Source organism: Marmota flaviventris, chromosome 7, assembly GCF_047511675.1.
Source record: "Marmota flaviventris isolate mMarFla1 chromosome 7, mMarFla1.hap1, whole genome shotgun sequence".
Taxonomy (NCBI): domain Eukaryota; kingdom Metazoa; phylum Chordata; class Mammalia; order Rodentia; family Sciuridae; genus Marmota; species Marmota flaviventris.
The window spans coordinates 61,834,396-61,978,574 of NC_092504.1; the positions used below are offsets into that span (position 1 = coordinate 61,834,396).

At 34.8% G+C, this 144,179-nt stretch overlaps 1 protein-coding gene across 4 annotated transcripts; it reads right to left on the reverse strand.

The window, feature by feature from the left end:
* Positions 1-9,497: 9,497 nt before the first annotated feature.
* On the reverse strand, positions 9,498-109,731 carry Cnot6l (CCR4-NOT transcription complex subunit 6 like). 4 transcript variants are annotated; one of them, XM_027939733.3, is made up of 12 exons: positions 109,210-109,731; positions 80,851-80,972; positions 77,834-78,020; positions 76,135-76,220; positions 48,763-48,852; positions 39,490-39,558; positions 36,312-36,469; positions 33,317-33,471; positions 25,132-25,283; positions 22,597-22,824; positions 20,045-20,247; positions 9,498-16,679 (listed from the first exon to the last, which is right to left on the reverse strand). In XM_027939733.3, the coding sequence occupies exons 2-12, from the start codon at positions 80,960-80,962 to the stop codon at positions 16,467-16,469; spliced, it is 1,653 nt and encodes a 550-aa protein (XP_027795534.1). In that variant the 5' UTR covers positions 80,963-80,972; positions 109,210-109,731; the 3' UTR covers positions 9,498-16,466. The 4 variants fall into 4 exon arrangements, with proteins under 4 accessions (XP_027795534.1, XP_027795533.1, XP_027795532.1 ...); XM_027939732.3 differs by lacking the exon at positions 109,210-109,731 and adding an exon at positions 108,941-109,040; XM_027939731.3 differs by lacking the exon at positions 109,210-109,731 and adding an exon at positions 108,870-108,951.
* Between the last annotated feature and the right edge of the window lie 34,448 nt (positions 109,732-144,179).

A 144,179-nucleotide genomic window follows, 5' to 3' on the forward strand; every position in this document is an offset into this window, starting at 1 on the left:
GATGCTGCTTCCTCCCTGCATTTAGAACCTGATTTTCACACATTTTTTTTTGTGTGTGTGTGTGTGTGTTCTACTAAATGTAGAGAAGTCATCTTAGCTATGTAGTTGCAAATTAGTAAGTTTACAGTAGGAGAAACGTTCACTATCCTTTGGGTTTCAGAATAAGGAAGGTATTCAGATAGAATTTCACTTAAAAACTTATGGTTATAAGTAATTTCATGCCTCTTATAAAATAATATGTATAATGATTTCTTCCATGTATAAAATATGTATATGGGTAGGCTTATCAGAAATAATACTAAGATTAGGGGCTGGGGTTGTAACTCCATGGTAGAACATTTGCCTAGCATGTGTGAGATACTGGGTTAGATCCTCAGCACCACATTAAAAAAAAATTAAAGGTTAAAAAATAATAATAATACTAGGATTACACAAGATCTAGCATTCATGCTGTTACTACCAACATACATACATTTAATAAATATATATAATATTGCAACATATTTGCAAGCTTCTCTGAAGCAAGACTGTACCACATCCTGTACCACAGACTGTACCACTAAAATATCTTTGGTCTGCAATCCTCAGATTTTTGTTTTGCTCAATTGCACCTTCCTGCTACAGCTCTTGGTTACACTCAACATGAAACTCTAAGATTGTGTTGTTAGCTCTAAATGCATTCATGACCTTCTTATAGTCAAGAAATAGGACAATAAAAATGCAATGGTATCATAAGTATTTAAACTATAAACTGTGGTTTATTGAGACAGTCCAAGTCGAAGACAAGGCTTTGGCCATGTAACTGCTACATTGGACTATTATGATAGTAATTTTGATTATAAAGATAAATGATTACACAGGATGGATACTTTTGCCTGATGTGAAGAATATACACAAAGAGAAAGATGAGGCTAACACCTTGAACTTTTAATGCCAAATCAGGCCATGTAACCACCCACATTCCACAGCTCTGCAGCCAAGTCAGACAAGGTTAACAAGCAGGCTCAAGAATTGATAAGAGATTGCAAAATTGCAACTTCAGTTAAGTAAATAGTCCTATTGAGTATTTTATGCTGAGGTAAGCACTCTGGCTAGAAAGGAATGTTATTAAGAATTTTCATAGTAACATTAGGCAGACAGAGATGGGACTCTGGACTCCCAGCTCCCCAAACCTTCCTCACTAGCAAAGGCAGCTCTCCTTTTGTCACTTAACACACCACCTACAACAACTATCCTTCACTTGCATAAAAGCTTTTGCATGATTTCACCTGTAGCAGTTGCCTTAGAAGTTGTTTCTATCATTGATCCCAATGTAACCCAGATGGAAAGTGTGTGACCTAATCCAGTATGAGATAGCAAAACACCAAAGGAGTTGCTGAATTTTGTTCATTTGTATTGAAAGAAATTTTGGAAACACATATGGGAATATATTCTAAGACTATTTGGAAGAATGACATGGATTGCATCAGGTTGAATTTATGGACATGGGTACACCTACCTGGAGTTTAATTTGTTGACTCAAACACCAGGAGTGGTATTAGTTACCTGATAAATTAGTAACATAAAGCTAGAAGGGTCTGAAGTAGAGTTGGCAGAATTTGCTTGGCACACTGTGCTGTCAGAAATATAACATGAGCTACATATGTAATTTCAGACTTCCTAGTACCAACATTTTTCCTTGATAAGGTATGTGAGGGTAATTTGATACATATATATATATATATATATATATATATATATAATGTGTAATAATCAAGTCAGAGTAATAAATATTTCCATCTCTTCAAGCAACAATAATTTTTGGATTGGGAATTTCATATTCATCTAATCATTTTGAAATATGTCAGATAGTTTTAACCAATAGTTGCCCTACTATGCTATGGAAAAAATTATAATTAATAACTAATTCCTTCCTCTTCTGTTTTAAACTTATTGAACTTTTTTCCTTTCCATCCTGTCCACCATCCTTCCCAGGCTCTAGTGACCACTATTCCATTTCATTCTTCTATGAGATTCACATATTAGCTTCTACAATGAATGAGAACACATTGTATTTTTCTTCTGTGTCTGGCTTATTTCATTTAACATAATGACCTCCAGTTACAGCTATGTTGCTACAAATGACAAGATTTCATTCTTCTTTGTGGCTGAATAATATTCCATTATGTGTGTGCGTCACATTTTCTTTATCCATTCATCCACTGATGACATCTAAGTTAAATACATATTTCAACTATGTGAATAATGCTGCAATAAACATGGAAATGTATGTATCTTTTGAGTATAAATAGTTCATCTCCTTTGGATCTATACCCAGTAGTGGGATTTCTGAATCACATACATATATGGGAGTTCTACTTGCAGTTTTTTTAAAGAATCCTCATACTGGTTTTCATAATGCCTGTACTAATTTATGTTTCCCACCAATAGTGTATAGGAGTTCCACACCCTCATGAGCATCTATCTTTTGCTTTTAATGAGCCCTTCTAACTAGGGTAAGATGATAGATACCTTGTGGTTTTAATATGCATTTCCCTAATGATTACTTAGATTGTGCATTTGTTCATATATTTGGTCATTTGTATGTCTTTTAAGGAGTGCCAGTTCTTTAGCCCAGTATTCATTTTTTCTTTTTTTGGCTTCTTTAGGTTCTTATATATTCTGGATTTTAATCCCTTGTTGGATATATAGTCTGCTAATATCTTCTCCCAATCTATAGGTTGTATCTTAATTCTGTTATTTCCTTAGCTGTGCAGAAACTTCTTAATTTGATATAATTCCATCATCTATTTTTACTTTTGTTGTCTGTGCCTTTGGAGTCCTAACTAAAAAATCAATGCCTACACTAATGTCTTGGAACATTTCCTCTATGTTAGAAATCATGCTGAGTAGCCATTTCCCATTTAAGTTAAAATTGATAGAAGTACGAGAACAGATGCTGAGTAATCGGGTTTATTATTCAGCACTCAATATGTTCTTATGAAACACACACACACATGAACTAGAGATTGTTGTACTGAATTGCACAGCACAAGCAAAGGAGTCTAGAGAATCTTAGAAATGGGAATTTGGAATGGACTTATAACTGCTTAGCCACTCCCAGTCATACACTTCCCTCTAGGGAATGAAGAACATACGTTTCACCAAAGTTCAGTCACGCATAATTACGTTTCATTCAACAATAGATTATATTGCCTAATAATCTCATAGCTGTTTTAGTTTGAGTATATTCTATGATGTTCACACAACAAATTCGCCTAATGACACATTTCTCAGAACATATCTCCATTGTTAAGCAACACATGACTGTATGAAGGAATGCATGAGTCAGAGAAGCATATTCATATAAAGGACAGTTGCATTCTGTTACATAGCAGAATTAAATTGTGGTTTTATTGAAGTTAAAATTGATAGAAGTATGAGAATGGATGCTGAGTAATTAAAACAGTGTGTGCTAGTCATGAGCTTGCATGCTCTCACATGCATTACCCATTGTTTCTCTATTCTGAATGGATCAAGAAAGCAACATTTCCCAGGCTTCTTTATCAACCACTTATGGTTAGGTTCAGTCAGTGAGACACATAGTAGAATCCTGGAGGAAAAGGAAAAGCTAGGGAGTTTCTCTTCTTATTGCTTTGGGTAATCATTCCCATCAGAGTCTGAACCTTTGTGATCCCAGCACCTATGGGCAGCCCCCACCATGGTTATGTCTCCTGATAGAGTTACCAGATCCAAGGAACTGAGTTTACCTATCTTCCCAACGTCCATGGATTGTCTTAACGTTGGAGTGGATTTTGGGTGTTGCTAACCTCTGGTCTGTCTTATCATTTACTTTTTGGCTTCATCATTTCCTTACTCACTTAACTGATTCCTTGTGTTGTGTTTATCTTGATTGAAATAGAGTAGCTTCTGTTTTTCCAAAGAAGCGATTAATACAATCCCTTATAATAGCCACTTTTAAACCTAATACACATAGACCACAAATCCTCATAAATTGTTCTACATTTACCTTTTGAATAAGGTCAACATGTTTTTTCCTATGTTTTGCACAGTTTTAAGTTAAAATTGATAGAAGTACGAGAACAGATGCTGAGTAATTGGGTTTATTATTCAGCACTCAATATGTTCTTATGAAACACACACACACACACACACACACACACACACACGCTGTATCTTCCAAGTATTAGAGTTTTCTAGAGAGATATTTTCTATAATCCAGGAGCACTAGTATAATTGCCTGCCATATGAAACCTGTTTCTCCTTGCCACAGGATAGTGTCCCAAAAAACAGATTTTGAGATGAAGAATGGTATTTGGGAAGTTTTTATTAGAGTGCTCAAGATCAAATCTGTGAAAGAAGTCATAACCGAGACCTTGGCCATTCATATAAGGAGCTTTGGAACTAGCATTCCCTTCAGAACTTCCTACATGTTGATAAAAAGGAGTTAAGCCTTAATACCACCCACCTTCACCAGTCTTTGGCTGCAGGTCACCCCCAACCCCCACCCAAAAGAGGCCATGACCCGAGGCAAGGAAACCCTCCTGCTTCAGGAAGGGTTTTAGCAAAAAGCCCTCAGCTTCCTACACTCTTCAGAGATGAGAAAACGAATGAGTCTTGAAGAAGATAATCAAGGCAGTACACCACAGGTCATCTCAGTCTATTCAGAGTCAATTGATTTGTATGATATATTCTGGAAGTATCTCCTTCCCTCTTCCCTCCCTGTCCCAAGAACATGTACAAAGAAAAGGCCTACAGTCTCTTCTGTTGGGCCATTCTTAGGCTAAAATTGATACTCACCTTCTCTTTCCTAATACCCAGAACTTGTTCTCTTCCTCAGCTAGGACCTCTGCTGGTCTTGGTGGCTGACATAGTGAGGTGACCCAGAACTTGGTTACTCTACCCTTTATGAGCCTATTATTACATTTGTCAATTTAACATCAGCACAGGGCCAGGGAATACCAAGTTGCCCCTGGACCTTCAAGTGCCGAATAACTGCCTGCATAGTATTAAAGCATTGTATAATAGCAGCTGAACCGCTTAACAACATAGGTCTACAAGGGTTCCATTGCCCAATGGGAAGGGTCACTTGCACTATAGTCTGGACATGCTGCACAGACCTTCCTGTTTCCTGTACCAACCTGGGCCCAAGATCACACAACTGTTGAGTTACCAAACTATCTGGGCTTCAGTTATTTCTGGAAAAATATAGCATGTTTTTTACTGGTTTGTGAGGGTTAAATAAATTAAGGTATACAAGCATACCCTGTTTAGTACCCAGCATGTAAAAAACCTTTTAACAATAAATTTTTATATAAATTTACATATCTGTCATGACCAACTTGTCATGATACAAGTTTATATAACATGCTCAGAAAAAAACAGGACTGTTATTTAGAATTTTATCTTTGGCACCAGACATGGTGGTGCACCTCCGTACACCCAGCAACATGGGAAGCTGAAGCAGAAGGATCCCAACTTTGAAGCTAGCCGGGGTAACTTAATGAGACCCACAACAACTAAGTGAGACCCTGTCTCAAAATAAAATATAAAAAGGGTTGGGGATGAAGCTCAGTGGTAAAGCATCCCCTGGATTCAATACCCAGTACTAAAAAAAGAACTACTGAGAACTTTTATCATTTGCTATTGTAATTAAGTAGACTTTCTTGATTTGCTGTAACAAAAATGTAAAATCCTTCACCATGCCATATTTAAAAAAAAAATAAAGCTCGATCTGAGAGGAAGTTAAAACCCAGGTAAATAAACTTTATCCAATGGGATACAGGGGCCATTGGATCAATATTCTCTTCTACTCCACATTCTGAGGTGTGTTTTACATGGTTCCTCAAAAAATTCCTGGTAGGATCAAGCCTCAGTTACCTGCAGAAGTGATTAGCTCATTAACTCACCATTGAACTGGCTTTTCATCCTTCCCTATATGATTCTTCCTAGTCCTCACCTTTTTTTTAATTTAAAAAATATATATTTTTAGTTGTAGATAGACAAAATACCTTTATTTTATTCATTCATCTTCATGTGGTGCCGAAAATCGAACCCAGTACCCTACACATGCCAGGTGAGTGTTCTACCACTGAGCCCCAAGCCCAGCCCCCACTCTGTTTCTTAAGATCAGAACCCAAAATACACTATCTGCAAGGAAGATCTCAGGCTGTATTGTTTGTGGGAACTCAAGTTAACATAGTACCAGAAATGGCCCAAGAAAACAAAGGCTCAAGATGGACTTCTGGACTTGGATCACTCTCTAGTTACCCCACAACTGGATGATGACCCCTGGTATGCTTTCATTGGTGACAGATCTGAAGCAGAAGTGGAAGGGAAGCATTGGCTTATGTGTAAAAGAACAGCACTTAAACAGTATGGGGAATGGTAAATGTAAGGATTGTGAGGACATCTGCTTTCCAAAACCAACTTCAGGCACCTTAAAATAATAAAATGTTGGGCTCAAATTAGCCAACAATAAATGAAGGTATACTATGAAAGTCAGAATGTATCCAAGACTATTTAAAGACCATTATTCCAGTGGCTATATTCCAGGGCAAAAAAGTATTAAAGACCAGGCTTAGGATTTTCACATCAGGAACAGAGCCCCTAAAAATACAGGCATGGTTTTCAACCCTGTGTATTCAAAGCAAAAGCCCAAGATCTAAGATGGGAAACTTTGGAAATGAAAATAGGAGAAGCTTGCCTCCCCAGATATCCTTAACCCTCAGGGCCCTTGCCCTTGCTAAAAGAAACCTCTCCTCACCTAGATACGAGGCAAAGTTCTCACCTGGAGCAGATGCCTCACAAAATGCTTGTCTTCCTTTAGCTTCACCCCAACCCGTTTCTATTGATTTGAGACCCACTATAGTCACATCACAGCAAAGCCTGAGCAAAGGACTACAGTACCTACACCAGAAGAAAATAGTTTACTCACCCAAAGAATTCTAAGATCTGGGCCAACACTAACTAAAAACTAAAGAAACAAGTGAAAATGGATATTCAAAGTGTGGGCTAAGGGACTCAAATAAGATTGCACTGATATGGTGGCACTCTATAGAGTCAAGATATAAAGTCTTAACAAGCAGGTGGCAGAGTACCCCTGAGCCCAATCCCCAGTACTGCAAAACGAAACATAAAACTTGGTTCCCTGGGAAGCAACCTCTAAGATGATTAGTGGGAAGGAAATGCTCAGTGAATACTCTTGGAATCAAAACCTGTGAAAGAAAAGGAAAGGAATGGGGGTTGGACTGAGAGAATTTGGGCAGGACAAGCAGTCTCAACAAAAGTAGCCTAGAAAATGTGAAAATAAGATGGCTTATCAGAGTTACGAAGATGGGCTAAGCCTAGAACTTTCTAACCACACATGCCCAGGCATTGGACATAGGCTGCTCCAAGGAAGAGGTCATTCTGGCCTTATGATGCTATTATACAAACAAAGACTTACAATATTTGCATAGAAAAGCAGAATTGCTACTACCTGATGGAAGGGAGGAAGAACCATGTCTGGAACCCAGGGGATTCACTGGGCATCTGTTGGTTCTTTCATGTTTGTGAAAGAAACCATAATCTAACAAGTGAAAAATATCTTGTGGGATGAAGGTATGGCATCCAATCTCAGGGAAGTAACAGAAAGCTACTGACAAGCTAGTACATAGCTGAGTAGATTCTGGAATGCATGATGTTAAAAGGAAGGTGACACATTAAGCACAGCCAGAGAACTAGCTGTAGCAGTGGATTACTTTGGTTCCACCACTACTAGTCTATTTTTTGTTCAGATACAGCACATTGCAACCTAGAAGGCTGATAAAACAGGCCCAAACAGATCTCAAAGGTACAAAAGGTAGTGTATCAGACTCATGCTCTTCTACTCCCTCTCAGCTCATTCCCTGTTCTCACCATTGCCAACCAGATGTACACAGGTATAACTTACAGCACTTTGCCTTAGCCACATCAAATGTTTTCCACTTTCTATACCCCCAATACCATTTCTCCATTATCACTCTCTGCGACAACTGCAGAATCTAAATGAATTTGGTATATGCACAAATGTGGGTGAGGGAAAGGAATTATTGCTTTAGAAGTAACCCTTGTCTCATGGGAAAAGTCCACAAATACATTCTTTTCCCATCCCTGATGACAACAATGTAAAGGAACATTCTATTCAGCTCCTGAGAGGGTCCTTGACAAGCTTATGTTCTTGTTAAATGCAGATCTGATTAGCTCAATATACACACCATTGGTTTTGCTTTCTCTCCTTCCTGATTTCATCCGTCCTAGTCTTCATTCTTTCTTGGATCACTTACCCAAATAAATTACCTCCGTGTAAGCCCTTGTCTTGGCCTCTGCTTTTTGAGAAGCATATCATAAGATTTAGGTTCTAATCTCCATTTTACTAATGAGCATGTTTTGCCCAGGTTTACAGTGAATGCAAGGACACTTGATGTCAATGCCCTCTCTCAGAAGTATCAATATATGGAAGTTATCTTGAAACCTTGACTTTATAATTCACTTTGCAGGTGACTCTGCTTTTGGGAAACTTCTTGAAGGTTGGCAGCATAATGACTTCCATGAAGACAAGGTTTTAAGATCAGTGATAGGATCTTATTGAATCCTTAGCTAAAAGGCCAAGTCAGTAAGCATGAAAGTTTCAGTCTCCAGATTTCTGATATGCCAAAATAATCCAAGCATTTATTAAGATGGTTAGCTCAGTTGTTTATAAGATTAATGTTCTGAATCACACTACTTATTTTTCACTTGAATATTCCCATAGCTGGATTTCTAATTATTTCACTGTGACCTCACTCCTCACCACCCACTTTCCAAAATCCTAAGATTTAAAGATTATCTTTACTCTAAAACATCTCAGCATCTTGTGTGATATGAGTATTTAGAAAGTAATTTGTGGAGGTCAGAGACCCTGTCTTTATATCACCTATAGCATTTTTTTTTCATAGAATATAACCTAAATGTTTGTTGAATGAATTTATTCTAGGTCTTGGAGAGCCTAAGCTGCTGAGTTTGGGCAATACTGGTAACTCAGATGATTTGATGGTTGTCTATCATTCAGGATAGGCCAAATTTATGCCCTCATATCACACTGAGACTGTTGTTTCTTACTCATACTACATGTCCAAAAGTCAGCAGGGAGTTCTGTTCAGTCACTGAAGGATCTAGAATGAGAAGTTCAATCTCAACATATGTTCTCATGATCAATAAGGCACAAGAAAATGCATTACAACAAATTACATACTGCATCTCCAAGTTCCACCCAAATGACACGTCCCTTTGATTGGATTTCCTATGGCAAAGCAAGTCACATAACTTCAAAATCTATTCTAAACAAAGTATGTATGTAATTTTCACCAGAAAAAAAAGTACCATGAATTTGTCATCATTTTGTCTAAATTCCTTTGGCTCCCTAATTTATAAGAGAAGTACCAAACTAAAAATAGAAACTTACACTGCACAAATAATCAAAAACCAAGACAAAAGTATGCAGTTGCAAAATGGCCATTTATTGCCTACAGGGGAAGGAAAGGGAGGGAGAGAAGGGGAAGTACACAGGTGCAAGGAAACAAGCATATATTTAGCCCTATACATCATGTGTGAGCAGTACCCAATCTCCAAAATGGAAAAAAGTATTTTGTCATCTGACATAGTAGTTAAGATTCTTAAGCACCTCCCTTCTGAGCTGCCACAAGATTTAAAAGGCAGGACTGCTTTGTTTAGTCAATGTTCACATTAATGAAAAAATACTACCACCCAACTGTGTTCTTTTGCACGCACATTTTGTACAGCATCTATTGTGAAAAAACATCTCAGCTGAGCAGTTAGGTCAGGATTCAGACCTCATCAACTGTTTAATAAATAGAAAAATAAAGCAGCTGGTGATTTGTCAGAGAGAATGTGTTCAATAAGAGTAGAACCACTTTCTCCAGGGATGACAGAGTGTAAAATGTTTAGAACACCACAGAACCAGTCTATTAAACATTAAACACTAGCAAGCTACAATTACATGGCACTTCATTAAATCCTCTAATAAAAAAAAAAAAAACCTTAGGATTTTAAACTGATTATTGGAACACAATAACAAGTTGATTTAGTGCTTGGCTTTTTCTTAGGACAAAGCAAATACATAAGCTGAAACAATTTGTTTTAGAATATTATTAATAGAAACTAACAAGTATTCAGGGAAAAAAATTACCCAAACACCTTGCTCAGTTTTAAAATCATGTGCTTTGCTTTCCGATCATTAGAATCAGTTACAAAAACACTATAGGCCACAGAATGACTTGAATGTATGCAAAACAATGAATTATTTAGTTCCAGGTCATGAAAATAAATGAACCCCTCTCTACTCCAATGGTAAATTGAGTAGAAGAGTATATAGTCCCATGGACAATTAGTTGGCACTTATTATATAGCTGAAATAAATCACAATAGAAGATATAAATTAAGAAAAATAGATGATATAAATTAATTCATGGTGGAATGGACCAAACACCCTGGCCCTTCCAAAGAGAAAAGGTACACATTTGCTTTAAAAAAAATAACAAAGAAAAAAACCCCACCCACCTCTATACTACCCTACTTCAGAGACAACAAAGTTGAAAAATTCATCTTCCTTGAAACATTCCAAGTACTCCTACTTAACTCTATACCTCAGCTTCTCCTAGGTAAAAGCAGTGTTTGCTTTTGGACAACTGTACGAATGCCCATGGTGCACTTCTCAGTGCTGCTGGTGTTTAAGAAATTTGCCACTCACAACACTGATTCCAGATCCAGTGTGCAGTAACACAGCCATCCAAACCCCTCCCCTCAAAAGCTGGCAGAGCACCGCTCAGGAATTTCACAGGTAAGGGAATACATTTTTTAGTAAGTTGAGCACAGAGAAAGGACAGTACAGTTTCTAAATAAATAGAAACCCAGATACTGCATCACTTACTGCATCAAAATTGACACAAGTAGCAGGAGATACTATGTCTGTTCAGTACGAAGCAAAGCCATGGTTTGACACATCAACACGGAGCCAATTTTGTAAGTTCAGATAACTATAGGCAAATTAAATATGATTATATAAATATGATGGCTTAAAGAAAATGTATTGGTACTTTGAAATTAACACAAAACTGAAATAAGCAAGGACCATTTCTGAGAGGGCTACCATGATTCTTATGCTTTCAAGTTAAAACTGACAAACGGTGAAATTATCTAAATTCAGGGAGACTGCTATAACCAAAATAACTAGTGATAAGCGGCAAATTATGCCTTCTGAAAGATTCTGAAAGCTAAATGTACCATGCCAAAAGAGTCATATCACTTGGCATTTATTTGCATACCCTGTCATATTGTGATTTATTTCTGATGACACTTCGAATTTCAGTTTAATGTTATTGTTTGTACAATGTGCCATTAAAAAATTAACATTTAATAGACATGTCCTTAATTCATATGTTTTAACACTAAAAGTCATTTAACTTAGAAATGCTCTATCACTTCCATGTCATGTTTATTAAATGAAAACCTCAACATACTTGTTTTCCTTTGGTTCCAAGAATAATCCAAGTCTAACCAAACTTATGCCAAAAGAAATTACTTACTAGGTTAATAAAGCTTGCTTTTCCTTCTTTCTACAGGCCTTTTGATTTAAGATAAATTTTCATAAAGAAGCGATTTGGTAAAAATAAGAAACATGCATGCTTCTTAATACCTTCCTCAAAACTGCCAACCGTCTTTCAAGAGGTTCTTGTTCAGAACATCCTGCAGTACAGATATAAGGGCTTTTTTACCCTTAGCTGTTGGTGACAATTCTGAAAGATGCTCTGGGCATCCTATTGAACAGATTATAACTTTGGTAAATGCACCAGGTTAAAGATGCACTAGTTAACTATATCTGAAGTTCAATTTGATGATCATGATACTATTATAAAATTAAAATCCCAAAGCAATCATAAGCATAAAAGTTCCCATCTGTCTACAAATTCAAAACTTTAGTTGAAGTTCCTGGCTTAGAAAAATAATTCTAACTTCTTTAGTTAATCTGCTACCTATAATTCAGAGTCCTATAAACATGATACAATTCAAAAGGAAAGGGGGGTAAACAAATCTTCAACACATTAGAAAGGTGTTTTCTTTTTTTAAAGGTGAGGGGAGGTGTGAGAAAACCTTACAAATGTGAGAATTCACATTTATGTCAAACATGAGTTATTTGAAAATGTGCCATAAAGCTTCTGCTAGCCATAAAATCATTCTGTAACAAAAACTGATCATGATTTCTGTGACTGAAGCTACTATCAGTCAACATATTTTGCAAAGCTATTAAAATATCTCAAATTCAGAATATAAAAGCTAAGAATCAAATAAGTATTGGGACACAGGCAATTTTTAACAATAGAAAATCTAGCCTTGTATTAGGAATGACAAATTATATGCCTCCAGTTCCTTCAAAGAACATATACCTCCATGTGCTTTCTGTACTCGTTGCTATTTGATATTGAAAGAAAAGATCACATCAGTGATTTTAGAAATTCTTGGAAATGCAGACTTAAATTTTCCACCATTTAACAATATATACTTAGGAGACAGAATTTTGATGTTTGCCCATGTTCCGGTTTTAATGTGCCACACCCTCAATTCTAATGTAATCTGCTATAGAATCAAGTGATATGAGCCTTAGATATCTTTCAACCTTCTCCCTTGCTTCTGTGATTTAATATATAACTCTAAGACACAAAAATAGGAGCAAATAAGGAACAGAGTTTTATATTTCTGCAAACTACAACACTAAAACACAGTGGCTTTTTTAATACATTCACACAGGATGCTTATTAGTAAAATTAAATATCTGCCTATGAATATCAGAAAAGTAATTTGAAAAAAAGAGCTTGGAACAAGGCAAATGGGAGGGGGAAAAAGCTGGTCTCAGAACCCATTGTGCCATACCTGACTTTAACATGTGATATTCAAACGAACGTTCACACGCCTCACATCAAAGAAATAAAACAAAAATATTCAGCTATGTTGTACAAAATTTTTTTTACATAAAACATCATAAATCTTGAACAGATTTACTATATCTGAATTCTAAAAAGTTGCCTATAGAATGGTGCTGGGATTCTGTTCTCTGCTTGCTTTTAGGCAGTGCTGTTGCTTAAAAGTTGACACCAGGCACAATATTTTAAAACAAAGTCAACAAGCAAGGAGCAGTAAGTGGATTTGAGCCTTTTCCAGATGTCAGTCCTGAGGATGCTGCAATATTCCCCATCAAAATGTGTAAAGCTATGAGGCGGATATTGATGCCTGAGAGAGTGGGTGACTTGACATGCACTTGTATGACCGTTATAATAGCAAACAGTGCAGTTTTCCCTTCCTCAAACACTGTTTTAATAAATTTAAAGAACACTCCAGTTCCCAGATTAATATCAGGAATCATATTTAACAATTTAAAAGAAACATATCACAATCGAAAAATGCCCAAAATTTCTCTTATCTTCAGATAAAATATGCAGCAGTTCAATGGTATAAAGCTTAACTTATTCTGAAAACTAGAAAGTATATGAGCCTATATATTTTGCTTTCATTGAACATAAACTACTGTATGTCATTCACCTCTTCCTTTTGGCTTCTCACTGCCAAAGTTCCAAATGGCATGCGTTTTAACAAGACAATGCTGAGGATAGCAGCATTTCTGATCACCTGAATTGGCAGCTCAAAACAGATACCACTCCTTTTACAAAGGGAACAAAGGGTGAAGGGTGTGTGAAATTTGGGCAATGGGCTTAAGGGAAACCGTGCACATGAAATTTGGGTCACCATGCCCCAAGTGTGTGTGCCACCCAAAACAAAACACAATTACCTACTTCAACAGAGCTACTACCAACATTTACTAAAACCACATTTAAAATACACAGGATAATGAATGGTTTGAAAGAGTGCATTTGGAAGCAGAGAGAACCCAATTACACACCTTCCTGCAACAGAGTGCCTCAATCATACACAAAATAAACTTAAGCTGTTTACAATGTTTCCCAATTTTTTATTTTTCCCTCTACATTTAACTATTAAAAAAGGGTTTTTTTATTAATAAATGGGCTCCTCTGTGGTTCATATACAATCATAAGTGAACTTTAAATTCCATTTTATACAAACATCTCAAAAAATATTGGGAGTGAAGTATGGTAGGAAATATTGCTCACATTGCTAATTAACATGCGTATAATGAAAGGAGGAAAATATTTTGTTAGTGCATATACCTCCAGAGCAGAAAATCCACCCAAAAAAAAGATCTAAAATAAAACATACAGTAGCCGATTACAAAAAAAGGTAATGTCCACAAAATTAAGTTTTTCATGCTATTCTACTTTCCAGTACTATGCTTCAGGTAATCAATTTGCATGGCTAGATGTTGGATGCTTGAGGTATATAAGAAGGGATACCTGTACATTGAGGAAAATCTGTCATCTTAAGAGTTGTTTCTTTTTGTTTATTCTGGTACTTTAACATTTTTAAAAGAATATTTTATTTACATCAAACTTCACTGAACTACAATGACATTCCAATTATAGCAGATGACAAACAACGCCTCTATCACTAGGCACTTTTAAAAGGGAGTTTAGGCTTTACAGAACCCTTCTGATGCAATCCCATATATGATATTACATCATCCCACCACCCTTGTCCCACTAAAATTACCCTTCAGGGGATATATTATCTTATATAGCCTGATTAATTTACTATGGAAGAAATTAGTATAAAATGACCAAAGGAAATGCATCATTTAATAATAAAACAGCCTAAGATGTCAGGTTTGAAAGAGGAGACAAATTGTATATATTTAAAACTAATTAAATAATTTAAATTTGACTTGTACTTTATATATTAGTGAGACACAAATATAGGCTATTTTCTTTTAAAATTTCATTCACATAATGGAAAATTTCTCATTTATTAAAAATATCACATTTTGAGACTAGAAACAGTAAAGTGCATGAAAAGTCTTAAAATATAAATTTCAGAAAACTCTTATAGCAGCAAAAAAGCAGAATAAAGAAAAACTTAAAAACACAGACACAACCTTTTCCTGTTACTGTGCCATAATTAACATCAAGTAGCCAACCAATTTTTCCCCCCAGAAAACGAGATATTACGTTCACTGCCTCTTGAGTCACAGATTTTCAACTGGCTCCTCCTGGATATTAAAAAAAAAAAAAAAAATTCCAACATATCTGAAGGCATCAACAGTTGGGAATAAACCAGTAGCTTTTTAATTCAACCCTGACAGACAATGGAAACAAAGATTAAAAGCATATGATGGCCATTTGGCAGCTAGAGTCAGGAAAAAAAATGATCCAAGGTTTTCAACTACTGCCCAAAATCTGTTCTTTCTCCCCCTCAAATCCTTTCTATTAGTAACCTCAATCAAAACCAACAACCATTTAACCTACTTTGGGAAACACATGAAATATCTGTATGGCTTTCCCTTTCTGAAACTTTGATCAGGGTCTTTTTTCTCAGCAGTTTGTTTTATAAATATTTGATTATAAAGGCAAAATGATGTTATCTCTTTTTCCAGTATAACCAGATAGAAAACAAGGATAAGTAGGTAATGAAAAATACTGGACACTAATTTTGTGGGCATCCTAAACACACCAAATTCTATTTTCAAGATATATGGCAGTATAAATTATCTGCTGTTGCCCTATAAATAAACTACAGACAGGCTTAGAATACTTTTAAACAGGTTATAACTAATATTAGGGACAAAAATAACAGAGTGATTTCTCAAAACAAACCAAAACAAAACAACCAGTGTTTAGCCAACAAACTGTCATGTGCTGTTAAATGCTTGATTCTGAAAGCATACTGTGCAATCATCTTTTAATTTCTCAAATTTCTTATTACAGCTAGAGGTTATATCATAGTTTATGTACAGATCAAGCAAATTTAAGTGCTTTGTTAATGTGCAAATGACTTGGGGAGCCAAAAAATTGGTCTGATATAAAGGAAAACAGAAATTCAAAAAAGTTTTCCCTGGAAGGCATGCCATCATTCAATTTAAAATCTTATATTTATAGTTTAAAAAAATTGCCTTTTACAAAATCAACTGGCTCATTTGAAACCATTCAAAAGAATGTATTTGTTTTTTCAAAACAAATACATTGTTGCTTGGCCTCAAATAGGTGATTAATCAATTATGAATGCTGACTCCTAATATAATATGAAGAAAATCCAATTTAAAAACACGTTAAATTAAAATTTTGGAAAGACAATAATACTTTGGTTCCAGCCCTAGTGCCAAATGATATCAATATGCACAAAAATGTACAAAGTCTTATAGCAAACACATAATGAAAGGAACCTGAAGAAGCAGCTTAAGGATGGCCATACTTCACTCCTACATACTTTGATTTACAACTATACAGGTCCATAGCAACAGATCCCCGTCTTTGCGGGGCAGTACTCCACTACCTCCGATTAGGCAAGTGAACACCATTGACAAGAGGCAGGAGTGGAGGGTGGAGTTCAAGTTGTGTTAACAGTGAGAAGTGGTCTGAAGGGATGTGAGGGTGTGGACACCCAGTGATGTTGTTCTCAACCAGCCATTGAGGATCTAAAGGCCCCAGGACACCAAGCACGTTCATATGAGTCTTGGAATAGAAAATGTAGTCAATCACGCCCTAGAAAGAGATTGGGGGTTGAGAGTAGGGGGGAGAAAAAAGAAAAATGTTTAGATAATAGAAAAACTCTATGTAAAGAAAACTTCATAATTTATAAAAGCAAAACAAATAATCTTTACTTCTGAGAGCTATTTTGCTGCAGGATCAAATAAGGTTCAAATCTTCAATGGGTATTACATGAAACAGAGCATCCTAGTGAATCATAAAAACTCCCATGTGTGAATAAGTGATAAACTAAGGAGCTACAATACACACTAAATTATGTCTAGGTATTTTTAGAATTGTCCTGCTTGGTTTTTAGTGAAATCTAATACTTATCAGTATAAATGTGGAAACTGTACTGTTATAGTAAGTGGGAAAATAAGAACAAGTATAACAATATATAGCTAGCACACAGCTAACTATTCTAATTTCCACAAACCCTGATACACAATCATTTCTAGATTTTCTTACTATATAAGGATATCTAAATAAAAAATATTTGGCAGGGACCCAAATATATCAGTTGTATCTCTCAGAACTAGATGAACTGTCTGATCAGTAAATCTCAAAGAGTAGTGTGCTTGATTGTCCCAGGCTGTGAATGCAAGATAACAAATTCACATTTTTCCTATATGGTTCCTGTCTAAACCAAGAGAACATAAACCCAAATAGAAAAAAATATATATGTTTCTACAGTTGAAAGTACCTATTTACAAATACTATACATAATAATGGTATCTACTAAGAGATTCTAGAAACCATGACTTTAATTTGCCAATTTTCATATAACCAAGACCAAAATAATTCTTTTGAGAGAAAAGACCTTATCTAACCTTACTTTACCATAAATTAAGGAACCTAGGAGGACTTCTGTCATTAATGCTTCAAATCCAAATAGTCTAGAAATTATATAATGACAAGGTATTATTCCCTCATTTTGCTTAATGTCTGGTTTTATAGATATATTTCAGAAAAAGAGTTAACAAGGGCCAGGGTGGCTATACCTCCCCTTTGAGACCACCCTTTGCTTCAAACAAGAAAGTAAAATACTAAAATAAACTTTTCCTCCTCTAAGTTGCTCTTGTCAGGTATTCTGGTCACAATGATAAAAAAGCTGACTAAAAATGCTTTTAGATTGGGAGTATGAGGGACCAGTGAGGAACAGCAGTAGGTTTGAATTAAACTGTTTATTAAACTTATTTGGTCTGTAAATAATGCTAAGAAAGAAGTAATTCTCCTAACAGCTATATTTCAATTCACTCCAAACCATTTCTAGATAAAGGGACTGGATTCTAAATACTTATTCAGTAACCAAGAAAGTAAACAAATGCTCAGCCAAGTAAACAAAATTAAATAACATCTCAGTGAGGCAATGGCAGGACACTATTGTAGGATCTGTATTTAAAGTTGATCACAGGAGACTTTATATTTGGTGTTAATCTCCTTTTTTATTGACTTTCTTCAATATTGGAATAGAATTACATAAAATCCTTCATATAAATCTGCAATGTTTATTGTTCATTCTTTCTAGTCAGAAATGCCCTTATTTCATTCTCTAAGCATCCTTCCTTCTATCCCATTCTACACTCTCATCCCATCTATCTATTCAGCCAGTCTACTTATCTACCCATATATATGCCTCTTTTCCACTCATTTCTAACTCTGTTCTTCTATTTCATTACTCTCCAAGCCAAGCATTTCTGGTAGTTTAACTGTACTCATTTAGCCAGTCTGAATGTTGATTTGATTATTAACATCCATAATAGATTCTGAAGAAATTTTAACAAAGAATTTTAGACCAATTCAGATGATTGAGGAAGACAGCTTAGATTGATAGCCAAATTTTGTTTCTCTGATTTTTGCTTTTGAATAAGAAAAAAGTAACTTTCAAAAAAAAAAAGGAAGAAATAATATCTGTTCTCTTTTACTTATATTCATACCAAAACATTAACAGTTGTAGAATTATTGAACACTTCATTGGAGAAATTTTATTACAGGATTTCTGGGTTATACTAGCAGATTTATCATTATAGTTAAAAGGATAGGATTTAACCTATAGTAAACTATCATTAAATATAGAGGTGTTTCTTTAAGCTTACACTGGTGTGCCTGAAGCCAGCTAGTACCAACTTTATTAGTACACCTTCACAACACTGCATTCAAAGGTAGCATTCTGGGAGCTTGGAATATGCTTTAGCAGAAGCATTTAAACCACAGAAATCAGCAAACTCTACAGATCAGGGCTTCTTTTTCCAAGAAATATTTACCAGCACATCATTGCATATGAGTGATTAAAACAAAATGAACTATCACTGGATAGAATTATCTAATAGCAAAAATACCAAATTAGACTCAACTTCTAAGCAGCTTTTCCCCCAACTTCCTGATTACAAAAGCTGATAAATAATTTGTTTTCAGGAGCAAACACTAAAAATGAAAAAAAAGGCTACTGGAGTTGTGAAAAAGCCCACAAATTTCCTTTGGTATTGTATTAATCCTCTCATGGCTGCTTATACCAAAACACTTTCTAAAATCTTTATTTTTTCAGGATAGTATATTAGTATAGACGCCTGAAATGCCAGAAAATAAAATAGGAACAAAATAAGAGCTAAAGGGAGACAAAGTGATTAGAAAATAGGCAATAAAAAAGGGATTAACTATACAAAGCCACCATGATCAATCTCTTTAAAGAACAGCTGGCCCTGTACAATAGTCCTTTAATTTCTTTTTCTTATTTTGCAAAAACTGTCTTTTTCCTTTTTAAAGATGGAGTGTTCCAATGTATGGGAATATATTGGTATGACTAAATGGATATAAGATGTTATGTGTAACCTATAACCCCTTCTTTAAAAGAAACCTAGAAATTTTAAAGATAAATATAAATGGAAAGTACTAAGAAATTTTGTTATTGAACATCATATAAATCCATTCAAAATAAGTTTAGGTGCTGGGATTGTGGCTCAGCGGTAGAGCACTCGCCTAGCACGTGCGAGGCCCTGGGATCGATCCTCAGCATCACATAAAAATAAATAAAGATATTGTGTCCAATTGCAACTAAAAAATAAATATTAAAAAAAAAAGATAAGTTTATAGTCCAGTATGTTAAACATGTCTGGAACATTGTAAACATTTCAGAAGTGTTTGTTATCATCAGTATTATTTGAAATTTGAAAAAATAAAGATTAAAAAACAAATTGTTAAGACAATAACTACCACAAACCTATCAAAATTCCTTATATTTAGATGTATACTTAGACTTGACATTTTGAGAATCTAAAAAAGTGAAGATTATAAAATCAATTTTAAGTACAGAAATTATACTTTTCTTGTCACAAGTTTACATTTGAAATACTTTCAACACCAGCACATAGGCTGCTACTCACTTTGAAATCAAAGGTGTAATTGGTGTAAGGCATCAAGTTATTTTCATAGGCGCTCTTAAGTTGGAAGCCATGTGTAATTCTCCCTTCTGAGCTTCCATTTTTTCCATTGCAGCTGAAGTTCATAAGACACTCATTGTACCTTAGTTCCTTGAAATCTTTATGGTTGTCAGCTACTCCTCCATTGCTTAAATATTCCACAACACCTAGCAGAGTAAAGAAAGGAACAGTACCAGTTAGCATTTAGTCCTTACACAAGTCTTTAACAGTTAAGACCTGTAGCCAGGTAGCTATACCAGGTTCAGAGTCGTTTTATTAGGTTTTGAGTCATATGAAACCATCTTCTTTATTATTAAAAAATTTTTTAAGGATACTTGCTTATTTCAGAACAAAGTATCCAGATTACCTAAAACAGCGTTTCTTAATAGTTCCTTCAGCTTTATATGATTTCAAGGATCTAAGCAACATTTACCAGAATGATCTTGACCTTAAGTGTTTTGGGAATATTATTCTAAACCTATCTAGCTCTTGAATATTTTCCTATTCTACACAATCAACAACTTTGGAAACATAAAATATAGCATATGTAATAAAAAAATAATTTAACAAAAACATTTCACATCTTCAACATTTCAGTGTCTAGTGTCAACTAGACAACATCATTATTTTGAGCTAGCATGAGTTTTCTCAGCCTGACACTACAAAGATTATTTATATGCCACAGACATATTATTTGACCAAATTATTAGGTGTATCTAAAAAGATGAAGAGAATTCAGAAAGTACAGTTTACAGTACATTAGTAAACATGAAAAAATTATCACAACTCTTATGATGATAATTAGTAGACACTAATATTAGAGTCCTCTCTTCCTATTTGTGATCAGGATGATAGCAAGATACAATGAAGAAGTAATTAATGTAATATCAGTATCAAAAAATTATCATTTACCTACTATTTATTATATGCCTATCTTAAGTGCTTTACAAACTTAAACCTCACAAACAACAACTCTATATGGTATATGTAAAATGATTATTTTCTTATTTAAATTTGAGAAACTTGATCACAGACCACACTGTTGGTTAGTGGCAGAAATAGGATTCCAACCTGAAAGTCTCCACAGTCAACTCACTATGATTGGCTGACAAATGACAGTAACTGGCTTAATGAAATCAAATTAAATAGGAGAAAAACTTGTATATCAGAGCAATTCAACTCAGAGGATTAAAAAAAGGAGAGTGTGGTTAAGATGCCAACTGGCCTATTGGTCATAAAACATGTGTAAATAAAGATTTCAAGCATTTATTTTCTAAAAGAGAAAGATGTTTAGTGACTTTTTTTAAACATTCCAATTATAGGCATTTGGGTTGTTTTATGTTTATTGTTGGCTGCTTTTTAATAGCCTAATAATAATGATAATATACAAAATTTAGAATATGCTTTGGAAATAATAAAAAAGTAATACCTTAATGTTTTATGTTTGACATTTAGCATCTAAAATAGAAAACTGAAGCCTGGAATCATGGTGCTTGCCTGTAATCTCGGTAACTCAAGAGCTGAGGTAGGAGGAGCACAAGTTTAAGGTCAACCTCAGCAACTTGGCAAGTTTGCGCCTCAAAATAAAAAAATAAAAAGGGGGCTGGGGCTGTAGCTCAGTGGTAAGGCACTTGCCTAATATGTGTGAGGCACTGGATTCGATCCTCAGTACCACATAAAAATAAATAAAAAGATACTGTGTGTTCATCTACAACTAAAAATTAAAAACGGTCTAGGGATGTAGCTCAATACTAAAGTGCCCATGAGTTCAATTCCCAGTACCAAAATAAACTTACTTACTTACTTACTTAACTAATTAACTAATTTCATGAAACAGAAAACTGAGTTTTGCAAAGATCCAAAACGACAGAAGTCAAGATATAAATAGTTAATGGAGGTCAAGAAGTAATATGAAATTCTAGGTGTTTTGATCATTCTTCTATACCTAGTATCAGTTATTCACTGAAAACCTTCCAACTATCAACCAATGAATATTTTCTGGTTGCCCATTTAGATCACCATTCTCTATTATACTCCTTAGGAAGCTATCTTTATTGCATTAACTGCAAAACCCTTCTCCCACTCTAGCTTTTAGTTGGATTTAGTCAATGGGCAGCACTGGCAAGAGATCAGAGAGAGAGAAGCAAAGTCCCTTCTTACTGGTTTTTGCAGCCATCATTCAGTTCAAAGTCATTGTTCCTATTATGTGGTTCTCTTCTATTATCTACTTTTTTTTTTTTTTAACAAGTTCTGCTGACAGCTCCCAGACCAAAAGCCCCTGTGATTGAGTACTGCAACATTCATTCTTTTTTTTCCCTTAAACCTCACCACACCTTTGGAAATAGTTTCTTTATTAAACGTTCCTCAATTACTTACTGCCCTATCCCTGCAATTCTCACTGATATACTTCTTAATTTAAAAGAGAAATTTTCAACTCCAAAAATTACAAGTTACAAGGCTTTCAACTCAGAGTAAAAGCAAAACTGAAAACAAGAAGGAAATGATGTTATAAATACCTGAATCTGGCAATGAGTTAAGATCTGCACATAGCACCAGCGGGATGGAATTAGGATCTGCAGTTGGGCTGCCAGGCCTACTTGAGGCTTTCTCCAAAATGTTTTTAACCTCTGAGACAAACATCATGGTCTGGATAAGTTTCACATCAGAATACTCTGGGTCCCAATGCATGTGGGCATTTGCCACTATAAGCAGCTGTTTGTCTGCAGCATGAATAGGCTTCATACCTAAATTTAAACATTATAAAAAAAGATAAAGTTATGCCTTATGTCTCAGGACAAGTGGTATCTTAAAGTTTTCACAAAAAGATTCATAGCAGGGCTGGGGTTGTAGCTCAGTCGTAGAGTGCTTGCCTAACGTGTGAGGCACTGGGTTCGATTCCCGGCACCACATAAAAATAAAGGTCTGTCAACAACTAGTATCTTTTAAAAAAAAATTTTTTTTTTAAATCCATAACAATTTCTTTACTCTTTTCCAGGAATTTATACCTTCCCTTTTATTTCAATCTGGTTCTCAGAAGTCAAGGGGCTAAGATTCTGGTAATCCTAATATGGAAATTACTCTTCCAGATCGAGTTGACAAAGTAGCCCATAAGCTAAACATGGCCCCACATATGTTTCTGTGTAGCCCATGCGAGCTAAGGATGCTTATATATTTTTAAAAGGAAGGAAAGAAGGGTGAGAGTTGGAGAATCTGTGATTAAGACTTAGGTAGCCTATAGAGCCTACAATATTTACTATCTACTCCTTTACAGTAAAACTTTGCTGATCCTTGCATTTATCTAAATACCCAAGTTAGGAATTATATCATGACATAATCAACATTTGATTATAATGCCTTGCATTTGCTGAGTTCTTAGTTTAAACAAGCACTTTGAACTATCTGTTGATTAAATACAACAATAACTTAGTGAGGCAGGATTTCAGTTATTAAGTTACCTAGACTTTAATTGATCTTGCATTTCCTGATCAGTAATAAAAGACCACATGATATTAAGCTCTACAAAGTAAGTCAATTTTCTACCTAAACAAATTTACTAACACACACCAGGATAAATGAGAATTGTGTTTCAGACCAGGCTTTATTACTAATTATTCTGTGTGGTCTTGGACTAGTTAGTTACCATTTTGGTATTCAGGTTCATTTGGAAAGTGAGAATTCAACTAAGGTTCTTTTTCCCCCATAAAAATCCTATTTTTTAATTCTGTCAAAATAAACACTAACATAGTTACTTTCCAAATGGTAGACAGGATAATATATTAAAAATTATAAAAGTTGCCAAGCGTGGTGGCACACATCTATAATCCCAGCGACTGGGAGGCTGAGGCAGGAGGATCAAGAGTTCAAAACCAGCCTCAGCAAAAGCGAAGCGCTAAGCAACTCAGTGAGATCTTGTCTCTAATGTTCACTACATAAAATATTAAAAACGTGCCCTTTGCTTATGGCAAAGGAGGTGTAAGCACTTTCTATATTATTAAATTCTTCTTCTAGGAATACAAAAGATACATATTTCAGGTACTTCAGTGAAAGTACCCACTGTATAGTCTGGAATTACTCTTCTCCAAGTTAAAAGGGGAGTAAAACTCCAAAATAAACTTGATTACTATCATATCAGAACAAAAGTACCAAAGGAGAAAAGTGATGGGAATGACATAAAAATAGATAAAATTTATAAAATGTATAACAATGAAGAGGCTCAAAAGAAAGAAAAGTCAAATCTCACAGTTTATCCTTCTCAATGAAGGGTACACTGAAGGATGATGGGGAAAGGAGGTTATGACACATACTCAGGGTCTGAATAATTCAAATCAAACTCAAACGTGAAAAAATCTTTTCTTCTGCAAAAAGTATAGGGAAAAGAAAAGTACTGAGGTAGCCTCACTTCCTTCTTGTTCTTCCTTAAAACAAAGGAGTAAACAATATAACACTTGGAGGCAGGCAATAGAAAAGGGTAAAAAGAGGTCTAGATAACACAAAGTACATAATGAATTTCTGATTCTGAAACCATCTATAAATAAGCTTAAAAGCTGAAGAACAGTTCTGCATAGATAAAAATCTGCTCTTACCCTAATAATGACTTGAGATATAACAAAAAGAAAGAAAGAAAATGTGCCAAGTATTTAACCTTAAAAAACAAAGGGCTCACAGACAAGAAACTAAAAATATGGCTCAAAAGAGGGCCAAATCATTATAATTTCTAAATTCAGGCTAACCAAAACATTCTCTATTTCAAGGAACCTTTTGGAATTAATGGTATATTAAAAGACCTTACACAAATTACCTTATAGGTTAAAAAATAATAGTAATAATAATAATAATAATAATAACAACAGAGACCACAGAATCTCTCAAAAAAAAAAAAATCCCAAGAAACAATGTTTCATAAATAAGTGGTGTTTTCCTGCCCATCTTCCTCAGCTTTCCTCAAAAGACAAGCAAATAACTTTGCAATAAGTAACAATAAGATCTCTTCACCTGCTTTAAGAAGAGTTGGAAAGGTATTTATTAATAAGAATATTTTAAATTGCACTCACCTGCTCCAAATAGTTCTTTGTGGACCTCTAATACCACAGCAACACCAATGTTATCTTTCGTCATCACTCTGTTCAGCATAGCTTCGGATCCATCTGAATTAGCCATTGCCACTTGGTTAAATTCCACTGTATGCTTCTGCACCAATGTGAATCTAAAAGGCACAATACAAATTTGTGATTTAGTTATTTAGACCATCCCACAAAAAGAAACTAAGTGAAGGGGGCATAAGACACAGATATCATTCGTCATCTCTGTCATTTACTAGTTTCAAGTCGTCATGTGATAATACAGTTCTGACCAATGAGACATAAGAAGTCTGATTTCTATAGAAATTTTCTTAGAGGCCCCACCTAGCAAAGATGGCTATATTCCTTCACCCTTTTTACATCTCTGCATTTTCCAGCTGGTGCCATGAACAATCAGCTGAACCAGTTCTGGTCTGCCTATTTCTAGACTATTTCTTATATGAAAAAATTATTCTTCCCTCATTTGCTTAACTTACTATTTAGATTTTCTCATATTAAAAGGTACACATAATCTTAACTGTGTCAGTTAAGAATAAAATCTATCTATTTGCAGTTTTATTTCCATCACATCAAGAGATTAGCCAAGAAATTCAAGGACACAACCTTTATCTCAGTTAACGATAACAGATTTTTCAATCATGCTTTTACTAAAAAGTTGTAATTGGGTTTAAGTGTTCAGAGAAACAGATTCATTCATAATATGAAGAAATGGCTCTCCCTACAATCATAGCTTCTACACTTAGAGTATTTTCTTTCCTTAGTTATTAAGTATGATGGAGTTGTAGGATTTGACAGAATTAGTCTTGTACTTATATTTAATAGCAGTGAACTTGGTCAAGCCATTTAACCTTGTTTAGCCCTTTTTTTTATAGATGTGAAATAAATACTTATAATGTCTCAAACTACTAAACATGCTACTTTTTCACTAGGTGTTAAGACATCTTTGCTCTCCTAACTAAGCTTACTCCCTACCTTCTTCTTCTTAGCTTGAAAACAGAGCCACACACATACCCCTTCAAAAATAGGGACTAAAACTTACTATGCCACAGGATGCTGTATTAGAGGAAACAATATTCCCCCTTCCTGCTCCAATACTGAGCTTCAAATGTGCTTAGAAGTGTAAAGGATCCAGTCATGTGCCTTTTCTAACCCTGAGTTGAACTGAATTGTTAAAGGGAATACATTTTCACCCTTCTAAAGAAGTGATCTATAAGCTCAAATATGAAGAATGAAGAGTTATCAAGGTGAAGAATGGAATTAAGAGCATTCAGAATAGAAGGAAGGAGTAAAAGGTTCTGAGATAGCATACAGCTTTGTAATTTAATGGGTTAGAAAAGAATAAAAGGGTAAGAAATGATGTTGAAGATGAGAAGAACAGAAACAACTAAAAACTCCAAGCAAAGACATTTTCAGATCACAATAGCTGCTTTGTGGAGAATAGATTATAGGAACCAAAATGGAAATTAGGAATTAGGAAACCAGCTGCAAAAGTTTTGAGTTTATTTGGATGAAATATGATGCCTCAGACCAAGGCAAGAGAAATGAAGAACAGTGAGCAGATTCAAAAAAACATTCGAGCAGGGTATGGAGGGGCACACCTGTAATCCCAGTGGCTCAGGAGGCTGAGGCAGGAGGATCACGAATTCAAATCTAGCCTCAGCAACTTGGTAAGCCCCTGAGCAACTCAGCAAGACAATGTCTCTAGATAAAATCTAAAAAAGGCCTGGCACTGTGGTTCAGTGGTAAAGTGTCCCTGGATTCAATCCCCAGTTAAAAAAAAAAAAAAAAAAAAAAAGAAACATAAAAACAACCATTTGATAGACAGAATTAACCATTCTCCAAATCAGAGTGATTCATTTTTAAACAATTTATAGTGTGATTCCAAACAGACTAAAGCAATATTATGTTAGAGTAAATCAATCACTGAACACAATCAACCTGTTTTGAGGACTAGAAAAACTTGAAATTAAAGGGTATAGATGATAATCACAGTCTTATATCTGTCTCAGTATCCAACTGCTTTATCCATTTTGTTTTGGTTACAAAATAGTAATAAAAAACCTAATTGACATACACAGATACACAGAGTAAATAACTGGTCTTTCACACAGAAAAGCCAAGCCAAGAGGAAGGCAGAAACATGATCAACTTTTAAGACTGCATTACTGCTTGTACCAAAGCAACTCAATTAAGCAGCACATCAGGAACATGGCAGTGATTTCCAAAGTGTTAATATATAGTACCTGAAATATCTGAGTGAACATTTTAAAATTCAAGTGTAATTATTTAAATTTTGAAATATTTTCTAAATAGTCACAGAACTTTTAAGGCTTATTTTAGGAACCTAGAGTTTGACAAGATTGTCTTAAAATCCTGCTTAATAGTAATATTTTTATTATTAAAATAAATTTACTTCTATTAAAGTCAGATCATTCTTTCAGGGGAAGAAAGAGGGTATCAGAAGTCTTATTTTTAGAAAGGTCGTCATTAAAGTTTACTTCCCTGTATCTTCCTTTTTCTCCTTTAAACCTAGATTTAGATCTTCTCTTTAAAGAACTATAGAATATTTCATGTGACAGCACTTTAAATATATGACAAACATGTCAATGCTCACTACCCTCAAATTCTTTCCAGAAAAGATTGGTTCTTTACATAATAAATGGTGTTTTTATTTAAGCAAAAGTTTAAAGGCACATGCTATAGTTTGGATGCAGTTTAAACCCCAAGGGTTCACATGTTGAAGGCTTATCTCCAGTGTAGTAACAATGAGCTGTTGGAACCTTTAATAGATAGAACCTAGTAGGAGGTCAAAGGGACACAGCTCTCAAAAAGAGATTTATGGTAGTTGTTCTGAAACCTTGGTTAGTTCTCTTGAAGAGCAATCCTAGCCACTCCCATCTCTAGATTTCAATCTCACCAGGTGATTTCTTCTTTCAGGCACTTTTGCCTTGAGGCTATCCTGCCAGAAGTCAGAACCAAGCTGATGGCAGTGCTATGCCCTTAAACCTCCAAAACTGCAAGCTAAATAAGTATCTTGTGAGTACCCAGCCTTAGGAAGTAACAGAAAACAGACTAATACAGTGCAGTACCTAGAACAATGCACAAATGAGTCTTCTTCATTTTTTATTGTATTTTTATTAAAAACTAAAATTGCCTTTGAAGACAGCCATATACTCCCAAATCAATTTTTTAAAAAAATAATGTTACTGTATTTTTCTACCTTTATTTTATTTATACATTTATATGTGGTGCTGAGGATCAAACCCAGTGCCTCACACATGCTAGGCAAGCGCTCTACCACTGAGCTACAATCCCAGCCCTCCAAATCAATTTTTATGACTACATTAGAGTCCCCTACACAGATTTACCATAAACTAGACTGGGTGCAGTGGTGCACACCTGCTGTCCCAGCTACATAGGAGGCTGATTTGGGTCTAGGATTTCAAGGCCAGTCTAGGCAACATAACTAAATAAACAGATTCATTATAGATTATTTACCTACTCTATGTTGAACATTTAAGTTACTTTTGATATGAGCCAATGATGTAAGCTTTGCACATATTCTTCTGTATTCCCAGGTGATTTTTCAATCCCTCCTTTTCTTCTGTTAATAATGTAAGAGCAGCAAACTATCTCTTTTAAGTATCATTTCATGAGTATCCACTGATTATAGATTACCCACATTCAGATTATGTCAAGAGCACATTAAATTCATTCTTTTTTTCTAACAGATTAAATATACTCACCAGCTTTTGGGCATTTTTAAATGTGATGTATATGCATTCTATTTTTCCTCAAATAATTAAAATTCTCAACAGAACAGGAAAAAATAACAATAAATAAAAGCTACCCATTATTGAGGGTCTACTCTATCAAAATCTGTGTTAAGTACTTTATGATGTTAGTTAGTCCTAAAATTTTCACATGGAGATATACTGCTCAGATTCTTCATCTACCCTTCAGGGAATTTGTCAGTTGTGTGCCCTCAAAATCATGTACTCAGTGAGCACAAACATCCAATGGAAAATCAAAAGCAAAAATAAAGGCAGGCATGGTGGTGCACCACCTACAATCCCAGCAGCTGGCTCAGAAGGCTGAGGCTGGAGAATTGCAAGTTCAAAGGCAGCCTCAGCAAAAGCAAAGCACTAAGCAACTCATTGAGACCCTGTCAATAAATAAAATATTAAATAGGGCTGGGGATATGGCAAAGTGGTCCAGTGCCTGAGTTCAATCCCTGGTACCCACCCACCCCCCATCCAAAAAAAAAAGCAAAAATAAAGATCTTGCAATTTTAGCCCATGTCCATGGTTTAATTCTCATAGGGCATATTAGCTTCAAAGCTCCTGGGGGATCATTTCCACGTCTCTAGATGTGAAATTCTGCTTCCTCCCTTTCTTTTCCACAAATGTTGATTCCTAATATACTCCAGAATGACAAATTATCTCAGAGTCTTCTTTCTGGAAACCCAAATTGTAATATGAGAAATTACTATTACCATTACAAAGATGAAGAAAATTGAGGCTAGGCAAATCTTTTTGCAAAATAAGATGGTTTATCTATCTCTAAAATCTCAGAACTTTTCCTATATTCCAATATTCATAACAGATCACCCATGCCAGTTTTCTAGACACACTTTTACAGGACCTTTAACATCATGGATATAATTATTTTCATTTAGAAACCTAACTAGTTAAAACAGTTTAATGACTCTTGGTTTACCAATCTTACCTTTTTGATTTTCCATTCTCCTCTTCACTGGTCTTAATCCTATTTTGAAGATAATGTTCCTTCAATAAGATCATGAAAGCAAAATAGAAACTGTATAGCTCTGGTTTTTCTCTCTTTTTTTCCATATTTTTTTCTTTTTTAAAAGGGGAGTAGCTTTGTATCTTTCACAATAGACAGCTAGTTCTCATACATATTAACTGACTGAAATTTTTTTTAATGGTGACAGGGACATGGGTTACCAAAGCACAGAGTGTGTTTGGTGAATCTTTATCCTCATTATGTTTTCTGGACAGCCACACATGGATATGATCTATTCCTTTGGCTCAGACTTTATTGAGCCTGTTATCAATGTGTATATCTTAAACTCCCATCTCCTTCACGGCAAACTTCCTGATCTGAGTGTCCAAGTAGCATGCTGCTTGAAGCCCACTCCATGGATGTGCTTATGAATGCTGATGTTATATTCCTGAATCAAAACCTCAAGCGGCAGAAGGGCTGTTATTCTTCTTGCCACCATTTTTCTTTGCAGGTTCCACTCTGCTGGGCCCAGGTGGGAAAGGAAGAGCAGCTATTTTTCCTTATTCAATTAGTATTTACACAATCACAGTGGGTCTATCCCTTGTTATTTATACAGCATACTGAACCTTAAAATACCCTCCTTGTTGAGTGTTTTCCTCAGCACTTCTACCAAGTCTTTGGTTTTTCTTAATTTTCTTGGCAATGACTATAGTTTCTTAAAACTGTTTTTAAAAATATGCTTTTCTTCATTTAGAAAACAATTCTTTTAAAATGAATCCTGAATATGATTATTTGTTTTATTAGATGTTTCCAACTTTCTTTGTTGGTATAATTTATGACAGTATTGCCATACTTCTAAAAGCTCCTAGTCTTCTTGAAGTATCTTCTTTTTATTGTCTTTGGTTTCAAGAAGTTCAGAAAAATAAAACTAGCTTTCCTAAACAACGTGATTATAATTAACACTCTCTTCTTTGACACTGAGAAACACTAAAGCAAAGTGTTTCTCAAATCTTTTCACTAGCTTCAGCATCTGTTCTCAGGTAGTTGAGAACTAAGGAACCAAAGACAGTTCCCTTTTTCTACTGAAAGTTAAATAAGAATTGAATATGATAATTGAACCTTAAGAATTTTTAGCTACTCTGCATTTCAGAAGAATGATTTCCAGTATTAATGGTGATAGCTATGATCTTGCACCATTTACCTTTTTTCTGTTTATTTTATGAAGAAATCATTTTGAAATACATAGGTCTTCTTTCATTGCTTCTATTAGATGCTTCTTTTTAAATATACATATTGGTTTATAGGTTTTTTTCTAATCACTAATCTAAATTCACCAAGCATTGGTAATATGAAAAATCTTAAACTTTTCTTTTAGTATTTAAATTCATTTATTATTTGTACTCTATGACTGGTATACAGATACCATAAGCATCATTACTGACACTTTTTTCCCTAAGAATTCTTCTGCCTTTTAGAAAAATTTAAACAAAACTCACATGGGTATAAGAAAGGACACAAAAACCTTCTCCCATGAAAAAGATTATTCAGTTGTGTATTCATATGCAGGAAGAATGTCCAAAACAAGCCTTCAGACAAAGAAATAACTCAATTTCTTACCAACTTGTGGTTTAAAAGTAATTTGATTGGCTATCATGTGACTAAAGGGCTAGAGATGTGGCTCAGTGTTTAAGAAACCCTGGGTTCAATTCCCGGTACAAAAAAAAAAAAGACTTAAGTAATATTCCTTACCTATAAAAAGGAACGATGTTAACATAGTTAAGAAGACAGTATAACTGCCCATGAGTTGTCTCATACCCTCCTTTTCTGAATCACATCTATGTACTCTTAAACTAAACATAGTATAAAATACTATGAAAAATGTAACAAATGTCAAATTTAAAGCAATTTTCCCAAATGAGGTAAATCTTGAAAGAGATACATAATAATGGATGCGCAAACAAAAATGTCAAAAGAATTCTTTAGTATAGTGGTTAAAAGCATGGACTATAAAGTTAGACTGCGGCGTAACCATGGACAAGTTACTGAACCAGGGCATGCCCTGGTATCCTCATCTATTAAAAAAAAAAACAGGGGGCTGGGGTTGTGGTTCAGTGGTAGAGCACCCACCTAGCATGGGTGAGGCCCTGGGTTCCACTGACCCTCAGTACCACATAAAAATAAATAAATAAAATATGTGTCCAACTAAAAAATAAATATTAAAAAAAAAAACAGGAAATAGTTCTTTGCCTACCTCTGAGGAGTGCTCGCTTTAAAAATTAAATAAGACAATCTATATAGATAATTAGAAAAGACCTGGCCTATAGTAAACACTATGGAAAAAACAGTAACTCTTACTCTTAAAATTCAGTATACTCTAACCCCAAATATAGGGCCCAGTACTAAATATAAACCAAAATGAGATTATCTCCACTAAAAACTCATGGAAAAGACAGGAAATTATGTATATATAAATGAAAAGGGGAAAAATGAATAAAAAGTGTACCAAATATTTTTCAAATTCACTGAATTTATTTCCCTAAAATAGTATGTCATACTAGTAAGATATTATGTCAACAAAAGTATTGACTGGCTTTGGTATAATAGGGACCAAAAAGGGAAATAATGGAAATAATCACAAGCATATATATGTTTATTCTATAAGTAGATCTAATGTATCAACTCCCAATCAACCATCGGATTCAACATTTATCAGACTTCATGCAATTTCCACTGCCCTGTCTCAATTTATTCTTTTTAACTCCCCACTTCTATAAGCTCAGAGCCTCTCCTCTGTCCAGCCTTACTGATCTATTCTTATCTCTCTTATGCATATTATAATTGTCCACTGTGCCTATCTCTTCTTACTAGATTTGAGCTTTCAGTGAAATCAGAAACTATGACTTGTCTATCTTTTTTGTCTATCATGCCTAGTATGGGACCTGGCACAAACAAATGCTCAGCAAACATTTAGTGAATAAATGAGTAAATAAACAATGATAATTCAAATGAGGAAAAGGTTGGAAAAAAAAAAAATCAATGATTCTGAAAAAGCCGACTATCAGAAAAGAAAAGAAACCCAGATAACTTATTGGTAATCTTAAAAGGCAACAATTTTCACTTGTCACAAAAACTTTTACTTTATAAAAATATATCTTCAAAAAATTATGAAACCATATTCAAGTCTACTTCTAAAATTTTCCATGTAATTTGACAATAAAAGCATAAAGAATAATACAATATACATCCCTGTTTCCAATATACAGTCTTTAAAAAAAAAAAAAAAGCACTACCAACAGTTTTTAACTTCTGTAACATTTGTTTTTAGCTTTATTTTTTAGGGTCAAACCAAAGTCAATTTTAAATGTATAATAATTAAATAAATTTACACTGTTTTGCTGTTTCCTTAACTTACTTTTCTGTTTTGAAGAATATTGCACAACCATCCACATGCTTTCTCTCCTGCTCAGACATGATTTTGGCACGTGACTTTGGAGAAAAAAATCCATCATATCCACGCTCCTTCAATGCTGGCAGAAAGAGAGTGAAGTATTGCTCTGTTTCCACTTCCTGAGATGAAAGAAAACTTGTTATCTAAATGACACCGGGAAACACTGATTGGGACATAGGAATATTCAACATTATGAGTAAGGTATGATTAAGTTCAAACAGTTCACATAATGAATATTATCTATCTTACCTTATTGTTAACAGCTGCCAAGCTGTCATTTAGCAAGGGTAAAACATGAAAGAATCAGAAAGGTGGCATGATTTTCTTATGTTCACACAGCTAGTTAGTAACAGGAGTAGGATACATCCCAAGTCTCTAGACTTCCAATTTAGAGTTTATTCAAATATAATTCACTTTCTCAAGACCAAGTAAGCTGGACATATGATATAGATTAAGGTGGTAGGTAATAGAACATTTTATATAGAGAGGTAATTTTTTAAATTATTTATTTTAAAAATAAATAATGAACTATGGTGGGAAAGAATGATACCCAAGATTGAGAAACATAAAATCAAGAAAAAAAATCTACTTTTTATAAATGTTTAGGTACCTGAATATCAGTTATTCAATCAATGGTCTCAAATAATTTCGATCACTCTTTCATCATATTTTTAACAAATCTTTCCAAATAATCAAATATGAAGAGAATTTATGTTTGAAGATGCTCATAATAGCATGATTTTATAACAGCAAAAACTTACAAACTAGTAAATGCCCAACAGAAGGAAAAAAGTTAAATCAATTAATATATGTTCGTATAATTAACTGGTTTTGAAGAATGTTAGTTAACATGGAAAATGCATTAAATACAATTATCAAGAAACAAAATATGCCAATAACCAATTTTACTTTGAAAATATACAGGTAAATATAAGTTGGTAAGGGAATGTGTAGAAGAAAAATAGAAGTTTTAGCATAGCCACTATCTTTGGGGATATGGGAACAGGGTCTTCTTGCAACATGTTTTATATTTTTTCAAAATTTTCAACTTTTCTAGAATGAACACTATCAGACAGTTATTATTTCTATAACAGAAAAAAAAGTCATCTTAAATTATGATGAATCATTCTTCAAACTATACATTATTTAGAAGGACGTGAGGCTGTTATTACTATAAATACTAAACCAAAAGGTAAACAGTTCAATAACTAAAATAGCCTAATTTTATTTGTTTCCTCCTGCCCCCCAATTCTGTGTCCCTCTCAGTGTTCATAAGGAAATTTAATTTTTATAGATTTTTAAACTTTATTTCTCAAGCAACATTAAAAAATCATTAACATACTCTATTACAAAAAAAAAAAATATGTAAAAGTACCAGGGCATGGTGGTACAGGCCTGTAATCCCAGCTACTCAGGAGATTCAAACATGAGGATCACAAATTCAAGATCAGCCTAGGCAACTCAACAACACCCTGCTCCAAATAAAATTTAAAAGGGGACAACTCAATACTTGAGTGCTTGCCTAGCATGCACAGGTCCTAGTTCAGTCCCCAATTTACCCTCTGCCCAACACACACAGAGGAAAAAAAAAAAAAAACATATATACACACATGCATATATTTATTTATAAGTAATCATTTTTCTTATTAGGATATGCCAAAACAGAATGTATTTTTTTGAAACACCTTTAAGAAATGGTATTTGAAGTAACAGACAAGTTACTTTGCCTGATTTGATCATTCCACAGTAGAAATACATGTATCAGGAGCTGGGATTGTGGCTCAGTGGTAGAGCGCTTGCCTAGCATGTGTGAGGCAATGGTTCAATTCTCAGCATCGCATATAAATAAATGAACAAAATAAAGGCCCATTAAAAAAATACATGTATCAAAATATCCCACTATATCCCATTAAAATACACAATTATTATCAATAAAAAATATTAAATACATTTTCAAGCACTTAAAGTGCTTTGGAAGTTACTAAGAAAAAAAATAAACGAAATCTACTCAAATGTTTTTGGCTAATCATTAGCTAAGTGTTGAGAAGAAGAACACAGAACATATTTCATTAAAAACACATTTCTTGGGGCTGGGGTTGTGGCTTAGCGGTAGAGCGCTCGCCTAGCACATGTAAGACGCTGGGTTCGATCCTCAGCACCACATAAAAATAAATTAAATAAAGGTATTATGTCCAACTACAACTAAAAAATTTTTTTAAAAAACCACATTTCTTCTTCATTTAAATTCATTAATAATGAAGTGTTATTGAATAGAAGACACTTAAGGTCTCCCTCTCCAATTCAAGGGTATGCAACTTCAACTACTGGGCCTTTTATGAGTCAGTCCTTTCATCAGTATTTTACTCCCTTGGAGACCTAAGGCCTTAAGAGGAAGCAAGAAGAATTTCTAAAATTATGTTCAGTGTTTCAAAAAGTCCAGCAGACATTATACATTTCCTAAAATAAAACTGCATGAATTAAGGGGTGGGGGGAAGAATATCAATTTCAGTGGTGGTTTATAAAGTAAGGTAAAAAGTAGGATTTATAGTATAATATCTTTAAATGGTTATCTTTAAAGAAAAACAGTGGGCAAGCATTTTTTTTTCTAGACTCTATTAATATACATTAAATTTATAGTTCTGAAAAACTGATAATCTTCTGTAGATTTTTCTTTCAGCAATACCAATGATTTCTTCATAAGGTAAATTGTTAAAATGGATAATGGGTAAGACTTCAGAAAATAGTAAATGAATACAAGTGCATAGCTGTACTGAACAAAATAGTTTCCCTGTGGAGATCTCTTAAATGCTTATTAAAATTAACCTTTTTGTTTTTTTAAAGACAAGGAGATAAAATAATTCCTTTAGAGTTTTGCTTTGAACACAGAATCCCAGAAGAGGATCTTCTTTTGTTTTTAAGTTCACCTTTAAGTTAAAGACAACTTAATTTCTAGTGTTACCTGAAGACTAATGATATCTGCGTCACAGTTAACAATTTCTTCCATAATTCCCTTTTTCCTGTATTCCCAGTTTAATGCCCAGGAAGGGCAATAGCCATATAGCTGCCGGGTAGCGTATTTATCACATAACACATTGTAACACATAACTGTGAATGATGCTAAGAAGTGGGAGAAAAAAACAGACAAAAGAGAGATGATTAGGCAACTTCTTCTAAAGCAATATCACATACACACATGAATAATTACATACACATATCCCAAATATCATCATTGTAAAATGCCCAGGGGAGGAGTAAGATTTTGTTAAACTATATCTCCTAAAACTTCATTGGAATCCATCATACCATAGTTCGTTTATTCATCTAGAATTAGATCATTGATGTTAACAATTGAGATTGAGAAACTTTAAATTAAAATATCAAATTTTAAGTCACTATTAATTTTTTGCATGTAATTTGCTTAGAAATTTTTTGTAGAACAAAGTTAAATTTTGGTTTCATTCTAATTAACAGTCTCTAATTTCATTACTTCATATTACCAAAATATCAATTCTTTTTCCTGGGCCTTTTAATGTTCTCTGAACCAGAAAAGTGTAGACCAATAAAGTTTAGTTATCAGAGTAACCTTTTTACTCAATGTTCATTTCTGAAATAAAATTCTCATTTTTGAAAATGTCCTTGAACTATAAAAAGACTATAAGCAGCCAGACATATGGTGCATACTTATAATCCCAGAGGTTCAGGAGGCTGAAGCAGGAGGATAGTGAGTTCAAAGCTAGACTCCACAACTTAGTGAGACCCTAAGCAACTTAGTGAGATCCTATCTCTAAACAAAATATAAAAATGGCCAGAGAGGTAGCTCAGTGGTTAAGTGCCCCTGCGTTCAATCCCTGGTACAAAAAATTAAACAAAGAAAAGGACTGTAAAGAAACTAACAGCCTGTAGAAGATGGTTTGTATCCTTGTTACTAAATTGTTCTCTAAGGTCCAGCAGTATCAGTGATTACCTAGTACCTCAGAAATGCAAAATCTGTGACCCCACAAATAACCTGCTGAACAATCCAAGAGATCCATAAGCACACAATGTTAAAGTCTTAGCAGTCCTAAGTTTTATAATTTTCTATCCTAGATGCCCATTAGAATTACTTTGTAGAGCTTAAAAGAGGGGGGAAATGCTGATATCTAGAGTGTGACTCCAGACTAAGTCAGAATATTAGGTTCCTAGTATTTATATTTTTAAAAGTCATACCAGGTTTTTATAATGAGCAGATATGGTGGAGAATCCAAGATAAAGTAATACTTAATTGAGGCTGGTTCCATTTCAGAGGATAGAAAAGGTATGAAGAAAAATTCAGATAAATGATCCTCCAGGTATCTAATAGTCATTTTGTATACTGAGGGCTAAATTTCAATTTGACTTATTTGTATTCTCTTATCATCTATCTTTGAAATAGCCTAGAACCATTTCCAAATCACTATATATTGTAAAGTGAGTACCCTGAGTTTACCTTACTCTGTTTCTCTGGGTTTGAAATGTCTTTTGGAAATAAGAAGAAGCAAGACAGACTTTTATTCACTCATTTTGTTTCTAAGACTTTTGTGAAGTGAGATTTTTTTATAGAAAAAGTCATAAATTTTAATTCCTATAAAATATCCAATATTCTTTATATTAGTAGTATGCCTATAGTTTTTAAACACAACTAAAAATTATTTAATTACTATCTGGTACCTTTCTACAATGTTAGTTTAGTTTATCATAATAAATCACTATTATTTGTCATCACTTATTATATACATCCCCTTATGCATCAGTAATTAAAGAAAGGCTAGAATTGTTAGTATCTTTTGTAAGCACTTAAGAGTCTCAGGGAAACACCATGAACCTGAACCCCCCCCCCGCCCCCCCGCCACACACACACACACACACAAATCCATACTAATTTTTCAAAAGAGAAAATCCCAAGAATGCATTACTTTGAGAATTCAGCAACTATGAAAACTTATTTCTGCTGTTCTTTTTCCTTCAAAGAAATATAGCTATGTGATATTAGGAAAAGCATTTCTTCAAAATTACATCCACTCATATTCAAAGTGAAATTACTCTGAAGAACTAGAAAATGGTGTTTTTAGTATTAGAAAGCTTATGATTAATTACACACTAGGGAAGACCAAGTATAAAATAAAAGGCTTTGTAGAAAGCCTTGGTGTTCCTTTAACTTAGACCATCAATGTGTGTCATGATAAGGAATAACTGTTATTCATGATAACAATGACACAGTGCCCTTTCTGACAGGTTGAAACTATGGTTCTAGTGTGTGGTGATTTTAGAAGTATTACCCTAGGCATACACAAAACTATATTGTATATTATATTTCTCAGAGTTATTAAAATGCAAATAGAAACATGAAGGTTACACTTTCCACATTTCCCAATACTAAATAAAATGAATACTAAATCAAATGTTTTGTTCTGAATCTTTAAAAAAAGCCAAAAATTCATAAGCAGAAGGGCTTTTATATTATTCAACATGTCAATAATATATTCTAACTGTGATTTACCCTTTAAAAATTATTAAAGTAGCAGTAGCAGTATTCAATGACTGGTTTATTCTTATATCGAAACAGTGGAAATCTTCATTTAATTTTAAGTTAAAATTAATATGAGAATTATTACTTGTGATGAAACAAGTCATTGGAAGAAACCATAATTTATAATTTTATTTCAAGTAGAACTCCCAACCCTCAAAATGTTTCATCTGTCATATGAGCATTTTATAAGTGAAATTCTATAAATTAAGTTCTATAAAATGCTACTGGTCCATACAGAGAAACAAAGGTTTATATTTTCTATATTATTACTATTCTAGACATGCTAAATTATACCCTTAAATTACACAAATACTTACCCTGTACTATATTTCTACAACCCTAGACCAGTATATTTGATTACCAGTTCCATTAAGTTAATTTATCATTAAGATATAGGTCTACCTTCCAGGAGTTGCATCTCTGTGAAAGATACAAAATAACTTGTGCATAAGCCTATCTTAATATGGATTTTAAATATTCTTAAATTCATCTAACCATGGAAGGTAAAATGAGGCCTGTTAACTAGAGACTGTGAAGCCTAAATGGTATTTCAAGTATCTCTGAAAAGAGTCAAATAAGAATGAGAAACTACCTGATGGCAGAATTTGGTCTCGTTCTTTTAATGTAATCCATGGCCTCGGAGGAAGCTGCTCTGGATGAACTAGGGAAAAAAAAAAAAAATTGTAAGCATAAGTTAATTTCATGTGTTTCTAAAATCAGTGTCACTTAATTTATAAGGAAAAATCAACCTGGTTTCTATTCAGCTGTAATGGTCCACAAACTGACTTAAAAATCCAATGCTGAAATTTAATGAGGATTTAGAAACCAAAGGAAATTTAAGAAGAGCTATGAAGAGAACATAAAACATCAGAAAAGGACATTAGGAAACTCATTAATGGTATTTTCACTTGCACTTTATGAAAGGTACCTATTTAAAACCTTAAGTAAAATCTTACTGTCTTAATTACATATGTAAATTGTGTTGAGTCAGCCTTGTTTCCTGCCAGGAAATCAAAGCCATATAAAATTGTAACAGGCTGACAAATTAAAATGTTCAAACATCTTTAAAACAGGGGAAGGTGGGGGGAAGGCCGCACTTGAATGTATAATAAAAATTGAATTTTCTAGTTCTTTTTTTTTTTTTTTACTTCCTGGTCTTACTTTATCTCTTTTATAATGTCAGTGCAAAGCAAAAGGTTAGAATTGCAATGGTCAAAAAAAAAGGAAGGCAGTAGTTAAACATTAAATTGCTCAGATATGGTTATCAATACCATGAACTAAAACTAGCCAATTACTATGTGAAAGAAAATAACTAAGATTTAACGACCTCCTTTTCTTCTTCTTTTTGAAAATCTTTGCAATTACATAACAAATCATTCAAGTCTGCAGATTTGTCTAAGGTATTAGTAGCTGAGAAATGTACTCCTTTAAAACAAAATCACTCCATTTTCATTCAGCTCTGGAAATTCTGACAAAAGCATCCCAGACCTTTAAGAGTGTCACTTTACTAATCATTCTGGTGCTCCAAATATCTATTTAAAGAATACTACTCTGTTTTAGCAACCACACTTTTTAGAGTAGAATGAACATTATTTCACATATTCCACATCTTGGCAGAAAGAAAGAAAAGTTATCATAACAAATCATCCAGCTAGTTCAATATATTCAATCCTAGAAAATAATCATGCCTACTGGAAGTACCATTCCAGAATCATAGCAACTTGTCTCAAAAAAGCATTCTACAAATAGAATAAGAGTAAACAAAGAACATTCTAGCACTTGAGATCCTTAATAGCAAAATCTACCTAAGCTGTTGTGGGTAAAAAATCTAGAAATCAAGCTTCTTAAAATAAAACAAGTAATTAATGTCAACATTTTGGTGCTTTCCAAATCTTAACTAAAACTATATATCAGTCTAAGTAGTTCATCAACAACATTGAAAGAGCCAACATTCAATCTCACTAGTAACCAGGAAAATTTAAAAGATAAGGCAGTATATGTCTACCCAATTGACAAAACAATTTCAAATTTAATAATATCCAGGATTTGTGATAATGTAATAGCTACCTGAATATTTAGCTGGTAAGAATATAAACTAGAACAATTATCTACGGAACAAATTGGTATCATCTTATAAAACTTAAAGCATTCATGTTCCTATGAACTAGAAATTTTATTTCCTGGATTCAGTCCTATCTGCTTAAAGCAGCATTCAAAAAAATATGAATTACCCTATTGTTTTATAATAACAAAAGCAGAGGTAAACAGCTAACTAATATCCATTTTTAAGAAAGACTTTACCAGTTAGAAGAAAAACTGAGACACTTATATGTGTAAAGACATCCAAGGAATCCTACTAAGAAAAAAAGTAGCAAAATGTATAAGGATTGAATATGATAGTTTATTAGAAAATATAAAATCATATTCAAAAAAAAGTTACAGTACAAAATTTCTCCTGATATAATTTTTGCATGTAAATGGCTGCCCAAAAAGTACAAGGAAACAGACCCAACTTTTAAATGTGATAACCTACACAGAGGAACTGGAATTAAAGGTAGAAACCAAAGGAAATTTTAGCTTTAACAGGAATTTTAACATATTTTACAAGAAGAATCAGATATTGGTGTCAGATAAAGTTAATTGTTTAAAGGTAAAACTGCATGGTCAATGATATGACAAAAGAAAGGAATAGAGAGAAGTGTGAGCTAATATCACATAAAATAAATAAATAAACTGGTGACCATCCAGTCTGCCAAAGGCAACATCCCCAGCAAAACCTGACTACCACTTCATCCCACCCACACCTCACAGTGGCTGGCAGCATTGGGCCTAAGTCTGTCTGTAGTGATGACGTCAACTGAGCCTGAAAAAGGACAAGAGAATTACATGCAAAATCTCAACAGGAAATTTGTCAGTTAAAACGGAAGATTGAGAAAGAATCAAGGGCCCCTCAACAATTTTTATAAGTAAAAACAAATTCCCTTGAAACAAATGAAAAAATAGAAAAACCCAGGCAAAGAAGTTATTGGGGGTGGGGGGGAGCATTAAAATAGAATTTATCAAACTAAAAAATAACCAGAATTTTAAAGATATTAGAAGAGCATAGTTACAGAGGTAACAAAAGATAAAACCAGTGACTGCAAATAAGTTAATGGCACTCAATCAGAACAAAAAAGAAAAAAGACTTTCAACAGAACCTGAAGGACTTATGAAACTGTATAACCAAAGATCTACATTCATATCATCAGAGTTCTAGAAGAAAAAGGATGTGGGGATGAAGAAAGTATTCTAAGAGATAAAGGATAAAAGTTTCCAGATTTGTGTTAGAAACAAACCTACAAATCCAAAAAGGTGAATAACCTCAAAGAAATCCATACCAAAACAGACTAAACTTCTGTAAACCAAAGAAAATAACTGTCAACTGCAAATTCTGTAACCAGCAAAACTATCATTTAAAAGTCAAGGGAAATAAAGATTTTAACAGACAAAGGAAAATTAAGAGAGGGATCACTTACAGAACTACTCATAAATAATAACTAAAGGAAGCTCTCTAAACAGGAAGAAAAATACAACAGAAGAAACAAAACATCAAAAAGGAAAAAAAAAGGAATGGGTAAAATTAGGGATAAATACTATAGACTTTCCCTATCAGCTTCTTAAATCATATATAATAGCTAAAGCAAAAAATTATAACAATAACTATTCTGGTGCTCAGTGCAAGTATCTAGCATTTACTAAAAATGAAAATTAAAAGAGCAAATCTTAGTTGATTAAAAAAAATGACAACTATATGCTGATTACAAAAAATCTCTCAAATACAACAAAGAAAAGTTGGAAATAAAAGAATGAAAAATTATATGCTATAATAACATTAATTGTTAAAAACCAGAAATGGCTACATGTTTCAAAGCAAATGCAAGAAACACAAAAAGTAATTCGTTACATATTGAGAAAATAACCAATCCACTAAGATATAGCAATCCTAAATATGTATGTACTAATCAACAGAGCTTCAAAATACCTAAAACAAAAACTGACAAAGAAAAAAAAATCCACCTTTTTTTTAGTTGTGGATAGACATACATACATTTGTTATTTATTTATTTGTTTATTTGTTTATTTATGGTGCTGAGGCTCAAAATCCTGGTGCCTCACACATGCTAGGTAAATGCTCTACCACTGAGTCACAATCCCAACCCCTATAATGGGCAACTTTAACATCCCCAAATCACCATTTGAAAGGACTACTAGATAGTAAAATTAAAAATGAGAAGAATTGACCACCATCACCAAGATAATCTAACTTTTATTTATAGACAATTCCACTCAACCACTGCAGAACATTTATATTTATCCAGAGCCTGTGGAATATTCATCAAGATGGACAGTATCCTGTATCATAACACAAATTTCAACATATCAGAGAAATTTTTCAACTAGTTGCAAGCTGGAATCAAAACAATAATCAACTGAAAGACAACAGGAATATTTTTTAAAACACGTGTGATTTAAATAACACATTTCTAAACAATTCATCAATCAAAGAGGCAGTCTCAAAGGAAATTGAATGAAACTATATATATAGCATACCAAAATTTTGTGGGGTACAGATAAAGTAGTTTTTGATAGGGTAATTCACAGTGCTACATGCTTACATTTAAAAAGAGGGATGATTTCAAACCAATAATAGAAATTTCTACCTCAAACTAGAAAAATAGTGGAAAAAAAAAAAAAAAAAACGAAGCAAAGATGAAAAAAAGGTTAAGATACGTAAAAGTCAAATAAACAAAAATATACAATGCCAATCTGAAGCAAAGGAAAACACATGTAGAAATTTTTTCATGTAGTTATGTTAGTGTCAAAATAAATTTCAAAGAAAAGTACAGCACAATGACAAAAGATTTAAATAACTATGAATACGAAATACATTTAAAAAACCTTTATTACATGTCATTTAAAAGTTAAAAGAATAGGAATAGCAAACAGTAGAATGAATCTGACACAACTTTCATATGTGCATAATAAATACAGTCATTCTCACCATCATGTACAACCACAAGACTCCATGTTTTTATAAATATGTCAAAATACACTGTAATGTATATATAAAAAGAATTAAAAAATTAAATGAATGATCTCTACAATGAAAAAGGAAGATTTTAACATAACATTAAAAGAGCAAGTCTTAGTTGATTAAAAAACATGACAACTATATATGCCAGTAATGAATAAGACCAAAGAAATCATTAAATATATGTAAAACATGTTCAAATCATACAATTAACGAATTTAAACCAGTATATATAAAATTTTGTAATAAACAACCACAGTATGCTTTTCAAGTATAAATTTAATATTTATCTTTTTTTTGCGTGAGGGTGAGGGATACTGGGGATTAAACCAGGGGTGCTTTACCACTAAGTTACATACATCCCCAGCGATTTCTATTTTGAAATAGGTTTTCATGAACTTCCTGAGGCTGACTTCAAACTTGCAATCTTCCAGCCTCAGCTCCCAATTTAAAACAGAGTACATGTACCACAATGCCTGGCTTGACATTTAACATTTAGAAAAATTAAGAATGTGCTGGGTAATAAATTATACATTCTTTTAACTGTAAATCACTTGGAGTAAGTTCTCTGACCACAAAAGAACAAAGAAAACTAAAACTCCCTTGAAAACTCAGAAATAAGTTTCTAAATGACTCATAGGTCAAAGCAGATATGATTGAGGGATATTAGAAAATACACTGAACTGGATGAAAATAATGCATATTAAAACTTGTGGGATGCAGCTTCAAAAGCCATGTTCAGAGAGAGATTTATAAGTAAATATGTTGCAAAGCGGAGTACAAAAGTTATGACTTAGATTTTATGTTAAATAAGAAAAAGAACAGCAAATGAATCCTGAAGAAAGAAAGCAAAAGGAAGAAAGTAATGACACTAAAACAAACACAATAAAGCGAACCAATATGGTCAGAAGTTGGATCTTTAAAAGAAAATATTCTATGAAGTAAACAAAGGCAACACAAACTAGCATCTCCCTTGGAAAAGATATCAGCATATATCTTTTGGACCTTAAAACACTGTAAAATGATATTTTGAACCACTCTATGCCAATAAATTTAAAGATTTAGATAAAATGTGCAAATTTACAGAAAACATAACTTTTACAAACTGAAAGAAAAAACAGAAACCCAAACAAGTCCACAGTTATTAAAATAAATCAGTGATTTCAAACTTCCTACAAAGGAACCTCAGGCCCTGATATGCTTTGCTGAATATCTAGGATAGAAAAAAATACCAATCTCAAACTCTTTAAAATAATATGAATTCCCACAAAGTTTATAAAGCCAGTATATAAAAACCTGACAAAAACAATGAAGAAAAAAAATTAATGGTCATTCAGACTCAAACACAGACATAAACAATTCTATGCAGAATAGTAACAAACTGAAAATCTGGGGATAATATATAAAAAGAATTATAATATAGCACAACCTATATGGATTTATTCCAGGAATACAAAGGTAGTATAACACACAAAAATAATATAATTATTATACTAAGAGAATAAAGGCTAAAAAATATCTAATCCTCTCAAGAGAAAACTCCCTTGGCTGGTTACATTGGTACTTGCCTATATTCCCAGCAATTCCATTAGACAGAAAGATGGTAAATTCAAGGCCAGCCTGGGCAACATGACAAGGCCTCATCTCAAAAAAACCAAATGAACAAACAAACAAAAAAATCTCTGCTGGCAAACTAAGATTAGAAAAACTTCCTTAATCTGGTAAAGCTTATCTATATAAAAACTACTATGAATATCACATTTAGTTGTAAAACTACAAGAAGTTAATAAATTTTGAAATTTGACAAGGATATTCACTATCACCACTTTTAATTAGCAGTTTTACTGATGGTCTTAGAAAGTGCAATAGGCAAGAAAATAAATAAATAAGGATTGTGGATGTAATTCTGTAGTACAGCACTTGCCCAACATGAACAGGCCTTAGATTCAAACCCCAGTACCACAAAAGAAACAAAGAGAGAAAAAGAGAAAGAGATAAAGGAAGGAAAAGAAAGAAAAAATATATGTATATGAGAAAGAAAATAATAAAACCATCATTATTTGCAGATATTACAATGGTACAAATTAAAATGAAAAAAATGTATCAGGATTAAGAACAGTTAAGCAAAGTGGTTGAAAACATTTTAGCAAAGGCATTTAGCAAATGTTCAGCATGGTATCATAAATATACAAAATTCAAGGATATTCCATAAATTGTTACCTGTCTTGTGTTCAAAATACTATAAGCGCATCAAAACGGTCTATACTTAGAATTTATATAAAATGGCAATACAGAAATGTACAACTCAATACCAAAATTATAGAAGCCATGAAAAATGAAATAAGATCCACTGACATAAATATATCAATTATTCCAAAGCAATCTATAGATTCAATATAATCCCAAATAATATCCTTATACCTTTTGAGAAGGGAGAGATGAAAAGTCTACTTCCAAAAATTTTCATAAAAATATAAAGTAAAAAAATCACATGGCCAAAGCTAGTCAAGATTCATCACAATCAGATAAAGAGGAAAGACTTACCCTACTAGATCTCAAGATTTTTTATAAAAGCTATCATAATCAAAGACACTGTTACACTGCCACAAAGACTAATGGAACACAAACTAAAATCAAAATCCATGCACGTATGAGTTTGTCGGGATAAACTCAACTACAATGTATATATAATTATAAAGCTCTGAAAGAAAGACTGACCAATGGAAGAAAACAAAAAATCCCAAAACACACACACACATACACTGACACTTGATTTATTACAAAGATAGCACATATACACATACAAAAAAAAAAAAAAAAACACAATAATGAAAAGACAGTCTCATCAATAAGTGGTTCAGGGTCAATATAATACACATACGGAAAAAATCATGAATTCCTACCTTATACAAACATCAATTTCAGGAAGGTTACATTTCTTAAGTATAGCAAATAAAAATTATGAGTGTCTATATAACACAGAATATGCTCATGATCAAGGTGGTAGGTAAAAATTCTTAAAGAGGAAACAGAAACATTACTATATCAGAAAATTCAGTAAGTTGGAGTATGTTAAAGTAGTTCTGTTCAACAAAAGATAAATTAAGCATAGGAAAAGGTATTTACAACATATATAACATCAAGCAGCTTTTATCTAAAACAGATGAATACCTTAAAAATTACATACACACATCAATAACTGAATTAACTGGCTACATCTATACAGACAAGAAAGATATTTAACTGTAAAGTAAGTTGGAAATAGCACATATGATGTGCACAGCTTAATTTTCACATATTTCTAGTACTTAATGAAAAAATCTCTAATGCACATGCTAATTTATCTTCCATCAATCAACTTTTAAGTCTTTTTAACCAAAATATTTTAAATGATACTAACTGGTTTTCCCCTATTATAAACCCTACTTTTTGTATATTGGAGGGAAGGTGTCTTTTTTGATAGAATTAAAAAAGAGTAAAGCCAAAATATTGTAATAAGGGCTACTATAATATAAATTTATGATTTCTGAAGCTGTTTCAGAATTCTGCATTTTAAAAAGATATTATTCCAAGGAAACTATCTGAATTCAGTAGGATCTCCAACTTTTACCTACACTTTGAAAACTTAAGCAAAGGGAAAAAAAATTTTAAATAAAACACTTAATAGCTGTCTAATGTAAGAAAACATTGTATATGGAGTACAACCATTTTAGTCCTGTGACTCTAATGTTCTTAATTTAAAAACCTGCTTGTGTCAGGCACAGTGGTGATGGCTGAAATTCCAGCAACTCAGAAAACTGAGACAGGAGGATCACAAGTTGGAGACCAGCCTCAGCACTCAGCAATTTAGCAAAACCCTCAACAAGTTAGTGAGAGTCTGTTACAAAACAAAAAATAAAAAAAGGGCTGAGGATGGAACATAGTGGTAAAGTACTCCCAGGTTCAATTTCCAGTACAAAAGAAAAAAAAAAGGCTGCCTGCAAAATTTCCACAAATGTACAGTAAATCAAACTACAAAAGCTCCTTGATTTACAATGGGGTTAAATCCCAATTAGTTTATTATGTTAATTCAAAAATGCATTTAATACAATTAACTTACCAAACATTATCACTTAGCATACCCTATATTAAACATGCTCAGAACACTTAGACTACAGCTGAGCAAAATCATTCTAACATAAAGCTTACTTTATAATAAAGTGTTGAAAACCTCACATAATTTACTAAAAACAAAAAATTTAAAACAGAGTACATGCATGGATATGCATTCACAAAGTTAAAATCTTAAATCGAACTATCATTTTATTCATTAAAAAAAATGTGGGGGCTGGGGATGTGGATCAAATGGTAGTGCACTCGCCTAGCACGCATGAGGCACTGGGCTCGATTCTCAGCACCACATAAAAATAAAGATATTTTGTCCACCTAAAACTAAAAAATAATTTTTTTAAAAAATGTGTAACATGTATGGGTTCCAGGTAATGTGTACCAAATTAAAACAACTAAGAATTATATATTATTGTTACAAAAAGCAAAGCACAATCTTGGGTTGATAGCTCAGGCATTAATCAGCTGTATGCAGATGATTAGTATCTGATTCAGTGAATATGTAACTGTAAAATGTGAATTAGAAAAATTCCTTCCACCTAGGTTCTTAGAAAAATTAAAATTATGTAACTAAATTTCCTAGAACATTGCTTAATAAACAGAAAGCACTCCATTTATGAAAAGAATAATGTTCTACCATGATATTATCTGGAGAGTATACTCCTTTTGTCATTAATAGTTAGTTACCTGCAAGATTGTCAAGCATGAAGTTCAGTAGCTTTCGTGTTCCATCTGGGTCCTGGTATAAGTTGAGAATATCCTGTGATAAAGGATTGCCTAAAGCAGAAAATAAAAATAAAACTTGTAAGACTCAGAATTGCAATACAAGACAAAAGATGTACACTATGAAACAAAACACTTTCTAAATTGAATTCTACTGTATTTAATGTCAGACATTTAAAGAAATTTTAAAAATATTCTTTTAAGATAATGAAACTTCAAAAGAATTCTTTCTTTTCAGATTTCACTGTTTATATTATGAACCTAAAATTTGGGCTTGTCAAAAACATGTATGGACACATACATAAACACATCACTTCATCTTGGTCAATTCCTTTTTTGGTGTGTGGGGGGGTGTGTTACCAGACATTGAAGTCAGGGGCACTTGACCACTAAGCCACATCCCCAGCCCTATTTTTGTATTTTATTTAGAGCAGGGTCTCACTGAGTTCCTAAGCACCTCGCCATTGCAGAGGCTGGCTTTGAACCCCCAATTCTCCTGCCTCAGTCTCCGTAGCCACTGGGATTAGAGGCGTGTGCCACTGCACAAGGCTCATCTTCAATTCTAAAGTAACCCTATAGGTTCTATATTTATTTTTGATGACAGATTTCAAACTGAAAGACAAACAGCCCCACATGAGACAGAATAAATGTTGTCATAAAAAAGACTTCATCTTAGAGTATTTATATTACATTATAGAGAAAAGAAAAATATTTCAAAAGTGAGTAAATTGTATGCTCATAAATTCAACATCATAGAACAGAAGGACAAATTTTTTGAAAGACAGAACAAAGCTCACTCAAGAAGAAACAGATTTTTTTAAAAATCAACCAAAGTTAGAAAAGGATCTCCAAAAATTTGCTACTCTATAAAATCAAACCAAAAAAAAAACTATCAAAATCATCCTATAATTGTTAAGCATGACACTTCATCAACAACAAATGCGTATGTGATGATGGTTTCACAAGGGTATAATAGAATTGCAAAATTCCTATCATGTACTGACATCAATGCCTTCATAATATCACAGTACACCACATTATTCAGGTGTTTGTGGTGATGCTGATGTAAACAAACCTACTGTGCTGCCAGCTATATAAAAGTATAGCATATGCAATCATGTACAGTACATAAATTTCAAAATAACAAACAACTGTTGCTGGTTTATGTATTTACTATCTAATATTTTTTGTTTCTGCCCTGTTAAGCCTTTTCTGAACTTTCATTCTACACCTTGGATTCTTGGTGACTGGAGGGATTTCTTGAGCCAACTGAAAGTCTCTGGCCAGAACAACCCTTCAGTAGGACCAAAAGGCCACAATTGAAATCCAGTCCTTCAGGATGAGAGGCTGGAAGTGTTTTTTTAGTCTTTTTGGAAGGCAGGTCTTACCAACTGACAAACTGGAAGGCTCCTGGCCAGGGCAACACCTTAGCAAAGACTGAAAGTCAGTTACAATAGGATTTCTGAAAGTCAGAGCCCATTATATTGAAGAAAAAAAAAAAAAAAAGCCTCTTAACCTTCCTCTTATACTTTCATCTCCATCTATATCAATAGAACCTCATGTGACCTCACTGAAGGCTCAAATTGGTGGGAGTTCTAATACATGTCTAAGCATGATCCCTACCACATGTATATCTAGTCCAAATGCTCAGCAACTGCCACTATGAAAACTTATATCAGGATCTCTTCTTCCTGACATTTACCATGGACTTTGATGCTGAATACCTTTAAACGTCCATACCCCACATCACAGAACGCAAGGACAGTGATCAGCTTCGCACACATCATTGACGTCTCTAACAGGGGCAGCCAGAATAGGTTGATGCCCAATTACCCTAAAATAAGTTAGGGGCCCAAGTCCTTGAGGGGATAATATTAGGCAAACAGGCGGCCATGAACATGTGAGTGGGGAAAGGACTACGAAGGGCAATTACTTAGACAGGACAGTGAACATATATCAAAAAAGAATCCATGGGTCACAGAACCAGGAAGCACAGGGAATGTTACTTACCAAAGCAGAAAAGCTTCTGAAAATGGGAACTGATATGTCAAACCTCCCCCAGCCATAGATAATTATAGCCTGTTAAGGGAATTATTATTCCAAGATCATGTAATACCCACCCCTTGTGACGAGATCTTTACAACCCTCAGAAAGAAAATTTTCTGAGCACTAAACAAAGGAGTAACAAACCACTTAAAGAGGTATAACAGAATGTGACAATAACAAAGAAAGCCAAGAACCTCAGTTTTTAGGAAACCCAAACCCCGAAAATCTACAACATACAGTCTGTCCAGAGGCATCCTGTTACAGTGCCTACTATACATTCTTATCTCACTTTCTAATAAACTCTTGCCAACTCTGAGGGAAAAAGAAAAAGCAATGCATTACTGAAAAACCCCCAGGAAGTATTCACTTAAGAAAAAAAAAATGTTAGAATCTGATTAAGAATAATGATTTATATAGTTTTTATTTATTCTGATTCCACACTGCCAGGGCAACTTTGAAGCCAACAGAGCAACAAATCAAAGCTGGAACTCTTTCAAAGCCTCATTTTCAAATAGTCATTATCAGACCTGTATAGTAATTATCTGATTCTTATCCAATGTTGAGAGACTTCTCCCTGGAGAAGAGGACTAGAACTGAGCCAAGTGTTCAAAAAAAAAAAAAATTACAGGAAAGTGTAAGTGATGGTAACAACTGGGACAAATAACAGACTAATCAAAAAGCTTAATATGAAAAGCTTGGGAAAGAGATGTCCATAATGGCTTTGAAAAGTTCTTACGTACTCCTGGAAATTTAAGACCATGAACATGCAAAGGACAACGCACATGCCCAGAAAAGACCAAAAACACCCAAATCTCTCACCTCCGTATTTTTTTTTAACATTTATTTTTTAGAAGTAGTTGGACACAATACCTTTATTTTATTTATGAGGTGCTGAGGATCGAACCCAGGGCCTCACACGTGCTAGACAAGTGCTCTACCACTGAGCCACAATCCCAGCCCCCAGGTTTTTTTTTTTTTAACTTATTCTTTTTACATACACGACAGTAGAGTATATTTTGACATAAATATATGGAGTATAACTTCCCATTCTTGTGGTTATTACAAGATGTGAAGTTACACTGGTCGTGTATTCATATATGAACATAGGAAACTTATGTCTGATACATCTACTGTCTTTCCTGTTCCTATCCACCCTTCTTTCCCTTCATTCCCTTGTCAAATCAAATGATCTTCCATTATCCTAGAGATTAATGTTCTATCTGAGGTGCAGATAACAGAGATTTTCTCCCATTCTGTAAGCTATATCTTTGTGTTATTGATTGTTTTCTTTCTTGTGAAGAAGCTTTTTAGTTTGATACAATCCCATTTATTGATTCTTGCTTTTACTTCTTGCAATTTAGGAGTCTTGACAAAGAATTCTGATCCTAAGCAAGTTGACAAAATGAAGATTTGGGCCTACTTTTTCTTCTATTAGGTGCAGGGTCTCTATTCTTTTTTTTAAGAGAGAGAGAACGAGAGAGAGAATCTTTTAATATTTATTTATTTTTAGTTTTCGGTGGACACAACATCTTTATTTTATTTTTATGTGGTGCTGAGGATCGAACCTAGCGCCCCACACATGCCAGGCGAGTGCACTACCACTTGAGCCACATCCCCAGCCCAACAGGGTCTCTATTCTAATGCCTAAGTCTTTGATCCACTTTTTGAGTTTTCTGCATGGTGAGAGACAGAAGAATAATCTCATTTTGTTAAATACAGATTTCCAATTTTCCCAGCACCATTTGTTGCAGAGGCTATATTTTCCACAATGTTATGTTTATGACAACTTTGTTTAGTATGAGATAACTGTTATTTATGTGGGTTTGTCTTGTGTCCTATTCTATACCATTGGTCTTTGTGTCTGTTTTGATTTTTTTTACCTTATTTTTATTTATATATGACAGCAGAATGCATTACAATTCTTATTACACATACAGAGCACAATTTTTCATATCTCTGATTGTATACACAGTACATTCACACCAATTCATGCTTTCATACCTGTACTTTGGATAATAATGATCACCACATTCCACCCTCATTAATAACCCCATGCCCCCCCTTCCCCTCCTACCCCTGTCCCCCATCTAGAGTTCATCTATCCTTCCCATGCCTCCCATCTCCCTGTCTCACTATGAAACAGCCTCCTTATATCAAAGAAAACATTCGGCATTTGGGTTTTTTGGGATTGGCTAACTTCACTTAGCATTATCTTCTCTAACTCCATCCATTTACCTGCAAATTCCATGATTTTATTCTCTCTTATTGCTGAGTAGTATTCCATTGTGTATATATGCCACATTTTTTTTTATCCATTCATCTATTGAAGGGCGTCTAGGTAGGTTCCACAGTTTAGCTATTATGAATTGTGCTGCTATAAAGATGTGGTGTGTCCCTGTAGTATGCCATTTTTAAGTCCTTTGGGTATAGACCAAGGAGAGGGATAGCTAGGTCAAATGGTGGTTCCATTCCCAGTTTTCCAAGAAATCTCCATACTGCTTTTCCATATTGGCTGCACCAATTTGCAGTTCCACCAGCAGTGGATGAGTACACCTTTTTCCCCACATCTTCACCAACACTTTTCATTATTTGTATATATAACAGCTGCCATTCTAACTGGAGTGAGATGAAATCTTAAGAGTGGTTTTGATTTACATTTCTCTAATTGCTAATGATGAACATTTTTTCATGTATTTGTTGATTGATTGTACATCATCTTCTGAGAAGTCTCTCTTCAGGTCCTTGGCCCATTTATTGACTGGGTTATTTGTTTTTTTGGGTGCTTAGGTTTTTGAATTCTTTATATACCCTAGAGATTAGTGCTCTCTGATGTGTGAGGGGTAAAGATCTGCTCCCAATATGCAGGTTCTCTATTCACCTCACAGATTGTTTCTTTTGATAAGAAGACACTTTTTAGTTTGAGTCCATCCCATTTATTGATTCTTGATTTTAATTCTTGCGCCACAGGAGTCTTATTAAGGAAGTTGGGGCCTAATCCCACATGATGGAGATTAGGGCCTACTTTCTCTTCTATTAGACACAGGATCTCTGGTTGTATTCCTAAGTCCTAGATTCATTTTGAGTTGAGTTTTGTGCATGGTGAGAGACAGGGGTTTAATTTCATATTGTTGCTTATGGATTTCAAGTTTTCCCAGCACCAACTGTTGAAGATACTATCTTTTCTCCAATGAATGTTCTTGGTACCTTTGTCTAATATAAGATAATTGTAGTTTTGTGGGTTAGTCTCTGTGTCCTCTATTCTGTGCCATTGGTCTATCAGTCTGTTTTGATGCCAATACCATGCTGTTTTTGTTACTATTTGCTCTGTAGTATAGTTTAAGGTCTGTTATTGTGATGCTACCTGGTTCATTCTTCCTGCTAAGAATTGCAGGATGAATTCCCTGATTGCCTTTTCTACTTCTATGAGGAATGTCATTGGAATTTTTATCAGAATTGAATTAAATCTGTATAGAGCTTTTGGAAGTATGGTCATTTTGATAATATTAATTCTGCTTATCCAAGAACAAGTTAGATCATTCCATCTTCTAAGGTCTTCTTTGACTTCTTTCTTTAGGATTCTGTGATTTTCATTATATAAATCTTTCACCTCTTTTGCTAAGTTGATTCCATTTTTTTTTTTTTTTTTGAAGCTACTGAAAATGGGGTAGTTTTCCTCATTTCCCTTTCTGAGGATTTGTCACTAATATACAGAAATGCCTTTGATTTATGGGTGTTGATTTTATATCCTGCTACTTTGCTGAATTCGTTTATTAGTTCTAGAAGTTTTCTGGTAGAACTTTTAGGGTCTTCCATGTATAGAATCATATCATCAGCAAATAGTGCCAATTTGAGTTCTTCTTTTCCTATGTGTATCCCTTTAATTTCTTTCATCTATTTGCTCTGGCCAGTGTTTCAAGACTATGTTAAATAGAAGTGGTGAAAGAGGGCATCCCTGTCTTGTTCCAGTTTTTAGAGGGAATGCCTTCAATTTTTCTCCATTCAGAATGATGTTGGCCTGGGGCTTAGCATAGAAAACCTTTATGATGTTGAGATATGTTCCTGTTATCCCTAGTTTTTCTAGTGTTTTGAACATAAAGGGGTGCTGTATTTTTTCAAATGCTTTTTCTGGCTCTATTTAGATGATCATATGACCCTTACTTTAAGTCTACTGATGTGATAAATTACATTTATTGATTTCCTTATGTTGAACCAAGCTTGCATCCCTGGAATGAATCCCACTTGATCTTGGTGCATGATCTTTTTGATATGTTTTTGTATTTGATTTGCCAGAATTTTTTTGAGAATTTTTGCGTCTATGTTCATTAAGAGATTTTTTTTTTTTTTTTTTAATGTGTCTTTGCCTGGTTTTGGAGTCAGAGTGATATTGGCCTCATAGAATGAGTTTGGAAGTGCTGCCTCTTTTTCTATTTCCTGAAATAAATTGCAGAGTATTGGTATTAGTTCTTCCTTAAAGGTCTTCTAGAACTCAGCTGTTTATCTGTCCGGTCCTGGGCTTTTCTTGGTTGGTAGATTTTGATGGCATCTGCTATTTCGTCACCTGAAATTGATCTGTTTAAATTGTGTATATCATCCTGATTCAATTTGGGCAAATTATATGACTCTAGAAATCTGTCGATGTCTTCGATATCTTCTATTTTATTGGAGAATAAGTTTTCAAAAATAACTTCTAATTATCTTCCGTATTTCTCTAGTGTCTATCGTAATATTACCTTTTTCACTACCTATGCTGGTAATTTGAGTTCTCTCTCTCCTTGTCTTTGTTAGCATAGCTAAGGGTCTGTCAATTTTATTTTTCAAAGAAACAACTTTTTGTTCTATCATTTTTTTCAATTGTGTCTTTTGTTTCAATTTCATTGATTTCAGCTCTGATTTTAATTATTTCCTATCTTGTGCTGCTTTGGGTGTTGATCTGTTCTTCTTTTTCTAGGGCTTTGAGATATAATGTTAAGTCATTTATTTGTTGACTTTTTCTTCTTTTAAGGAATAAACTCCTTGCAATGAACTTTCCTCTTAGAACTGTTTACATAGTGTCCCAGAGATTTCGATATCTGTGTTCTCCTTCACCTCCAAAAATTTTTTATTCTCCTCCTTGATGTCTTCTGTAACCCACTATCCATTCAGTAGCATATTATTTAGTCTCCAGATGTTGGAGTGGATTTTATTTCTTATTTTATCAATGATTTCTAATTTCATTCCATTATGATCTGATAGAATGCAGGGTAGTAGTATCTCTCCTTTTTTATATTTGCTAAGAGTTGCTTTGTGGCATAGTATATGGTCTATTTTAGAGAAAGATCCATGTACTGCTGAGAAGAAAGTATATTCTCTCATTAAAAGATGGAATATTCTATATATGTCAATTAAGTCTAAGTAATTGATCGTATTATTGAGTTCTATAGTTTCCTTGCTCAGCTTTTGTTTGGAAGATCTATCTAGTGATGAAAGAGATGTGTTAAAGTCACCCAACATTATTGTGTTGTGGTCTACTTGACTCTTGAACTTGAGAAGAGTTTGTTTGATGAACATAGCTGTTCCATCGTTTATGGCATACATACTTATAATTGTTAAGTCTTGTTGGTGTATGGTTCCCCTGAGCAGTATGTAGTGTCCTTCTTTATCCTTTTTGATTGACTTTAATTTGAAGTCTACTTTATTTGATATGAGGATGGAAATCCCTGCTTGCTTCCGCAGTCCATGTGAGTGATATGATTTTTCCCAACCCTTCACCTTCAACCTGTGAATGTCTTTTTCTGTGAAATGAGTCTCTTGGAGGCAGCATATTATTGGGTCTTTTTCTTCTACTTCTTCTTTTTTTTTTTTTTTTTAGATCCAATCTGCTATTCTATGTCTTTTGATTGGTGAGTTTAGGCCATTAACACTCAGGGTTATTACTGAGACATGATTTGTATTCTCAGCCATTCTTGTTTATTTTTTGGTATTTAACATGACTTGGTTTCTCCTCTTGATTAGATTTCCCTTTAGTGTTAATTCCTCCCTCTGCTGATTTTCATCATTTTTTTTTTCATTTCCTCTTCTTGGAATATTTTGCTGAGGATGTTCTAGTGCAGACTTTCTCATTGCAAATTTTTTTGTTATCATGGAAGGTTTTTATTTCATCATCAAATCTAAAGCTTAGTTTTGCTGTATGTAAGATTCTTGTTTGGCATCTATTTTCTTTCAAAGCTTGGTATATGTTGTTCCACGATCTCCTGGCTTTGAGGATCTGGATTGAAAAATCTGCTGAAATACGAAATGGTCTCCCCCTATATGTGATCTGATTCTTCCCTCTTGCAGCTTTTAAGATTCTATCCTTATTCTGTATGCTAGGCATTTTCGTTATAATGTGCTTTGGTGCAGATCTGTTGTAATTTTGTACATTTGGTGTCCTGTAAGCCTCTTGTATTTGATTTTCCAATTCATTCTTCATGCTTGGGAAATTTTCTGATATTATCTCATTGAAGAGATTGTGCCTTCCTTTGCTTTGAAACTGTGCCATCCTCTATCTTAATAACTCTTAGATTTGGTCTTTTGATGCTGTCCCATAATTATTGGATGTTCTGTTCATGGTTTTTAACTTTCTTCACTGTGTGATCAACTTTATTTTTCAGATTGTATACTTTGTATTCATTATATGAAGTTCTTTCTTCCAAGTGATCTAGTCTGTTGATTATGTTTCTATTGAGTTTTTTATTTGATTTATTGTATCCTTCATTTCAAGAATTTCTGACTGGTTTTTTTCAGTCTCTCTCTTGTGAAGTAATCTTTTGCTATCTGTATTTGCTCTCTTTTCTCATTGTTGGAGTGATCAGTTTTTGCTTGTATTTGATCATTTAGGTCATTCTTTAATTCACAGATCATTTTAATTATGAACCTTCTGAACTCCTTCTCTGATATTTCATCAACTTCACTGTCCATGCCTTCTGTTATTTTAGTGCCCTGGTTTGTTTGGGACACTTTCTTCCCTTGTTTTTTCATGCTGTCTATGTGTCTTCCTTTCTTATAGTGTGGATCTGTTAGGGTCTGTAAACAAGTCAAGATGGCGCCTGGCATTTTGCCAGAGGGAGTGGTTTGTAAACTAACACCAGCGAGCCATTAAGTGTGGAGATTCCTTATTGGTTGACTGCTGTATCTAGTTTATGTTAATTAAGATAAGCTGTGTGTAATTATGTATATATACCCCTCCTGTCCTACAATAAACGGCTCCCACTCCTGCTGTATCAATGTACACAAGTTGCTCATCACCCCCTGGTTATTTTGCTGCAGCCGGACTGCGGCATGGATCTGAGATATTAACTTCTTCCCTATATTCTTGTAGTACCTGGTGTCTGTACCTCACCTTGATGTTGGGATTCCAGACCTTGTTGGTGTCCCTCAATGAATGCTACTTCATCATGGATCTGGGTCCTGCTTAAGTTGGAGTGGGTGGATCTGGGGCACCAAAGGCTAGGCTCTGGTAGTGTGTGCCCCACTTGGGGAGGGGTGAACCAGGCTTACTGAGAGCCTGGATCCTGTGTGGGCTGGTGTGGGCAGTCTGAGCTGGATCTCAGCTCCTGCAGTAGTCCACTGGTCAGAAGGGGTAATCCTGCACCAGAGGCTAGGCTCTGGGAGTGTCCGCCCTGACAGCAAAGGGGTGGACCAGGCCAGCTGTGCACCTGGGCCCCACAGAGGCATATGTGGATGGATATGGGCAGCTGTGCTTGATCTCTTTGGGGTAGTCTGCTGGTTAGAAGGGCCTGTTTTGATCTTAAGGACATATCAATCAGCAAATGGATGCTAAAGGGAAAGTTGTAACCTTCCTGGCTTAATACTGATGTTGTGCCCCAAACATAGAGCCACTTCGGAAGAGTGGGAGATTTAATTTTTAATTTAATTTTCAGACATTTAAGGAAATCTTTGTCTCAACACTAGCTAACCACTAAACATAGCAGAGATTTTAATGACCACACATGACAAAGAATACAGAATTAATTCAAAAGGCACTAAAGCGATGAACAAAACTACAAGTAACAACAAGCAACTACTGGGGGTGAGATTCAGAATTGTCATGTTTACTTAAAATGTCCAATTCTCAACAAAATTATAAAACACACTAAAAAATAGGCAAGTTATGTGCCATATAAATAGGACATGGGGGTGGATGGCAATAAAAACTGATCCTGAGGACAGATGCTGGACTTACCACGAAGACTTTAAATCAGCTATGGAAAACAGAAATAGTCCCTGACTTCAGATGATTTGACTTATAATTTTTCAATTCTATGATGGTTTAAAAGTAACGTATATTCAGTAAAACCATATGTCAAATGCTCATCTTCTACCAAGCTAACAATATGTTGAATGATACTAGATAGTGCAAGTTCCAAAAAGAAAATAAGACCATAAATGTGAACAACTGATACTCTACGTGTACTGTACTGCTAAGCTCAAATGTGCAAAAGGTTAGGTGTCAAATGCACTTTCAAATTAAAACAAATTTATCAGAATGTAACCCCACTATAAGTAGAGAAGCATGGTATGCTCAAAGAGCTTTATAAAAATTTAAAAATCATTGCCAGTTGTGGTCGTGCATGTCTATAATCCCAGTAACTTAGGAGGCTTAGGCAAGAGAACCACAAGTTCAAAGCCTGCCTCAGCAACTTAGTGAGAGTCTGTCTCCCAAAAAAAAAAAGTCTAGATACATAGCTCAGTAGAAAGGCACTCCTGGGTTCAATCAGTACCCCTCACCACCGCCCCCAAAAAAGTTGCCTAAAGAATTAAAGTATGAAAATGACGCCTCACCAAAGGGAGAATATCGAAAAAAGAAAGTATAAAAAGGAACTAAATAGAAATTGTGAAGTAGAAAACTACAATAAAACAACAATATCTCTGGAAGACCTCAAAAGCAGTCTTAAGTAGGAAAGAAGAAGGGACTACTGACCTTGAAAATACTTCAGTTGAGCTTATACAGTCTGAAGAACAGAGAGAAAAAAATGAAAAAAGATGGATAGAGCCTCAATGATTACTGTCTACCACCAACGATACCAACATATGCATAATAGGAGTCTCAAAAGGAAGGACAGAAAAGAATAGGAAAAAATTAAAGAAATAATGGACAAAGATTCTGTGATTTGATGAAAATCATTTGTATATATATTCATGAAGCTTAACAAACTCTAAGTAGTTTGAGATAAAAGAGATGCATACCTCAACAAATTCTAGTAAGACTGCAAGAAGTCAAGGAAAAAGAATTTTAAACATGGCAGGAGAGGTAATGAATCATGTATAGATTTTCAGGTTAACACAGCTGAGATGTCTAAAAGAAACTCACCAGTAAAGACATGCATTGACTGAAAGTAAAGCAATTTTTAAAAAGATAGCTCATTGCAAATGTAAACCAAAAGTAAGCAAGAGTAGCTGTACTCATATAAAACCCACTTTTACATCAAAAACTGTAAAAGATGACATAAAATATAAAGATTAAAGGATCAATTCAGCAAGTGGGTAACAATTATAAATGTATACACACCCAGCACTGGACCCTGCAAATATTAAATATTTCTTTATAAGGAAATATTAGAACCAAAGGAAGAGACAAACTCCAATAATAATAATAGTAGTGAATTTCAATACCACATATTCATTAATGGACAGATCATCCAGAAAAAAGAATCAACAAAGAAACATCAAATTTAATCTATACCACTGGCCAATGGACATAATAGACATTTACAAAACACTTTATCCAATAGCTGCAAAATATATACTCCTTAGTACATGAAACATTCTCTAGCATAGATCATATGTTAGGTCACAAAACAAGTCTCAACAAATTCAAAAAAATCAAAATTATGTGTTTTCTCTGACCACAATGGAGAGGGACTACAGAAATTGCACAAATGCATAGAAATTAAACATCACCCTCTGAACAACCTTTTAAGAAATTAAGAAAACTAAACCTTTTTTTCAAATGAAAATGAAAACAAAACATACCAAAACTTAGCAATACAGCAAAAGCAGTACTAAAAAGGAAGTATGTAGCAGTAAGAACCTATTTCAAAAAATTAGAAAAACTTTAAATATTCTTTTGATGCAACTAAATAAACTAGGAAAGAAACCAAACCCCAAAAGAGCTACACAGAAAAAAATAATAAAGATCAGAGCAGAAATAAATGAAGACAGAAAACAACACAAAAGATCAACAAAACCAAATGTTTTCAAAATAAAAACCAATAAATTTAGATAGGATTAAGAAAAGAAAAGCCCTAAATAACTAAAAACAAAACTTAAGATGATACTGTAACTGGTACCACAAAAATATGAAAGATAATTAGGGCCTATTACAAACAAATTTATGGCAAAAAAAATTGAAAAACCTGGAAGAAATTAATAATTTCCTACATACATACAACCTACCAATAACAGGTTAACAGTGAGCAGTGAACTTGAAGTAGTAGTAAAATAACGTCAACAATGAAAAGCCAGATCTGGAGGACTTTACTGCTAAATTCTACTAAACTTAAGAACCAGTACCAATTCCTCTCAAACTATTCCAAAAAGTTTAAAGGGAGAAAATCCTTCCAAACTCATTTTATAAGACAAGCATTACCCTGATACCAAAACCAGACAAAGACACAACAAAAAACATAGGCTACAGACCAATATTTCTGTAAAGACAAGACACAAAAATTCTCAACAATGACTGGCAAACTGAATTCAACAACACATTAAAAAGATGTTCACCATATTCAAGTGGGTTTTATCCCAGGAATGTAAGGATGGCTCAATATATGCAAATCAACAAACATGGTATATCACATCAACAGAATGTAAGAAACCATATGATTACCTCATTGGAAGCAGAAAAAGCATTTAATAAAATTCAACATACTTTCATGGTAAAAACTCCCAATGAGGCTGGGTATGTGGCTCAAGCGGTAATGCGCTCACCTGGCATGCGCAGGGCGCTGGGTTTGATCCTCAGCACCACATAAAAATAAAGATGTTGTGTCCACCAAAAACTGAAAAATAAATATTTAAAAATTCTCTCTCTCTCTATCTTTAAAAAAAAGAGATGAACTGATAAAGAAAATGTAGGACATATACACAATAGTATATTACTTGGCCACAAAGAAAAATGAAATTATGGCATTTGCAGGTAAATGGATAGAACTAGAGAATGTCATGATAAGTGAAATAAGCCAATCCCAAAAAAAACCATCTGATAAGCAGATGCTGATCTATAATGTTGGGGAACTGGTGGGGGTGGATGAAGGAACTTTGGACTTTGCTGAGGGGAGTTAAGGGAGAGGTGGGACTGTGGAGATGGGAAGGACAGTAAAATGAGACAGACATTATTACCCTACATATGATTACACTAGTGGTGTGACTCTGCACTGTGCACAGCCAGAGGAGGGAGAAGTTGTGCTCCATTTGTGAATGTGTCAAAATGCATTCTATTGTCATATGTAACTAATTAGAACTAATTGAAAAAAATAGAAGGCAGACCAGTAGAATAGAAGAAGGGGTTTTGTGGAGGAAGGGGGAGGAAAAGAGGAGGTACTGAGGAATGAAATTTATAAAAATTTTACTGTATTATTGTGTGCATGTATGAATATATTATAACAAATCCTAGTGTTATATATAATTATAATGCACCAATAAAAAGGGGGAAAAAAAGAATGGCCATTATCAAAAAGACAAATGCTGACAAGGATGTAGAAAAAGGGGGAACTCATATACTGTGGGTGGAAATGTAAATTAGTACAACATTATGGAAAACAATATGGAAGTTTCTAAAAAAAAAAAAAAAACTACAAAAATAACTACCCATGTGATCAGCAACCTACTCTGGGTGTATTTCTAAAGGAAATGGTATTAGTATGCTAAGAGTCATCTGCATTTCCATGTTTACTGCAGCACTATTCACAACAGTCAAGATATAAAATCAACCTATGTTTCCATCTACACATGAATGTAAACAGATATTATTCTGCCATAAAAATGAATGAAATTCTGTCATTTGCAGCAAAATGGATAGAACTAGAAGATATTATATTAAGTGAAATAAGTCTCTCAGAAAGACAATTATCACATGATCTCATTCATTCATGGAAACCAAAAAATTGATCTCAAAAGTAGAGTAGTGGTTACCAAAGGATAGGAAGTATAGGGGGAAAGATGGAGAGAGAAGAGGATGGTTGATAAGTACCAGAATACAGCGGAAAAGGAAGAACAACTCCTAATGTTTTACAACACAGAAGGGTAGCTATACTTTACAACAATTATGTATTTCAGAAGAATCAGGTAAGAGAACTTTTAATGTTTTTAACATACAGAAATAATAAATGTTTGAGGTGACAGACCAATTACCCTGATCTGATCATTATATATCATATACATGGACTAAAATATCACAATGTACTCAAAATATGTAGAATTATATGTTAATTAAAATTTTAAAAAAAAAAAACATTTTTAAAATAACTGACTTCTCACCAGACAGACACCATGGAATGACATATTCAAAATACTGAAAGGAAAAAAACTGTCAACTAAGACTTTATATAGAAAATACACCTTTAAAAATGAGGAGAAATTAAAACACTGCTAGATAAACAAAAATTGAATGAGTCTATCACTAGCAGACCAATCCTACAAGAAACACTAAAGAAACTCCCATTCAGGCTAAAATGAAAGGACACTGGATAATTACTCAAATCCACATTAAAAAATTAAAACTACCAGTAAAAGTAACTACATAGGTAAATAAAAAGTAAGTACAAATGTATTTAAACTTTTTCTCATACCAGGTATGAAATACAATTAGGTAATCCAATAACCATAAATCTCAGTTGATGGGCATACAACGTATAAAGATGATGTTTGTTAATATGATTAAAATTAAGTTGATATTAAGCCAAATTAGATCGCAATAAATTGAGTGTTAATTAGAATCCCACAATAACCACTTAGAGAATAACTCAAAACCACACAGCAAAAGAAATGAAAAAAATAATTAAATGGTACAATAAAAAATACACATTTAACATAAAAGACATTAACTGAAAAATAAACAAAGACATAGAAAATCGACAGCAAAAGGGCAAACATAAATCATATTTCATCAACAGTTACATCAAATGTAATGGATTAAACTGCCTAATTAAAAAGCTAAGAGCTTTTGTTTGAATATGGTTTGTTCCCCAAAGGTCCATGTGCTACATATTGGTCCCCAGTGTGGCAGTGTTGAGGTGGTAAAACCTATAAAAGGTAGGACCTAGAAGAAGGTAATTAGGTCCTAAGAAAACCACCCCTAGAAGAGATTAATGCAGCTCTCACAGGACCAAGTTATAAAACAAGGCCACCTAACATGCTTGGTCCCTTCTGCACATGGCCAATTCCCCTTGCCAGTTCTCCACCATGTTCATCCTGGCCCTTGCCCGGATAGCAGTACCTTGCTGTTTCAACTCTCCAGCCACCAGAACCATAAGCCAAATAAACCTCTTTACTTTTTAAGTTACTTGGCCTCAGATATTTTTTTATAGCAACACAAAATGGAATAAAACACAGGCAAGAAAAGAGAAAAATCTCAAGAGTGGAATCAAAAGATAGGATAGCAATAACAAAAATATCAATAATTCACCTAGGTATAAAGCAAGTGGTCTGAACACATATTAAAAACCATAGGGCAGACTGGATTAAAAACAAAGTCCAGCTATATATTACTCCTAAGAGACAAACCTAACCATAAGTACATAAAAGGCTTAAGGTACGAAACAAACATTAAGCTGAAGAGAACTGAAATAGCTATGATATTAGACAAAACAGACTGTTAAGATAAAACCCTAACAAGAAAGAAAAACACTCACTACCTAGTATCACAGTCAATTCACCAGATACAGCAATATTAAGATGGTACCACCTTGTAAAATAATCTCTTATAAGAAAGAGTAAAAACCAAAGTACATGGGAAATGAACAAAACCATGATTTTAAAATAAATATCTTAAACAGAATATGACAACACAATTTACAAATCTGATATAACTGACAAATATATAGCCCTAGACCTAACAATAAGAAAAACAATATTTTTTTCAGATACAAGTAAAACCTAAGAACTGATCACATACTAGGCCAACAAAAAAATCAAAGAAACAGTTCATACTGGCTATCTCATCTGTCTATAACACAATTACATTTGAAGCTAACAATAAAAAGCTATATTTTAAAGTCACACATGCATTGAAATTTTAACTATTTTAAATAACTGATGATACAAAGAAGATATGACAACCCACATTTTTTAAAACAGACCAAAACTGTGGGAAACGGTCACGCTGAATGACTAGCATTTTTGTTCCCATGATTGATAGAGACTCTGTTGGTCACTTTCGTAGTGACCCTAGACACTGCCCCGATCCTTGAAGTAGGAGAATATGTCTTCATGCCTAGGCTTGCCTTCCTGCAGCCCCATGGATCGAGCTACGCTCACGTGTTCCTTTGTGATATTACCCCTTTACCCTGATTAGGATAGAATGTTCCATGGAAATGCCCTTTGTGTGTCCCCTTCTCTTGCTCTGCCTTTGGGTGTGGGCTTCCTAGATGTCAGTCAACCTACTGACAGCAGACATCACAAAGCCTGACCCCTTGCCTCATTGGAATGGCTTCTCCTCAATAAAAGGGTCAGCACGCACTTGCTCTCTTTTTTTCTGGGGACCCTTAAGGTCAGAGGAGCCATCAAAGGACCCCCGAAGAAAAAGGTATCTCTGTCTCTTGTGTGATTATTTCGTGCAGCCCAGTTTCCCTGGAGTGACCCTGAGTGTTTCTGTCGCGAGGAATGCAACACAAAACCATAATGAAATACTTCCTAGCGGGACACAGCAGTACCTATCCTAGCTACTTCAAGGCTGAGGTAGGAAGAACACTTTTTTTTTTTTTAATTTTTTATTGTGGGTTGTTCAAAACATTACAAATTTCTTGACATATCATATTCCACACTTTGATTCAAGTGGGTTATGAACTCCCACCTTCACCCCATACACAGATTGCAGAATCACATCAGTTACACATCCATTGATTTACATATTGCCATACTAGTGTCTGTTGTGCTCCACTGCCTTTCCCATCCTCCACCCTCCCCCCTCCCCACCTCTCCCCTCCCCTCCCCTCCTCTCTCTCTACCCCCTCCACTGTATAACCCTGAGGGTCTCCTTCCATTACCATGCAATTTCCCTTCTCTCTCCCTTTCCCTCCCACCTCTCATCCCTGTTAAATGTTAATCTTCTTCTCCTGCTCTTCGTCCCTACTCTGATCTTAGTTACTCTCCTTATATCAAAGAAGACATTTGGCATTTGTTTTTTAGGGATTGGCTAGCTTCACTTAGCATAATCTGCTCTAATGCCATCCATTTCCCTGTAAATTCTATGATTTTGTCATTTTTTAATGCAGAGTAATACTCCATTGTGTATAAATGCCACATTTTTTTTTATCCATTCGTCTATTGAAGGGTATCTAGGTTGGTTCCACAGTATGCTATTGTGAACTGTGCTGCTATGAACATCGATGTAGCAGTGTCCCTGTAGCATGCTCTTTTTAGGTCTTTAGGGAATAGACCAAGAGGGGAATAGCTGGGTCAAATGGTGGTTCCATTCCCAGCTTTCCAAGAAATCTCCATACTGCTTTCCAAATTGGCTGCACCAATCTGCAGTCCCACCAGCAATGTACAAGTGAACCCTTTTCCCCACATCCTCGCCAGCACTTGTTGTTGTTTGACTTCCTAATGGCTGCCAATCTTACTGGAGTGAGATGGTATCTTAGGGTGGTTTTGATTTGCATTTCTCTGACAGCTAGAGATGTTGAGCATTTTTTCATGTACTTGTTGATTGACTATATGTCCTCCTCTGAGAAGTGTCTGTTCAGGTCCTTGGCCCATTTGTTGATTGGGTTGTTTGTTCTCTTATTGTCTAATTTTTTGAGTTCTTTGTATACTCTGGATATTAGGGCTCTATCTGAAGTGTGAGGAGTAAAGATCTGTTCCCAGGGTGTAGGCTCTCTATTTACCTCTCTTATTGTTTCTTTTGCTGAGAAAAAACTTTTTAGTTTGAGTAAGTCCCATTTGTTGATTCTAGTTATTAACTTTTGTGCTATGGGTGTCCTATTGAGGAATTTGGAGCCCGACCCCACCGACTGTAGATCGTAGCCAACTTTTTCTTCTATCAGACGGCGCGTCTCTGATTTGATATCAAGCTCCTTGATCCATTTTGAATTCACTTTTGTGCATGGCGAGAGAAAGGGATTCAGTTTCATTTTGTTGCATATGGATTTCCAGTTTTCCCAGCACCATTTGTTGAAGATGCTATCCTTCCTCCATTGCATGCTTTTAGCCCCTTTATCAAATATAAGATAGTTGTAGTTTTGTGGATTGGTTTCTGTGTCCTCTAAACTCATGAGTTGGAGGACAGCCTGGACAACACAGCCAGACAAGTTTCAAAAAACTAAAAAATAAATAAATAAAAACATTTCATCTCAAATTGAGGATGCAGCAAATTATAGTCAAACATGACCATCTATAGCTTTAAATGTTTATATTTGAAGATAACTAAGTCTAAATATGAATAATCATATCCAATTTAAAATTAGATAAAAATTAAAGAAAAAAGGAACAAATAATCTTAAAAATGAAGAAATGTAAAGCTGAGGATGTAGCTCAGTAGTACAACACTTGCTTATTATGTATGAGGCTCTGGATTTAATCTCCAGTACCAACCAAAAAAAAAAAAAAGTGGGGAGTAAAACAGAATAGAAAAAGCATACCAGGAAAGTACTACAGAAACTTTCATGCAAGCAAATTAAAGTTTTTTAAAGCTGATAAATACCAATGATACAGACACAATTCCTTCAAAATTGACCCATTAACCAGTCAAAATCCTCTTTAGTTCTCATAACTACAAATATATTTAAAAAGAAAATATTTTCCAAAAAGGATATTTTCCATAGAGAACAAACAATGTAATGATGGGGGTTTTTTAAATATTTTGTTTAGTTGTTGATGGACCTTTATTTATTTATATGTGGTGCTAAGAATCTAACCCACTGCCTCACACATACTAACTAGACAAGCGCTCTACCACTTTACAGACAATATAAATTTTACACACAACTGAATAAAAATAATAAAAAACATAGATCTACTTTATTCCTAAACATATACCTGAAAATCTTTAATGTCAGGAAAAGGAGTCCACCACGGGCCTTGTGTTTCCTTCTGCATTCTTGGTGTATGACTGATTCAAAGGCTTATTTGTCTCCTGATACTGAGAAGGTTCTGTAGTTACTTATATAGACAACTAAATAGGTCAAAGCAACCACAGCATACTACCATGTTAACTGTTCCCCTGGAGAAGCAGGGCTAGCTTTTTGCTGCTTTTTTCACTATTTGCTTCAAAAGTGCTGAACACTTAAACCAAGATTCCTCGATTACAATGCAAACTCACTGTGTACATAGCATGCAGAGGGGCCACTTTGTGAATTTAAAATGTTCTTTGTCTCTAACCCAACCCCAGAGTCTCATGTTATTCCTCATGTTATTGATGAAATAGCAATTGGCTAATTAGCTTATTAGTAGAGTAAAATCCCACTGCGTCACAATCCTTGATAGCTACATCAAATTAAATCCAGCAATATATAAAAACATATAATAAAACATATAAAACATATAATATATAAAAACATATAATAACACAAACATTTTGGGTTTATCAAAAGAAATGTTTAAATTGAGGGGAAATGATAATTTATCACATTAACCTCTGAAATGACAAAAACAATATAATCATCAATAGATGATGAAAAGCATTTGATAAACTATCTGAACAATGAATTGCAAAGTCGGAATAAAAAGAAAATTTTTGGAATCTAAACTACTTTTATTAACCAAAATTATAGGCAAATATCACTCTTAATGTGAAACTACTAAAAGAATCCCCTTTAATATTGGAATTAATAGAAGCATGCCTGGTATTAATGATTCTAGTCAACACTATATGATATATCCAAGGTTGTACTTTAAAACAACAATAAAAAATTAAATACATAAAAATTTGAAAAAAGGGGCTGGGGTTGTAGCTCAGTGTGAGGAACTGGGTTCCATCCTCAGCACCACATAAAAATAAATAAAATAAATAAAGATATCATGTTTACCTACAATTAAAAATACTTTTAAAAAAAGAATTTGAAAAGAAGAGCTATCATAGAAGTGATTATATACATATAAAATCCAAAATAATTTGCAAACAATTTTTAGAAAAAATGAGAATTTGATCAAGAAGGCTCACAATAAGACCAAAGATCTAGGGGATAGTGTTGTGGCTCAATGGTAGAGCACTTGTCTCGCATGTATGAGGCACTGGGTTGGATCCACATAAAAATAAATAAATAAATAAAGATGTTGTGTTCATCACTAAAAAAATATTAAAAAAAAAAAAAGACCAAGGACCTGGTTCAATCCCAGGGAGGAGGGGAGAGGGCTTTATATCCATATCCAAACAGCAAATAACATTGAAAACAACTTTTAAAAACATAGAAAGTTATAGTTTACAAAGTTACAAAAAATATTTTAGGGTACCTAGATACAAATCTAATAAAAGATGCACTAGGAATTAATTTTTTAATCATGTTATATGCACATATAAGCATACCACAGGAATTCTCACCTTATGCATAAAAAAAACCATCAAAAACAAACAGATGAGCAAAATTGCAGTAGAAAAAGAAGAATAGGGGAGGGGAAACAGAGGGATCATGAATGAAGTCATATTCCACACATGTATGACTTTGCTGGCCTGAACCCAGCTACTATGAATAACTATAACGCTCTAATTAAAAAAAAAAAAGTGCTAGATCAGTATAGATACTAGATCAGTATACAGAAAGTGTGTAACATTTTATTTAAAGGCATTACATACAATCTAATCTAAATAAATGGAAAAGGAGATGCCAATTTGTCCTTAAGTAATCCAGAGGGTCAATGCAATTCCAAAGTTGCATTAATAACTGGTATTAATGATTCTAGTCAACACTACATGAAATATTCTAGGCAATGCTCTAAAACAAGAAAAAAATTAAATACATAAAAATATGAAAAGAAAAACTATCAAAAAGGTAAAGTCATTGTCTATATATAAAACCCAAATTAATTCAGATTTTGCTGGCAAAACTTAACAAGTTCTTTTTTATGCCTAAGAGAGCTAAAACACCCAATCAAGATGCTGCTACAGAAAAATGTGAGAGGGCTTCATAAATGAGATATCAAGTCTTAATATAAAGCCATAATAATAACAACAACAACAACCTAGTAACTGGTATAAGGTTAGACAAACTGACCACTGGACTAGAACACAGATAATAAAAGCAGGCTAAACATAGCAAATGTCTAGAAAAGTAACTTTGCTGACTAGTGGGAAAAGGAAAAATTATTCAGTAAATGATACTGAGACAACTGGTTACTCATAGAACATAAACATGATTAGATCCTTCCCCAAATAGACCCTCATACCATATTCAAAAATCAATTCCATATGAACTAAAGAAGAGCAAAATTTCACAACTTTTAGAATGTAAACAAGTATTTCTAACAGGGTGGAGGGAGGATTTCTTTTAACAAGATACAAAACACACTAATTGATTTTAAAAAATTCAACTACTATAATCATCTACTCATTAAATGATATCAGAAAGGAAAAAGAAAAGACAAAATAGTGGGAAAAGATGCACACAAAATAGACAAAAAGTTAAGAACTCCTACAAATCAGTAAGAAACAATCCAATTGAAAATAGCTAATAGACATCAATAGTATATTTAAAGAAAAAATATTAATAGCCAATATAGGTGCTCAATCTTATTAGCAATTAGAAAGATCACAAGTATAATTAGAAACTATTTCATATTCAATAACTGCAAAACTTTTTAAAAACTTGACAACACAAAGAACTAGAGAGAAGACTGAAAAATGGAAACTATACTATTTTGGAAGTGCAGTTTTATATAACTATTTTGTAAAACATTAGCATTACCTAATAGAGCTAAGGATGCACAGACTTCTAAAACCCAACAATACCATTCCATTTCTATGAACTGTATCAGGAGACTCATACTACCTAGAATATTCATAGCTGCATTGCTTATAGAAGCCAAAAAAGAAAAAGAAAAAAGAATCTAAATATGTACAGTATAATGAATAAATTACAGCATATTCACTATCAGAATACAACAAAGCAGTGAAACAAATGATGTATAATTACATGTATGCATCTACATGGCTGAATCATTAAAACAATGCTGATTCAGCAAGACACAGGAAATTATGTTCAGGATTTCATTTATATAACATTTAAGATAAAAATAACCTCTAAAAGACAGCAGGAAGATATAAACATGAAAGAACACACAGGAAACTTAAAATGTACAGGGGAGGCCAGGTACGATAGTGGTGCATGCCTATAATCCCAACAACATGGGAAGCTGAGGCAGGAGGATTATAAATTATAAGCTAGCCTCAGTAAATTTATGGAGACAATCTAAAAATAAAAAACAAAAAGGACAGGGATTATAGTTCAGTGCTAAAGTGTCCCTGGCTTCAATTCCCAGTGCCAAAAAAAAAAAAGTCTTTGGGATCTATGATTATGCCTATAAATCTATATATTTCCCTATAAATCTCACCAATAAAACTATTCTATCATGTTTTTAATTATCCCAATCAGAAAGGTAAAAAATGGAACTGAGTATAATTAGAATTTGCATTATACCCTCTCATATGAACTACAGGATATAATATCATAAAAAAGAAAAGTTTTATTGTTGTAACTTCCAGAAGTTCACTTATAACACAGTAATAACACTTTACCTCCTAAATTAGTAATAATTACATTTTTCAAGTGTTTTGTTGTTGTGCTTTATTTTTTGGTACTGAGGATTAAGCCTAGGGGTGCTTAACCACTAAACCACATCCCTAGCCCTTTAAATTTTATTTAGAGATAGGGGTCTGAATTATCTGAACTCCTCAAACAACCTACCCTCAAATACACACTCCCCAGATCTCAAAATAGAATTTCTAAAAATAAAAAGAATTTCTAAAAATTAGTTTGTTGAGCCAAGATGATCCAAACATTATTAAAAGCGCAGTATCTGTGTTTCTAAGGAAGAAAAGAAAATAGAGAAAAGACACCCCTCTTTCAGTTTCAATACAAAAATAAAATCATTGACTCCCATTGTTTCTTTTAAGGATATCACAGTGCTATTTTAAATGAAACATTCACTTTTCTTTTTATTTCTTTCTTGACAAGAAGAACCACAATATGGCTACTAAGATTGATTTAGAAATTACTTCAAGTTTTACATTCCTAAGTATATAAAGTTGTGATTTGTTACAAACATTTCTTCAATCACTTCATTAGGGCATTCTTGATTTTGTCAATTTCTTTTTTTTTTTTTTTTTTTTGGTACTAAGGATTGAACCCAGGAGTGCTTTACTACTGAGCCACATTACCAGCCCTATTTTTTGAGACAGGGTTTCCCTAAATCACTTAGGGTCTCACTAAGTTGCTACAGTTGGTCTCAAACTTGTAATCCTCCTGCCTCAGCCTCTCAAGTCACTTGGATGCACCACTGTACCTGGCTATTATCTTACAGTTTTTAAAAAGGCAGGAAGATTTTGTTTTTTCTTTTCTGAACATATATTTCTCTTTCATAGTGGATCATCTGAATACAAAGTGGCACTGACTGAAAATTACACAAATTCTCAAAGAAGAGAAAAGGGCTGAATATAGTCAGGTTGAGCATTCCTAAAGGTCAGATTGAGCATTCCTAATATGAAAATCACAAAATGGAAATGCTCCAAAGTCAAAAACATTTTAACACTGACATGATGCCACAGGTGGAAAGTTCCATATCTGACCTCATGTGATAGATCACAGTAAAAATGAAGGTGCACTAAAAATACCATATAAAGCCAGGCACAATGGCACAGGTCAATAATCCCAACCAGTCAAGAAGCTGAGGCAGGAGGGTCACAAATTCCAGGCCAGCCATGGCAACTTAGCAAGAGCCTTCTCAAAAATAAAATTAAATAGGCTGGGATATGGCTCAGCAGTAGAGTACCCCTGGGTTCAATTCCCGCTACTTCCACAAAAAGAAACACACACACACTATACAAAAATATCTTGGTTGTGCTATGTGTATAAGATGTACATGAAACATAATTGACTTATGGTAGACTTGGGTCTTATCTCCATGGTATCTCATTACATCCGTTTACATACTTCAAACCCTGCCCTAAATCCAAAACCTAAAACACTACTCAACCTATGTACACCACAGAACAAATTGAAGTTTAATGAAAAGGCATGAACAAAGTTCAGTTGGTGAAGCAGAGATGGTACATGACATATAAAGCAGACTTCTAAGAGACCTTAATGAATATGTATTAATAGAGTTTAAAAGGCCACTACAATGGAAGGCCAACCAAAGACAATCGTTTTAGGACTAACATCATGCTAGTAAAATCGAATGAAAAATCTGGGCATGGTGGCACACACCTGTAATGTCAGTGGCTCAGAAGGCTGAGGTAGGAGGACTGTGAGTTCAAACCAGCCTCAGCAAAAGCAAGGCACTAAGCAACTCAGTGAGACCCTGTCTCTAAATAAAATACAAAACAGGGCTGGGGATGTAGCTTTGTGATTGAGTGCCCCTGAGTTCAATCCCCAGTACCTGCATCCCCCACCAAACAAAAATTGAATGAAAAATATTCAGAATATCCATTCAGTTGATACTTAAATTTCCTAAGAACACAAGAATACATCTGTGTTAGTCAAGCTTCCATGACTGTGACCAAAAAAAAAACTGACAAAAAACGATGTAGAGGATGAAACATTTATTTTGGTCAGGGTTCCAGAGGTCTAGTCCATGGTTGGCTGAGTCCATTGCTCTGGGACCAAAGCATGGCAGCACATCATGGCGGAAGGACATGGTGAAAGAAGTTGTTCCCCTCTTGGCAACCAAGAAATAGAGCCAGGGAGAGGAGTGAAGGGGCTGTACGGGCACAGAAGGTACCTTCAGGGACCTACCTCCTCCAGCCATGCCCAACCTGCCTAGTTACCATCTAGTCAGTCCACTCAAAGTAGGACAGACTGCTCAGGTTACTACTTTCATAATCTAATCATTTGACCTCCAAACATTCCTGCATTAACATAGAAGCTTTGGGGAACACTTCTTATCCAAATCATAATACATTTCTATGCAAGATAATATGGAATTGATTCATGAAAAATAAAAATCGGCCAGGCAAGGTGCTGCAGGCCAGCAATCCTAATAGCCCAGGAGGCTGTAGTAGGAGAATCACTACTCAGCAATTTAGTAAAGCCCTAAGCAACATAGCAAGACCCTATCTCAAAATAAGAAATAAAAATAAAAGGGCTGGGGACATGTCTCAGTGATTAAGTGCCCCTTGGTTCAATTCCTGGTACCAGACAAGAAAAAGAAAAAATGTTAACATTACTTTTTAGGAAAACTGCCTGGTACAAAAGGTAAGTTTGCTAGGTTCAATTATAAATTATTTATTTATCACTGATGTACTATCAATATCAAAGAAAAAAATAGCTGTTCTGATTAATGTGTAAAGAAATAAGGGTTCTGGGGCTGGGGTTGTGGCTCAGCGGTACAGCACCTGCCTAGCATGTGCAAGGCCCTGGGTTCAATCCTCAGCACCACATAAAAATAAATAAATAAAGGTATAAAATAATAATAATAATGGTTCTAAAGACAAAGAACTATAATTATTATAATCAGTAGGAATCTGTGAATTTTATATTTTATGAATCCAACATTATTAAAAAAAAAAACCATTTCATAATTTCTTTACAAAAAGGAATAGACTTGTTCCTACTCTACCTCTTGCTGCACCATACTCTTTTAACTATATAATAAGATTTAACATATAGGAAATAACAGAAAAATGTCTTAACCATTAAATCTCAAATGTCCTGGACTATTACCATTAAATCTCAAATGTCCTGGACTAATCCTCAGAAAATATTTTCAATAAAGTATTTTCCTTCTCCACTTCAACATTACAAAAAAATCCCAGTAAAATCCTGTGGATCAACTATAAGCATGATATTCAGGCCATCCATTTAACCATCTAATTTATGAAAATATAACAGTAAGCCTAATATTTCTGCATTTTAGCCAATAATATCAGTATTCTTTCCATTCTCACTTAAACATCATTTGCAATGCTACGTTATAGAATATAAAAAATACAAATAGATCATTTTCATGGAGACTCATAATCTTTGAGAAAGGAAAACAAATCTAAAAGTATACACTTTATAAAACTTTGATGTTTATTCTTCACAAGCACAGAATAAAATGTTTAGTACAGTGCATTTGTATTTAGTCCTCTGTTAAAAAATAAACTCTTCTTCATATGCAAATTTCATTATATATATATATATATATATATATATATATATATATATATATATATGATATGAGGATGACTTTCATCCCAAACTAAGCAAAATTCAAAGTCTCAGGAGCATAAATTTATCTGGGTTTTTTTTTTTTTTTTTAGTTGTTGACAGACCTTCATTTTATTTATTTGTATGTGGTGCTGAGTATCGAACCCGGTGCCTCACACATGCTAGACAAGTGTGCTACCACTGAGCCACAGCCCCAGCCCAGGAGCATAAATTTTTGATTAATGTATTTTACTTAAAACAATTACACTAATCAGATACAGCTAATTTTTGCTGTTTTAATGTTTTCCCTCTTGTAATCATATAATGTGTCATTATTTTATCTAGTGCATTAAAAACTAAACACGGGGCATTTGGACTATGGTTTACGATAAAGTCATCCTAAAAGAGCGGGTGTGGGGAACTGCAGCATTAATTTAAAGTATCTTCTCACAGTGAAACTCAATTTCTGCAATTAATGTGCTATAGTTACAGTAATAATAAAAAGAAAAAATGTCTTCTCTAAATAATTTTAGAGTTTTATACAAAATTAAAGTACATAAACAAAACAAAAAACGTTTCCCAACAAGTTTGTTTAAGATGATGACATTATGCTGAAATCTGGAAGCTAAATTCGATACCCAAAAAACTACTTTTCTTAAAATGACACTAAAATTTTTCGGTTATACAATAACCAAAATGGCCTTTAAGGGCTCAGAACACCTTAACACTCAGTGTTAAAACTCTCTTTAAAAAAAAAAAAAAAAAAAAAACTCACCTTTCAAACCTAGAGTTTGTAGCTGGAAGAGCCGACCAAGTTCATAAGGCAAAACCCGTAACAGATTGTTATTTAAAAGCAATTCCCTGTTTAAAGAAAAAAAAAATTTGTTTCAGTTTAATATACCAGGCTTTATTAATTTCCACATTTGCCATTTTTTTTAATGAAAACATTTTATTTTTATGTGTTGCCGAGGATGGAACCCAGTGCCTCATGCATGCCAGGTGAGCGCACTACCACTTGAGCCACATCCCCAGCCCCACATTTGCCATTCTTAACTTTCTAACATACCATGAGTGATATTTACATTCAAAGCATCTGTCTATACTAATCCAAAACTGCTGTGCAACATTAAAAGTACTACAAAATGTGCAACTGCCACAATTAACAGTGTTTCTATGATTTCCTCATTTCCCAGCACAAATTAAAGTCAGGAGTATAGGAACTGCACATCATTCTCATGCTAAATCCATGCCCTCTTCTCTCACCCAAAATGCCTGTCATATGCAAATCAGAGTGACAAATACCATTAGTTTCCAACTGAAACCTAGTTTAATTTAGAGAAAAAAAAGTTAAGTTTTTTACACAAACTTTAGGAATAAACCACAATGAATGGCCAATAACCTGCGTGATTTTTATAAATGATTACAATCTATGTCAAAGTACTATGAAAACAAAAAAAGAAAAAAGAAAGAACAAGTTAGCGTATCACAGAAGTAAAAGGTAACTAAATAGAAAACATGAAAAGACAAGTACTCTGATAAACAATCACTGACACAGAACATAAACATTAAAGCACAGGATGGAATATATAACAATAAGATATAATAGATAAGATCTAGGTTCATGATTATGAAATTTCGAGAGAACTATAGAAAAAATAAAGAGCACCTTCATTAGTAGATGACCAGAAAAACTAAGACAAAACCAATAAATCAGTAAGGGATGATAAACAACAAAATTCTGTTTAATTTTTAACATATCACAGTATTTTTTTAAAATTATTACTCAACAGATAAGATACAAAAGCAATGTTTATTTTCACTGGCAACATTTATATAAGGTCTTAAGATTCCTGAAAATTTTTCTCCTATGAAGAAATTCTTACAGGATCCTGAAAGAACTAGAAATAAACCTATTTTGTCAGGCTTTCCAGTTCCCTTAAAGAGCTGTAATATAAAATATAAATATACTATCTTATATAATAGTTATGTCCCTAAAAATTTTGTTTATAAGCAAACCAATTTTTCCAATTATTTCTGATTAGTTATATTAGACTTGATCCTAAGTGAGACTTACTAAATATTTTAATCTCACCCCACTTCAAGTCTGTATTTCATTGAAGTGATTTTGACAAAGGAAGAAAATTTCTTTTGACAAAGGAAGAAAAAGAAATGTCTAATGGAGACCAAATCAAGCACTGTACTTAAAATTCAATCTTCACAAAGATGTAGAAATCCCACTATAAAATGAGTAACATCCAGGGCTGGGGTTGTGGCTCAGCAGTAGAGCGCTCGCCTAACACATGCATGGGCCTGGGTTGGATCCTCAGCACCACATTAAAAAATAAATAAATAAAGGTATTGTGTCCAACTACAAATAAAAAATAAATATTTCAAAAAATGAGTAGTATCCCATATTTTTATTTGGCAAATTTAGAATTTTATATAGTAAGTCACATCTGTAAGCATTTCCTCACCTGAGAGACACCATGTTTCCTAGTTCTGCTGGTAAACTTCTGAGTTTATTGGATGACAGATCCAGGTAAACCAGATTATGAAGCTTGGCAATATCAGGTGGAATGCGACTAAGGAAATTGTCATTTAGGTGCAATGCCGTCAAGTGTGTCAATGACCAAAGTGATGTACTTAAGCTCCGCACTCTACCTGAAAGGCAAAATATTGATGCATAAAACTCCAGGCCCAAGAAAAAGGTTGAGTCACAAGGACTAAAATATGACAGCAGGGGCTGGGGCTGCAGCTCTGTGGCAGAGCACTTGCTTAGCACGCGTGAGGCACTGGGTTCGATCCCTAGCACCACATCAAAATAAACAAATAAAATAAGCTAGGCACAGTGGCACACACTGTAATACCAGCAGCTCGGGAGGATGAGGCAGGAGGATTGTGAGTTCAAAGCCAGCCACAGCAAGAGAGAGGGACTAAGCAACTCAGTGAGACCCTGTCTCTAAGTAAGTTACAAAATAGGACTGGGGATGTGGCTTAGTGGTCAAGTGCCCCTGAGCTCAATCCCTGGTACCAAAAATAAATAAATAAATGAAGGCATGCTGTCCATCTACAACTACAAAAAAATTTTTTTTAATTAAAAAAAAAAAGTGATAGCAGCAGCTGCACACAAATATTTTATCTTCAACATTTTAATTTTGTGTTTAAGGTCAAATAATTGCTTCTAAACACACCCAACCATACTTTAATTTCTCGTCACTTTCACCCAATAATCCCTCTTTCCCATAGACCTTCCATGTATTCAGTGAGTTATGGCAAGATGTAGAGACCATTGGAGTAAGATCTCATGGATAAAACGAAGCTAACTGAGCAAGTGGTAGAAGAATCTTGACTTTTTTTTTTTTTTTTTTTTTAAGTCTGACTCCATACTAAAGTTTTTCTCACATAGTCCATGAAAATTTTTACTGCAAGGTTTGTCCATTTCAAAGATCTGGATTAGTCTACAAACTTTAAAACAAGAATAAACTACTATATAATTTAGAATGAACCTTAGATCAGCCATCAGAAAAACCACTGTATTCCCAAAGGAATCTTCTTCTGATCTTGCAATTAGAGATTAAGAACTCTGGTTTAAGATTTTTTGCATTAAATGTAACATCCTCAAGAAAATAGTTCCACATCTAGCTTTATCAATCAGCAACTGATACCTAGAATAGAACATACACTAGATCATAAGACCTGGCTCAGAGTTCTGCTTTTTATCATTTATTAGCTACATAAGTCCAGACAAATCATTTGGCCTCAGTTCATATAAGATGAGATCCTGTCTTACCTATCATGTCTACAGTAAGTATTAATTGTACAAAATAATTTATTTGAAGACTCCTTTACAAAAGTAAAGTGATATTTTAATTATATATCATTTTTCATTATCATTCTCAAAGGGGAAATATTATTTCATATAGCTATTGAGGAGTAGATTCACTTTTAACTTCTGTCCAGGTTCTGTCTACCACAGGTTCTTTCCTGCTATCTATAATCAAACTTATAATGTCAACTAAAATTTTGTATTTTAATTGTTAAACAAAGTTTTCAAGTGAAGAGACTCTAGGTAAGAAAGAAACATATTTCAGTTCTACCCAGGGTTTAACCAAGTGTTTCTCCATACAGAAATTCTGCTCCTTGGGGGACTTTGACAATGTCTAGAAACATTTGTGGTTTTCATAACTACAGTGTACTACTGGTTTCTAATAAGTAGACATCAGAGATGCTACTAAGCATCTTACAATGCATACAATGACCCTCTACCACAATAAATTATCAGGTCCAAAAGGTCAATATGCCAAGATTGACAAACCCTGCATTAACCTAATAGGATCTGAAGGATTTGCTCATGTATATTCTTTTGACTGCCAAACTGTCATCCACCCAGTTACCTTTTAGCTACATGTATGAGTTATTCTTGCCATGCTTGCCACTGATATTACGATGTGATTTTAACTCTTCCAAACAAAAGCCTACTGGGAAAAATCACATCCCATATAATCTGCATTATAGCAGTTCAGAAAAGAAAAACATTTCTTACAATCTATTTTTTACTTTGTAATAATTTTAGAATTACACAAAAGTTACCAAAATAATACAGGGAGTCATATCTCTTACTCCTCATTTTACAATCTTACATTACTATGGTGAACTTTGCAAAACCAGGAAACCAATATTGGTATATTACCGTTAACTAAAATCTAGACTTTATTTGGATTTCAACAGTTTTTACACCTTTTTGTTCCAGGATTCAACTCCAGCTACTATTTTGTATTTAGTCATCATATCTCCTTAATTTCCTCTGGTCTATGGCAGTTTTTCATTCTTTTCTTGTTTTTCACAATCTTGATAATTTTGAGGCTTAGTAGTGGGTATTTTGTAGAATGCACTTCAGTTTGAGTTAGTCTGATGTTATATTCTATTTTAACAAATCCCAAACATTTATTGAGGTCTTGTAACACAGTAATCATGTATTTGTTAGAATAGCTTCAATTCAAACCTTCAAAGAAGTTTTCCTAGCTGGGGATGTGGCTCAAGTGGTAGCGCGCTTGCCTGGGCATGCGTGTGGCCCGGGTTCGATCCTCAGCACCACATACAAACAAAGATGTTGTGTCTGCCACCAAAGAAGTTTTCCTTCTTTACCAACACTTAAGTGACAGGAGGATGGCAAAAATTTTAATTTGCCAAAATTACTCTGAAAGAATCAAACAAAATCTATTATATCACAAAACCTGGTTTTACTTAGAATCTGAACTTCCAATAATCCTCAATTCCAGATGGTAACTCTTACTCAAGGTAATTAATCTCAAAGAAAGGGTGGGAACAAAGATACTTAGTAACAGATTTAAAAAAAAAAAAAAAAAAAAAAACTAGTACCTTGGCATTCTTGTATACTTTCAATTAGTCCACCTAATTAAAATCAAAATAGCAATACCCTTATTCATTTGTACTAGTATATCTCAAATAAAATGCTTCAGATTCCACTCACCCGAGATTTCTAATTCTGCCCAGTGAGATTTTTTCCCATTGGCTACCTCCTCCGCTGACATGATGGTATAAATTCTGCGAGGATCTGGAGGATCATATTTTTCCTTTGGCATCCCTATTAGTCTGTGAAAAAAAAGGTCATCAATAATTACTATAGTCTTCTAGAGAAAATGAGATGGAAAGTTTTCTTTTTCTCTCCCATTGCCAGGCTACTAAGTCTTTTTATACTAAAAATTCTCATTTGAGGAAAACTTATCATCTAAGCATGCTAGACTCTTGTAGGAAAACATTAAAAGACACCTAAAGTAAAATGCAAACAAGCAATGACTCTAGACTTCAAAGAGGACATTATAGTTGGTTCTTAATTCCTTCCCCTTCATTTAGATGCACTGCTTTCCTAGATAGCCTGACCTTACAAACAGTGTCCTAAATATATTAGTCTAAAAGAATCAGAATAAATAAGAATCTCTTATTTCTTTCAGTGATATTTCAGATATCAGATCAGTACATGACACCCCCCTTGACCAGAGAATAGTTCAAACGCATTCTATGCTTATGAGAAAAGCAGACTTTTCTCTCCTTCTGATCATAAATAAAAAAGAATATATAGTCCAGACTGCTGAGGGCAATCCTTCAACAAAGAGAAGGAACACCAGCTGGAGAAAACAGTTTTAGAAAACAGAGAAAGCTGCACGCTTCAAGGAATCACACCTATGGTAATCCCAATAAAGCCAGTATCTATTTCCCTTACTAAGGTAATTTGTGTTATGGTTTCTGATACTTTCTCTCAAAAGCATTGTAATTTGGATGATTACATTTCTTGGTTTGACAGTCTTAATTTATATCTGTTCTTCTAAGGTAATTATTAATATCACTCTTTCTTTACTTTCAAAGGTTTCCAATTGGATAAGTTACATGGCCACCTTGATCAAAATTAATATTATGCAGTCTTTTTCATAATCACAACACAATCATCAATGATGACCAACTACTCCACTATTCAAATGTGACACATACAAAGTAAATGACAAACGGCCCTAACGTAACCTATTCAAGAAGTCCAATATAAAAATTACTGCTTTGGCAAAAGGAAGAAAATAAATTCACTTCAGATCTAACAAAGTATAACAAATGATACAAAGTTCTGTGCCTAATTAAACTGCTGCATATCATCTGCAATTGCCATGTATTTGTAGTTGGTTCGTCTTTTATATTTTCACACACACAACCCTAAACCAAGTGTCCGAATTGAGACTATTTCTAAGTAAAATTTAGATTTAATATTCTGAATGGAAGACTTTGTTGTCTAAAATTTGTTACATGTAGAGAATACAGAAAATACTATTCCATTATGAATTTTAGCAGTTTTTTTCCTAGTTTTCTGAAGAATGACAATGATATTTTGATGAGGATTTTTAGTGACTAAGTATATCACTTTTGGTTATGATCATTTTAACAATATTAATTCTGCCTACCCATGAACGTGTGAAGTCATTTCATTTTCTAGAGTTGTTCTCAATGTCCTTCAGTGTTCTATGATTTTCACTGTAGAGGTCTTGTTACATTTATTCCTAGGTATTTTATTTTTGAGGTTCTTGTGAACAGGATTGTTTTCCTGATTTCTTTTTCAGTGAATCCGTTATTGGTATGTTGGAAAATTATTGATTTTTGTATGTTGAGTTTCTATTTTGCTACTTTTCTGAATTTATTAGTTCTGGCAGTCTTAAGGTGGAGCTTTCTAGATTCCAAATGTAGGATCAAATCATCTGCCAACAGTAATAATTTGACTTTGTACTTTCCTGTTTATATCCCTTCCTATTTGTATTTCCTTCCCTTGCCTAATTACCCTGGCTAAAATTTCTAGTACTATACTGAATAGGCATCATGAGAGGAGACATCCTCATCTTGCTTCTGACTTTAGAGGAAATGCTTTCGATTTTTCTCCATTCACCATGATGTTGGCTTTCAATTTATCAAATACAGACTTTCTGATGTTGAGGCAAGTTCCTTCTATTCCTAGTTTCCTCCATAGTTTTATTATGCAGAATATTGTTGAAGGCTTTCTCTGCATCTATTGAAGTGACAATGTGATGATTTTGTCCTTAATTCTATTCATATAGAGAATTACATTTATTTACTTATTTATTTTAATTACATTTATTGACATGTATGTTGAACCATCCTTGCATTCCTGGAATGAAACTAATTTGGTCATGATATACAATCTTCTTAATATGTTCTTGAATATGACTAATTTTTATTAATGATTTTTACATGTAATGCTTTCAGGGATATTGGTCTGTAGTTTAACTCATTAATGTGTCCTTATCTGGTTTGGTATCAGGGTGAGACTGGCTTCACAAAACAAATTTGTAAGTGTTCCACCTCTTTCATGGAATAATCTGAAGAGCACTAACATTAGTTCTTCCTTACAGACCTGGGTAGAATTTAGCTAAGTATCCATCTGGTCCCAGGTTTTAGAAGGCTTTTTATTGCTGCTTCAATCTCATTGTTTATTATTGATCACTTTAGGTTTTCTAAATTCCTCTTGGTTCAACTTTGATAGGTTATGTGTCTAGGAATGTATGCATTTCTTCTAGATTTTCCAATTTATTGGAGTATAAATTCTCAGAGTAATCCCTAATGATCCTCTAGATTTCTGTGATATATGTGGTAATATCTCCTTTTTCATCTCTAATTTTATCAATTTGGGTCTGTTCTCTGTTTCTTTTGGTTAGTTTGGCTAAGGATTTATTAAAGAACTAACTCTTTGTTTCACTGATCTTTTGTATTTTTTTTAATTCTCTATTTTATTTCAGATTGGTCTTAATTATTCCCCTCCTTCTACTGGTTTTGAAATTGGTTGTCTCTTGTTTGTCTAGGGCTTTAAGATCAATTAATAGATTCTTTATTTGGGGTCCATCAGATTTTCTTATGTAGGCACTTAGAGCTATAAACTTTCCTCTTAGAACTGCTTTCATAGTGTCCCAAAGTTTCTGGTATGTTGTGTCACTATTCTGGTTTGATTCCAAAATCTTTTAAATGTCTCCCCTGACTACTTCTATGACTCATTCGTCAATCAAAATGATATTGTTCAATCCCCATGTGTTTATATAGTTCTGTAGTTTTTCTTGATGTTGACTGATAACTTCATTCCATTTTAATATGGTAAGATGCAAGGAATTATATCCGTTTTTTAATATTTGCTAAGAGTTGCTTTGTAGCCTAATATGGTCTGTTTAGATAAGAAAAATATGATCTACTTTGAACAAGGTTTCATGAGCAGCTGAGACGAAAGTGAATTCAGTTATTGTTGGAGGAAATATTCAAAAGATGTCTATTAAATCCATTTAATTAATAATTTGGGGGTTTGAAGATTATTTACAGAGTTTAGAGTAGATGACCTATCTACTAGAGAGAAAGGTATATTGAAATACTCTATTATTATACTGGAGTCAAGTCTGCAAGTCAAGTAGGGTCTAAAAAGCAAAATAATATTAATAAGGACATAGAGTCAGAAATCTCTCTTGGATTTGATTAAAATGCCAATAGAAACACAAGCCTTAATCCTTTAAAACGAACTTATGTAAGTTAAAACATTTTTAATTTGGGTTAATTCAGTAATTTAGTAGCGACTATAGTTCTGATGATCACTATTGCCTCAAACATCAGGTTTTCAACTGTAGTATTAAAAATTAGAGGACTCAAATGCAGGGAATTAACATTATTTTTACATCAGGTTCTCAGTATCAACATTTCACCTTGTAAGCATATTACAAAACCCTATTTCAAAATAACAAAATGTATCATTTAAATGATAAATAATCATTTCAAATGCACCTAGCAAATCACACTGCCTACTGTAGATTCATACTGACAAAATTAAAGATTTAGCTGGACATGGTAGCAAACGCCTATAATCACAGTAACTTGGGAGGCTGAGGGAGGAGGACTGCAAGTTTGAGGCCAACCTCAGCAACTTAGTGAGGCCCTAAGCAACTTAGCAAGACCGTGTCTCAAAATAAAAAATAAAAAGGGTTGGGGATGTAGCTCTTGGGTAAAACACCACTGGGTTCAATCACCAATACCCACAATTAAAAAGATTAAAAATTGATAGAATTCAAAAACTAGTTTACACTACAAGATAAAGAAAAATTTAATTATCAATTTCATTCCACTTCCCTTCAATGGGCTCTGAATGAGACTGCTCTTTCATTACCTATTTAGTTAAAGTCTACAGATGATAAATAAGTACAAACATACAAAAAAGAACTTCATTCCGAGTTTTCCCAACATCTGCAGCTTCTGTGACTACTCTAAACAAAATAAAACCTATATTTTATGATGGTAAAGTCACTCAGTCATTAGGAGGAAAACAGCTCTTGGAGTTTTGGAGTCTCGTATTTCTGACCAGTTTAACATTTATTCAAGAAATATTTATTGCACAGCTACCACCATCATATACTATATTGAGGAGTAGGGCTTCAAAGTGAACAAAATGGACAATTGTATAGTCCTGAGGAAGCATATACCACTTTTGGTGAACAAGATGGACAATCGTGTAGTCCTCAGGAAGCATATACCACTTTCACGGTATTACTTGAAAAAGAAAGTTATAGAATATTTTACATTTAAATAATTGTATTCTTATAAAGAAGGGTAAGAGTGATAAAAAATAGATAACATGTAGAATACTCAAGGACAGGTGGAAAGAGTAGAGTTCCCAGGACAATAACAAATTTTAAATGGTCTATATTGGGGAATGGGACTAAGATAACTAAATTAAACACATAACAGTATATTTAACTTAGATGAAGATGTTACTGGTTATTATATAACTTTACAAAAGTAATCCAGAAGTAATTTTATGTGAATGAGAGATAATTGCAGAAATCTTCAGGATCTGAAAAGGGGTGAAGGAGTGGTCTATTTGTCATGGATGGGGAAAGGAGAAAGGTAATGGCTCAGTGGTTGAGTGCCCCTGAGTTCAATGCCTAGCAGCCAAAATAAAAGTTCTACAAGAAAACATAAGAAAAAAATGACCTTGCATTAGGCAAAGATTTCTTAAAAGTATAACAAAAAGCATGATCTAAAAAACTAGATTTCATAAACATCTAAAACTTCTACTCGAACAATTAATGAAAGGTCATAATATTGAGAATATATCCAAAACACATCTGAGAAACACATAAGAATATATGAAGAACTTACAAAAAAAAAAAAATACCAAGGAGCTATAACTCAGTATTAAGAGCACTTGGCTAGTACATGGAAGGCCCTGCATTTGATCCCCAGCATCCAGGGATAAAAATTCACACAAGATTTGAAAAGATTCTTCACCAAAGAAGATACATGGGCAGCAAATAAGCACGAGGAATAACATTCAAACATTAGGCATCAGGGAAATGCAACTCAAAACCACAGTGAAATACCGTCACACACCTATTAAAACTGACAAACCAGGGACAGTATTACATGCCTATAATCCCCAACATCCAATGCTGACAAAGATTTGGCGCGTGCACACACATACCACACTCACATACACACACACACACACACACACACACACACACACACACAGCTGAGTCCTAAAGAATGAAAAGGAATCAGAATTTCCCTCATGGAAAGATTGGCGAATGAGGCAGAGATAGACAAGGCAAAAACAAAAAAAGGCACCAAGATAATATACAACATGAAAAGAGGAACAAGTGTAGTATTTCAGGATTGCTTAAAACATCACTGGAGCCAGCACAGGGTATTGTATTGGTAAGCAAAATACAGATAGAGAAAGCTTTAAAAATCTGTTTATTCCTGACTCTTTGCTATTGATCATTTTATTAATATGAAAAACTTTCACCCATAAAAGTTTAATAATAAACATGAAACTACCATTCCTAGAGTCACCTTCCTTCGTTCCCTTTTACTTCTGCTCAACAGTGTTTCTTCTAGTAGAACATCAAAATGGGTCTATATCCTTTACTGCTTCAGTTGTCACATTCTTAAAGAAATTACAGCTGGACATTGTAGCACATACCTATAATTCCCAGGACTCCACAGGTTAAGGAAGGAGGATCTCAAGTTCAAGGCCAGCCTGGGCAATTTAACAAGACTGTTAAATTTAATTAATTTTTTTAATTAAAAAAAAAAGTTGCAACATATTAAATTTTGATTTAATTTATTATGATTTCCTCCCCTCTTTTTTTTTTTTTTTTTTTGGGGGGGGGTGGGTGGGTGATTACTGCAGATTAAACCAAAGGCAGTTTACCACTGAGCTACATCCCCAGCCCTCTTTATTTTGAGACAAGGTCTCACTAAGTTGCTTAGAGCCTCACTAAATTGCTAAGGCTGGTCTCAAACTTGCAATTCTCTTGCCTCAGCCTTCCTAATTGCTGGGATTACAAGCAACCACACCATGCCATGCCCAGTTTCTCTTATTACTTTTAAGTCTAGAAAACCAACATATTAAATATGTTTAAAGCATTCACCTATTTTTTTAGTTGTAAATGGACACAATACTTTACTTCACTTATTAATCTTTATATGGTGCTGAGACTCAAACCCAATGCCTCACACATGCTAGGCAAGCACTCTACCACTGAGCCATATCCCCAGTCCCACATTCATCTGTTTTTGTGGTGCAAATACTCCCACCTGCATTTGTGACTTGTGGTCAAGGGTAGACCAAGTTGTAGAATGCTTGTCTAAAATATTCAAGGCCTTAAGTTTGATCCCCATTACAGAGGAGAAAGAAAGAATGAATGAGAGAAAAAACAGAGGGAGGGAGGAAGGGAGGGAGGGAGGGAAGGAAGACTGTCCCACACGAATGGCATTTTGAGGTTTGTATCTTTTTATGGCTTGATAGCTCATGGAAGATTTCAAGCTACCAAGGAAATATCCATGAATAAGGAGCTACAAGAAAACAGAGAGCAGCCTGACATTACATTGTATTTTAAATGTAAATAATCTGAAGAACGCAGATAATAAATAATTAAGCAGTGAAACTTTGTTTCCAATATTTAATTTTGTTTATATCATTTTACTACTTTTAATTTTCAATAGATTGCTTAATAACTAGCTTGTAAAGTTCCTGAAAATGAAACAGTACAACTCAAGCATATGACTGTAAATACATGAAATCTTGCCTTTCCCCTTCCTATAAATCCTAAATCTCATGAAGTCAATTCTGCTTCACTGGAAAAAAAAGAAAAACACTGACTTTTTCTGTGCTATTGCTAAGTTTATTTACTCATTTACTATACTTCCAAGAATGTTCATTTATTAACAAGACCTAGAAGTTGTTTTATAAAAATGTATACATCTATCATATGAGGACAGAATTAAAATTTTACAAATAGAAGGAAAGAGAAGATCATATGGTCCAATAGTTCCCAAACTCTTGGTTACAGCCTTTACAGAAAAAAAAAAAAAAAATACTATCAATTCTACATAAACTCTTCCATGAAGTCGAAGTATTACTCTAATACGAAAACCAGATCAATGCTATATAAGAAAATTACATACCTCACAGAAGCAGATGCAAAATTATTTTTAGAATTCTGGCAAATAAAATCTAGCAATACATTTTTTAAAAAATGACAAATCATACCAAATGATAATTATCCCAGGGATGCAAGATTGGTTTACCATTTTTTAAAAATCAATATATAATTCACCTATCAGAGTTTGTTTGTTTTTAAATGTGATCTCAGTATATCATGAAAAGCATTTGGCAAATCTATCAATCAATTCCTATTTTAAAAGAAAAACTTTCTGAGAATCGTGGCATATACCTATAAGTCCAGCTACTCAGGAGGCTGAGGAAGGAGGATTCTGAGTTCAAAGCCAGAAAGGGCAACTTGGTGAGAGCTCCATTTCAAAAATGGAGGGGTGAGGGTGGTGATAATGGTTCAGTGGTTATGATAATAGCTCAGTGGTTGAGCACTTGCCTAGCATGCTACAGGCCCTGGGTTTAATTCTAGGCATGGCAAAAAGAAAGAAAAATTGTCATTTAAAAAAAATAAAGGGAATGTACTTATTCTCATAAATGGCACTAATGAAAAAACTTCACGATAGAATTTTGAGTGTTTTCCTCCTAAAATTTAAAAAAAAAAAAAAAAAAAAACAAGCATGCCTCCTTTAAATTTTATTAGACCTTGTACCAGAAGTTCCAAATTATGAACAAAAAATTTATCAGGTATTTCATCAAAGAAGATATATGGATGGCAAAGAAGTACATGATAAAATGTTCAATGTCACGGGACAAATAAAATTCAACTACAATAAAATACTACCACATTCCTATTTTAAAAAATTGAGAATATGGAGCAAGTAGAACTCTCATATACTATTGAGTGCAAAACAGTACAACCTTGGAAAACCATTTAGCAGTTTATTAAAAACTTAAGCATATATCTACCATTTGACCCAGGTACCATCCCCACCCCAACAAAAGAAAAAAAACATGAGCTTGGCACAGTGGTGCACTTGAATCACGCAGCTAGGAAAGCTGAGGCAGGAGGATCACAAGTTCGAAACCAACCTCAGCAACTAAGAGACCTTAAGCAATTGAGAAAGATCCTATCCCAGAATAAAAATTTTAAAAAAAAAATTAAAGGGGGAGTATGAGCAGGGGATGTATCTCAATAGTCAAGCACCCATGGGTTCAATCACCGGTACCAAAAAAAAAAAAAAAAAAGTAAAAAAGAAAACATGTTCACCCCAATGATTTAATTAAACATACATGTTCTTAGCAATTTTATTCTAAAAGCCAAAAAACAGAAACAACCCAAATATATAACAAAAGGCTAAAACATAAATAGTGACAAGTCCATATAATGAATTCAGCAATAAAAAAAAATGAACTATCGACACACATGGCCACATGGATAAATTTCAAAATAATTGTGCTGAATGAAAGAAAACAGACACTTTTGGAAATTTCAGCAAACTGGTTTTTTAAAAACTGATGTAAAAGCCGGAAAGCCAAGGAGTAGAAGACCTACATATTAAATTGGCAATTCAATTGTTTTTATTTGTAAGTACAGCTCAGAAAACCCAAAGACACAGGAGGGAAATTAGCAGGATAGATGACAATATGTCTAGAGACCCAAATCCTATTATTATCACAGCCTAAACACCCTAAATCCATAACCTGGAGCATACTATTGTATGAGTTCATTTTTCTGACATATGAACAACAAACATTATACACCAATTACAGTGAAGCTTACTATTCAACAGATTTAGTAATAACACAAAGGAAACCATGTTGCCATTACCCTATGAATTTTAACACTAACAGTTTTCTTCATTTCCTCCTTCAGTAACTAATATAGACACTGAAAAATATAAATCGGAAAAATAGTTTGATGTTTTTATTTTTTATTTGTACCTCGTCCTCCAAATTCTGTCAGCCAAACTGCAAAATAGCTCAAATTCCTCTCAGAAGAGCAGTTGTTACATAGGTTGTACAGAAAATTAAGGAGAACAGTCTCCACCCTACTATGTACTCAAGATGTTACTGTAGTCAAAACAGATATATTCAATACATACTGGCATATGTTCAAGGATCAACATGCAAAGTTATATGTCTGTTCTCCAGCATTCTCCTTAGTATATTGATAATCAAAGGTCACTTTAAAGGACTATCGCAATTTCTCCTTTGAATCCCTCTTTTCCAACTAAAGTTAAAGGGCAGTGAAAACACAGAAGAGTAGTTTATTTACAAGGTTGCCCAGACTTTAAAAATAGAAAAGTTTACTACAAGTTCTCCCTTGAAACTGTTAATTAATAACAAGTACTGCTGGATGAGGTGGCGCACTCCAGTAATCCTAGCAGCTCAGAAGGCTGAAGCAGGATGATCACAAGTTCAAAGCAAGCCTCGGCAACTTAGCGAAAATCTGCCCCTAAATAAAATACAAAAAAGGCTGGGGATGTGGCTCAATGGTTAAGCAGCCCTGGGTTCAATCCCCAGTACACCCCCTCACCAAAAAAAAAAAAAAAAAAAAAACACCTACCACCCAAAGAAAAGTATTCTAAATCAACTGGCAATCCAATGAGAAGCCCTCCTTCCCCTTTTTCAGTGCTAAGGATCAAATCCAGGGCCTCACTCACATAGGTAAGTACTCTATCACTGAGCTACATCCCCAGCCCTGGCTGTATAAGCTGAAAGATGAATAAACAACAATCCCATAGAACAGACTGTTTCTTCAAACCCATCAGAAATGAAAACATCTTTGCTGCTATAAACAAAGTCAAAAATAAATTATGTTCAGACATAAACTGAGACAAGCTGCAAGGACACCTATAAAAGAATCACACATCATCTAAAGAAGTCACATTATTTTTTTAAAAAAAAAGAGCAAGAATATCATGAATATGAGAGTTCTTTCCTCAAAGCAACAATCCACTAGACAAATTAAATTCAGTCCACCATATTTAAATGGGGGAAAAAAAAACTTGAAGTAACCCTACAGACAACATGTCATCTTTTTTCCTTTTCCCAGCTTCCAATCTCAGGCTTTGCTCTATAGTGGTATATAAAAATCAGTGACTTAATATTCCACAAATGTAATATTTGTTTATATAAGCAATCACTTGTATGACTGAACTATATCCAAAAAATAAACAATAATTTAAGGTACTGTTTGGCTTTAATTACTAGAAACTAAACCTAGGGCTGGGGTTGTGGCTCAGTGGTACAGCACTTGCGTAGGATGTGTGAGGCAATGGGTTTGATCCTCAGCACCACATATAAATAAATGAATAAAAATAAAGACATTTTTAAAAGAAAACTAAACCTGACAGTATCAAAAATACAGGTTTAATGAACTCTTTTCAAAACAAATAACTTTTTGAATTACTTTAGCTTCTCTTTGAAAAAAAATATATTTTAGGTTAAAATGTGAACACAAAATTTTGAAAATATGAATGTCTGAAAGTAACAATTATAACCATCCTATATTTTTGACCTGAACCAAATAATACATGTTCCAGTATCACATGAACACAATAAAATATACACATATAAAGAGATGTTAAAAGTAATATTACTATTCTGAGAACCAAGGTTTAAGGATAAAAGCCCTATCTAAATCTACAAATCTCAGCTAGGAATGGTGGCATACACCTGTAATTCCAGCAACTCAAGAGGCTGAGATAAGAAGATCACAAGTTCAGGCCATCCTCAGCAACTTTACAAGACCCTAGAAAACCTGGGAGACACTCTGTCTCAAAATAAAAAATAAAAAGAGTTGGGGTGGCTCCGAGGTTAAGTACCTCTGAATTCAATCCCTAGTACCAAAACCAATTAATTAATCTACCAGCCTCCATTAAAAATGGTAAGAATAGGGCTGGGGTTGTGACTCAGTGACAGAGGGCTTGCCTGGCACATATGAGGCACTGGGTTCAGGCCTCAGCACCACATAAAAGTAAATAAACACAATTTAAAATAAATATTTTTTAAAATGGTAAGAATAAAACAGGAAAAGCTTGTAGTAACCAACTGTCCAGGGTAAAAAAATAAGCACAAAGAAAAGCTCCATCAAGGAAAGGCTTCCAAAGAATGTCAACAACTTCTTCTTCTTCTTTTTTTTTTTTTTTTTTTTTTTTTTTAGTTGCTGATGGACCTTTATTTTAATTTATTTATCTGTGGTGCTGAGAATCTAAACTAGTGCCTCACACATGCTAGGCAAGCACTTTACCACTAAGCTAACACCTTAGCCCTGTCAACATCTTAATTATGAAAAAATTCAAAAGAAAGGTAGGTCCAATGCTGACTCACATTGATCCCAAACAGACAGCATTAAACAAAGCACTAACCATTAATTTTTTGGCATGAACAAATGTCTACTGCAAAGTATCCACTCTATTCATACAAATGACTGCTTAGAAGGTAATGCTTTGTAACTAGCGGAAAAGGTTTTAAGGAAGGGGTGTCAACTTTAAAATAGTTCCTAAAATAGTTCTTTTAAAAAAGGATAAAGAACATGAGAAGTTACAAAGACTTTGAGTCAAGCTTGGTTCCAGGAAAAGGATACTTTGGCCCTTATGTGAAAGCAAAATCCTGCCACTGAAAAATACAGATACTCAGACTTTGTCAAAGAAGAGCATCACTTCCCAAAAAGGTAACAGTCCTTCACTTGGATTTTTTTTTTTTTTTTAATGGCAGGTAGATACTATGCAAAAGCAACAAAGCATACTAAATACGTTTGTCTTTCAAATTTCAGTCCTACAGCTGAAATGACAAATTCATCAAAGATCAATGAGGATCAAAATTTCCTGTTTTGTTCCTCACTAATACAGAATTTCCTTCTTTGTGTTTTGAAGCTAACAAAATAATGATGGTGTATATACAACATACTAGGAATAAAAAGCAGTTACAGAGAGTCAAAGAATAGAATTTGATATCTGGTTTTGAAACCTCATTACGTATGGTCTATGTCCATTATTACTACAATTGGAAAAAAGCTTTAATTATTTTTAATTTTAAAAAATTTTATTTTGAAATTACTTTGTCAAAAGACAAAAGAGGGAAACATAATATTTTAAAGATCTTTATCCAAAACCTATGACAGAACTGTTTTCCCTGCCCTAAAACTCTAGGAGAAAAATGTAAACAGTGATTTTCATAAATATTTATCTATTTCCCACCTCTTTCCAAAATGTATTTAAAATTACTTTCCACAAAGAAAATATAACACTGTTTACAAATCACTGTAATTTAATAAAGAATATATGCAAATTTCATAAAAGAACCACTAAAATTTGAATGAAGCAATTCTTAACCAGGTTGACAATTAACTGTGAAGTGTTACAAATACTATAATTTGTAACTTTTAGTAAAAATAATCCAAATTTGTGTACAATTTTTATATACAATATAAATACACCGAGTGTTAGTATTATTACTCCTATCCTCTAACATTCTAACAATGAGGAAAAGGTTACAGCTATTTCTGAAATATAATAAATAATGGTAGATACATGTAACATGCACACATCCTTTATGTATGTTGTATGCATTTATTTAGCGTTCATCCTAGTAAAATATGACTCATGCTATTGAAAAATATTAAACATAAATGGCTTCATAATTACTAAGTGAAGTTTCAATCTCCTTTTCAGTCATAATTCATCCTATGGGTTTATCCAATTTTGAAAACTGAGGACCATACTCCCATTTCTTGAAACTTTCCACTCTCCTATCTTCTGGACCAGATTTTAAGTAAGGAAGACAGAGTTTATGAGTGAGAGAGAGAAGAAAACATTCAGCATGTGCCCAGATAGTATGTTACACAATTTGCATATTTAATTTCACAAAAATGATGAAATTAATAAATATTAACTGTCATTTTACAAATGAGGAAGTTGGGATATGCAGAAATTTATGAAACATCCAACACCTGACAGGTAATAAGTGACTAGGCTGGAATTTGAACACAGGTCAATTCCAACTACAAAATGTACACTTTCACTAAGCCATGCCAAGTCTAATTTTAGACATTCCTAAAAGAAATGGCAGAATATAATTTTACAGTTTTGGGAGTACAGAAAACTCTTTTAAGCAAGGCAAAGACCACAAAAAGACAGGTTAAATATTAAAAAATTTAATATCTATAAGGCAAAAAGCAAAGTCAAAATGAAGTCAAAAGATAAACAGGAAATGGAAAACATATCTGCAATATTCATAATATACAATAAGGTTAGGTTTTTAAAATTTAAATAGCTCTTACAAATCAATAAAAAAAAGAAGCTATCAACACTCCTAATAGACAAATTTGGAGTAAAGGTAATGATCAGATAGATAATTCACAAAAGAATAAATCTGTGGGGGGAAAAAAATCCCACTATTAGCAAAACATACTACAAATTTTAGAATATATGATTTTCATTATCGGAATGGCAAAGATTAATCTGTGGTTTTGGAGAAACAGGCATCTATTACACAACTGGTGCCAATATAATTTTATATAACATTTCTAAAGGGCAGTTTGACAAGAAGTATCAGAATTTTAAATGTGTACTTATTTTAATCTAACAAGTCCACTTCTAGAAATGTATTTTTTAAACGTATGCAAAATGCCCATCACAGTTGCACATATCTGTAATTTAGGAAGACCCCATCTTGAAATTAAATTACATTAAATTAAGTTGAACACAGAATTACTATACGATCAACAATTCCATTCATACACACACACACACACACACACACACACACACGAAAAATGGGAAACATGTCCACATAAAACATGTATATAAATGTTCACAGCAAAATTATTTACAATAACCATATACATATGTACATACTGTATTTTATTCAGCCATAAAAGGGAACTAAGTAATATTACATGTTACAACATGGATTAATCTTGAAAATATTGTGCTATTTTAAAGAAGTCAGACATAAAAATCACATATTGTATAATTCTTTTTTTGGTACTAGAGATTAAACCCAAGGGTACTTTACCACTGAGCTATATCCCAAACCCTTTTTATTTTGAGAGAAGGTCTTGCTAAGTTGCTGAGGGCCTTAGTAAACTGCTGAGGCTAGCCTGGAACTTGCATTCCTCCTGCCTCAACCTCCTGAGTGACTGCGATTACAGACATGCACCACCATAATCGGTTTGTATAATTCTACTTATAATAAATGCCTCAAATAGGCAAACTCATAGGAACAAAAAACTCATAGTTGGTAGATGCCAGCAGACAGAGGAACTGGAACTGATATTAGATATGAGGTTTCTTTTGGGAACGGTGGAAATGTTATGGAATTTGCTACTAGTGGTGTTCACAATAATGATCATGCTAAAATCACTGAAGTATATACTTTAAAATGGTTAATTTTATGTTTTGTAATGTGTATCATAATTATTTTTCAGTGATGGCAACTAAACCCAGGGCCTCATGCATAATACACAAGTACTCTACCAATGAGCCATATCCACACCCCTTTTCTATTTTATTTACCTTGGTAGGCCTCAAACTTGGGAACTTCCTGCCTCTGCCTGCATTTACCTAGGATTACATGTGGGTACCACCATTTTCAGTTTAAATTTTTTTTCAATTCTATACATCTTTTTTAAAATATGAAGTACATTTATTAATGGAAAAATGATTGTGTTAAGTTTTAATGAAAAAAGCAAGTAAAAAACATTACACATAGTATGATTCTATCTATACAATGCTTATGTGGCTATTTAAGTACAGCTCAGAAACAGGTCATATTACATTTCTAATAGTCTTGGTCACCATGAGGTAAAATAACCAGGAAAGTATGCTCTTCAGTATCATTTTGGGGTTTTTTTGTTTTGTTTTGTTTTGTTTAACTAAGAGCACATATTACTTCCAAAGCCAGACATGAAGCAATAAAAACAACAAAATTACACAAAATAGAGTAAAACAAGGAGACGATACAAGCAAAAATTATGAAGCTAATATGCATAAATATCTCAGAAAACCTGTGAATTTGTATAGGAAGAAAATTACATCACTGTTTTCACTAACTTCTACCTAAAATGTAGTACCTCTTTCACAAAGATCTGGACAACCTACCATAGTAGTATTAGCCACACCTGTGACACATTTTCATTTCACATTATAATTGTAACCGAAATCTCAAAATAGCATCTAAATGCATCATTACTTCAAAATTAGGGTAAGTCATTAGACTCACTGCTAGCTCTTGTTATTTAAATACTTTAATTTAAATAAAAAAGCACATATCACTGTATCAAAATTCATTTTTATGTATTTCGATATCTATTACAGGTTCCTTTTCAACCCCATTTATGTTTTCATTCATTTAAGATTATTATTCTAGAAAGGATCCACAGCCTTCTCCCAGACTGCCCATGGAATTCATAATTACAAAGATTTAGAACCCATGAATGAGAGGCAGGAAGGAAAGCCAATCATGAAGATATTCAAATTATCAAGCATAAAATAAGAAGGACCTAAATTCAGGTAACAATAAAAATCACTCAAACAGAAATCACACCAATTTGTCTAACACAAACTTCATAATTTTTTTTAGCTAAACTGTCTCTTCCTTGTTATCTCAATTATCTCATGTCTTCTTCATACAGAATCATCAATGTCACTTAAAAGTTTTCTTTCCATTCTAGCCAACATAAACGTATTTCTTATCACTTTTAACTCTTTAAAAATGTCTTTCCTCCTTGTATTCCCATCTCCCCAACTGATTCTGTTACCTCAACCAGATAAATGTTCTTTAAAAAATTTTTTTTAAAAAATCAATTGCAGGCACTGGAGATACAACCCAGTGATAGCGTGACTGTCTAGAATGTGCAAAGCTCTGTTCAATCCTTACCACCACAATAAATAAATAAACACATTTCAAACAGCCACCAACTGGATCAAAATCATTCACTGGCTCCCAATGTCTTTAATAATACTGATAATTATGAGATTTCAGAGCCACAATCCTAATAAAAATACTAATGAATGGATTAATGAATATCTTATAAATATATAAAGCAAAATATTTATGTTCTTTTAGTTGTAGATGGGCACAAGATCTTTATTTTTATGTGGTGCTAAGGATTGAACCCAGTGCCTCTCACATGCTAGGCAAATGCTTTACCACTGAGCTACAACCCCAGTCCTAAAGCAAAATATTACAACATAAAACTTGAATATAAATAAGAGACCCCAGTTTATGAATTTCAAGAACATATAGAAGATTTCATAGAGTTGTAATCTTTCGACCAATGATGGAAGGACAAAAATAAAATTCCTTATGTAAGAATTCAAACTCCTCCATAATCATGCTTTGATTTGCCTTATATTAGCCTCACGTTTCCACTCAAGCACTGGAAGTTAGCCAGAAATTTACTTTCCCATTCACCTTGAATCTGAATTCATCTTTCTGTAACTATATTTCTTGACCTAATTTTCAGTTTACAATGCCATTTGATTGTTCACTTACTAAATATTTATTAAGTCCCTATTTTATGTCAAATGTTATATTAAGCCGCTATTATATGTGTCAAACATCTGAGTTATAAAGGTCAGCGATACATAATCTTGTACCCTTAAAAATCTCAGTCTGGTCAGGCATAGTGGTATACGCCTGTAATCCCAACTACTTAGGAGGCTGAGGCAGATGGATCACAAGTTAGAGGCTGCTCTGGGCAACTTAGTGAGGCCCTGTCTCAAAATACAATTTAAAAAAAAAAAAAAAGTGGGTACGGTCATACAGTTCAGCTGTAACATGTTTGCCTAGCAAGCACACAACCCAGGGTTCAATTCCCAGTATTGAAAATTTTTAAAAATCTCACAGTCTAACAGAAAAAACAAGATATAAACCAGGTAAATACAAGACAATGTGGTAAATTTCATAAAAGAGGAATGCACAGGATGCTAAAGGAGCACAGAGAAAAATCATAAAGCAGAGAAACTGGAAATGTCAGGTAAGGTTTCCTAGAATAGGGAGCACCTGAGGTGAACTACTAAAGTAAGTCAGTGAGGTCATTAAGTACAAGGAATCACCAGATGTGGTGGCACACACCCGTAATCCTAGCAGCTCAGTAGGCTCAGCCAGGAGAATCACAAGTTCAAAGCCAACCTTAGAAACTTAGAAAAACCCCAAGCAACTTAGCAAGACCCTATTTCAAATAAAAGGGCAGGGGAAATGGCACAGTGATTAAGCATCCCTGGGTTCAATCCCCCCCCCATACCAAAATAAATAAATAAATAAAGTACAAGATACTGTAGCCACATATAAAGCATAGACCAAACAAAAAAGTGATTTGCTATGGCTAAGCTAAGGAATATGTGAGGAAAGAGTTTTACAATGAATAAAGATTACTATTGTTATTTACAAATAATTATAAAGTTATTTATAATAATAAAACTGAAGAGATGTCGGGCTCAGTGGCACACACCTGTAATCCCAGCAGCTCAGGAGGCTGAGGCAGAAGAATCCAGAGTTCAAAACCAGCCTCAGCAAAAGCGAACTCAGTGAGACTCTGTCTCTAAGTAAAATACCAAATAGGGCTGGGGATGTGATTCAGGGGTCGAGTGCCCCTGAGTTCAATCCCTGGTATCCCCAAAAATAAAACTTAAAAAACTGAAGAGGTAAGCAAAAAACAAGATCATTACAGGCCTTATTTAAAATGTTATAAAATCCGCATCATATTCTAAAAAAGTAGTAGGAAGCAACAGGATATACTGGAATGTACACAGGTTTAAGAATTGCAATGACCTAATTCTGAATCTTTCACTTACTATTTGATGTTCATAAAATTTGCTAAGCATCCTCAACTGTAAAACAGGGATTATTAATATCAATTTTAACAGGACTGTAACAAGAAGAAACCACTTATTTCATGTAAATCTCCTAGCACAGGGATTAGCAAACTGTTTATAATCTCATTTAACAGCAGTTTATGACTTTCATGTTTTTAAATGATTGTTTAAAAAGAAAAAAAAAATCACAACAAAGATCTTTTTGTAGTGGGGGTAAATTGGAGATTTAACCCTGGGGTGCTTAACCACTGAGATACACCCCTGGTCCTTTTTATTTTTTACTTTTTATTTTTTGAGACAGGGTTTCACTAAGTTGCTGAGGCTGGTTTTGAACTTGTGACCCTCCTACCTAAACCTCTCAAGTCACTGGGAGAACAGGCATGTGCTTCCACACCTGGCACAATGAAGATGTGACCCCAAAAGCTAAAATATTTACATCTGTTTCTTTACAGAAAGTTTACTGACTCCTACCCTAGCACATAATATATAACTGAAAATAACTATCATTACTACTGAAGTACTTTAAGTAGGGAATTTAAGTAATATGCAACAAATTTTACAAGTATTTTTCTGGTGATGTGTATGTACAAAGTAACAATAATGGAAAGTGGTAGACCAGGAAGATGTTATGGTAATCTATTAACTTCTTCCCTTCCTTTCATTTTATCATAAAGGAATTCGAAACTACTACCCTCTCTCTATTATAGATTAAAACCCACATGTATGCTGTATGTTACAGTACTTAATATTACTTTGTCAGTATATTTTGTCTTCACTTGTTTGCTGTAACCAGACTTAAATGCCCTAATTAAGTGTAAAAGTAAGTGTTCGGGAGTAAAAAAAAAAAAAAAAGATTCCATTGTAATGTTGGGCATTTTAACTTGTATGTTTCCTAATAATAAGAAACAGTAATGGCTAACATATATTGAGTTTGGGATTTTCTAAATTATGGACATTGCTACGTTCTGTTCTAAGTGCTTTGTAGTTATGACATTATTTAATTACACAACTCCACAAAATAGAGGACTACTACCATTCTCCCATTACAGATGAAGAAACTGAGGTATGGAGAATGAGTTTCCCAAGAGCTAGAAAGTGGAGGATTTAAGGCTCACCTTCTTAAACCACTACAAACTGAGAATCATAACGCGTATCTCACAGGATTTTTTTTTAATTTTTTTAAAGAGAGAGAGAGAGAATTTTAATATTTATTATTTTTTAGTTATTAGCGGACACAACATCTTTTGTTTGTATGTGGTGCTGAGGATCGAACCCGAGCCGCACGCATGCCAGGCGAGCGCACTACCACTTGAGCCACATCCCCAGCCCAGGATTTTCATGATGACTAATTAAGGTTACATATTTAAAGGGAGGGGGAGTGGCTTTTCAAGGTCCTTGATATTAAGTAGTCCAGTATTATTCCATTCCCTAGCGAAAACTATATCCTAGAGCCAGGGATATAGCTCAGTGGTAGAATGTGTGCCCAAGGCCCAATATTTCATCCCCAGTGAGAATGTGTGTTGCAGGGTGGGAGATAGGGAGATAGACACACACATACACACACACACACACACACAGAGACACACACACACACACACACACACACACACTCCTAAAATTTCTTTATATGCCCCAGAACAATGAATACAATAGCTTATAGCCAGTAGAAGGTTAATGAATGTGTACAAATAGGTTAGATATTCTTTTACTGATTCAAATTCTTAGTTTCAAGATCATCATTCTGGATATAATTCATATTACACTTTTCATAAATTTATATGTAGATATTAAAGAAGCTTGAGCTAAATATGAACCTATAGTAGACATATCCTATAAGTAATTTGGGGGTTTTGTTTAAGTATAATAATTACTATCAGAAAGCAGTAGGTATATATGTTCAGATCCCAAATGTCTTAAACAGAGTGCCATCGAGGTTGGTATAACCTAAACTTAGTTCTATTATTTTAGCAGAATTTGTAACTTGCATTATATAATTCTGATCTATGTTATTCATTTAGGAAATCTATATAAATAATATGTGAAAAGAAATAAAAACTATTTAAACTTTAAATTAGAGGGAGATCCTCTCAGTAAAAGATGAATAAGGAAGATTAAGTATTTTAATCTTTTTCATGTCACCAATTTCACTGTTAATAAAACAATCTGAAAGCCCCAAATTAGGCATCTCTTCAGTATGAACAATGAGTCGCTCACTCAGCAAAGAGAACTACTTACTTCAATAAAAAACTTTTATCATTAACAAAATTTTAAAGTGGACTGAAAAAAATCAATAAAAACTAATAATATTACTATGAAAAAGAACACTACAAAACAAAAATTATATTACCACTTTGCAATTTTGCCTTGAGAACAAAGATTCTTAGCCAAACTCAAAGTTGTTTTAACTTCTAAGACCTACAGAAAGTACAAAAATATGTTTCTCCCCTGAAGGGGCACTGGAGATGAAACTACAGGCACTTTACCACTGAGCTACATCCTCAGCAGCCACCCCCCCCCCACCCCGCTTGTTTTTTTGAGACAAGGTCTCCCTAAGTTGCTTAGGGCCTCACTAAATTGCTGAGGATAGCCTCAAACTTGCAATCCTCCTTCCTCAACCTCCAGAGTTGCTGGGATTACAAGCATGCATCACCACACTAGGCCAAAAACAAAATTCTTGAAAAATATTCTTGACAGGGGCGAGGATTGTAGCTCAGGGAAAGCGCTTGCCTAGCACACGTGAGGCACTGGGTTTGATCCTCAGCACCACATAAAAATAAATAAGTAATGAAAGGTATTGTGTCCATGTACAACTAAAAAAAAAAATGTTTTAAAAATATTCTTGATAAATATAAAAGTTGGAGGTCTTAATTCTCATTAAAAACAGTGCTGGCCTAAGGATAAACATATGGGTCAGTGGACACAGAAAGTCCAAAAATAGACCCTCACATTTACAGTTAATTGATTTTTGACAAGAGTGACAAGACAAAAGATAAAGATAGTCTTTTCAACAAATGGTACCAAAAACAAATGGATATACATGTGCAAAGGAATATTAGACCCCTACATTATTAGCCCATTTACAGAAATAAGTTCAAAATGGATCACGGACCTAAATATAAGAGTCAAAAACCATAAAACTTAAGACAAAACAGAGATAATAAGTTTTTGTGACCTTAGATTAGGCAATGGTTTCTTAACTGCAACACTAAATCATAAGCAACAAAAAAAGAAATTGACTTCATAAAGTCTGTAAATGTACCTCAGTAGAACACATGCTTACTATGCTTGAAGCCCTGGATTCAATCCCCAGCACAAAAACACATAATATATTCACACACACACACAAATGTACACACACAAATATACACAATTTCATCAAGCTAAAGACTTTTGTGCTTTAAAGGACATCACTGGGAGGGTAAAGAAAGACTCAGAATGGGAGAAAATAGCTGTAAATTACATATATGAAAAGGGACATACTATAATATTCAAAGAACATTTACAATTCAACAATAAAAATTAAACTCAATATAAAAATGGGCAAAGAATTTGAATTTTTTCACAGACATCTATCCAATGAATACATATGAATGGCCAATAAGAACATAAAAGGATCATCTTCCATCAGGAAAATGCAAATCAAAATCAACAGGTAATCACCTCACATCCAATAAGAAAGATAATATTTGAAAAATAATTATAATTGTTAGCAAGAATGTAGAGCAACAAGCACCATTAAACACTGCCAGCAGAAATGTCAAATAGTGCTGCTGCTATGGAAAACTATCTACAAGTTCCTCAAAAGTTTAAGGAGGTACCACCTGATATAGCAATTCCATTCCTAGGTATGTGGTCAAAATAACCAAAAACATATATCTCAAATACTGTATACATTCAATGCAGCGTGATTAACAACAGCCAAAAAGTGCAAACAACTCAGATGTCCATCAGCCATCAAAGAATAAACAAACTGTTACAGTCATAAAATGGCAAACTATTAAGTCATTAAAGAAAGAATGAAGTACTATTACATGCCACAACATGGGTGAACCTCGAAAATATGAAATATCAGTGAAAGAAGCCCACCCTAAAAGACCATGTATTATATTAACATTCCATTCATATCAAATGTCCAGAATAGACAAATCTGTAGAAAGTTCTCTTAACAGTGGTTGCAAAGAACTAGAGGTATGAGAGAATGAAGGGTAACAGAGGATATAGAATTATATCTCAGGAAACAAAAATGTTCTAAAATTGATTGTGATGATGGTTATACAACAGTGAATACACTAAAAACTATAGAGATAAACATGTTAAATGGATTTCTTATAAATTATGTGAATTATATCTCAAAGCTGTTTTAAAAAATAAGCAAGGCTGGAGATGTAGCTCAGTGGTAGAGCACTTTTCTAGCATGCAGAAGATCCTAGGTTTGATTCCAGGCAACTTTTTCACTAAGAGTTCTCTTACCCAATTAAATTTTGTCACTCCCTCTCAGGACATCAATATACAGTTGATATGCTATGCTGGCTTATGCAAATTCTTTTGTTTTGAAATAATTAAATTACATACTTTATCGCCTTAACTCAAACCAAAAGTTTTCCAAGAGTCTCTTCTACATCTTTCATATTCTCTTCAGAACAAGATATAATGGATATAGACTAGGTTCTCAAAAAAATGAATTGTGCCAGGCATGATGGCACACAACTGTAATCCCAGCAACTCAGGATGCTGAGGAAGGTTCAAGGCCACTCTCAGCAAATTTTAGTAAGACCCTATCTCATAATAAAAAATAAAAAGGATTAGGGATGTAGCTCAGTGGTAAGGCATCCCTGAGTTCAATCCCCAGTATCCCCCCACAAAAAAAAAAAAAACTGATTAAACTGAAGTTGTCCATAATTAAAATCCACATAGTATATTAAATGTTTAATGTAAATGCACTTAGTAAAAGTTGTAGTATTTTCATCACAAAGTATGAGCACAAGTTAATAATTAAACATTTGTGGTCTATCTGATGATTTTGTTATTTAATTAAGGCTCAAAATTAATTTTAATGACTTTAGAATTACAAAAACAGCCAACGGTGGCACACAGATGATAAGATTCACCTAAATGATATCCATCAAAGTACAAAATAATAATAATAATACTCTATCCCCCCAACAGAGAAAAATGTTTTTAAAAAATGTTTCCATTTACATTCTACCCTGTTTTGTCACTGGGTTTCATACACAGTTTTAAAAGGTGTGTGTACTTCGAAATTATAAATAAAGAAATCCATATTTTTTTAAAGAGTATTTCCTATGACAATATACCCCAAAAACTGAAATTCACGAGTTTTGGCCTACTGATCTCAACTAATTTCAAAGTTACTAAGAGAAGTAACTCAAATAGTCAGAACCCATTAAAACTCACTGACAATCAGTAACTGATAGCAAAGAAGTGACCCATCAAATGTTATAGAATCCAAAGGTAATGTTCTCCAAAAAATTATGTCTTTATTTATGTATTTTTAAATAAGGGGCACCCAGCCACTGAGCTTAAAACTGTTATGTCTTTAAGTAGCTGCTGAAGTTAACTTGTCATCCAAGTCCCTCACCTATAAGAGCTCTCATTCCTCCTCCTCCTCCAGTAGCTCATATCCTTTTCTCCTTTTCTATTTACTCCCTTTCCTACATGCACAGTTTTACTTTTAGAAAATGGAAAGCAATCCTTAAGAATTTTAATTCACTTTTTAGCATAACTTTATAAATATGTTACCATCTAAAATAACACCATGAGCAGGGCATGTGGTGCTTGCCTGTAATCTCAGCCACTCTGGGGGGGCTGAAGCAAGAGGGTTGAGAGTTCAAAGCCAGACTCGGCAAAAGTGAGAAGCTAAGCAACTCAAGTGAGACTCTGTCTCTAAATAAAATACAAAATAGGGCTGGGGGTGTGGCTCAGTGGTTTAGTGCCCCTGAGTTCAATCCCTTGTCCCCCCAAAAATAAATAACATCATGAAATGCCCCTTGTAAGCAGAAACTGCTAAGCAGTCCACTATCTAGGAACTACAATTCTCATCCTCCATGCATTCAAATAAGGCTCTATGACAAACCCTGTCAATGACATTTAGGGAGATGTTTATCACTTTCAGACTAGGGGTTCTTAAGAAATGGTCTGTGGGCAACAGGAAGAAGGACTCCAAGACTTAGGAATGGTTGAGTCACAGGATCTCTAAATTACCACATGGGTGAGTGAAAAGTCACAAGCCTGATAACCAGGTGCACCTGCACTGGACTGCCATGTAGAAAAAAAATAAACTTGTATTATTTTCAGTATATTTATTACCCTCATTGACATTACCCAAAGTAATAAATGCAGAAATTCCTAAATATTACAATTTGCTCTAATTAAAGACATCTATACTCTAGAATATTTTGGGAAGACTGTTTTAAAGTCACTTTGAATAACATTAAATTTTAAAATCTAAACAACTGAATTGCCCATCATCTCTCAGTTCAAGATCATTGTTTTCATGATTAGAGAAATGTTTTCTCCAATTATTCCAAATTAAAATTTTAAAAAACTGAGGAGTTTTTAAATACTGCAATGCATAATGTCTAGTGGAAATTAACAGACTAAGGCAAAATTCATTTCTATTTTTTAAAATATTAAAAATTGTTACAATTTTTAAAAGAATTATTCCTTTAAATATAACCACATGGCAGACAATGCTATCCACTATAAATATACACACATCCACAACACAACACTTGCTACCAGGGATTAAACCCAGGGTTCTTAACTACTAATCCACATCCCCAGCCCTTTTTTTTTTTTGAGGCAGGATCTCACCAAGTTGCTTAGGGCCTTGCTATGTTGCTTATGCTGGCTTTGAACATTTGAGCCTCCTGCCTCAGCCTCCAGAGCTGCTGGGATTATGGGCACACACCACCCAGCCACAATACACATTTTAAGAGAATTTAATATTTTATAGTCTATTAAAATTGTCCCTACCATCTGTCTCAGAAGTTCTTATATGTAAAAATTTTTCTAGAAGTGTTGAAATTTTAGTGTCAGAAAAGTCTAGTAAGGTTTATATTTACTATTTCTGATATAAATTATAACAACATATAATACCTAATTGGGAAAACTGTCATTTGTAAACAAGGACATTACAAACTTAAACCAATGTAACTCCTTCCACATTCTTTGCCCTACATCCGCCAAAACCAAAAAAAGTAAACCAAAAAAATAAAACCCTTTAATTAACCTTTCTGTTGGCTTTACCTGATTGTTCAGACCATGTTTCCTACATGATACAGTTAAAATTTAATGAACACATTTATTACTTCACACAAAACAATAAACATGGGAAATTACTGGAAGTTGACAGAAAACTTTTGCTTCCACTCAGAAAAATCTTCCAATAGGTCTGGTTTACCAAAATTAGTCAATGTGAACTGCAAACTATATAGCATTTTTTGTGGCACTATTCTTTACAGATCTATATAGACAGACTGGTTCCTTAATCATTTTTTAATGCTTGATTATATTGAAGCATGTATGTAATATACAGATCTTTAAGTTATTTTCCCCCCAGGGCGACATAGCAAAATCTAATAAAAAGTAATGAAATGGAAAGACAGACTATTCAAAAATATGAAACCACTACTCTATAAAATAATAGGCTATGACAATTTTATTCCTAGAAAAAGAATTTCTTGTATGTTTTAAAAGACGTTCACATAAATTTTATATATATCAAAGAACTCTAAAATATTCCATTGTTTTCTTTTTTTTTTTTTTTGTGCTGGGGATAGAATACAAGGCCTCACATGCTAGGCAAGTGCTCTACCACTAAACTACATCTCCAGCTCAGTGTCTTGATTTTTAATTCAACACATAATATTGCTGTAAGTAATTAATATTTATACTAATAAATTCTTTCAATACTCACAGGCCTACAGGAGGCAGAACTAAAATTAACTTAGCATCTACTATGTTCCAAATGTTTTCTCTATTTTCACGACCTTACTAAAAAGGCATTATCTCCCTATTAAGATAAAAAAAAACAGGTTTATAAATACTAGATAATTTGCTTAAGGCAAAACAGGGAAAAAATGGCATAGCTGGGATTCCCACTGAGCTCTATTGAAAACAAGTCCTTTTTCCACTAAGTATATATGCTAAACTGTTTTTCAAAGTAATGGTTACAGAAAACTTTCTCCTTCGCCTGCCCCCATTTCCCAATGAACAACATACATTATTTCTTTATGAAACCAGGTAATCTCTGGTCATTATGCAGCATGGCCTAAAAGTATCAAACTTGTATTAAGACTTTATCTATAGCAGGGTTCTAGCTAGATGAGCTAACTAGATACAAATGTAAAGAGAGGAAAGTAAACCTGCAAATAATTACCCAAGTGCCATTTATATTTGAAATTTATTGTATGCCTATTGGCAGCAGGTTTATTTTTATTACCACATTTTGCTTATACTACTCTCAGAATAGCTTTCCAGGAGCATATACTGAGTAGAACATAGAGGCGGCTTGATCTAAGTTTTGGAGACTGTGAGGAAAACATGTTTGTTGAACATGACAATCTTGACAATTAAGATAACTAGAAGCCGTAAGACAGTATTTCTTACAATGTGGTACTGTGCTTCCAACGTATACAAACAGTTCAGCTAAACTCCCTGAATAAAATCCTTCTGATTAGCCCAAGCTAAAGAGCTGGCCCAGTTAAGGAAGATGACAGCTCCAGTAACTTCCTCTTCCTCACCGACCTCCACAGCCCAGCGTGTACTAGCCTTTCCCCCTAGGAGGCAGGATAAAACCATATCAAATGCACAAAATCCATCCAATCCCACCAACACCATGGCCAAGGGAAGCCAATTTCCCTTTCTTCCCCCGCCTCTCCAAGGAAACCTCTTATCTTACAAAAAAAAAAAAAAAATCTTACCAACGAGAAAGTATTTGCAACAAAAATTGAAAATATTTACTCAGTCCCTCCACAGACAGCCTTAAGGGAATGGTGAAAAGAAGGGATCTGAGCAACGCGTATTCCGAGATTTACAGCTTTGATTCACTTTCCCTCGGGTCCCACCGCCGGCAGAGGCAGGCTTGCAGTTCGAACACCAAAATAAGCCTTCCTCGCTCCTCAGGAGACGCGGAGGCGGCCAAGGCGACGGCGATCGGCGTCCCGCCCCCGACCCTCACCTGCCCAGGCCCAAGGCAGCGCCCTGGGCCCGCGCGAGCTCGGCGTCCCGGGAACGTCCCGGGAGGCCGGCTGGAGGCAGGCGGGCGCCGAGGCGGTTAGGCCGCGCTGCAGGCCGGCGCGCTTCCTGCCGCGGCCGCGGTCCCCGCCACCAGAACGGCTGCCCCGGGAACCGCGGCAGGCGTCGACCCACGGCTCTCGCAGCCTGGCCGCCTAGTGTCTACCGCCCTCACCACTGCTCCGCCAGCCCCCTCCGAGCAGCTCCCACCTGCGAGGCTCCCGAGCCCAGCCACAAAGGGGGAGGGACACGCCACTCGGAGGTCCCGAACACACGCAAGCCGCCCCCAGAGTGCCCACCCCAGCGCGGACCCCCTCCCAACGCACACACACCCCGGAACCCTAGCCCCCTCCGAGGAGACGCTGGGCGGCCCCGCCACCCCCTCCAGTCACCCGCCACACACCCACTCTCCGTGGGTCCTCAGGCCTCTCCCGCCAGCCCAAGTCCCAACTCGCACACCCACACGAACATTTGTCCCTCTCCCACCTCATTTCCCCGGGGACGCTCTCCTCTTCCCAACACTCTCGATCCTACCCGAAGGCACAAAAACACTCTACCTCATTCTTCTCCCCTAGCCCAGAAGGATCAACAGCAGCCATTTCCCCGCGGCAGGGGAAACACACACACAAACACGCGCGCGCGCGCACCAGGCCCCCACAGATGCTTCCCCTCCAGAGCCGCGGCCGCAGACGCAAACACAAACACCCACGCCCGCCCGCCCGCCCCGAGGGGAAGCCGCGGCGGCAGACAGGGCCCGGACTCAGAGCTCGCCGGCGGGCGGGCGCGCCAAGCCCAGGGTCGCCGAGGGCCTGCGCCCCCTCCTCACCTGCATTCAGCGCGCCAGGGTCCGGGCGGCGGCGACGGCGGCGGCGGCGGGGCGGCTGCTGCTGGGGCTGCGGCGGCGGGGGAGGCGGCGGCGGCGGTGGCGGTGGGGCTGAGGGCAGCAAAGACATGCAGGCAGCCCGCCGGGGGGAGAGGCACCGGCCGGAGGGGACGCGGGGCGGGCGGGCCGGGCCGCCTGAGGAACGGCAGGGGCGGCGGCGCGGAGGGCGGCTGAAGGGAGAGAGGAGACGGATCGGGGGGCGGGGAGGGGGACGAAGGCCGCGCCGCCGGACTTCGAGGACGGTGACCCTGGGCGCGCAGGAGAGGCGCCGCGGCCGCTGACTTGAAGGCCCCAGCCAGAAGAAGCTGCGACCCCGCAGCCGCGGCTATTGCTCCGAGGGCCTCACAGAGCCTGGCCTTGGCCTTGGCCTCCTGGCGCTGGGGCTGCCGCCGCTGCGGGGGTTGCTGCTGCGCCGAATGCTGCTGGGGCCGAGGCCGAGCAAAGACGCCAGCTTTCGGTGCCTTCGCTCTCGCTCACACACGTTCACACCCCCGAAGGCTGGGGGAGAGGCGTCCGGGCGATATCGGTTTTGAGATTAATAACAAGGTGCGGAGAGTGCGAGAAGGAGGAGGGTTGATTGACGTGGAGGGGCTGGCGGGAGTCAGTCACTCCCCGGCGCTGAGAGGTGGGGTGAGGGGAAGGAGGGGGAGCGGCGGCGGGGCGGAGCTCCAGCGCCGCACCCTGGCCCCGCCCCTCGCGCCCGCGCTTTGTCGTGATGCGCGTGCGCCAGCGGCGGCCAGGGAGTTCTTACTCATTTTCTCTTTTACCTTTGCTACTTTCTTACTATTTCCTTGAGCGAAGAGCAGAGCTTGGAAAACTTACAGGATATCAAAAATCCTAAATCTAGGAGCTGGGGTTGTGGCTCAGTAATACAGCGCTTGTCTAGCATGTGCGAGGCACTGGGTTTGATCCTCCTCACCATGTAAAAATGGATAAATAAAGGTATAAAAAATGTGGTATCTGCTTTTAAATTTTTTTAAAAAATCTTAAGTCAGCCAAGCCTTTGGATAAGAGACTAGCGACCCCCCTCACTTGTGTTCTTGTGTAGACTCGGTGCGGTTTATTGCAAGCTTGCCCGAGGCGAACCGAGCGAACCCCAGGGCAGGTCTAGATGGTTAATTAGATGCCAGGTGAGGTGAAGTGACCGAAGGAAATGTTTCCTGTCATCTTCGGTGGATTTTTAAAGGATAACATCTGTAAATTGTATGGTGAAAGGTAAATAAAAGAACCTGTGACGCTCTGCTATAGCCCCGTCCTATTTTCTAATTCTCCCTTCTCGCGATAAAATTACATGTGGCAGTTTGTGCCAGCTACAGAATGAAAACATTTAAAGGTAAACTAAAACTGTTGTTTATTGTGCGGATGTGTCCTTAATATCTTAAGTTTCTGGAGGTTAATTTTGCTTTTGTGGACAAGCTTCAGATTTTACCGCCAGCAATCCAAAAAGCAAATTACACGGACTGTAGGGGCAGAGTACTGCTGTTGCAGTTTTGCGCCATTTCATTCGCTTTCACAGTATATGCCCCAGGCTGTGTGTTTACCAGAATTAGTTAAGGATATATTAGCACCGTTCAGTGCGTTTTCCCCACAAGAGTGGTATTGTTTAGCACACGAAGCACGTTGTATTGGTTTCAATTCATCTTGGGCCCTCTTGTTGAATGTAAAATGCCTTTATCTCTTGGGTAAAAAGGTACGGTGAAAATGCAAATCATCATTTAGCCAGAACTAAACAGCTATTAGAAGAGTCCACCATTGCAGAAGAAGCACTGCACCACTTTTGTGACCAGGAAGTGTGAATGAGTGAAGAGGCTGCTCAAAACCAAAAAACTGCGGGTTACTTTGTTTTTCACCTGGGTTAAGTTTCCATTTTCCTTCCTAGCAACACCACCCCCACACCACTTTCTGTAAAAGATGTTAAAATGCCTTGATCCTAGAAGTATCATTCATTCCCAACTGTTTAGATCTAGGCTGACCTATAATGAATAGTTATCTTTGACTTTGTCAATAACAAAGCCAACCAAGTCATTTCAGGATCCTAGAACAGTGCATCTACCTTCATGGCATCTTACCACAGCATTTCTTATTGACACACAAACATTACTACCAAATGTTGAAGAGAGAGAGATAAATACTTTAAAAGATGTAAGTCAGATGTAAAAGATGTAAGTCACAGACTTAAAATTCTGCAAATACCTGTAGGTAGGTAGATTTCTAGCTTTTCATTCATACACAATAAGCAAACAAATATGAAGGGTGTATTATATTCCATACACTATCTAGCACTGGAGATACACTGTCAATCTTGTGGTCTCCGTGCTTATGTAGTTCACAGTTGTTGCAGGGGAAGCTGACACATAAACAGGAAATTCTCACAGAACAAACCAGAAATGAAAGTATGAAAGGTGACACAAAATAGTCATAACAATGTATAGGAGGATAGACTGACAGCACTGGCATTTTTACTAAAGCTATTTGACATATGCTCACTCTCACAAACTGCATAACAGCAGAACTGGAATGGGAAGAAGGGAGAAAGTCACTGTGGATGTTGAAGAAACACTAATAAATGGTGAGGTTCCCAGTGCTGAATATCAAATTTATTATGGTATGTTCATTTTTGACCTCTAAATTTCAAATAGTAAATGCATCTCAACCCATTGGGGGAAAAGGTGATTGTGACATTTAGAATTAAGAATAGTGAATGTTACTGAATTTCACTTATATTGGGTATGTCTGTCGTAAATAAAAGATTTCTGAGACTCAAAAAAATTGTGAATGTTATTATTAAAAGGTCAATTGAATTCAGGTTAAGTTTAAATAATCTCCACTACCAGAAATGTTTTATTTGTACCATATCAAATAGACTGACTCACTAAAAACAAGAAAATAATACTTTCATACAGTATAGCTTAATTGTATCATACAAAAAATGGAATGGAATATAATACACCCTTCATATTTGCTTGCTTATTGTATATGAATGAAAAGCTAGAAATCTACCTACCTATAGGGTATTTGCAACCAGATTGACATTAAAGAAATTATCATTTTCAAACACTGAACAAATGCAGAAAAATTAAACTTTCAATTATATTAAAAAAATTCCTCATAATATTCCAATTCAAAAGACACTCTAAAAACAAGAAAATAATAAGACTTAGCTAATTTTTTTTCTTTTCTTTTCTTTTTTTTTTTTTTTTCAATGTTAGAGTTCAAACCCAGAACCTGGCATGTTCACCATGCACTCTTTGGCTGAGGTACATCCTAGCCCTAGTCATTTTTAAAAAGCAACTTTATAGTAAAATCAAAGTTTGTGACAGAATAATAACCTGCTTTGATATCTCATTTCTGGAAAGTTTTCATGTTTGTCATATAATGCAATCTTTATTTATGAACTAGAATGCAATAGAAAATCTTTTGGTTACTGTGAATAATTCTGCAATAAACATGGGAGTGCAGCTCTTTCTTTGATATACTGATTTTTAAAATTTTTTTTTACTTGTAGATGGACACAATATCTTTATTTATTTATTTTTATGTGGTGCTGAGGATTGAACCCAGGGGCTCACACCTTCGACGCAAGCACTCTACAACTGAGCTATAGCCCCAGCCCCTGATATACTGATTTTATTTCTTTTGGATATATAACCAGTATTTGGATTGCTAGATCATGTAGTAATTCTAATCTTTTTTTTTTTTTTAGGAATCTCCTTACTGGTTTCTATAATGGCTATACTAATTTACATTTCCATCAACAGTGTGTGAAGGCTCCCTGTCTCCTCATCCTTACCAATGCTTATTATCATTTCTTTTTGATAATGGCTGTTTTGACTGGGATGAGATAGAATCTCCTGTGGATTTTTGTTTTTGTTTTGTTTTGGGAGAGAGAGTGCTGGGGATGCAAACAGGGTTTCATGCTCTAGGCAAGCTTTCTACCAAAAAGTATATCCCCACAGCCTGCATTGTAGTTTTAATTTGCATTTTCCCTGGATTAGTGATGTTTATGGTGATAAATATGCTAATTACCCAGAATTGATCATTGTACAATGTATACAGAATATCAAAATATATTGTATCCCATAAATATGCACAATTATGTGTTAAAATAAAATTTTAAGAATTTTATTTTTTAATAAAATAAAATTTAAAAAGAAAAATCTCTTTTTAAAGAAGTGATTTGAAGAGCTGGGGTTGTGGCTCAGTAGTAGAGTGCTTACCTAGCATGTGTGAGGCACTGGGTTCAATTCTCAGCTCTGCATATAAATAAATAAAATAAAGGTCCATCAACAACTAATTAAAAATAAAAAAAGAAGTGATTTGAAGTTTCTGGCTTAAGAAAGGCCTTTTTGACCAAATTGGTTTAACAGCAGTGTGTAGGTACAATTTGTTCTAAAACATGTTTGCTTATCTGTATTATTGCAGAATTGGTTCATCCTTTCTCAATTAAAAAGTACTTGATGTTCTAGAGACTACCTGTGTCTTTTCTGAATTAGCAATTCATATTTGATCTGAATAAATCTTATCTCTCCATATTTTTATTGGTAGCACAGGTGGCTGGTCTTATACGATCCCTTGTAACTATGTTCCTTTGTCTCTTTTCTCAAATTCTATTGAGTAGCTCGTTCAAAAGGCAAAGATTTCAGTTTTTTACTTAAGAAAAGTATTACCATTTGATAAAGAATTGATTAAATTTTATTTTACTGATTTCAATACATCTGTACTAATAGCTACATAACTTTTCAAGAAAATGTCATATTTAAAGGTTTTCAGTAGGTATAATTAGTAAAATGCCTAAATGTATTTTACTTGATAATCATTAGTATAAAATAACCCTAATTTTAAAATAAATATTAAGATAATCTTTAATTTTTACCTTCTAGACCTCCTGACAGGGCCTCCAAACTATATTACAGTGACATACTTTACCTTTACTGAATTATACTCTTCTCCATCTTCCTGTCTTTTGCTCCTCTATCTCCCTCTCTCTGTCTTCTTCTCTCCTTCCCTCCTTCCCTCCCTCCTTCATTTAGTCTCTCCCTCCTTCCCTCCCTCCTTCATTTAGTCTCCCCCTCCTTCCCTCCCTCCCTCTTTTTGTTTCTTATATTTCTTTGAGGTACCTATGTTCGTCAAAGAGAGATGGCTTTACTCATTGCTTCTACCTCTCTCCAGACCTATGGACTCTCTTTTAATCTCCTTCTCTTTGTCCCTTTCTCCAGAATGCTGTGTATGATACCAAGGATCATAATCCTGTCTTACCAAAGATGAACGTGCTTCACCATTAATAATATACCATATGATGTATCAGTTCTCCATAAAATGATAAGCAAAATTCATCTTAGTGTCCTTCTACCTCCCACCTCTTTCTAGACTCCCCATCTCAAGTCCTGAAAATTGAGGTTCTCTACCCAACCCCATTAACACTAGCACCACTCTTCCTAGTATTTCCCTATATTCCAGAAATTTTCTACTAAGCAAGCACCATTACCACTAACAAATATTTAGCTTTCTAGTGCCTCAGTTTGTCAAGAATTTGGGCAACACTGGCACACTATTCACTCAATAAAATAATTTTAATGCTGTACTCTTAAGAATCCTCATGGGGTTTGTTTTCTGTTGGTTGGTTTTTGTTTTGTTTGTTGTTTTGGTACTGGGGATTGAACCCAGGTGTGCTTTACTATTGAGCTACATCCCCAACTCTTTTTAATGTCTTAAAGCAGAGCTCTGCTAAATTGCTGAGGCTAGCCTCAAACTTGCTACCCTTCTGCCCCAGCCTCTTGAGTGGCTAAGATTACAGGAATGCACCACCATACCTAGCTTCATGGGGTTTTTCAAGGTATGCTTCAGAAGCCACCTAGAACACACGCATAAATAAGATCTAAACTAAAAAGTCTCATTTATCTGTCTTGTATATTGACCATCTATTTGCCTAGTAATCTTCCTTTCTCTTCAAGCAATACTTCTTTTCTTTGGGGAAACTGTTCCTTCCTTTAATATTAACAGATGATTATACTGGCAGCTGATGGTCAAGAGAATCCACCTAATTCTTGTCTACAACGGTGGGCATATAACTCAAGCCAAAGCAAGAATTCTTCTCCAGGATATTTTCAGGTGGAACTGGGAGAAGGAGCCATTCACCACAGTGGAATAACCACAAAGAAAGTGTGACAATGGCCAGAGGCCCCATACTGTATTGTACAGAAAGAAACCACCACACAGATGAGAAGTGTAGAGAACAAGTCCTGGTTCCAGTCATGTTTGGGGTCCCAGTTGCATGTTTCACATAGGATAGCTAAATGAATTATATATTCTCTTCTGTATCTACACTAGGGCTCTACAACCAAATAGCCTAATACACTGTTTCCGCATGAGAATTTTTTTAAAGGCTTACTGCTGCTCCATAAGTTTGAAATTTACTGAACTAAGCTACAACAAATCATTATTATTTGTTGGATCATAGTCTACCAAAACATTGAAGATCACCTGGCCCTTTTTCTTAATTTTTCACATCAGGAACCTGAAGCAAAGTGACTTGCTAAGCATTAACCAAGAAGTCAGTGGCAGGCAGTGTTAGAAACTGGTCTCTAGATACCTAGTTTAGTTGTTCTTTTCATTACATTACTCTGTTTAATTCCTCCCAAAGGTATTTTTAAGAGGCAATTATTTAGAAATACAACCATAACCTAAAAGAATACATCTCAATAACAGCAATTTCATATACTGTCTGCTTAGTAGGGAGATATTTGGTGGTGTGAAAGCCACAATGAAAACCTTTTCCTCTTTGAGTTCCTCAAAATTTTTCAGTGTTGGTCCCAAACACACTCTGAGTCTTAGTCACATCAACAAGTTTTAACTACATCTCTACACTTATGACCCTCAAATCTACATCTACAGAACTTGCCACACATTCAGATTTATATTGTCAATTTCCTCCTGGATATTTCCACCCAGACAGTCTGAACATATTTCAAGATCACTATGTTCAAAACTGAGTTCATTGTCTTTCCTCCAAAATCTATTCCTGATCTTTCATGACTGTCTCCCATTAAAAAATGGTACTATCATGCTAAAGATCATATAATCAAGAATTGATTATATGTTAATTAATTAAATAATTAAATGTTAAGGATGACATTTAAATAATTAAATGTTAAGGATGACTCCTAGGATTCTGCATTGGATAATGCAGAATCCTAGGAGTCATCCTTAACATTTCTCTCAGCCTCACTAAGAGGTACCAATTATACCTACAGTATAAATATTTAAATTATTATAAACATTTATATATTTGCTTATGTATTTGCGTATTTATGTAAATATAATTATTTAAATAGATAAATACAAATGTATTATAAATTTGTATTATAAATATTCTCTTTATTCCCTTCATCCTATTGCACTGGCAATATCATAAAATAGCCTGTGAACTTGTACATGAGCTTTTGCATTTTGTCTATTAATGTTACAACCAGGTATAATCCCAACATACTTCTAAAACATATTCTGCTCATGTTAATCTGCTCTTTAAATGACCCCCCACAATTCATAAAATAAACCCTCATTTGAAAGCAAGAGTCCCTTAATGATCTGCTTCTATTTTACCACTACCACCTGCAACCACTTAACCACCAACCTCTCTCTCACCCTTGCTTTTAATGAACTGTTTGTCATTTCTGAAACAGGAATACTCTCTTAGATATCTTTGTATATACTATTTCCTCAGCATAGAATGCTCTTTCACATTTTGTTCTCTTTATATGTGTGTGTGTGTGTGTGTGTGTGTGTGTGTGTGTGTGTGTGTATATATATATATATATATATATATATATATATATTGCCAATGGACCTTTATTTTATTTATTTTTTTATATGTGATGCTGAGAATCGAACCCAGTGCCTCACACATGCCAGCCATCGAACCCAAGTGCTCTCCCACTAAGAACAACCCAGCCCCCTTTGTTCTCTTCTTGAAATCGTTCTTCAAGTTTTACCTCAAGAATCACTTCCTTTGTGAAGCTTTCTTTAAAAATCCTACTAAGATCTCCCTTAGGACTGTCTGCCCATCACAATTACAGTAAGTGTGATTAAATTAATAAGTATACTCTTTTCTGTAATATAACTCAAGTTTTGACCTCTGCAACTAAAACATTCAGAATAGTTCTTTATGGCTACATATTCTTTTAAAGAAGGCTAACTGCTATTAAAATAATGTGGAAATCACTGAAGTAAATGACAATAAAGCATTATTATTGGTTGAATCAGTCTTTTTAAAAAGAGGCACCCCCCAAAATAAATCAAAATTAAAAGAGTCACCCTATTTGTGGAGATGAATTCAGAAAGGTTCCCCTGCTGGGTGGATATGCTCTGTCAAAGCACAGCCCCCACTCGCCTCTTGGCCAGCTGTCTCTGTGCAATATGCACACTGAACAACGTGACAATATAACTATAATTACTTGTGTATGTATACATCTGTCTTTTACATTCTAGACTGTAGCACATCATAGAATGTCTGATACATAATTCTCATGGAATATTTATTTTATTAATGTTAGCACATCTTAAATCACATACTTAGTCTTAACATACTGGCAATTAGTTGATAGTAAAATAAATCAGAAATAGCAATTACTTGAAATAAATTTTACTCTTCTCTCAAAAAAGTAGTCAATTCAGGGCTGATATGGTACCTTCATTGTCCACAGGGACCCAGTTCCTTCTCTCTTTGAACATGACTTCCTTTCCTGCTTCATAGTCCAATAGGGCTAACAGGGCTACCCCAAAATGATTGCATACTTTGTTTAATGCAAAGGCACCTGATCAAGAAGCGAGTGGGGACTATATACTCTGAGGGATTGCATGTGTTCAGTGGAGGAACTTTTTCTATTACATCTGCAAGGATGGGTGCTTCTTTTCATTCTGGGAACCGAAGACAATAACAGAGATATAGCTACTGGAATTCTAGTTATCCAATCCATTTCCCTCTCAGAGTAAAAATTTTCCCCACCCCTAAGCACTTTCCTAGAAGGCTCATCTAAAAAAAAAATATTTGCTTAGATTTCACTAGCCAAAAACTTCTTGAAAGATCATAACTAGCTGAAAAGGAAGCTAGAAAACAGTGTTTTGGTTAAACATACTGCCACCATAAACAAACTACTGGGCAGCCGCCCTGTAAGTGCAGCATAGATACAAACCATGGCTTTAACCTTGAATGGTTAGTGAGTCAAAAAAAAAAAACAGTTAAGGCATTATATTGAGTTTCATAACCAAAAGTTTCAACAAAAGCAAACGTGCAATTGTGTTGATCTAAATTAAAGTAAAGCACTTTCAACAAAGCTTTCAAGGTCTGTTTTTAGAAGCCTGTGACTAATTTCTCTCTCTCCTTCCTCCCTCTCTCTCTCTCTCTCTCTCTCTCTCTCCACGCCCCGCCCCCTTGTCTCTCTCCCTTACCCCTCCTCCCTCCCTGCCCACCCAAAGGTCAGTAGAATTTTGGGGGGTACTCCAAAGAACATCTATATTTAAAATACAAAACAAAAGAACATCTATATTTAAATTCTGAGTTTAAGGATTCCCTTACTATATATATTTAAAAAGGAAAAAAAAAAGTTTTTTCATGAGCAGAAGGTCCTTTCCTTCTCCCAGGTACTATTGCAAGTTTAGGGCTATGTGTTTTTATATTCATACCTGTTTCTAAGCCAGGGATGAGTAGTGAAGACTCCCCACTGCCTTTCATTCAAGAATCTTAATCTTTATTTTTTAAAATATTTTTTAGTTGTAGGTGGACATAATACCTTTTTATTTTATTTATGTGGTGCTGAGGATCAAACCAGGGCCTCACACATGAGAGACAAGCATTCTACTGCTGAGCCACAGCCCCAGCCCCTCAAGAATCTTTTATAACTGGTAGTCAAACATTCATGAACTTGGCACATTTCTCCTTTACCAAACAAAACTTGTTCCCTATACCTGCCCTGACTCCTACTCTGTTCTTTTGTTCACATTGTTCTCAACTGCCACTTTTAAATCATACATTTCTAAGCACATTTTACAAGCACCTGCTCCAATGCTCCTTCACATAGCCTTTCTTGATGCCCAACAATCAGGTATATATTCCCCCCAATTTGAACACTCACAGCACTTTGAGGAAAGGGACTCTGAGATGCAAATCTGGTATGCTAGAAACCATATGGGGTTTTTTAAAAAATATTTTCAGTTAGACATTGACACAATACCTTTATTTATTTATTTTTACATGGTGCTGAGAATCAAACCCAGTGCCTCAGACGTGCTAGGTGAGTGCTCTGCTACTGAGCCACAACCCCAGACCCCAAATTGGCTTTGAAGTAAGAAATATCTGGGGAACTGAGATTGTAGCTCAGTGGTAGAGCGCTTGCCTAGCACATGTGAGGCACTGGGTTCCATTCTCAGCATCACATATAAATAAATAAAATAAAGGTTCATCAACAACTAAAAAAACAATTAAAAAGAAAAGAAATATCTGGATATAAATTCTGGCTCTGCCATTTATAATCCCAGAAAAATTGCTTAACTTCATCTGACACATAAGTATAATTATCTAATTGCAGGGTTGGCATGAAAACAAATGAAATAGTAAATGTTAAGTCTGACAATAATGGGCACTCAATATCTCTTGACTGAGTTAATAGATGTAGTATATGGGCTTGTGCTGAACTATATTTAATATTGTGAATTTTTAAAAATGTCTTCATGGGCCAGGGGCAGTGGTGCATACCTGTAATTCCAGCTACTTGGGAGACTGAAGTAGAAGGATTACAATTTCCAGGCCAGCCTCAGCCATTTAGTAAGACCTTGTCTCAAAATTTTAACAAGGCAGGGGTACAGCTCAGTGATAAAGTAACCCCTGCATTCAATCCCTAATACTGAAAAAAAAAAAAGTCTTCAAAGAGTAACTACTGTGCTTGCTTTCATATTACTAGCAGTTAAAAAAAATTATGAAAACAAAACATGTTGACATAATTAGAAAGCATAACCATAAGTAGAAAATACTTAAGGCACACATTTAATTAAAAAAAATCTCTTTACAAATAATATCCAGGTAACCATAACCTGAAAAATTGCAGAAATATTCAGATCTATTTGTTCCACTGGGGTTGTGGCTCAGTGGTGGAGCACTGGCCTAGCACATGCGAGGCCCTGGGTTCGATCCTCAGCACCACATATAAAAAATTAAATAAAGGTATTGTGTCCAACTACAGCTAAAAAATAAATATTTTTAAAAAAAGGTTTTGCTACTTTTGGCTATTTACCATGATTTTCACTCCTCAGCTTTCTCATCTATCAAAAATATAGAAAAAATACTACATACGCTAAACAACTTGAAGGTAAATATAAACAAGTAAAAAATATTATGAGGAAGCATAAGTTATGAAAAATGCTATATATTTTTATAAGTCTTATAATGTTGTTATTAAAATAAGACAGGCTAAAGGTCTGGGGTGTAGCTCACTGGTAGAGCAGTTGTTTAGTTCCCAGAACTGGAAAAACTAATTATGTCTCTTTTTGGCTGTCTTCCTGCATTGAATGTCTTCATTATCAGCTTTGGTAGCTTGTTCTATGACAGCACATCCTCGTCAGTTCTGAGCCAACCTACCCTTACCTTTCTTTTTTCTTCCTTTCTTTAATAGCACAGCATTTACAGTTGTCTGACAAATTAATATTTTCACCTAAGATTAGATGCTAATGAATGGGTTGACCCACATAACTGCTTAACAAAAAATCCCAAAGGTCACTGTGCTCTCATGCTAAAAGCATCAAGGAAGGATGTGCTCTTCTGGTTTTTTTTTTTTTTTTTTTCAGGGCATCTGCAATTCTGTATAGCAAGCCTGATGTAGACCTTGAAATCACAGAAAGATTATATGACATCACTCTAGGTCTCACACTGATATGTGAATCTGTTAATAAAATTATAGTCAGTTGCTATAGAGATGATTTTTCAGATGAGAACTTTCCATTAAATTCCAAATTTCCTCAAAAAAGAAAAAAAAAACCTTACATGTTTAACCTTCAGGTTTGTTTTTATTTTATTGTATGGTTTTTAATTAAAGTATCATCACATTAAGCAGATAAGTGGAAGGATTATTTCAAGAAACAAAGAGATGGAAAAACATTGGACATTTTATCAAATTTCATTACTTCGAATTATTATTCTGAAAACACTATATACTACATAATTCTCCTAAAATATTATGAAAAATGAATAATTTGTATGCCCTAAATTTTTTATTTGAAGAATTTTATTTTTTTTAAACCAAGTTCATTTTCCTATGAATTTTTGTATCAACAAAGGATATTTAGCATAGTCTCTAAATAATAATGTGCTGAAAAAGATGATCAACTAAATACACCACTGGGCTAAGGCCAAAGTAGGGGATACCCTCCCTAGAGTAATGTAGAGAACTGGGTTGTCTGGCTTATTGTGTGTGAGAAGATGGAAAAGCAAGAAAGACATTTGTGGACAGACAGCTAAGTAGGGATAGAGAGAATGGCAGTCTGATGGTAGGAGAAGCTGAGGTTTTGTCCAGATGTGCTAACATGGTGGAACTGGAAACACAGTCCAGCTGATGTACAAAAGAAAGTGAAGAGTTGCACGTTAAGCCTCACAACCTTATCCACAAAAATATGCTCTAGTGAATGGCAAGGTCTAGCCCATGTGTTTTCTGCTCCCCCTTTTTTGGGGGTATTAGTGAATAAGAAACCCAGCAGAAAAAGCATTCCAACTAATGTTTCTTAGAGTGAGGAGTGAAGTCCTTTTCTCTGTGTGTCTTTAGGAGACAAGAAGAAGAGTTTATGCTTAACAACTTGTGAAAAATTCCCAGAAATATTTGACTCATAGAGGAACAGTGGGATAGGAGCAGAAGGGAATGGAAGCATTTTATAAACATTCACTTGAAGAATCAAGATCCAGCAGAACTTGGCTTTTGTCAGATTCCCTTGCAAATACACAGCCTGATAAGTCAGGGGAAACTGTTATTTCCTTGAGGGTCATAAATAATTTTTGTTGTTGTTGTTAATAGCCCCTTATTATTAATGAATTTCCGTTATAAAATGTTAGAAAATACAGACAAAAAAAATGAAAACTAGCCAAGCACAGTAATATGCACTTAGGGTCCTTCACAGCTATTCACATGGCTGAAGTGGGAGGATCACTTGAGTCCAGGTGAATAAGGCCAGCATGACCAACATAATAAGAACCCATCTCAAAAAAAAATTTTGCATTTTAATTACACTTAAGACTTCAGTGATATATGTCTTTTCAGTGGTCTATTAATTTAATTAACTCATATAACTCATACCATGTTTACTGCTGTGTAGCCTTTTATCATCAAATGATGTCCACCCATACATACTTATGTGACACAAATGTGTGACAAAAATGTCCCTTAGAGCTACTTTGTCCAAGCCAGTCTCCATCCCAAGATCACACATTGTATCCAGTTAAGATGGTTCATAAGTCTCCCTCTCCTAACACTGTCCCTTTTTACAACCTTGACTCTTGAGGGAACCACGACAATGTTCTATAGAATGTCATACTAAAAAAAAAAAAAAAGAAAGAAAAGAAAAGAAAAAGAAAGTCACACTTTATGATTTATCTAAAATTTTTAAAGTAATGTTTTCTTTTTTTAATATTTATTTTTTAGTTGTAGTTGGATACAGTATCTTTAATTAATTTATTTATTTTTTGTGTGGTGCCGAAGATTGAACCCAGGGCCTCGCCCATACTAGGGGGGTGCTGTACTGCTGAGCCACAACCCCAGCCCCTGATTATCTAATTACTTAGAAAAATGTTACCATTTGGCTTGTTTCACTATCCTCGGTGTTTTCTACTAACCAAATGTTATACCTAAAGGTATAATAGATTCAAATTAAACATTTTAAACTAGAATTTATCATAGTACATCCTATACTTCATGTTGTAGCCCATTAGAACTTAAGTAATAACTGGTTAACCCACAATAAATGAATTGGAATCATGGATTAAGGTAATAATGGTTTTCCCCCCAGAAATCAACCTCAATGACTTGTTCATGTACAGACTTCATAGTTTGGTAAAGTATAGAATTCAATTTTGTTTTTGTTCTGAAGGACTTTATCTGTTAGTTTTGCAAAGGCTTGGATTGAGGGAGTAGCTCAATGATAGAGCACAAGTTTACTGTACACAAGGCCCTGGGTTCAATCCGCAAGACCAATTTTTTAATAAGAAAAATGGAAAGAAAGAAAAGAAGGGAAATAAACCTTTATTTGGTTTTACAATCCATTATCTCACTATTTGGTTTGTTTGTATTTTGATAGTAGAGTTAACTTCATGATTAAGTTTTCCTTGACATGTTCTTAGAACTAGTTTTCATTTATGCTAGAAATTATAGCCCAGAAGTACATTATATGACAGAATAAACTAGATTTTAAAATTTTGCAACAGATATTCCACCCACTAAGTAATTTACATTTTGAAATTTGATACACATAATTTGAAATAACTCTTAAAATAGTCAAGAGTTATAGTCAAGAGTCAAGTTGTTTTGGTTGTTGTTTTAAAATAATACTAAATGCTGATACACAACCTACACAAAACAAATTCAGTGAACTTCCACTATCTGACCTTTAAAATAATCATTACCTAAAGTAATTGTGCTTTTTTCTGCAATAGGGATTGTGTGTGTGTGTGTTTTTTATTGGGTTTGAATCCTGAGCCTTGCATATGCTAGGTACTCCACCACTGAGCTACACATCCCCTGACCCGTTTTATTTGTTTGTTTGTTTGTTTATTATTTTGAGACAGGGTTTGTCTAAATTTCCCAGGCTATCTTTGAATTTATAATCCTCCTGCCTCAGTCACTACAATTATAGGTTTCTACTACCATACCCAACAATAGCGCTAATCTTGTTCTTGTGTTCTTTCTGAATTATACTGTACTTCTTTATTTATCTTGTCTATGTTGGTAGCCCAATCACCAAAAATAGCCTAGAAAAAAACAATATTTATAATATTTTAAATCTTCTAACTTTTTCCTGTTTATTTTCCATATATAATAGTATATTCTTTCAATATCTACATTGTGCTATTTTCTACAAACAACAACAACAAAAACCCTTTCCAATTTAACTATTTTAACTGAATAGGCCAACTAAGCCTATTTTTTTTTCAACAGAATTTATGAACTAGAGCAATTCTTTTGATGTGAACATGCAGTCTCTATTTCATTCTTTAGTTTTAAAATGACTCATGCTCATCATACATTTTAATTTGTGTTCTTGGGTTAACTTTTTCAGTTCCTCCTTTTTGTCAACTTGCAAGTTAGGATTTCATCATATTATGTTATTTAAGAAAATTACTACACAAAATTATTTTCTTTGTTGCATGTCATGATGCCTAAAAATTCACCACGGGGATTCAGTCTGTTTTTCTTTCTTTTTTTTTTTTTTTTGGTACCAGAGATGGAACCCAGGGACACTTAACCACTGAGCCACATCCTCAGCCCCTTTTTTGTATCTTATTTAGAGACAGGGTGTCTCTGAGTTGCTTAGTCTTGCTAAATTGCTGAGGCTAGTTTTGAACTCACAATCCTCCTGCCTTAGCCCCTCGAGCTGCTAGGATTACAGGCGTGCACCACCATGCCTGCCACACATTGCTTTTTTTTTTTTTTCCTCTTGAAAACTCAATACTCTTAAGTTGAACCAGAAATTAAGAAGTCTTAGAAAGCACCATGTTTAACCCAGTGTTTTCACAAATATATGGACTATAGAAACCTATTAACTTCACACCCATAAATGTCCTATCATATTAGTATTCTATAGAGCACACTTTCTTTTTTGGTACCGGGGATTGAACTCAGGGTTACTCTACCACTGAGCCACATCTCCAGTCCTATTTTGTATTTTATTTAGAGAGAGAGAGTCTCACTGAGTTGCTTAGGGCCTCGCCACTGCCTCCCAAACCACTGGGATTACAGGCGAGTGCCACCACACCCAGCCTGTAGAGGATACTTCAGAAAACACTCCTCAACCTGTAATCAGTAAAGCGTTGATTTAAAATCATCAAACTATAAAGCAAGAAATCTTATGTCATTGATAATATAGCTTAAGTCTCAGGTTTTTCAGATTTAAAAAAAAAAACTATAAAATTAAATGACTTGACTTAAATAATACAGCCAGGATTAGAACCTCCATTTTGTTCCCCATTTGATTTCCAGGAACCCAAACAATGCATTACCATACTTTTCCAATTAAAATGAAGTACATGAATTAGTTGATAAAAATGCTACAGAACTGTTATTTGTATAAGAACAGACCTCTAGAGTTACTAGCTCTCTTGTTTTTGTGATCCTATCTTACAGGTGAAGGAATATGGGTTTTAGTGGTGTTTGTAAAAAATGAAACAAAACCCATAGAAAGTACTTTTAAAAGTACTTAAAAATTCACTTTTTAAAAACTCAGTCTTAACGTATTTCTTTGCCATTAAACATAATCCTAGAGCATAACTCTTAACCCCAGTGGACCCAATATTCCCTTTTAATAGCAAATATTTTATAATGCCTTCTTTATTATCCTGACCTGATAGGTATAAATAATACATTTTATGTATATTAACAATTTATTCAAAAAGTAATATAATGCCTTATCTATAATATATAAGATAATTAAGAGCAAAGTTAGATACTCATACCTACGTGTAACTTTAATGTGAATCCCATGATCGTAAGAGCAACAGATTTGTTGATATATCACAGAGGTGACACCAAGGGCTAGAGATATATCTTAGCAGGGGAGTTCTTCCCTACCACACATGAGCCCCTCGGTTCAATCTGCAGCAAAATGGTAAAATTCAAAATAAAACAAAGTACATCTTCTGTTTATTTACATTATAGCCACATTTTTTAGACTTATGTATGTATGTATTTTTGGTACTGGGGATTAAACCCAGCAGCATTTTACCACTGAATTACATCACTCATTTTTATTTTGAGACAGGGCCTCACTAAATTGTCCAGTTTGGTCTTAAGATCCTCCTGCCTCAGCCTCTTGACAGCTGGGATCACAAGAATGCACCACCATGCCTGGCTAAAGCTACATTTTAGAAAATTTATGTTAAAACCATGAAGAAGAAGAAAAAAACACCCTAACTCTCTTTATAAGTAAAATGGAGTTGGTTCTAGCTAGGTTCAGATCATTAAAAAAAGGTTTTTAACATTTGTCCAAAAAAACATTTTATTTTTCTCAGTGCTAGAATTGGAACCCAAGTCCTCAAACATGCTGGCAATGCTCCACCACTGAGCTACATCCTCAAGCCCCAAAGGGATATTTGAAAAACATGTAGGATACATCCTGTACAGGACTTTCCAGAAAATTCTAGATCCTCACTATCTCAAATATCACTTCCCTGTTTGTCTCCTCCCCCATGATTGTAATGTCTAAAAATTTTTCCTATCACCTCTCAAAATGCCCCACCCATAAGTGAGAACAAACCAGTTTAGAACCGGTATTGTAGAATATACTATAAAGTTTGCCTAACATTCCTTTAAATTATATGACACCAGTAGATTAACCTATTAATTATTCATTAAATTCAATGACAATTTATTTAACTCGCTGAATAATCACAGTTGGAACCACTTATTTAAGAATGCATAATACCCCAGACATTTTATTCATATTTGCCTATTTAACCTTTACAACCACCACATAAGGTACTATCATTTTCCTCCGTTATACAGATGAGAAGCCTGACCCTCAAAGATGCCAAACAGCTTTCTTCAGGGAAGCCAGGATCCAAATCTGGGTCTTTTTGAGGCTTAAATTTATGTGCTAAGCCACTGGAATATATTGCCAAATACAGTTTTCACCCCCTCTCAGATTGCTGGACTCTTTCTGTTCATACATTTGTTACCTTCTAATGTAGTTTCTCTTTGTAAATGCCTTTACTTTTTGATCTTTGTGGAACAATTCTTTTCTGGACTCATGTAAGGCTGTTCCTCATTCCCTCCTTCCCCTTCCTTTAAAGCAGAGATCTGTGCTAGATGTGGATCTGCTACAATTGGTTCTAATTAATGTCCCTACCCTAAGGCTGTCTCTGAATGAATGACTCAATGTAACTAAGCAAATTCAATTTTTAAAAGAACTTGAGAATTTTCAACCTGAGTCAACATGTCTAGGGAGTATACTATTTCAGATGTACTGCTTTTTTTCTCTCATGCTATGTATTCATTTTTAAGCAACTGGATGGTTGCTTCTACCCTCTCTATTATCATATGAAAGTATTATTTCCATGGTTATGAATGACCTCCTCATTAGTGGAGTGGGTTTTTTAATCTCCATTACTAGAGTGGAAGTAATTTGAAGATGGAAAATGTATAACACTTTGTGTCTTCTGTGATACATTTATAATGCTTACACGTACTTATTTCATAGTAAACTGTCTATTGAGTGATTTACATTAAGCTGAATCCAATCTAATCTAGCACAACAATTATAAGCTAATGAACAGACCTTGTTATACTTTGAATCTGGAATGTCCCTCAAAGGCCTGTGTTAAAGTCTTGATTCCCAACATGGCAATATTGAGAAAGGGTGCAGACTCTCAGAGCTGGGACCTAGTGGGAAATCTGCAGGCCATTGGGGTATGCTCTTGAAGGGGGAACTAGAGGTGTAGTTCAGTGGTAGAGTGTGTGCTTAGCATGCATGAGGGCCTTGGTTCAATCCCCTGCACACAAATACAAACAAAACAATAAAGGGAACCATGAGACTTCAGTCTCTTCCTCTTTCTCTCTTTCACTTCCCAGCCATAACATGAGTTTTTTTTCTGCCACATATTCATGCCATGATGTGTTACCACAGGCCCAAAACAAAGCAAAGGGGCCAACTAATCATGGGTTGAAACCTCTAAAATCAGCCCAAACAAACCTTTTCTCTTTATAAGTTGATTATCTCAGGTATTTGTTAGAGCGATGGAAAGCCAATTTCACACAGATTTCTTCACTTAAGAGTCTTTGTGTTTTGTTTTTCACACCTATAAAATGGGCATGATAGCTCCTAATTTATGGAGTTGTTTGTGAAAATTCGAGATTGCCCTTGTGAGCACTGCTAGAATTACATCAGCACATAGTCCACATTTTAAAAAGCAGCTTCTCAGGCTGGGGTTGAGGCTCAGTAGTAGAGCGCTTACCTAGCATGTGTGAAGAACTGGGTTCAATTCTCAGCACCACATAAAAATAAATAAAGGTTCATCCACAACTAAAATATATATATATATATATATTTTAAAGCAGCTTCTTCCTCTATCCTTTCCACACAACCCTCTTCCCTTCATGAGTGTTGCTGTGGTTTGAATATGGTTTCCCTCCCCCACCTGTGAACTCACGGAGAAATTTAATGCCCCAAATTTTATGTTCATGATATTAAGAGAGTGGAAACTTGATCCAACTATGGTGTTTGGAGCCCCCACCCTAAGGCGAGGGAAAGAGACCACACAGAGACAGTTCCTGCCATGATGTGACACAGCCAAAGGACACAACTTGCCACAGCCCAAACAATGCTGTTTGAACATTTAGTCTCCAAAGCTATGTGTTAAATTTTCTTTATAAAGTTGACCTACCTCAGGTATTTTTTAATAGCAATGAAAACCTGGCCAATACAAGTGCTTTGACAAGAAGTGTGGGAACTCAGTTTTGAGCATTTGTACATATCTTTTTTTTTTTTTGTCTTTCTGGATTATTTGGTGGAATAATTGGACATAAAATCTCAACAATTTTTAAGTCTTTATATAACTATATTTTTAAAATAAATAGTGTCCATTTCTCTAATTAGAAATGAAAGCAGAAACTGGAGAATAGTGCCTTCATGGTGAGGAACTAACTTTCCCATTCATACTATTTTTACTGTATGTGTCATGATGTGTCATGACGTAATATCCTGAAGAGTTCGTGACATAAAGCCTCAGACCTGCAAGTACAGTTTTGTCTGAAAGACTATGTCTTTCTTGTTGACAATTGCCAAAGAGGCTAGTCCTCAGGAAAGTTTTACTCAGTGAGTGAAGCCAAAAGCCAAAATTGATATGACATAAGATTTGCTCTCCAAAGGTCAAGAAATAGAATGTTTGGAAATGTATTCTTTCCTCCTCCTCCCCTCCCTCCTCCTCCTCATTATCACTAGGAATTGAGCCCAAGGGTTCTTTACCACTGAGCTACATCCCTAGTCCTTTTTTATTTTGAAACAGGTCTTGCTAAGTTGCTGAGACTGGCCTCAAACTTATGGTCCTCCTACCTTTGCTTCCTGAGTTGCTGGGATTACAGGCATAAGCAATCACACCTAGCTGGAAGGGTATTCTTAAGAAACTTCTGTGATCCTAATTAAAATAAGTTCTACTCCGTGTATGAATAATATGTCAAAATGCACTCCACTATCATGTATATCTTAAAAGAACAAATAAAAAATACACAAAAAGAAAGAAACGGCTGCTAAAGATGACTCCCCTGATCTACCACATGATAGCAAACAGGGAGCCAAGAAGAAAAAATAAGGTAATATCTGTTTTTTATTTGTCTTTCTCCCCCATTCCAGGGTAGTACATGAGCTGTGGAGAGTTACAGGACTTCAACCCAGATTATGGAAATTCATGGTTTTATTTAAGTTTATTAGTTTTTTTGTTTTAGTCAGGGTTTCACTGTTGTCCAGGCTGGTCTTGAACTCTTAGACTCAAGCAATCCTCCTGCCTCCGCCTCCTGAGTATTCCAAGTAGCTGAGACTATAGCAGCAGACCTCTGCACCTGGCTATTTTCCTTAATTTTTTTCTTTTTCTTTTTCTTTTTTCTTTTCTTTTCTTTTTTTTTTTTTATGCTAGCCAAGTGCTCTACCACAGAGATGTATCCCCAGCTCCATCAATCTTTCAAAAACTATTTGAGTTATATATACTTGGTCTAAAATGCTAAATGAGAGATCTGCATGCCCCAGTATGTTTATCTCAATGGCAATCAGTTTAAAGATCCCGATGGCAAGGGAAAGCCAAGGGAAATATACAGGACCCTGTGGTCCAACTGTCTTCTGATCATCTGCAAATTCTCCTTCTAATACTTAACTTAGAAGATCTGGGTTGTATTTTCGTAAAGAAAAATAGAATCCTAACCACGTATGTATGATTCATTGCTCTATCCTCAGATCCTTCCTAGCACTTAATGCTCACTAAGAATATGTAGAATGGATAGATGAGCCAGGATATTTATTAACTTTTGTTTTTCTTTGTCCCTTTCACTGTGTTTCATAGCCAGCATATAAATTTCAGTACAGGTAACTTTTATTCATGTTCAACTCAACACCTACGGAGCACCTTCTATCAGATAGAACTGAGATACCTGCTCTGGATGCAAAAATGAATACGGTACAGTACTTTGCTTTAAGGAGCTAAAAATCTAGTGGCAGAGAGACATGGACATAAATAACCCTGTCTTTAAGATGTCACCTCAGGGATGTCTGAAGTTTCTTAGCTTATTACCTTTCTCTCTTTGTAAGCAGTTTTCAATTTCTCTCTCCCTTAAGAACACTTGAGCTTTTGTGTCTCATCTTCCTTGCCTGATTCACTCCCTTGACACCATTCTTACATTCTTTCATATCAACTATTCTTATTACTCTAATAGCTCTTTTTGCTCTCTTTTAAATAAGCTTTGAGTACATCCTTCTTGACTAGAGAAAAGACTTCCCTAGAGGCTTTTTCTTTGATTACCTTTCAAGGTTTTTTTTTTTCATTTTTTTTCAAGTTTCTCTGTACTTCAAGTTCAAGTTGCTGTTCTTAACTCTTAATAAAATAACCGTTTCTCGATTTTTCTCAGAAGATATTTATCCTGCACATTTTTTTCTTTTCTTTCTTTCTTTCTTTTTTTTTTTTTTTTTTTTTTTGTTACTGCGGATTGAACTAAGGGTCTTATACATGATAAGCATCAGCTCTATCACTGAGCTACACCCCTATCCTCACCCCAAATATATTTAGTAAATACTTCATAAGTAAGGTGGAAAGTTTGTGCCAGACTCCAACTAACAAAAAAATTGTTTCCAAAAATTAATTTTTATGATAGTTGTCTAACAGCCCATTTTTATTCTGGGTGTTTTCAAATTGGGTATTTGTCATTCAGAGAGTATGACAGTGTCAAAATTAGGTTTAAAAAATCAGAAAGACTTGAGATATGGATCATAGTCTCCATGGAATCCTATTTCTATCATAATTTATTTCTAAGACTTTGCTTTTACAGACTAAGATGTGCATAAAGCAAGGAGCATCCAAACAGAGACACTAGCACCCTTTCACAAAATAAGGCCTAATCCAAGATACTTAATAAATGCAACAGACTCTTATACTCCTAGAATGCTGTACTGGGTTTGTTCTGGCTGTTGGAAAGTCTTTTGATCTAAAACCTCTTATGAGAGGTATACATAAAGAATGCAGAGGGGTTTACTCAGGAGACGAAATTGTGAATCTTGCCTTTGAAGTTTCTTGTATGTTGCTCTATTTTTCTGCTCTGGGTAGTAATTTCTTGGAAGTCATAAAGAATTGCTAAATATCTAATCATTCTGTATTTTATGTTTACCTCAAAATGTCTTCTGTTTTCCAATTTTTTTTTTTATTTTCTTGGGGCAATTACATTTTTTTTTCCAGGAATTTTTTCTACCTGCTGTACTGCCCTAACCTGGACACAGACCCGGGTTGTAAACTAACTCTGCTTAAACAATCAGGAAAAGCCTCTTTTCCTCTCAAACCTCAATTTTATTTTTTGGGAAAATTTAAAATTCAAAAGTTTGGTAAGATTTAAAATTTAAAAGTCTAGCTTTGATGATCTCTCCATTTGTTCTTAATATTAATTGACATAAAACAATTGTTCAAAAACACTCATTGAAGGAATAAATATTAGTCTGTTGATTATGTGCATATTAGGACAGAATTATAAGTTTCTCTTTGACAGCCAAATGAAAGAACTAGCTGGGAATGGGGACATGTTAAAGGTCTTTCTGTTGGAAATATCTAACATGTGGTGTCATAAACTCTGAGTCTGGGAATCATTAACAGGATATAAAACCCTATGAAGGGTGGTGACCAAACTTTGATTCTGAGACTGTTTTGAAGTTTTCAACTCTTATGGACAGGAACAAGACTAGGAAAGGATTGAAGAGATGTGTTTTCTGTCCCTGTTACTCACACACTTGTGTGGCAAAGAAGCACAACAGACCACTTTTCCCTGTCTGGGAAAGTCAGACATGGTTGGCAATCTTTGGGTAACTTAAGATTCTCTCAGGCTTTCATCAATTATAAAAGAGGTTTGAGTCAAATTTGCCAGTGCTTTGGAAATTTCTACTTTCTTGGATCATCTATTATAATTTAATGCATAGAGGGGAAAAAAATCTGGACAAATAAACATGGTAACAGTAGTTATTCCTGCAGTGGGGTTACTAGGGACAGACATCCATTTTCACTTGGCACTCTTCGGAATCATTTGTATTATATTTGTTATAAAAAGAATAATTTAAGTGTACTATATTAAATGCATCCAGACAATTAAAGTAATGGCTGTGATTTTCAGACTAAACAAAAAGAAGATTCTTGGGAGAATGAGGAACATAACTCAGTAGGAGAGTGCATGTTAACATGCATGAGGCCCTGGGTATTCACAGCATACCACACGGTACACACACATACACACACACACACAGAATTATTCTCTATTTTCTAAAGTAGATTTTTATCAACATGGCTTAAGTTTATAGGCATCTGGGAGAAAATTATTTTCATTCATTTCTCTGCTTTCATGAGTGTTTAGTTATTGTATCCAGAGAGGTTTTTTGTTTTGTTTTGTTTTGGTAATTGGATTTGAACCTAGGGATGCTTTACCATGAGCTATATCCCAAGACCATTTTTTTGAGGGGGGAGTGGAATACAGGGGATTGAATCCAGAGGTATTTAACCACTATTTATTCAGTGCTTTCATATCCCCCAGCCCTTTATTTTTTATTTAGAGACAGGGTCTCGCAAAGTTGCTTAGGGCCTCACTAAGTTGCTGGGGCTGGTCTCAAACCTGTGATCCTCCTGCCTCAGCCTCCAGAGCTGGCCATGGGGATTACAGGCATGCACCATTGCACCTGGCTTCCCAGACCATTTTTTTTTTTTTTTTTTTTTTTTTTTGAGACAGGTTCTCACTAAGTTGCTGAGGGTTTCTCTAAATTGCTGAGACTGGCCTCAAACTTTTGATCCTTCAGACTTCTAAGTCTCTGGGATTACAGGCATGTACCACCATGCCTGGCTGATCAAGAGATTTTTGTGTTCCCACTTTTGTCAAGGAATAACATGTATTCGTGATACTTGGCAGATGATCTGTAAATATTTGTTGAGTGAAAGCACTGAATAAACAGAAGTCTTCTCTCTGGAAACCACAATAACCTTTAAGAGAGAAGAATACCAATTTGGGCTCTGAGACAGTCTTTCCTCCTAGTAACCTAAAAGATTTTATAATATCTCTAAGAGTTATCTTAACAAAATTCCCTACTTATTTGCAGAGATTAGTTTATATAATAAAAATCTGAGTAAACAAGTAATTGTGTATATAATATTTCAGTCTCTAAAGGAATTATTAAATAAAGCATTTTATGTTGACAAAGCTCTATCATATTGTTTAGCTATTCCTCACATCTGCTTCTCTGGTGCTATTATCTGCATTCAAAGGGAATGATTAAACAAATGAGTAGATGAAGGAATAAATGCTTTGCTGGTAATCCCAAAGGCAAGGAAAGGCAAAGACAAGTTTAGTATTCACTGACTTCATCTCTCTGGACTGCTGTTTATGCCACCCTACTACTAACCCTGTTTTCTACCCAGAACAAAGAGGTAGCACTACAATGATTTTGTTTTGTTTTCCTTCCCATGGCAGTAAATATGTGAGTCATTTATTCTAGTAAATGCTTGTCAGGAGAAGATGAAAGACTAAGTTAGATAAGAAATGTCTGTTTACTGCAGGTATGGGTTAGTATCTTAGTTTATAACCTGTCTATAATATGCCCTGAGGACTCTAAATAAGTCATTTCAGTTTTTAAGTGTACAGATTAACATTTATCCTCCATTTCCAAAAGATGATTTCCCCCAGTTCTGTGCTTAGAAAGAGACAGAGAAAAAGGAGACATCTAAAGACAGGGAGGGAGGGAGGAAGAGAGAGAGAGAGAGAGAGAGAGAGAGAGAGAGAGAGAGAGAGAGAGAATAAACAAAGTTTAAATGAATCTGAAATACTTAGATTTCTTGACTTTATTTTACTGAATTTCACATTTAAAATTGGTAGAACTGACATTTTTTCTTACTAAAAAAATGTTAGCTATACTTTGAATAAAGAAAGGGAAAACTAATACTAAATATGTCTTCCTATTCTCATTACATTTTTGTTGAGCTTCACCCCCTAGATTTTTTAAAAAATATTTTTTTAGTTGTTGATGGACCATTATTTTATTTATTTATTTTTATGTGGTACTGAGAATCAAACCCAGTGCCTCACACATGCTAGGCAAGGGCTCTATCACTGAGCCACAACCCCAGCCCTCACCCCCTAGTTTTTGCTTATTTACTTGTTTTGTTTTGTTTTTATTTTTAGAATTAGCTACTTGATTTAGGGGGAACTTGTTTGAATGCAGAAATGAGTCTTCCCCCCACCCTCTACCCCACATATTTCATTTGATATTTACTTGAATTTTTATCAAATTTCTTTGGCTTTGAATATTTACCTCTCTTGTGTTCTGAACAGCATTTTTCCTTCTACCAATTGTTCAAGTGAACCAGTTCACAGCTGAATCTACAAACTGTTCTGGAAGCTACAAGTTTCCTTTGTGGCTCAAGATTCTTAGAACACAATCTACACTTAGTGAGTGTCAGTTACAACTGCTACCTCTCCCAGTCTAAGCACCTAGTACAGGCGGTTGGCTGATATCAGTGATGAAGTAAAGCTTTTGTCTCCAAAACACAAAGTCCCTCTTGCTTTATAGTTGTATTTAGAACATGTATATTCTCTAAACTCTTTCTGGTTTTTGTTTTTTGAATTTGTATTCTAAACTTATTTTCTTAGTTTTATCTGCTTCTTCGTACTGAAGTATTTGCTAGTATTATGTCACTATACCATTACTGATAAATGCACATTAATATTTTGGCTTTAATTCTCTACTCAACTTAATTATACATGAGGTATTATTAATAGTGTTCTTTTTTTTTTAATAGTGTTCCTTTGATTCTTAATATGAAACACAATCTGCTGGATAACATATAAACCAGTGGCTTGATTTACTGAAAGTAAACCTAAGGAATGAAAATTGCTACCCATTGGGCTCATGCAACATAACAGTATAATAATTGAGAGCACAGTCTGAAGTCAATCCTTGTGTTTAAATAAAATAATGCTATTTTATTTAAAAATTAATTATTATTAATTATTAATGAATTATTTTGGTACTAGGGATTGACCCAGAGGAGCTCTATTAAGCCTGGCTTATACATTATTTTAAATGTCAGAATCTGCCTAGAAAAACCAACCATATTTCCTCTTCAGATAGTTACAACCAGAAATGGAGGAAAAAATTGAAATGTTTTTATTGTGACAACATTAAGCTGAGTGCAGGGATGCACACCCGTAATCCCAGCTCCTTAGGGGGCTGATACAAGAAAGATCCAAATTTCCAGGCCCAGACAAAAGGGGCTGAGGATGTAGCTCAGTGGTACAGCACCATTGGGTTCCCTCCTCAGTATGGGGAGAGGAATTGTGATAGCATTAAATAACTTTGTGTTGTATTTCTAATATAAAATTTCCTACTAAAAGTCCCTTTGTATCAAAGATGGAGCCCATTTCTGAGCTTTTGTCTGGGAAAAGATCATTTAGAAAGATCTAAAAGAACTAAAAGGTCTTTTAGTTCTGTTGCACTATTAAGTTGTAGTTTTCTCATTGTTTAAAGAATGTAGCAGATATAACTAACTTTTATGGGTGTCGAGGAGCATTCTGGTTAAATTATTACTGTTTCTACCTGTTTTGATTAAAATCCTTCAATTTCCAAAGACTGCTGTGATATGTCAAGGTCCTTACCCTCACAGGAAAGGGCTATTTTTCCTGTGGGGACTCCCATGAGTCTTTTGTTTCCAAACATCCTAAACCACGTGCTTTCCTAGGACTGTTCTGACAGTCCGGATTTTATAAATGCTAACCTCCACCCAGAATCCCTTCCCCGCTTGGCTTTCATAACAAACTCTGTTGTGAAGGCCTCCCAAATACTAACCTTCTTCCCAGTTAGCTAGTGATTCCTCCAGGGCATTGTTTCTCTAAGTGTGGTCCCCTGCAGGCAACATCAGCTTTTGCAAACTTAAGAGAACTAGAAATTCTCTGGTGACACCTCAGCCCTAATGAATAAGAAAGTTTGGGGTGGAGCCTATTTGCATGTGTTTAACAAGGCCTATGGGCTATTCTACCTTTCACTGGCAACCCTCTTACCCACTTTTTGTACTCTAGGACAGAGAAACATATCCATATCAATAGCCTTGATTCACTTGTTTCTGTAGTAGTTACTCAATACTGTTTTTATCTGAAACTAAAGTTTTTATACAAACAAAACCAAAAATATTTGCCTAAAATAAATTAGTCTGAGGTCAGTTTGCCCAAAGCTTTACTTAATGATCATTGCTCTGATTGTCCAATTTATCTAAAATTCCTTTGAGTGTTTCTTACATTTTTAAAAATCATTTTCACACCTACACATTCCTCAAGCCACTTCTGAAATCTCAGCTCTCATTGAACACTCAAAATACTCTCTATCATTAGATCTTATTTTTTTATTTAATGAATTAGCTATAGGTTTTTCTCCTAATATTATGAAGGGTTTTAATTTTTTTTCTTTTTTTTCTTTTTTGTGGTGCTGGGGATTGAACCCAGGGCCTTGTGCATGCAAGGCAATCATTCTAACAAATGAGCTATATCCCAGCCCCATATTATGAACTTTCTGTGAGCACAACTCTCCTAATTTTTCTTACATGATGCCTTCTGAGTAGCATGTACTTCACAAATGCTTGTTGATTCAGTGGCAACATAATACTATAATAATTGAGAGCACAGCCTGAAGTCAATCCTTGTGTTTAAATGCCACCTTCTCTACTTAACTAGCTGTGTGACTTTGAGGAATTGTTTTTAAGCTCTCAATCTCCTTATCTGTAAAGATAAGCATAATATTATAGTACTCTTCTTACAATATTATCATAAAATAAAATGCATACATGTGTGAAGCACCCTGAACCATTCCAAGCATGTACTAAATACCATACATATAATTGTTAGTTATTACTATTTTTATTTTCCTAATGACATTTCTGCCATCAACTGTTTATGTATCTTTATTTCTTTAAAAAAAAATATATATATTAGTTGTTGATAGACCTTTATTTTATTCGCTTATTCATATACAGTGCTGAGAATCAAAACCAGTGTCTTACACATGTGAGGCAAGCAATGTATCACTGAGCCACAACCCCAGCCCTTCATTTCTTTTTCAATGTTCTTTCTTACTTTACTCTCTCTGCCTAATTTGGATTTAATTTTGTTTATTTAATTTAATTAATTAACAGATTATTATTATTATTATTATTATTATATTTATTTATTTATTTTGGTACTAGGGATTTTAATCCAGGGTACTTTACCACTGAGCTATATTGCCAGTCCTTTTTATACTCTTTGAGACAGGATCTTGCTAAGTTGCCCAAGATGGCCTGGAACTTGAGATCCTCTTGCCTCAGCCTCCTGAGTCATTGTGACCACAGGCAGGCACCAGCCTTCATTTGGATTTAACAGATGATAATTATTTTATGATAATTAATTTTATCATAAAATTAAAATATTGCTGCTTTATAAAAGTTAATATCCTTTAAACAATTTACAATCTCTGGCTTAGTAAATGTCCTTCTGGAACTACAATTTATTTTTATAATGGCCAAAACTTAGCAAAAAAATTATGTATAAAAATGTCAATTTTAGCATTGTTGACAGTAGTGGAGTTTTTTACATATTCTGGATATAAGCATTTTATCAGATAAGTGACTTACAAATATTTCTCCCAGGAGGTAACATGTCTTTCATTCTTTTAACAGAATGTTTTTCCATTTTTCAAAAACCAAATTTTTAAAATTTAAAAATTTTAATAAAGTTCAATTGGTCAATTGTTTTCTTTCACAGATTGTGCCTTTGATGTTACATCTAATATCTCAATGCTACCCCTAAAGGTACCTAGATTTTTTCCTAGAAATTCTATAGTTTTGTATTACACATTTAGGTCTGTGATACTTGTTTTCTCCTGGGGTGCAAGTACTCTACCACTGAGCTATATTCCCCACTCTTTCTATAATCCATCTTGAATTATTTTGTGTAAAGTATGAGGTGTGTGATAAGATACATTTTCTGCATATAGATGTTCAATTAATTATCCCAGCATAATTTGTTGAAAAGACTATTGGGTTGTTTTAATGTTAAATTCTATCCTTTCTCCTATTAGAAAACACTCACTTTTTGCAAGATGACTCAATGTTGTACATCTTTTCAGTGAATAAAACTCCTATTTAACTCAACTAGAATCAGTGTGGTTAGTTAGCTAATCACAAAAAAATGAAAACTACATATCTTCAACATTTTATTTTCACTTAAATGTATAAGACCTCATTTATTTGCTAAGCCCTTGATTGAATATGGGCCCGCTGGCCGGTGTTCTGAATTGTCACTTTTTTTATATATATATACAACACACCCATAACACATTGCCTATGATATTCAGTGTTTTCATCTAGAACTCAGACTTCAGGTTTAAAACGGGCCCAACCAAGTAATTATTTAGAGAATCTTATCTAATCTCTCTAATCTTTAATTTCCTCATTTGAAAAATAAGAGTAAAAATAGTATCTACCTCTTAGGATAATAAAACGAACTAACTTATGTTAAGCACTTAGAACATTTGTCTGACACATAGTAAGTGCAATAAGTATTTGTATTATACTGGAATAAGTTCTTGTGAAGCAATTTAAAGGATGAATCCTAGAAACGTTATTCTTTTTCCTTTTTGTGGGAAGGATGAAACCCCAGACTTTGTACATATTAGGCAAGTGCTCTACCACTGAGTTACATCCACAACCCTGTTCCATATTTTTATAATTGCCTTGTTTGAATATGGCCCACTTCCCAAATTTGGTAGTAATAGCTTTTAGCAGCTCTTTTAGCAGCTCTTCTAGCAGCTTGTCTTCATCATGTCTTTCCAAAGCACTTAACTTAGTTTTCATATTTAAAAAATACAAACTTTTTTTCTTGTACACATATTTCTTGAGCAATCATAAACAGATTTGAGAAAACAAAGAATTCATAAGTATAAAACTCTACTATTGGGGGAAATGTTGGTTAGGCTACAGAAAGATTACCAGTCAATTTTTTTTAAAGTGCTGAAGGAATCAGTCAATATATTTATAGAGACACCAGAAAGGGTCAATGAATATGGTTAATTGATTACACGGAAATTGGTTAGTAGGGTGTGTGCTACACTACAAGACAATATTTTCTGTATTTTATTTTTACTTTTGGTACCAGGATTGAACCCAGGGACACCTAGCCACTGAACCACACCCCCAGCCCTTTTTATTTTTTATTTTGAGACAGGGTCTCCCTAAGTAGTTTAGGGCCTCTCTGACTTGCTGAGGTTGGTCTCGAATTTGTGATCCTCCCGAGTAGCTGGATTACTGGAGTGCACCAGCACACCTGGCTCTCTTTATCATTATTTTTAAATCAGCAGTGACTAGAACATGGCTGTTTAAATGGGCACTGTCTTAAAAGTTTTCAAAATAAAGGATTTTTTTTCCAGCAATGGAGTTTCCATTTAAAAAATTAGAACCTCAGTACAATACCAATTTAATAAATTAAGTGAAGTGTTGCATTACATTTCTGTATGTTATTTAAGAGGTCAAGTTTAAATAATTCATAGGGATGGTAGTAGGTAGGCTTTAAACAAGAATTCTGGAAAATAGACAAAAGTCTCAGCTAGAGCTACATTACATTCTGTAGCATATAAAACTAACTATAACTGGATCGAACACTTCAGGAATATTTCAAATGAAGAAATATTAACAATTCATTCAATCAAAAAGTGTGAATTGAGGGAGCTCAGACTAACTTACTGAAAGCTAGTTTACCTAAAGCAGTTTGACTAAGAGTTTCTCATGTGTTTAAAGTATATAAAACAGAAAAGTCACTATCAGGATTCCAAACATTCCTCCCCTTACAAAAAGAAGATTATATAAATAATTATTAAATATACAAGACAAGATTCTGATAGAAAACCTGGTTACAGTTAGGATATGGGATGTCTCCCCAAGCCTTTTGTGTTAATACAGGAATATTTAGAGGTAAAATGATAAGAGTGTGAGAGCTATAACATAATCAGTCCATCCTAGTTTCAATGGATTAACTGGATGGTAACTATAGGCAGGTGGGGTATGGCTGGAGGAGGTTAGATCACTGGGAGTGTGCCCTAGAAGGGAGCATCTTCTCTGTGGCCCCTTCTTCTCCCTCTCCATCTGCTTCCTGACTGCCATGAGCTGAGCAGCCCTGGCCTCTGACCATGATATTTTACCTCACTTTGGGCTGAGAGTAATGGCCTACCATGGACTAAATCTCTGAAACTATGAGTCCAAAATAAACTTTTCCTCCTCTAAGTTATTCTGGTCAGATATTTTCATCAGGACCACACAAAGCTGACTAAAAGAGAACCCTTAGATGAATTGCTTAAAATACGAAGGGCAAATGGACCTTATCTAAGAATTCAGTTAGACCCTTACAGGTGGTAATTTCAAAGCTTTGGCCTGGCATTTTTTGCCAATGAAACAGCTATCATTCTTCAGCAATCACCTATTACTTATTCTGATAGACTCACATAATTTCAAAAAGTGTGGAATTAGAGGCTATAAAGTCCAGTGTCTGCAGGGCTAGACAGATACTGTGAATGAGTGAAGTGCATAGAGAGGCAATTCAGTGTAATGAAGAATGTAGTAAGTGAGGAATTGATGCCCTATCTAAAAAGTGCAAAGCTCCAGTGGATCATGACCATGTAGAAATATGGGTCCAGTATGGCTTGGTCTTCTGATTATTTTCAAAAGAACTCATAAATCTAGATTTTTCAGGTTAATTAGCTGTCAGTTCCATTAAAAAAAAAAAAAAAACATTTGTGGGACAATACCGTATTAACAAAGTATACTAGCGGAGCACAACAGACACTAGTATGGCAATTTGTAAATCAATGGATGTGTAACTGATGTGATTCTGCAATCTGTGTATGGGGTGAAGGTGGGAGTTCATAACCCACTTGAATCAAAGTGTGGAATATGATATGTCAAGAAATTTGTAATGTTTTGAACAACCCACAATAAAAAATTTAAAAAAAAAAGATTAAATTGAGAAACAAAAAAAAAAAACCAAAAAACAAAGTATACTTCCTCGGAGAATGCATATCTCTCTTTAGGAGGAAAATCAGGTATTTAAAAAAAAATTTTTTTTAGTTATACATGGACACAATATCTTTACTTTGTTTATTTATTTTTATGTGGTGCTGAGGATTGAACCCAGGGTCTCACACATGTGAGGCGAGTGCTTTACTGCTGAGCCACAATCCAGCCCAGAAATCAGGTATTTTGAAGGACTGGCACCCTGAGAAGATGGAAAGACTATCATCCCACCGCTCCCCTGAAAAAAAGGCCATTTTAGGGAACTTAGTTACATGAAAGGAACTTTTATAGGGAGGCAGAAGAGGCACCGGGCAATGATCTGGGTGGAGTCTTCATCATTCAGGGCATGTGTCTTTTTCTTAGAATTTAGAATTCAGGCCAAAGGGAGGGGAAGCAAAAGTAATTTTGCCAAGGACAACTCCCAAAAGGGCAGTCATTGTCACTGTTACATTTGAAGAAAGCTAATAGACATAAAGAACTGTCTTGTCAGGAGTGGTGGCACACGACTGTAATCCCATCTACTCAGGATGTCGAGGCAGGAGGATTGTAAACTTGAGGCCAGTCTGGGCAACTTAGTGAGACTCTGTCTCCAAATAATAAATAATAAATGTAAATAAATGATTAGGTAAGACACTGTCTTGTTGAAAGCTCTTAAGGCATTATTCTTGATCAACCAACTCCAAATATTGGATATGTACTATGTTGCAAGGGATATAAATCATAGGGTAAGGCCAAAGGGAAACACTGTGTTATTGGAACAAGGTGAGAGCTCAAGCTATGGGAGAGACGTCGCCTGGCAAAAGCAGTGATCATTGAGGAATGCACCCATTTCCAGGACAGCAGCCAGATAGGAGGGAACTGGGCAACTACGTTGGTTTCTCTTTCTTCCAGCTTTATATCTCTTGCTGGTGCTTCATATGGACAAACCCAGTGAGAGGCAAGAGGGCACTGGAACCTGGGTGGTACAGTTTAAAAGGCTCAGTGTCAGTAGGTACAAAGCAGGGTGGGCAGGGGTAAAGAATAGATGTGATTGGAGCATAATCAGTAGAGTGTCTTATCTTCTCCGTCTCCTCCTCCTCTTCCTCCTTTTCCTTCTTCTTTTCTTCTTTTCCTTCTCCTTCTCTTCTTTCAATACTGGGGACTGAACCCAGGGGTGCTCTACTGCTAAGCTACATCCCATTCCTTTTTATTTTTTCAAATTTTGAGACACTAAGTTCACTAAGTTGCCCAAGCTGGCCTTGAGCTTTTGATCCTTCTCCCTACCTCCTGAGCACCTGGGATTATAGGCAAGCACCATCATGCCTGACTTATAGTGCTTTTTAAAATGAGAAATTATCAGTAATTTATTAGCATATAGAAAGGAGGAAAAAATCTGTTAGGAACTAGGGAATAAAGATAATGAAGCCAATGAATTTATGGCAAAATGGTAAGGACAGAATAGTCTTGTAAAAATAAATATTTGCCTTCTAATACATTAAATTATGTAAAAAAGGCAGCATGATTGACAAAGGAGTGTTATTCAGTGGATATAATTCATTTGGATTTTACAACGAATCTTGGTAATGCTTTCTTGTTGGCTCTGAAAGAAACTAGATTTTTAGCCAGGTTCAATGCTACATACCTGTAACTCCAGCTACTCAAGAGGCAGAAGCAGGAAGGTTGCAAGTTGGAGGCCAGCCTAGGTAGCTTAGGGAGATCCTGTGTTTAAAAAAAAAAAAAAAAAAAAAAAGGACTGTAATGTAGCTCAGAGTTAAAGTGCAAAGTGCTCCTGAGTTCAATTCCCAGACCCCCCCCCCAACAAAAAAACCCCAAAAAGTAAGATACTTCAAGATACTTAATTTTGAGAATAAAATCATGGCATTTGTATGTAAATGGATGGAGTTGCAGAATATAATGCTAAGTAAAGTAAGCCAATCCCAAAAAACCAAATGGAGGTGGGGAGCATGGGAGAAATAGATGAACTTTAGATTAGGCAAAGGGGAAGGAGAGGAAGAGAGGAGAGATGGAGGAAGGAAAGATGGTAGAATGAGATGCACATCATTACCCTAAGTATATATATAAAAACATGAATGGTGTGACTCTACTTTGTGTTCAACCAGAGATATGAAAAATTGTGCTCTATTTGTGTAATATGAATTGAATTGCATTTGCTGTCACATATAACTAATTATAATAAATAAAATAAAATAATTTTTAAAAGATACATAATTTTCACATAATAAAGAATGAGATAAACAGTTATGGATAACTAGATATGATTTAGCAAAGTGTATCATATTAATTCAATTAATATGTTAAGATATGGGAGTATATAGTGTGTCAGACTTTAATTCATAACTAGGAAATAAATATTTTTTAAAAGGTGCAAAGA

Coding starts and splice junctions, on each gene's coding strand:
- Cnot6l (XM_071614354.1), bottom strand. CDS start 82,344: ATGACTTCACACGTTCATGG. Junction 78,021..80,850: donor GGCAGAATTAGAAATCTCGG/GTGAGTGGAATC, acceptor TTTGCCTTTCAG/GTAGAGTGCGGAGCTTAAGT. Junction 25,284..33,316: donor ATATTCTTCAAAACAGAAAA/GTAAGTTAAGGA, acceptor TGTGCCTTTTAG/ATTCACATTGGTGCAGAAGC.